The 128,492-nt window shown below is 50.6% G+C and overlaps 2 protein-coding genes and 2 long non-coding RNA genes across 4 annotated transcripts; 2 read left to right on the forward strand and 2 right to left on the reverse strand.

The window, feature by feature from the left end:
• Positions 1–2,558: 2,558 nt before the first annotated feature.
• FRG1 (FSHD region gene 1) lies at positions 2,559–12,543 on the reverse strand. The gene is made up of 9 exons (XM_020976765.2): positions 12,390–12,543; positions 11,862–11,932; positions 11,629–11,754; positions 10,378–10,435; positions 10,064–10,178; positions 9,025–9,129; positions 7,289–7,380; positions 5,073–5,183; positions 2,559–3,249 (listed from the first exon to the last, which is right to left on the reverse strand). The coding sequence occupies exons 1-9, from the start codon at positions 12,449–12,451 to the stop codon at positions 3,213–3,215; spliced, it is 777 nt and encodes a 258-aa protein (XP_020832424.1). The 5' UTR covers positions 12,452–12,543; the 3' UTR covers positions 2,559–3,212.
• Positions 12,544–17,821: 5,278 nt separating this feature from the next.
• On the forward strand, positions 17,822–22,118 carry LOC144455356 (uncharacterized). The gene is made up of 2 exons (XR_013484071.1): positions 17,822–18,816; positions 19,547–22,118. It is a non-coding gene; the product is annotated as an uncharacterized LOC144455356 (long non-coding RNA).
• Positions 22,119–27,519: 5,401 nt separating this feature from the next.
• MFHAS1 (multifunctional ROCO family signaling regulator 1) lies at positions 27,520–82,339 on the reverse strand. The gene is made up of 3 exons (XM_020976732.2): positions 78,828–82,339; positions 31,712–31,838; positions 27,520–30,699 (listed from the first exon to the last, which is right to left on the reverse strand). Exons 1-3 carry the CDS (start codon positions 81,922–81,924, stop codon positions 30,666–30,668), a joined length of 3,258 nt encoding a protein of 1,085 aa, XP_020832391.1. The 5' UTR covers positions 81,925–82,339; the 3' UTR covers positions 27,520–30,665.
• A 135-nt stretch (positions 82,340–82,474) lies between these two features.
• On the forward strand, positions 82,475–83,211 carry LOC144455357 (uncharacterized). The gene is made up of 2 exons (XR_013484072.1): positions 82,475–82,953; positions 83,031–83,211. It is a non-coding gene; the product is annotated as an uncharacterized LOC144455357 (long non-coding RNA).
• Positions 83,212–128,492: the final 45,281 nt, after the last annotated feature.

Here is a 128,492-nt window from a genome sequence, read left to right on the forward strand (position 1 = left end):
GAGGATGCTGAATAGAGATCTCCGCAGGAAGGAAGACGCAGCTTGGGGTCAGGGAGAGAGTGTGAAACCAGTCTGGCTTTGTACTTCCTCAAGGAGCCATCCGGCTAATTGGTGTGGCTGTGAAGACTAATATAGCTAGCATTTATACGGCTCTTAGAAGTTTGGAAAGCTCTTGACAAAAATAATTTCATTTAATCTTCACAACAAATCTTACGGAGTACGTAAGATTAGTCCCATTCTACAGATGAGGAAACTGAGAAAAAAAAGACATGCCCGGGGCCACACAGCTAGTAAGTGTCTGAGGCCAGGTTTGAGCTCGGGTCCATCCTGACTCCAGCACTAGGGCTTTATCTACTTCACCATTCCTCTGCCTCCTGGAAATGAATGTCTTCATCTCAGCCTAAATATGGAGCCAGTCTGAAGGAATTCCTGATAAGACAATTGGATGAGGATTTTGACCAGAGGGGCATTTTTCTGTGCTGGGCCATTGGCTGGGATTAGCCTGTGGGACCGTCAGGATGCTCCTGTCTTTGAGGAAGGAGCCCCAGGTCCTTGGGTTCAGAGCAGATGTCAGCACATGCTGGGCTGTGAATGAAGGGTGTTCAGCCCTGGCCCTCACCCCCTTGCGGCACACGCTGGGGGGACATTCTCTTGTTATGTATGATGTCATTCTGCTTTAAGGGAACATTTTGCTGTTTGATTTATGGTTTCTGGTCTGACTCATGGTTCATATTCCTGGCTGCTGACCTGGGCCAAGAATTAGATGGGGGGCTCGAGCCTTCTCTGTGCAATCATGAATTCCTCAAATGGCTCCACTGTACTTGGGAGAGGGAGACAGGATGGGCCCCAGATAAGGAGACTGCCTGCTTCGCACAAAGCGTGGAGAATTCTCAGGGAGCTTCTGCCATGAAAAATGAGGCCAAAGGCTGACCAGGGAAGGAGTCTCTGAGAAGAGCAGGTCCTGTCCAACTTCAGTGGGAGTGGGGTAAAAGGGAAAGAGGCAGTGACCCCTGGCTCTGGAAGAGAGGGGAAGGAGCCGAGGACCTCTAAAGGCACTGGGTTCCCCCTCACAGAATGGCTGTGTTTTTTGGGGGGTTGTCCCTGGGACAACCCACCCAGGTCTATATTCCTGGAGTCTTTATAATGAGGGAGGCAGCCCTGGGAAGTGTTCCCAGCTTTGGTAGATAGTGATGCCCCAGAGGGAAGTGAGCTGGGGCTGCTGACTGACTCGTGATTCCTGGTCCCGTGGTGAGCCTACAGCTCTGCCCACAAGAGCCCTTTCCTCTTCAGACAAAGGCCCTCATGCAGACCAGGGCAACAGGGAGATGAAAGGAGGGCAGGGCCACCAGAGAGGGGCTTGTGAAATCTTCTAATGCTTTGTCAAACACAGAGGGGGATGAGGACCTTTGACTGAAGAGCTAACAGGCTTCCTGTTCTTCAAAGGGATGAAGGGCATGGTGGAGGGGACGAAGGCCAGGCCCCCTCCTTTCTGGAGGTGACTCACAAGCGCCAGCTGGGATGGCTGAGGGGAGCCGTGTTGGCTGGACTGCAGACGCCCAGCCTCCTGGGAAGTCTGTGTGGGGCAGAACTCACGGTGCCTGAAAGGGCAGGAAAAGTCAGAAAGCCAAAACCCAGCCCCATTTTGCTACTGTTGGGGATTTTTGGGTGTTCTTTTTAGAGCTGACAGGAACCTCGGCCGGCTGTCTTACTTTAGGGCTAGGAAAACTGAGACTTGGAGGGGGGAAGGGACTGGCCCATGGATCCACTGAGGCAAGATTTGAACCCCCCCACCTGTTCCCCCAATCCAGAGCTCAAGTGTTCTGAGCACCAGAAATGGGTCTGGTTTTATCGGGAATGAGAGAAAAGGCACTCTCCTTGGTTCTGCCACCGCACTCCCCCCCAAGGACCCTGGGCCCTTTCCCTGCAGCTGACCCCCCCTGTACTCAGTGTCTCCAGAGCAGGGACTGTCTCGCTTTTTCTTTCACAGCCTCAGCGTTCTGGGCAATGCTCAGTGAGTCCCATCCCCACACCTGAGGCCCTCGGGGTTTAAAGCACCATGTAAATGGCGGCCGGGGCATTTCGGCCATGGGTCATTTCCACTGCATGGTGTACCCCACTGACTGTTTTCTCATTTCCCTCAGCAAGTTTCCCTGTCTTTAGAGCCCTGGGCTTGGTATTCCTGAATTCAGACCCAGCCTCAGATTTACTAGCCGTGTGACCCTGGGCAAGTCACTTAACCTCTGCCTGCCTCAGTCTCCTCATCTGTCAGATGAGGTGCAGGGGGAAATGGCAAACCACTCAGGTATCTCTGCCAAGAAAACCCCGAATGCAGCAAGGAAGAGCTGGGCACGGCTGAAATGGCTGAACGAGTCTTTCTGTGAGACGCCATCTGGCCCGAGATCGAGATCCCTGAGCCAATTCCCGAGGATGGGGCACCCCCTTTATTCCTGGCTCTTCATGACCACAAAAACGCTGCCATGAATATCTGCATCATCCCGACACCTGAGTCACTGATTCACAGACACCCCCCACTCGTACGCACAACAAAGACACCAGAGTCAATCCAGAGGTAAGGTTTATTGTGGGGTGGGGGTGCACCCCAGGCACCACAGCCTTGCTGCACCATGGGCGAGACCCTGAGGGCCCTGCCCCCTCTGGCCGCTTTCTTTCCCAGGAGCTGGAGGACCACTGTCAGGGTGAGCATGGTACCATTCCCCTGAAGGAGGGAAGCGTGGTGAACTGATACCCTTCTGGGACGTGCGGTGAGGAACCCACCCATGGGATGCCCCTCAGGCAGGGCCCCCTGCAAGGGGCCATCCCGTTCCCTGGAGACACTGTAGGCATGGGGAAGGGTCTTCAAAGTCTTCACCCTGTGGCCTGTGCCTCTCTGGGCCTGCATCAAGCTGCAGTTTCTCCCCATCGGGCTTTGAAATCGAGTTCTGCTCTAGTTTTCAGCCAACGGGCCACGCGCCCCAACTTAAATGCCTGGATCTGGTCCCGCAGGAGGCGCCTGCAGTGCCCCAGGATTGCGGGTCCTTCTCCAGGTGGGGGGAGTGCAGCGGCAGAACCAAGGAGAATGCGGGTCCTCCAGCCAGGCCCCGGGGTGACGCCACGGTCACCACACAAAGGACACAACTTTTCTGTACACAGAATCCCATGGGCCGAGCGTTTTATTCAGGAATAACGATAAAAAGGCAGACAGAACCTGGCCCTCACTTGCAGTATCTGTCAGCTTTCAACTTGACTCTCCTGTTTAAACAAACAGAAACAGAACCAAGCAAAGGTAAGTGCCCCCTGCCTGTGACAGACGGCCCGGGTCCCAGAAGCTGCAGCCTCAGTGTCCTCCGCTGTCGCACGAGGCTCTGCACAAGGCCTCCTCCAGCCCTAAGACGGCCTCCCGCTTGCTAGAGAGGGGTGGTTATCTCCTGCTCTATGGCACCCGGCTGCCTAGGCTTGGTCCTTGGGACTCGGCGGGAGGCTAGAGGGCCTGGGAGCTGGCAGAGCCCTGCAGGGGCCAGCCTCACTCTCCAGGACTGTGGCAAACTGAACCTGAACCTCATTCTACAAGAGTGAGCCATGCGAGAAGGCAGCAGCATTGCCAGATGAAGCCACGCCTGCTGGGGGATGCTGCCCTCGCTCAGGGAGGAGCGAGGGGGCCCCGCGGCAGGACGCCCTTCCCCAGGCCGCAGCCCGTTCCACATTATGTTCTCACTTCAAAATACGGGAACGACAGAGTCTCTCGGTGAGATGAGAGGCAGCCGAACCCGGCAGAAAACGTGGGTCTGGGGTGGGAGCCCCAGCAGGCAGCCCTGACCCGGCTGACCTCACCTACAGAACAGGGAGGGGCCGGAAACAAGCCAGGCCCTATCTCACTGTCCCCTCCCTCCAGCCCCCTCCCCTGGGGCCTGAGGTCATTCACAGGAGCCGCCCTTCTCCCCTCCAGCTCCACCTGCCACCAGACAGCCCCCCCACCGCGTCCCAGGAAGAGGTGAGCAGGAACCCTCCAGGGGCGTCTCCTAAACCTCCCCCCTCTTCAGCCTGGGGCTCCCCAGCCCTCTGAAAGGAGCCCACACAGCAGCCCGGGTCCTCCCCATCCCGCTGGGGGACAGTGTAAGGCCTGGGGGGGGGCCTCTGAGAGGCAAGGCTCAGACACCACATACTCCCCGGTCCACAGAGAAGCACTGGGATTCTAGGAGCCTAGGTCTGTAGCTGGAGGGGCCTTCAAGGCCTTCACTTCACAGAGCAGGGAACCAAGGCCTAGGGAAGGGAAGTCAGGTGGGACTGGACCCAGAGCCTCTGACTCCAAGCCCGCTGTGGCAGGCTGCTTCTCACTGCACGGAAGTTGGCAACAAATAGGAAGACGTGAGGATTCAGAAAGTTTTCCTTCCCTGGACCCAATACGAATCCATGGGAATGGAAAGAAACCCCCATTTTAAAAGCGTGATTCCCTTACGCCCATTCACCCTCTTCTGTATCACCAGGATGGGACAGAAGAGCCAGAAGGGCGGCGAGGGATGCCCAGGCTGGGACGGCGCGGAGGGAGGGGCCAGCCTGAGACCAGGGGATCACAGGGGGAGCAGAGGTTGTCTCTGGTCAGAGCGCTGTCTGTGGGTGGGAATGACTCTGTGTGTGTGTGTGTGTGTGTGTGTGTGTGTGTGTGTGTGTGTGTGTGTGTGTGTGTGTTGTGTATGCCTGCATGCCTGTGTGTGTATGGCGTATGTGTGTTATGTGCATGCGTGTGTACCCACATTTGTGCCTGAATATGTGTGCAGGTTATAAAAATGCACGACTGTATACACGTTTGAGTGTGTGTGTGTACGTGTGTCAGGTGTACAAGTGTGCATCTGAATATGTGCATGCAGGGTATACAAGTGTGCGGCTGTACACGTTTCAGTGTGTGTGCACATGGGGGGGGCAGCCTGGGTGGTGCCTTCTTTGCTCTCTCCGGACTTGAGCGTTTTGTACTGGGTTCACAAGCATGACGAATATGGAGATAGGAAAACTGAATCTAAAAATGGCGCCTCCGGAGGCTGGATTTGAACTCAGCGTGCAAAGGAAGGCCAAAGACTCACCTGTCCAGGAGCGTCTCGTGAAAAAGTCCATCTTTCCGGGCCTTCTTCAGCGCTCTGCTGTCTTCTTTGCTTACTTTAAGTTTGTGGTCTTGGAAACTCTGGAATTTCTTTCTGTTAAGAAAAACCACGTTAAACCAAACCATATAATAATAATAATGATGACGATGATGACGCCAAGCCCTTCACTTGTGTTATCATCACCTGTGATCCTCCCTACAAGTCTGGCAGGAAGTCTGCATTCTTATACCCATTGCACAGAGGAAAAAAAAGAGGCAAAGGTTCGTTGCCTTGCCCAGGGTCACACAGCTAAGTGAGGCATGGCACAGGCTGGATCTGAACTCAGGCCCCACGCTCTACCCACTGCACCACTCAGTGTGGATGAGGCCCTGGGAGCCCAAGGCCCAACAGGTGTTCGCAGCAGGGCAGGCGTCAGCATCGGACGCCAGCAGTGGTCTCTTCTGGCCAAAGACACGATGCTGGGCACCTTTTTTTGGCCACGGTGGCTTTGAGTTCCCAGGCAGGGGAGGGGGCACTATCTGTACCAGCGGAGAGTGTGGAGGCACATGTCCTGATCCAGTCCTCACCCTACCACAGGCTGGAGAAAAGCCAGGAGGTGTGGGAGTTTTGCTTCTTCACTTCTGCTGATAGCGGTTTTCTTCCTGTCACCTTCCGCACCCCCTCCCGTCCTGCTAACCCCCCCCCCCCGAGACTCATCCTACACCAGCATTGGAGGAGTGGCCCTGACTCCTGGAATCTTGATGGCCTGGTGAGATGTCTCCTGGGGTGGAGACAGATCTCTCCCCGCCCCCCTGGGCCGGAGCACCAGACAGATGCCTGGCACTGTGGCCTGCCCAGGCTCAGACCTAGCTCCTCTTTGGGGGGGGGGGGGTTTCCAGGGCCTAATCCATCCCTGAAATGGTTTCCTTTGAAAGACTGCTGAGAAGTTAACAACCGGGGGGAGAAGACGGAAATCAGCAGTGAGGGCCAAGGGCCCACTCAGGAGGAATCCCTCTGCTGCCCCAGACCAGAGGCCACACGGGAATGAGGAACCGGCTCCCGAGCGGGGAGGGCCGTGGGGCCCACAGGGCACTCCCTGCTGCCCCTCGGCACCTGCCTGCCGCACCCCTGGGCTCTGCTCGCCACCCTGCCCGCCTGTCCAGGACCGCACACTGGAGCGGAAGCTCCCTGCGGGCAAGGCCCGCCCTTGTATCTGACTCTTCCACACCAACACAGCTGCTCAATGGATGCTTCTCCCTTCTTCTCTGCCCCCTCCCCTCTCTTCTCCCTCCGAGTTTTCTAGGTTATTTACAAACATGCTGAACGGAGTGAAAGCTGCTAACTTGGACACTCCAGAAAGCAGACCTTGAGCCTGGCCACGCGTGAGATGGAAGACAGGACCAGGATCCCGCCCACTTCAGTTCTGGATGGAGGGCCCTTCGGGTGCTCGCTGGGGGAAGTCGAGGGTGACCTCCCTCAGAATCAGGGTTTGGAAGAAGTGAAGGAAAGGCTGGACATCAGCCTGATGTGAGGGGAAGCTAAGGCACTGTGATCCCCCACCCAGGTGCACGGACCCCTCGACATCTACCCGTGAAGGGCCCATGAAGCCGGTTACTGACCAAGCGACATGCCAACAGTCACTAGACTCAGAGCTGGGCCCTGGCTAAGCCCCCTCACTGAGGCAGACTGGACCAAAGGCCACTGGGTCCTTCCTGGTTCTAAAGCCTCTGACCCAACAGGCTTTGGTCAGGAGGTGTCAGGATCCCAGGAAGCATGACCATGTTGTGAAGTGAAGATATCCCCTGACCTTGTCCAGAGAAGGGGCCACAACCACCTGACTTAAGTGTCACACTGCAGCCTCCAACGGGTACGGGGGGGGCACCAGTGTGTCTTGGCGGGTCGTCCCCCAGGGTGAAATACTACGAGAGCCTGGCTCTGGGAAACACAAGCCACTTTCTGGGGCAGACCTGGCACAGATATTATTCCTTCAGTGGCCCAGCTGGGGCTGTTTTCAGGGCTCTCTTTCCTAGAACTTCAACTCTACGGCTTCCTTTCTCCACCCCCCCAACCCCAAATGGGGCATCCAAAAAAGCTCCTTGAGGAAACAGATGTCCGCTGGGAATGTGTCAGAGGAGAGTAGAATCCGCCACCCACCCACCCACCCCTCCATCAGATGCCCATTCACCTCTCCACCTGTGCACCCCATGCAGGACACTCACACGTAGTTGATTTCACATTGCTTCACGTTTCCTTTGTCTTCTTCAGGAATGTCGTCTTTCTTCTTGGTTTCTCTTTCCGCACAAGAGCGAATCTAGAGGTCGGGGTTTGGAGGAGAATGAAGCAGGGCACGTGTTATTCTTAACAACTTGAGGAGACCCCCTCAATAACAAGCAAGGAAAGGATCAAGTCCCTCAGTAACAGGGCCTACAAGGGAGTGCCCCCTCTACAGAAAGGACGGCCACGTAAACACGCCTGCCGACAACTGCAAGAGTGGAGAGAGAAGGCTCCTGGAGGGCACCAGGGGGAGGCGGGTGGATGGGAGCTGCTGCACGGGCCTCACTGCATGGAGGGGTCAGAGGGATGAGGCCCCTGGAGCCAGCCGGCTGCTAACTCTGTGGATACAGCCAGGCGGCACCCCAGGGCCCAGCACCAGGCTGGAGGAAGGAGGATCCGAGTCCAAATCTAGCCTCAGGCACTGAAGAGCTGGCTGACCCTGGGCAAGGTGCTTGTCTCTGCCTGCCTCAGCTTGCTCATCTGGGCAACAGGGGTCAGAAGAGGATCCAAGGAGACCCCATTTGCACAGCGCTTCGCCTGAGGCCTGGCATGCAGCAGGTGCTACATAAATGCTCGTTTCCTTCCTGGAGGAAATACTGGCCCCTTCAAAAAGGGGTCCCTCGATGAAACAACCAAGACCACTTTGCTATCCCAAGCAGAGGGAGCAGAACGGATGAGGCCTGAGCAGGACAGAGCTGTGTGCTTGCCAAGGTCTGCCACCATCCTGGAGGCCTTCTGGGGCAGAGTCCAGCTGAGGAAGGAGCGCTGCCTCCACCAGGGCCGCCGGCTCCACAGGAGCTGGCCTAATCCTCCATACCCCCCGAACAGACCTGAGCAGACAGATGAAGGCTGCCTGGTGACCACGTGATGGAGCCGGCCCATCGGCCTGTGTACGGCAGGCAGCCCTCGCAGCGGAGGAGGAGCTGCACTGAGACCCGAACGGGAGCTCATGTGGTGCTGTCAGTAGTCCCAAGGCTATCCCTGAAACTAAAATCCGTCTTTTTTCACATCAGTATTCTTTTGAAGGGGGCAGCTGGGTGGTGCAGTGGACGGAGCGCCAGGCCTGGAAGCCTCAGGAAGCCTCCTCTCCCCTAAGCTCCAATCTGGCCTCAGATACTTTCTAGCTGTGTGATCCTGGGCAAGTCACTTCACCCTGCTTGCCTCAGTTTCCTCATCTGTAAAATGAGCTGGAGAAGGAAATGACAAACCACTCCAGTATCTCTGCCAAGAAAACCTCAGACAAAGGCACAGAGAGTCAGACAGGCCTGAAAAACAACTAAACAAAAACCACGCATTCTTCTGAAGACGCCATGTGGCCGTGAGGCGCCGAATAGACAAAGAATAGAATGTGCCAGTCCCCAGGGAGTCTAATGGGGGGGCTGCACACCCCCGACAGAGAACCACGCTTGTGGAACCGGCTAAGAGACAACCTTCAAGAACGTCTGGGTAAGGAGAGGAGACTGACACAGTCAGAACAAGGGATGCCAGGTGGCAGACAGAGGGCACAAATGGATGGCCCGCTAGTACCCAGGTAACGTCGAGAGACCCTGACGTTCCCAGGTACTGGAGAGTGGCTGTGGCCAGGCACGAGAAGGCACTTGTGACACGAGCTCTGTGCCCCAAAGGGAGGACGCCCGGGGACAGTCACAGCCCCTCCCCCGAGCTGCTGCGGCGTGACTACCTTGATCATTTCTTCCTCCCCTGCAGTCTTGCTCTTGGCCTCTATGTCACCTTCTTCATTGCATCTGATAAAGCAGCTGTTTGAAGCCAGCAAAGCCATCTTCCCCTGGGTTAGAAAAAAAAAGTAACTTGGCTAAGGGTAAGTGGTCCAAGGATAGGAACAAAATTTTAAAAGACTTGAAAACTGTCATCAGCCATGTGAAAACTGCTCTAAATCACTGAAGAGAAAAAAGGTATAAGCTTCCACTTGACACCCAGTAAATAAACGCCAAAGTGGCAAAAACCAGGAATCCTCCATATTGGGGCTTTGGGAAGACAGGTCCATTTATACATAGTTGGTAGACCTGTTGATTGGCCTCTTCATTCACTAAATTGTCCGTGTCCTTTGACCCAGAGATCTCACTGCCAGGCACGTGTCCCAAGAAGGTCAAAGACCAGAAGAAAGGCCCCACGTATACCAAAACAGTCAGAATTCTACCTACAGAAGCAGTAAGAGACAGATACCAAGCGGGCAGGTGCCTGTCAATGACAGAATGGCTGGAAACACTTCAGGGAAACTGAAATTATTGCACTGAAAGAAACGAGAGCCATGAGGAATTTAGAGAAACCCAGTAAGATATGTATGAACATGTAAAGAAATGGAAAAGAACAGAGCCAGGAAACCACTACGCCCAACGTTTATGATGCTGTCAGTGAGACGCCGGAGAAAGTGTAGCCAAAGGCTGAGTCACTGATGGCGAGCAAACGCACCTCCCTCGGGTACGAGGAGGGCCTCATGGGCTGGAAGATGTGGGGCAACGCTCGCACAGTCAGATGTGGTCACTGCATGAACCGGGAAGAGAGGGCTCAGCAGGTGGGACACACCTAGGAACGACAGGGATATGAAAACCAAAGGGTATTCACGAGATTCAAAGTCACTTTACTGGAGAATTCACCGAACGAGAGACATGCATCAGAGTCACGATGGATACAACAATGAATCACTGGCCTGTCAAAGCCCGCTGCCCTCCCTGGCACTCACAGCCAGCACCGCCACTCACGTCCTGAAAGACCGGCTCCCACTGCTCCCGGGGTCCTATCGCATCGGATCGCCCCACAACCAGGCCGTCTGAATTTATGCCAAGGTACTTCCCGTAGCCGGACTTGAGGGCAATTCTTTAAGAAAACCAACAGGAAAGGGCAGTCAGGCCCAGCTTCTGCGCCCCCTCATGCCTCCCTTCCCGAGGATAGGGCCTGGGCCTGCCATCTGGGGATCCCCACCAATGCCTAGCCCAGGGGAACCACAGAAAGCCTGTCTGTGGGGTCCTCGACAGGACGAACACCCCTCTCCCTGCACTGTGGTGGTCCACATTACCTGGAATCAGACAGCTTGACCGCCGTGAGCTGCTCAGGGGGGCTGGGGCCCTCATCATCTAGAAAACAGAAGCATTGACAAGAGACGGGCCACTGGGACAAAGCCACCCTCCCTCCTGGACGATCCCAGGGAGAGGGATGGAGGCTCGGCAGGGACGCCACCCTGGCCTGGCCAGTTTTCTTACGGCATTGCCGCCATGGATCCTTTGCTGACCCTCCCCGCTTTCTCGCTCCAGCCCTCTGGGCCGGGTCCCTCAAGGAAGCACTGACCGAGGAGCTGCTCAGCACAAGGGCCTCCAGGCCCAGGCGTGGCTCCGGCTGCCCCCAGAGCGGGGCTCACTCCATGAGCCGCTGTTCTGTGACTGCCCTCCCAGGGCCCTGAGTCGGCCCATACCTTCACTTCACAGAGGGGCCAATCGAGGCTGGCCCCCAGTTACCCAGGGACCAAGGGCAGAGCTGGGATTTGTACTTGGGTCCTGTTCCTCTCCAGTTGGTGCTGTCTTCCCTCTCCTCCCTCCATTATTAATCCCTGCTTACCAACTTAAGTCCCTCCCAGTCCCTTGGCTAGGCCATACCCTGCCAGGCTCCTTCCAATGCCTGCCCAGCCCCCTTGGCATCAAAGACCCCTCCCTAATACTTTGTGGCAGCCAGAGCCAGCCTCCTTCTGGTGGCTAGGATCACAGCAGATGGCACTCAGGAAGATCCGAGTTCAAATCCAGCCTCAGACACTTACTGGCAGTGAGACCCTGGGCCAGTCCTTAGCCACGCTCTGCCTTATGATAACACTGAAGAGGGCCCCCAGATCGATCTAGTCTGGATCTTCAAGGCAGCCTTAGTATCCCCATCTTACAGTTGAAGAAACAAGGCAGACGGAGGTGAAGTGACCAGTCTGAGGTCACACATGCAGTAAGACTGAGGCCAAATTTGAACCCAGGGCCTCCTGCCTCACAGTGTGCCCATCCTCTGCCTGTGGGCCTACAGCCCAACCTGAGGGCCTTCATTCATTCGTTCACTCCTTCAGTCATTCATTCATTCACTCACTCGTTCATTCATTCTCATTCATTCACTCACTCATTCATTCACTCCCTCATTCACTCACTCATTCGCTCATTCATTCACTCAGTTACTCACTCATTTACTCATGCATTCACTCGGTCACTCATTCATTCATTCGTTCATTCACTCACTCACCTGCTGGTTCACTCACTCATTCATTCACTCACTCCTTCACTCCCAGGCTTGCGGCTAGCACCTTCTCTATGGGGCGCTCCCAGAGTGAAGAGGCCGTTGTCCAGGGCGTGGACGTAGGTTCCTTTGTCCATCTCGATCGCGATGGTTCCGGAAATCTCCCCCAAGTTTCTGACCGCCCACCAGTTTCCTAAAAATCAAAAGAAACAAGTCCTCTCGCTTCCTCGGACCGCGCCCCGGGGCCCGCTGACCGCTGTGCAGGGGTGGGGGGGGAGAGCCCCGGGCCCCCGGACTCACCCACGCAGTCCAGCTGCGCCTCCTCCTCCTCGTCCCCCCGCCTCCTCTTCTCCGCGCTCTTCTTCTTCTTGCTGTAAGACACGAGGCCCGTGACGGCCGCGCGATGTCAGAGGCAAAGAGGGCACCTGGGGCTCCCCGGGCCGGGGTCAGGGCGGGAGATGGGCAGCCGCGGGGATGACGCAGGGGGAGGGGTCGGGGGCGGCCCAAGAGTGGCCAACCCCCCATGAGCCGCTCCTCTGGGGCGCATGCGCACAGCTAGCGCGAGCGCCTGCCGGCCAGGACAGGAACACGCAGGCCCACCCCCTGCCGGCTGCTGACGCCCTCGGTCCCGGGAGCTCCTCAGAGCTCGGAGGAACAGGGTCGGTGGGTGACGTCACGACCCCGCCTCCAGCCGGGCCTCTCTCCCGTAGCGCCCGCTCCATTCCTCCTCCCCCTCCCCCTGCAGCCGCCCTCGCCCCAGCCTGGACGGGGGGGGGGGGGAGGGCTCGTAGGACCTGCTCTGCCCAGTCCGGCCCCGCCCGGCCTCACCTCTTGGCCTTCGTGCCCTTCAGCACCAGCTTGGTGGACTTGACGGAAGCGTACTCGGCCATGGCGGCGGACACCGAGGGCAGCCGACACCGAGGGCTCCGGAGCGCGTCAAAACTACCGCGAACTCGCTGCGGCGAGTCCCGCCTCCCTTTTGTTGCGCAGGCGCAAGCAACACTTCCGGTGCGTCTCGCGCTTCCGGCCCGGCCTGGAGCTACGGCGGCCGCGGAGGCCCGGAATACGTCGCGAGGAGGTTTTTCCGACCCGGCCCTGCTCAGGGCGCCTGGGGAGGGGGACCTGCGGCAGCGTTACCGGCTTTACAGCAGCCCCCTCTACAGGAGTAGTGTGGTACCGCCTCCATTTTAGAGTGGAGGAAACTGAGGCAACCTCAGAGAAGCTACTCTCTAAGACCATGGGATGCCTAGAAGAGGCCCATCTGCGTTAGTGGAGGGAGCTTCCTCACTGGGAGGTCCCCGCACCACCCAAGTCCCAGGTTCAGTTCTCATCCTGAGATCCAGCACACGCTTGCTTGAGGAATGTAAGCCCCTTGAGGGCAGGGCTGCCCCCCCATAGTATACAGCTGGTGCTTAATAAATGCTTGTGGATGCCTTTGAGGGGTGCTTTCTGTCTTGTGCCCCTGGAGTGAGTAGAGCCTCCCTCCCTCTGATGCCCCAGGACTGCTAAGAGGTGGAAGAGGCGCCTGCCCTCAGGGAGCTTCCAGTCAACTGGGTATCAGAAGGAAGGTGGGGGCGGGGCATGGGAAGAGCTCCGAGTAGTCGGGCCTAAGGGCAGCTGGCAGGGAGAGTGTGTGAGACACGCGTGAGACACGTGTGCTCATGTAGACACACACACACCCATGCACACACATATGCCCATGTCATACACATGCATGTGCTCTTATACAGACACACTCATAATACACACATTCGCACACAATACGCTCGTAATATACACACTCATAGGTATGCATACTCACATACACATATATACATTCATACACATGTATACACAGGCCTATGATATACACATGTATGTACGCATACAGTACACATTCATACACACGCACATACAGACACACTCAATGCACACATGCTCACACTCATACACACATACACATTCATAATACACACAGGCTCACACTCATAATGCATACATACACTAACACTTAATATACACATACACAATCAACACACATACACACAATACACACATACACTCATACGCTCACACTTATAACAGACGCACTACACACACACGTACATACATAATACACACATGCACCCTCATAATACACACATACACTCATATATGCTCACACTTATAACATGCGCTATGCACACACTCATGTACACACATCATACACACACACTCATAATACACACATATGCTCACACTTGTAATACACACATATGCTCACACTCGTAATACACACATGCACACTCATAATATACACATGCACCTGGAGACCCAGCCTGTGTTGGAATGGCAGTTGAGAGAGCAGCCCCAGTGTATGTCTACACCTCTGGCCCTCCTCGCATACATTTCTGATATTCTGATGAGCTATCTCCCTCGTGTTGGGCTAAAATCCAGCAGGACTGTCTCTTGGGAAGCTTGGATCCTCCTCTTGGAACACATCTCGGCATGGTGTTGCTGGAGCCACTGGAGGGGTGGAGCCCTGACCACAAGGCTATGACTGGAGCAGCCAGTGTCATCAGGAACACGAGGAAAAACCTCAGGAGTCCCAGAGTCACAGACGGTCAGGACTGGGAGGGGCCTCCTCCAACCCCAGACAACCCTGGCCAAGAGAAGGTCAATGTTCTCCTTTACGGCTACGCTATTTGTGAGTTCTTTTTGTAGCTTCTGCCTCCAGAAATGCCAGATTCTCTCTTCTCTTGCTCAGAACTCAGCCTGGCTATCCCTTTGGACCCCACGCTCCGCTGGGTGCCACCATGCGCTTCTGCTTCAAGAAAATGATGGCAGATGGGGAAAGGCTCAGCCACAAGGTGTGAAGATCTCATGTAAGAAAACCTTATCTCTCCTTGCTGTTCTCCGGAGTTCTGCCTTCAGTCGGGCAGATCTTTCCCTTCCTCCTTTCCCTTTCCTTCTTTCTCTACCTATCTGTAAAGCCTCGTCAGACCGCCATTTTGCTTTCTTGCTCTTCTTTTTCTTTGGGACGTTCTTTGTTGCTGCCTCCTGTACGATATTGCCAACCTCTGTCCATAGTTTTTCAGGCACTCTTCTCTCTGATCTAATCCCTTAAATCTATTCATCGCCTCCGCTTCATATTCATAAGGGATGTTGTTTAGGTCCTACCTATGTGGTCTGACGGTTTTCCCTACTTTCTTCAGTTTAAGTCTGAGTTTTGCAATGAGAAGCTCATGATCTGTCTCGTTCTGACTGACTGTATAGGGTGTCTCCACCTTTGGCTGCAAAGCATGTGACCAGCCTGATTTCAGTACTGGCCATCTGGTGATGTCCATGTATAGAGCCGCCTTTTGGGTTGTTGTATAAAAGAGTGTTTGCCATGACCAGCGAGTTATCTGGACCAAACTCTGTCAGTCTCTGCCCTGCTTCATTTTGTATCCAAGGCCAAACTTGGCTGTTATTCCAATTATCTTTTGCTTTCCTACTTTAGCATCCAATCCCTGACAATGAATGGGCCATCCATTTTTGGTGTTATTTCTAGAAGACGTTGTAGGTCTCCATAGGACTGATCGACTTTGGCTCTTCAGTATCAGACTTGGATTACCATGGTGTCACGTAGTTTGCCTTGGATTCGAACAGATAACATTCTGTCATTTTTGAGAGTACACCCAATACTGCTTTCATTGACTATGAGGGCTACTCCATTTCTTCTAAGGGATTCTTGCCCACAGTAGTATATGTGATAATCACCTGAATTAAATCCACCCATTCCTGTCCACTTAAGTTCCCTGACACCCAAGATGTCGACGTTTAATCTTTCTACCTCTTGTCTGACCTCATCCAGCTTGCCTTGGTTCAGAGATCTCACACTCCCAGTTCCCGTGCAACATTGATCTTTACAGCATCAGATTTGCCTCTCATCCCAGGACACATCTGCGGCTGAGCTTCCTTTGGGTTTTGGCCAGCTGCATCATTAGTGCCGGAGCTACTTGTGGTCATCCTCTGCTCTTCCCCAGGAGCGTATTGGACACCTTCTGAATGGATGCCATCATGGCGTCATTGAACGACACAATGTGACGAGTCCTCAAAGAAAAGGGAGTGCCAGATTGTCTTGTCTCCTGAGGAACCTGTATGTGGGTCAAGAAGCAACCATTAGAAATGAACACGGAATGACCGATTGGTTTGAGATTGGGAAAGGAGTAAGACAAGGCTGCATAGCGTCACCTTATTTAACTTACAAACAGAGGACATCATGTGAAATGCCAAAACCGAGGTTGCCGGGAGAAATATCTATAGTCTCAGCTATATGACGGGGAAGTAAGAAGCCTCGATGAGGGTGAAAGAGGAAAGAGTAAAGGCTGGCTTGAAGCTCAGCATGAGAAAACAAAACTAAGATCTTGGCAGCTGGTGCCATCGCTTCCTGGCCAACAGGCACAAGCTGATCACTCCTGATCTCATCGCCTCAGATGCCCGGCTCTTTCCCACTCCCCTCAGGCTCCTCTCCCCACTGAAGCCGTGCCCCCAGCTTTCCATTATAGAGGGCAGCATTTGGACTTTCCAGCTCATTCTACTCTCAATCTGCAGCTCTGCTGATTTCTAGCTCCACGCAACAAGACACACTTCAGCGCCTGTCTCCCTTGCCTCCCCTCCCCGTTTCCTTTTGTGTGTCGTCTTCCTCCATTAGATCATAAGCTTCTTGAAGGCAGGGGCTATCTCTCTTTCTCTCATTTGTATCCCTAGTGCCTAGCACAGGGTCTGAATGTGGTCATAGGACATCACTGGCCAGTCCCTGTATTGCGCCAGTAAACATTGACTAAATGCCTGCTGTGCGCCAGGCCTTGTGCTATGCGATTACATACCAGATTACTCGTTCCATTAATATTATAGTGGCTGGTCATGGTGGCAGCTCTAGCAGAAGTTGCAGAAGAATGTTTGCCCGAGGATAGCAGCATCCTCCAGGAACATGACCCTGGCAGCAGCGAAAGATGCTCCAGATGGGCTCTCAGAAGCCACAGATCCTAGAAGTCCAGCTGAGCCGTGAAGGCAGAAGAGGGCTGCACCTCACAGGAACGTCAGGGGAGTTCCATGAAGGAAGACAAGAAAGTTCAGAAAAGGAATCGGCATGTGTGTTCTCTACACAGACACCTCACTAACTGTGCTTCAGTTTGAGCCTCACTAGTGGCACAGTGGATAGAGTGCCGGGCCTGGAGTCAGGAAGACTCGTCTTCCTGTGTGACCCTGGACAAGTCACTTCACACTGTTTGCCTCAGTTTCCTCATCTGTCAAATGAGCTGGAGAAGGAAACGGCAAACCACTCCACTCCAGTATCTTTGCCAAGATAACCCCCAATGGGGTCACAAAGAATCAGACATGACTGAAAGGACTGAACAACAAATCTCCATGGATGTTGTGTATGTTTTTGAGAGAGTATGCTCCATATTTTGGGGAAATGTTTGGTACCAACTGTTCTAGCTCTGAATCTGGGAGCCTGATTCTTGCCATGCCCTTTTTAGTAAACACCTTTTAGGAGACGTTCATTAAATTTGGCCGGCTGATCATTAATGGGAAGCGCACTGGTGGGGGCCCATGAGGCACACCAAGGCAGATCCCCGGGCTTAGCCAGAGCCCTGAGAGGAGGAGGAGCTGCTTCTCTGGGGACCCAGCCTGCCAGTACCAGTGTGAATAGCCCAGAAGCTCATTATATTGGGCTGACCTGAAAAGGGCAGCCCAGGCCTATGACCATCCATCTGCAGGAGAATGGGAGGTCAGTGGGAGGAGCTCGTGGTACAGACCCCCTGCTGAGAAGGCCAGGGATCCGAGAAGCCTGTTTGTAGGGCACCAGGTCAGGGTCATGATGAACCTTAACCCGAGAGCTGAAGAAGTGCCTTTACAGGAGCACCCTGGCACTGGGATCCAATGACCCGGATTCAAATCCTGCCTCTGAGGCTCATTTCCTGTGTGCTGTTGGGCAAGTCACTTCCCCTGTCCTGTAAACTAAGGAGATTGGACCCAAGGGACGGAGGTCCCTTCCCATTCTGGAGCCGTTCAGCGTTGACAGCAATATTCCCAAGGGCCACACGGTGGCGGTGTTTCACCAGGGCCATGTGGCAGAGGTTTGGAGGATGGATGCAGAAGAGGCTGGGGGAGAGGGACTTGTTAGGAGGCTATTGTAAGAGCGTGGAGCAGAGAGAGAGGCGATGAGGGCCTGAAGACGGGCGGTGGGCACATGCGTGGAGAGGAGGGGAGGCGGGGACCTGGGGGCCTGGAGGGATGGCAGTGCCCTGGGCAGGAGCGAGGAGTTGGGGGAAGGGGGGAATCCTTCCCATCCAACATGCATTTATTAGGTCCCTGCTGTTCCAGGTGCTAGCCATGCAAAAAGCAAACAATGAAAAAAAACAGTCTGCACCCTCAGGGAGGCAGCTGGACAGGGAGGAGGGCACGGTGCAGAGCTCTGGAGTCAGTCCTGTCCTGGAAACTTCCTAGCTGTATGACCCTGAGCAAGTCACTCACCCCTGGTTTCCCCATCTGTAAGACAAGGATAAAAGCACCTACTGCTTGCTGATGGTGGTGTTGTGAAACCACTGGCTGCTTCAGAAGTACGCTGGCTACAGCTTGAATGGATTGTTAAAATTCAGTATGAGCATTTTGAGATAGATAAGCCCTACAAATCAGGGCTTGTTTTGGTGAGTGTCGAGTCTTAAGAGAGCGACATCCATCTGCATACATTCCCCTTCTTGTTAGAACGCTTCCTGGCAGCCCCTGGCTATCATCCACCTGAGGCCAGGGAGCTAATCCCTTGCAGGCAGGGGGACAGCCTGCTGGCTGGGATGGGTCCAGCGGGGAGAAGGCTGAGAGTGAGCAGCAGGACCCCCAGGCAGCTGCTGACACTGGACAGGGGTTCAGGAAAGGTCTGAGGGTTGGATCCGTGGATTCCTGAGGTATCTACGTAGAAATGATCTTCCGACTCTTGGGAAGGGTTCAGATCAATGGAAGAGAGAGGACAGAGAGATAGAGGAAGGCTCAGGATGGAGCCTTGGGAACACCAGGTTTAAAGACACCGACAGCGTTGTGGCCGGATGCGGGGGCTGTTTTAGGAAGCGGGTCCTGCAGGAGGAATGGATCCTGACCCACCTGACTGACCACCCATCTCCAGTGACCGAGATGATGGAGAAAAGCCACAGGTCACTGAAGCCCCTGGGGAGGCTTAGCTCAGTGAAGAGAAAGAGGACTTCGTGGGAGGAGGGCCACTGCCTTCAAGAATTTAAGGGCATCTGTTTGGTCCAAGGTGGGTAGAACTAGATGCAATGGGTAGAAGTCCCAAGGGGCAGACTGAGGTCGCAGGTCAGGAAAGCCTTCCTACCCATGCTAGCCGTCCCAGAGAGCAAGGGGCTGCCTGGGGAGATGTTGGAGCATGCTAGGTCTCTTGTGGCTAAGGGGTTCCTTGATCGGCCCCAGGCCAGCCTAGACACCCACTGAGATCCTGTGATTTGGAGCCCAGGGGGGACCTCTGACATTAGATGATCCAAATGGTAGACTTCTGTTTAATTCATCAGGCTCGTGTGCCGAGCTTACTTTGGGCAAAGCCGGGCACTGGGCGAGTGGTGGAACCAGTTAAGAAAGGGTCTCTGCCCTTTGGAGTTTACAGTCTAGTGGGGGAAAAGACCTACACACTTCATACTTCTGTATGGGAGATGATGAGGTAAAGAGCTCCCAATATGGAGCCAGAGGACCTGAGTTCAAATCCCGTCTCGGCGTCTTTTACCACCTGCCTGACGTAAGCGGGTGCCCTGATGGTGAGCTCACGAAAGCAGACACTGAGGTCAGCTAGTCTGATCCCCCATTTTATTTTATTTTATTTCATTGTTTGTTTTATTTTTTCAATTTATATTTTCAATATTTCATTTCATTTCATTTTATTTCAAAAAGTTAATTGAGCTTATTGACATACACGAAACTTTTAACAGCTTACATTTTGAAAAATATGCCATATGTTTGCCTTTTGCTCTCATTTACAGATGAGGAAACTGAGGTTGAGAGGTCAAGGAACTTGCCCAAGGTCATGCAAGTAGTAAGTGGCAGAGCCAGAATTTGAATCAAGGGCCTGTGACGTTATAGGCCAATACTGCCCCCCTTTCTCTCTGTGACTCAGTTTCCCCATCTGTCAAAAGGGGATCAGACTAGGAGATCTCTGAGATCTTTCATCTCTCATTCCTTGATCCATGGATGATCTGTGACACCTTCAAGGGATCAGCATCACTCTGGGGGAGCTCAAGGTCTGCAGATTCTAATCCACCCCCTTCTATGTATTATAGTATGTATAGAATATAGTAATATGCACCTGGTTCTATGTGTATAGGATATAGTAGTGTACACTTCATCCTGTGTATGTAGAATATATAGTATACACCTCGTTCTGTGTATATAGTATATATAGTAGATAGTAGAATATGCCTCGTTCTGTGTATATAGTATATATAGTAGATAGTAGAATATGCCTCGTTCTGTGTATATAGCATATATAGTGGATAGTAGAATATGCCTCGTTCTGTGTATATAGTATATATAGTAGATAGTAGAATATGCCTCGTTCTGTGTATATAGCATATATAGTAGATAGTAGAATATGCCTCGTTCTGTGTATATAGTATATATAGTAGATAGTAGAATATGCCTCGTTCTGTGTATATAGCATATATAGTAGATAGTAGTATATGCCTCATTCTGTGTATATAGTATATATAGTAGATAGTAGAATATGCCTCATTCTGTGTATATAGTATATATAGTAGATAGTAGTATATACCTCATTCTGTGTATCTAGTATATAGTACTATACACTTCATTCTAGGTAAATAGTCTCTGGTAGTACACACCTTGTTCTATGTATGTAGCATATGTAGTGTATATCTCGTTCTACCCTACCAGACTCAAGGTCCATGAGGACAAGGCTATGGCTTGTCCGTCTTCCTGTCCTAGTGGTGCCCTGTGCACACAGTGCCTTGCACTTGTAGGGTCCTCATGCAGGGAGGACAGTGATTTTGGTTGCTGGGGGTCAAGTAGAGCAGAAGTGGCCAATTTCACTAAACTCCACCCTTTCTTATGCTGCTCCTGCATTGATTTGCATGGCAGCCAGGGGAATTATGGCGGTTGAAAAGAATATCATCCCCCCAGGTTCTTTGCCGTTTTTCTAAGTGGAGTCTCTGGGATACTTGAAGGGAATCCAGGCTAACCACTTAGGAATATGATTTGAGTTAAGGGCATTTTAAGCTGTAGCTTGGAGGAGTCTGGAATGAGGGAGTCCCTACCACAATACCTGATGACTCCTGTGGCTGACAGGTTTGCATCTCCCAAAGAGCTGTGATCAGGCCTAGGCTATAAGCTAAAAGAACAGAGAGGCCCCTCCAGAGCAAGGAAGGGGCTGTGCTAGCCAAATGCCAGCAGATGGAAGCAGAGAGCTGCAGCACCCAGCTGATCAGTGGAGGTGGCCCGCAGAGAAGAGCAAGGAGCACCGGACAGTGGAGGCTTTTCATGGGGAGAGAGAGTGCCAGTTGTCCTGTCTGGAGCCTCTGGCCACGTGGGCCACTCCATGTATGTTCCCTCTACATGTCTTCTCTCTGACTGGCTGTGGTAGCCCGGGGGAGCCTGCATCCCTGTGGGTACAGGGGGGATTTATTTGTCACTTATTTTCCTAGGCTGTTTAAATTAAGTGGGTTTTTTCTTCTTTGTTTTTGTTCGGAGCTAACGCGCTTTCCGGTTGGTCAAGTGAAAGCAAACACATCGGTGGACATCTCGAGCCGGCTGTCCGGCAGACATCTTCAACTCAACTCGTCTAAAACAAAAACGCCTGCTCTTTCCCCCTAAACGCTCCCCACCGCCTACCTTCCCTGTCACTGTCAAGGGCATCACCATCGGCCCGGTCCCTCAGCTCACAACCTGGGCGTTGTCCTGGACTCCTCACCGTCTCTCACTCCCCGTATGCGGATGGTGCCGAGACCTGGTGATTTCACCTTTGCAGTGTCCCTTCTCTCCTCGGACACTGCGTCCCCTGGTGCAGACCCTCATCACCTCACATCTGGACTGGGGTGGGGTCTGCAGGTGGGACCACACCACCTCCTTACTCAATACACTCAGTGACTAAAGACAAAATGCTTTTTGGCATTCAAAGCCCTTGTAACCAGCCCCCTCTTGCCTCCCCACTCTTCTCACACCTCACTCCCCAGTACTTACTCTTCAGTTCTGTGAGGCTGGCTTCCTGGCTGGTCCTCCCCTCTCGTCCCCTGCATTTTCTCTGACTGTCCTCCATGCCGACAATGTTCTCCCCCCTTCACTTGGACTTCTGACCTCCCTGGCTGCCTTTAAGTCCCGAATAACTCTCACCTCCCCCAGGAAGCCTTTCCCACCCAGCTAATTATTTGTCCTGTCCACAGCTAATTTGTACTTTTGTTTGCTTGCCGTCTTTCTTGCCTGGCCCCCATTAGATTGCAAGCTTCTTGAGGGCAGGGACTGTCTTTTGCCCCTTTTTGTATCCAGGTGCTTGGCACAGTGCCTGGGACATAGTAGGCGCTTAATAAATGTTGATTGATCGGTTGGGGGCTGGCGAGCTCTGATTTGTGGCCGTTGCTGACCTACTCAGAATCTTGAACCTAGGGTCATTTGGGGGAATGATGGAAAGAACCCCAAATTGGTTCTAGCCCCAGCTTTGCCCCTGACTCTTTTGTTGGGTGTCCCTGGTTTGCTTTTTCCTCGCTGGACTTTAGTTCCCTAATTTTCGAGAGGCAGAGTTTTGACTGAATGATTTCTGAGCCTTGAACCTTTGTGAAATGGCCTTCACTTCCACCCATCAGTTGGAGATCGGTGGAACAAGCCTCCCTGCCTTCTCTCCTCTGCCCCCGACCCCCTGGAGTGTTTCTGGGTCCCTTTAAGCATCTCAGCAGGGCCTGATGCCAGAGCACGGACTGTGTCCAGAGCACCCTGCTCCCAGAGGGCACAGTCTGCTCTCATCTTGCTGAGGATGACGTCAGCCCTCTGATAAGAGGCCCAATTTCCTACATGCCTTGGAAGAGTGGTACCCAAGATTAGAAGAGCTGATTTTGGAAGCTCGGCCCGTGACGTGGAATGCAGCCAAGTGACGGAGGTCTGGGTGGCCTGGCCAGTTGATGCCTTCGGGTCTGGACACCTACGCGGGCAAGCCAGAGTGGGTGTGGCTCAGCCAGGGAGGAGGGGACATTTCCAGATGGTCTCAGTGCAGTGGGGGGCGGGGGGAGTTCTCACAAGCCCAGCCAGCCCTACTTATACCCAGAAGAGTGATTTCCCAAAGGGGCTGCCAGGGGTCCTGGGCGGGGGATGACTTGAGAAGGTCTGATAGACTTCGGGGTGGGGGTGCCAAGGGCTGGGCCACCTCCTGGAGCTGGCCTGTGCCTTCCATAATGGCCCAGTGCCACACAGGCCCCCTCCTCTGCAGTGGGGGTGGATCTGTGCTCCTCCTGGGGGTTTGGAATCCAGAGTCTGTGCCTTCTCCAGGGTGGATGTGGGGGTGGGATGGGAACGAGCCATGAAGAGTGACCATTGTCCTCAAATGTGCTCCTAAAGTGGGACGAGCCATTATTAAATACCTACTGTGTGCCAGCTACGTGCTAGCCACCCTGGAAATGCAAAGACAACACCGTTCCTGCTGCTGGGAAGTTCCGCTTGATCAGAGAGGCAGCAGTGGACAAGACGTACACATGTCAGAACCTCCACCATACAGGCAAAGTGACACAAGGTGCTTTCTCTAGGGCGAAGGGGCTGGGAGGCACCAGCCCTTGGGAGAAATCAGACAAGGCTTCGTGGAGGAGGAGGTCCTTGGGCTGAGCCTGAAGGCAACTAGAGCCTCCAGAGGCAGAAGTCAGGAGGGATGGCGTGCCAGGCAAGGGGCGCAGCCTATGCAAAGCCTTACAGGTGGGAGAAGCAAGATTGTCTGTGAGGAACAGAGAGACGGCCACTTTGGGTGAGCCATCCACATGTGAAGGGGAATAATGCATAAGAAGCCTGGAAGGGGCTCTGAAGACCAAGCGCAGGAGGCTGTGTGTGATTCTCATGCTAATGGGGAGGATCCTGAGGAGAGGGAAGGAGAAGAGAGGAGGAGAGGGGAGAAGAGGGGAGGAGGAGGGAAGAAAGAGGAAGGAAGAGGAGAGGACAGAGGAGGAGAGGGGAGAAGAGGGGATAGGAGGAGAAGGGAACAAAGAGGAAGAGGAGAGGAGAGGAGAGAGGAGGAGAGGAGAGAGGAGGAGAGGGGAGGGGAGGAGGAGGGAAGAAAGAGGAAGGAAGAGGAGAGGAGAGCTCTAGTGTGCACTGTTCTGCTTGGACCACAGCTGGAGAACTGCATTTAGTTTGGGGTCTTACAGTTTAGTTAGGACATTGATTACCAACAGGCACCCCAAAGGGACAGTCAGGATGCTGAAAAGGGCCATGAGTTCAAGCCAAATGAAAAACAATAGAAGGAGCTGAGGATGTCTAGCCTGGAGAACCAAAGACTCTGGGGGACCAGGAGAGCTGCTTCCAGATGCCTCCTTCTAACCGTGTGCCCATGCTCCAAAAGGTCTGGTTCCCCAAGGAGTCACTTTGTAGGAAAATGAGAAGAAAAAGAATGGAAGAGCATGCATTTAGAGCTGAAAGGACCTGAGAAGTCTTCAGGTTCATTGCTTAGGTCTATATCCCAAAGAAATCACCGTCCCCCCAAAAGGAAAAGGACCCACATGTACAAAAATATTTCTAGCAGCTCTTTCTGTGGTGGCAAAGAATTGGAAATTAAGGGGATGCCCATCCATTGGGGAATGGCGGAACAAGTTGTGGTATATGAGTGTAACAGAATACTATTGTGCTATAAGAAATGATGATCAGGCAGACTTCAGAAAAACCTGCAAAGACTTGTATGGTCTGAGGCAAAGTGAAATGAGCAGAACCAGGAGAACTGTTGTACACAGTAACAGCAACATTGTAACAATGATCAACTGTGAATGACTTGGCTCTTCTCAGCAATGCAATGATCCAAGACAAACCCAAAGGACTAGTGATGAAGCATGCTATCTGCCTCCAGAGACAGAACTGATATTGATTGAATATAGACTGAAGCAGGCTAGTTTCACTTTCTTTCATTCTTTTTCTTTTATTTGAGTCTTCCTGTATGAAATGACTAACATGGAAATGTTTTACATAATTGCACATGTATAACCTATATCTGATTGCTTACTGTCTCAGGGAGGGGGAAGGGATAGAATTTGGAATGCAAATTTTTAAATAAGAATGTTTAAAATTAAAAAAAAAAAGTCTTCAGGTTTAATCCCCTGATTTTTGGAAGCTAAGTCCCAGAGAAGGGAAGTGGCATTCCCCCAAGTCACACAGAAGGTAAATGACAGAGTCAGGCTTGATACCCGGGGCTGCTGACTGCAGGGGAATCAGAGGAGGCTGGTGGGTAAACGTGGATGGGAGCCAAGGGAGGGCTCTTGGGGGGGAACACTGGCAGTGGGGGTGACGGAGAGGTGCCCTTCTGAACTTGCCCCTTAACTTTGCCAGGCTGGAGGAAAGAGCTCCCTCCTTGTAATGAGGGCATTGGTCTAGAAGGCCTCCGGGGTCCCTTTCAACTCCAAACCTAGGATTCCACTTGATGCGGGAGAAGTGAGTGTCAGAGAGGGGAGATGGCCAGGGCTTGATGGAGCAGCTGGGGAGGGGCCGAGCTAGGACTTGGGCCCAGGCACACCACTGCCCCCACACTGTTCCAGCTGCTCTTCGTCTGAGCGCTGGGTGGAGTCTGCCCAGGGCCTGAGGCTCGGTGTGTGTGCTCACTTTCCTGGCCTGGCCTGGCTCCGGTCTGAACCAATTAGCCCAAATGCATCTCACTTTATACACTCCCCAAGTGTCTGCATTTTGGAAAAGCTGCAAATGAAGTCCCCTTGCAAGTTTGGAGCTGTGTTTCCCTGGAAAAAATTCTGGCCCAAGAAAATGAAAGTCACACTTGGGAAGGTTGCCAGTGAGCCCCAAGGGCCTACATGAAGTTAAAATGTTGATTTTCCTAGAGAAAAAAAGTGAGTGAACAACGATTTTTTCGCTAGAACTGTCAAAACAAGGTCTGCAGCCTCCTCAGTCTCCCCTGCCAAGCCTGCCAAAGGGAAATGGACATGCTCCAGCAGTTTCCAGTAAAACGACTGCATCCCCCCACCCTCAGCCCCAGTTTTGGCACAGTGGAAGGAGCCGGGCCTGGCTGGGGAGGGAGGTCCTGAATGCTGGTCCTGGATCTATTTCTTTGGGGCTACGTGACCTTGGGCAGGTCACAGAGTCTCCAGACCTCAGTGTTCTCCACTGTCAAAACTGCAGCCTCTTTTAGGCTTTGAGTGACCCCCCTGGATGTCCTTGGGACAGACAGGAGATCTCCTGGGGACATAGTAGGGGCAGGACATGCCTAAGGTCAGCAGCCCCTCACCTCCACCCCATGATCAGGGCCCAGAGGCTGGTCCTTGTCCAGCCAAGCTGTGGAGTCTGGAGGTGCCAGGTGGTGCCCTGGCCGAGAGGTGGAAGACGTTCTCAGTTATCCCTTGGGGCAGGACCCTGGATCTGGGAATGGCCACTACAACTCTTCTTCGTGCTTTACTTTTGCCACAAGCCCAGCACCACCTCTCTCACATGGGCCTGTCCAGGCTGATCAGTTCACACAGTCCCTATTCTAGACACTGGAGAGGACCAAGACAATCGTTACAGTCCCTGTCCTGCACGGCCATGGGACCTGGACACAGTAAGTCTAATCAATGGGAATGAGTGGATGGGGGAAAGGGGAATGCCAGACAGGGGCTAAGCTAGGGAAAACTAAGGACAAGGACTTATGAGCAGGTAGCGCCTGAGCTGAGCTGAGCCTGGAGGAAAGATGTGGAATCTAAGTGGTGGAGAGAATGGGGAGCAAATGTCAGGCCTGAACAGAGGCATGGGATGGTTAGTCAAACGCAGGCCCTTGCCTGAGAGACTCAGGAATCAGCCGCCATGTTTGAGGAAGTCTGAAGAGATATCTGGAAAGAACTGAGTTTAACTCTTATCTGATGCAGAGAAGACAGGCTGCAGAGGATTTTTATGAAGCTTGGACCGCCATCCTGAGAGACCTGAACGGTGGAACTGGCTCCAGTATCTGTGGACAAGTCAGCTGTGGCGGTGCGTGGATAGGCGAGGCTGGCCACAAACCTTCCCACCACTAACGCACTGCTAAAATATTTAAATATATCTTTGTGTTGTTTGTCACTCTGTTAATAAATCATATTTCCAGTAACAATGTTTATCTGAACTTAAGAGATCAGGGTTTGATGTCAAGAGAGATGAGTAAAAACTTACGGGGAAAAGGTTTCTCCTATGTATTTATAAAATGGGATGGGGGCTCAGAGTCAATTGATGAATTAATGAGATAAATTGGGCATTTCTATTGATTTATGAATCATAATACACCCCTTAAACTGACTTAGAACCCAGGCTGAGAATTAACCCCCGGTGATCCAGGAGCAGGGAGAGGGGAGATGATAATTCCGCCTCACGTGGGGGTGCTGTCCCCAAAGCTCTTATGTTTAAATGTCATTTTCATAGGCTCACCGAGCTGGAAGTGACCTCACAGACAGATGCTCTATCTCCAGCTCCCACATTTTACTGGGAAGAAGCTGACTGCCCAGGGAGAGACCTGTCAAACACCACAGAGGGAACAGTGGCAGAGCAAGGGTCTGAACCCAGTGGTGTGACTTCAAACCCAGCATTCTGTTAACTATGTGCTGTTGTGCTTAAAAATTAAAAAAACAAACAAACAAGAAAATCCACCAAAAATCCTCTCTTATATAGTGTGCCCAGAAAGAGTCAATGACCCAGAGTGGAGAGACATATGGAGACATGAAGTGATGAAAAACCAGAAGATGTCAGTAGAAACTCCTTTTTTAAGAAAGGAGGAAAGGCTCCTGAGAAAGGACCAAACCGCTAATACACAAGAACATCCATTTCCGTTTCCTTTTATTTAAATTTTCCAGAGCAAGAATTTGTTTTCAATTCTGCCCAGTTAGGACGATTTGACAGTCAACTGTAAGTACATTTCACAAAGTGTGGCAGGAGAAAACCCATGGGAGAGCCCACCAGCCCAGCCTGTCCTTCCTCGTCCTTCAGAGAGCTCCCACCGCTTGTGAACGGCGGCGAGGCGTCGGCGTGTTTGGACACCGAGCTGGTCGGTCCCAGCAGCGGCCTGGAAGCTGCCAGTCGCTTGAAGGCAGACATAACTGCCCCGGACGGCAGCCTCTGAGGGTCTGGAGAGGGGGCTTCTAGGCGGGGAGAGCCCCTCTTGTGCTTTGCGGAGCTTAATCACTCCATATTCCTGAAATGCAGATACAGTCTTTCCCCAGCATGGAAAGAGGATGTGGAATTCCCTGCATAGATGGCAAATGTTCCTGCATGGCAGAAAGTGTTTTCAGGACATCTGTTTCCAGCCCTCCCCTCCTCAGACGAAGCAGGCTCTCCAGCAGATTGGGTCAGGGGTCCCCGTCCACCTCTGTCCGCTTGAGAGCCTAAGTCACAGCACACAGCACACATTCAAAACTACCACAAGAACACACAAGAATGTGGGCATCCAGGGTGAACCACACCCCAGCAGGGCGTCCAGCAGCTTCTCCTATGATACGCCTGAAAATGCCATCGCAGAAGACGAGACGCATTCTATCTACAACAGACTGTACTGTTTCATGCCAAGATAGAAAGGAGAGAGACCTATATGCATAGATATGGATGCACACACTAGAGCCTTCTGAAAGCCTGGCAGCTTTCACAGGTGGTCTGCAGAACAATGTACACGCCCCCACCCCGTTTACACCGTCCACATATACACAGAGACAACAGGGACATGGGGATTCACTCAAAGGCTCCCGGCACCTCAGACTGGAGCCACGCAGCCCATTCAAGTATTCGAGAGTGTGAGCGAGAGAAACAGATACAGCTGGGTTCTCGTGGTCGTGCACATTTGGCATGCCCGCCTGCTTCACCTGGCCCCTGGCAAGGCAACGCGGGCTCCCGGGGCACAGAGGCTTCTAGCCGAGGGTTTGCTCTCCCCTCCACCCCCCAGCTGCGCCTTTCACAGAGAGACTGAACTTTTAAATGTCCCTGGCATTCGTAAGTCAATACTTTTTAGGACAAACAGGAGATGACCGTCAGTTGGCCCCTGTCCTGGCCTCTTCCTCCTCCTTCTCCTCCTCGCACGCCCTTTCCTTCCCAATGGGGAGACTTCCAGGGAGGCCCATTACCCACATCACGCTACTGAGGCAGCGAGGCGTGATCCCGACCCCTTAGAGCCTCATGGAACTTGTGCTCTCTGTCCCTGGGTGTGCTCTGGGGAGCAGCGGCCGCACAGAAATGGCAGAGGGACGGCCCTGCCAGATCTTTGCAGGTAGCAAAGTCTTATTATCGTAACCACAGGGAATGCTGCTCCCCGCCCAGGAAAGCCCAAACACAGCCCTCCGCAGGTTCTTCTGACCGCCCGGTGCTGGGAGTCGGGAAGGCGCCCTGCTTGTTTTGATGCCCCTGGTGTACACGCACGCCAGCGGTGGGTGGCTGCAGAAGATGTGAGAACTCTTCCATCAGGATAGACTTGGATGGTTAAGACACCTCTCTGTGGCGACCCTGTATCGTCACTGGGCCTGTCTGGCGGCAGTAAGATTTCTGAGCCGGGCTCTTTGGGCAGTGACGGGGCAGGTCGTTAGCCGGGCTAGGTCCACCGAGCGGCCATTCTCCCGTTGGGCTGACGGCGCCTCTCGCGTGCCCTGCCCTGCAGGAAGACTTTCAGCCTTCCGAGGCCCGCGTCCTCTAGACGTGGAAGCTCTGGGAGCCAAGACTTCATTCAGGGGAAGGACTTTTGTTTTCATCGGGTGGTAACCTCGATCCATGGCCTGCCCTGACGCCTCCCTAGGGAGCTCGGAGGAATGCTGGGCTCTCGAAGGCTATGCTATGGAATGCAACGCTGGAAGGGTCTATGCCAAGCTGGAGAGGCTGCCAGGTCCAGGCTGGGGGCAGCGCCCACGGAGAAGCTCGCGGAGGATGAAGCTGGAGGATAAAAACTGTTCTCTCGCGGCTAGAGGGGTGGATCTCTGGCTACCAAGGGCACGTGGGATGGCTGGCTTACTCATGGCCTGCACAGTGACAGCAGGAAGGGGGACGGACGTCCCGCCAGGGCCCAAGGAGCCTTTCTCTCCGATTCCACGGTGACGGAGTAGTAGCAAAGAATGAACAGAATGAACATCGCCTCCCCACACAAACCCCGACGGCTGCACGCATGCGCATGCGCGTGTTTGCAGGCGAGGGATGAGAAACCAGGAAGTCAGGAGAAAGAAAGAGACCCCAACCCATGAGAGCAAACAAGAAACCAGCCCCGACTTGGCACGGTCCTCATGCAGAATATTGCACCCAGTGTGGACTAATGCTAGAAGCTTTCGACGGTATAAATTTAAATGTATTTTCATATTATAAAAATAAAGATAAACATATACATATTTTACACTGGTCATCGCTCTGCGGCAGCAGTGCGCTTCTGGCAAGGGTCTCTCTTTCCCATGGAACAGAATAGACTTCAGAGTCTCTGGTCCAGCCGTCTGGAGGGCAGCTATGGCTTATGTGTGCACAGAAAACAAAATCCCTGAGTGGCCATGACCTTCCTTCCTTGCTTCCTTCCTTCCTTGCTTCCTTCCTTCCTTCCCTCCTTCCTTCCTTCCTCCCCTCCTTCCTCCCCTCCTTCCTTCCTTGCTTCCTTCCTTCCTTCCTTCCTTCCTTCCTTCCTTCCTTCCTTCCTTCCTTCCTTCCTTCCTTCCTTCTTCGGCTTCCTCCTTTCCTCTGCAAGTAGCTCTTCCTTGGAGGATCACAGTTCTGAGGTTCGGATTGTAAAATGTCTGCTTCATAGTCTTTCCCCTTCCTCCTTCCTCCCTCCCTCCCCAATCCCCCTTTCTCCCCGCTCCATTTCCAAAGGCTGCAGGCTGTCCGCTCCGTCCTCTGAAAGTACCTTCCACATCTGTCCCTGCGGGGACACGCCAGCCTAGATACCAGCCTGGGCGGCCCAGGTGGGTTCAGGGTTGTCTCACTCTTCGGGAAACCCCCCAGCTTCACCCGCCGTCACTGGTTTCTGTGCTTTTCGCCAACATTCTTCCTGTGAACAGCGGGGAGGGAGGAAGAAAAGATGCTGTGAGGCGGGGCAGGTGTCGGGGAGACCGTTTCTGACTCAAGGAGAAGAAGGCAGGTGGTGACGTGGATGGTGTCTGCTGGGCACAGAATGGGTGGCTCAGGGCAAACCACCCCCCTTCCAAGACTCAGTTCGCTAACCTGGAAAATGGGGAGAATGACGCTAGCTAATATTTACAGAGCTCTCTAAGGCTGGCAAAGCACTTTACCTCTACTGACTCACTGGATCCTCACAACAGCCTTGTGAGCTGGGTACTATCAACACCCCCAGTTTTACAGATGAGGAAATTGAGGCAGACGCAGGTTAAGCGACTTGTCCGGAGACACGCGGCTAGTGTCCAAAAGGGGATTCGAACCCGGGGTCTCCTTTCTTGACTGAAAGTCTGACCCCCTGGCCAGAGCACGAGAATGCTTGAGTCTGCGCAGTGGCCAGAGTGTTGGAGTCGGAGTCGGGAAGCCTGAGTATGAAATCCACCTCAGACACTTCCCTCTCTGAGCCTGCGTTTCCTCATCTGTAAAAAGGGGAGGTACCCAATAGTACCCCCCTCCCAGGGTGGTTGTGAGGATCAGGTGAGGTCTTCTTTGTAAAAGTGCTTAGCACAGTGCCAGGCACACAGCAGGTGCCTAATAAATGCTCATTCCCTTCCTTCTGTTCTCCTTAGACCTGCATTGCTGAGCCCAGTGATGACGGAGTAGACACCTGGAGGGAGGCACCGGACATTGACTTATGCCTGGCACACAACCTGGCTATGGGGAGATCTGGGTGTTCCAGAAATTCAGTGGAATTTTGGGGAAAAATGTTTTTGAAATGGTAATAATAATAATAACAATAATAATAATAATAATAATAATAATAATGATAATGATAATAATGATAAATGATGCTGGTGATCGCTAGCATTATATAACATTTCAAGGTGTACAAAGTGAGACCTCCAGGGGCTGCTGATGCTGAGGGAAGGGGTAGGGGCTAGGCTCACTTGGAACAAGGGCTGATCACGGTGGGTGTCGGGGGGTAGACCAAGGCCACATTCACTCGCTCGCTGCCATTCTTGGGGCAGATGATCTCGGCGACCCCCTCTGGCCTGGGCTGACTCAGCAACTCCCCTGTAGGAGAAAAGAGAGAAAAAGTTTTGGTGAGACTCTCGGAGAAAGAAAGGCTAAGGGGATGGGGGGTGTAGGGAGGGCCCACTCTGGTCAGAACCCAAGCCAACAGCCAGGCACGGTGCCAAGCCAGCCATGGCACCCATCCCACGGCCGCCCTCCAAGTACTCCTTGGCATGGCTACAGTAGGTGAGGCCTCCTCCTCCTCCTCCTTTTCCTCTTCCTCCTCTTCTCCCTCTTCCTCCTTTCTTCTCTTTGTCCTCCTTTTCCTTTCTTTTCCTTCTTTTCTCCCTCTTCCTCCTTTCTCCTCCTCCTTCTCCTCCTTTCTTGTCCTCCTTCTCTTCTCCCTCTTCCTCCTTTCTTCTCATCCTCCTCCTTATCTCCCTCTTCCTCCTACCCCTCCTCTTTCCCCTCTTCTTCCTTTCTTCTCCTCTTTCTCCTCCTCTTCCTCTTTTTCCATCTCTCCATGTAGCAAAAGGACCAGCTTCCCCTGCCCAAACCAGCCTCAGCCACTATGACCACTAACCAAGACACTGCCAAGTGATATGGGCAATCCAGTAAGGCCAGGCCTGGTCAGCTCAGTCAGAGAGGATGAGACCACAGAGCCAGGGACCGAGAGCCTGGAAGAAGAGATTAATCAGGTCACCAGAGACCCCACTATGGGGAAGCCTCACCATGAACCAGTCAACAAAGGACCAGACTACGCATCATCTGACTTGGTCATAGGGACTTTGGAAGCCATGCTCGAAGAAGCAAAAGCCCAGAGAGGGAAGGAGACAGGCACAAAGCCACACAGGTAGTATGTGGCAGGAGACAATTGGAGCCTAGGCTCTCTGACATTAGACCAATGCCCTTCCCACTGCACCACACTGCCAATTCTTATTTTTGAAAGGAAATCTAGAAAACCTGTCCACAAATGTCTGTCTCGAGTCCCTCCCATGGTTTAGATGAGAGTTAAGGAGGGTCTAAACAAGAGGCAATGGGGGTTGTATGAATGGAGAGGAGAGGGATACGGATATGAGAAGGGTTATAGGGAAATGACAAGATGTGCCAATGGAGGGATAGGTGAGGCAGGAGAGACCCAAGTGGTAAGCTCGGCTGTCTGCAAGGATGATGGCACCCTTTGCAGAAAGAGGGAAGTCCAGAAGAGAGGAGGTCTTAGGGGAAAAGAGCACCAGTTCAGAAAATGCTGCGTTTGTGATGCCTATGGCACATCCATTTGGAAATGTCCATTGGGTAACTGGTAAGGCAGGATAGAGCTGAGGGCTGGCTACATAGATCTGGGTGTGTTCTGCAGAGATGTGATAACTGAACTCTGTGTGTGTGTGTGTGTGTGTGTGTGTGTGTGTGTTGAGAGAGAGAGAGAGAGAGAGAGAGAGAGAGAGAGAGAGAGAGCGGGGGAGGGGGGAGAGAGAGAGACAGAGACAGAGACAGAGAGGGGAGAGAGAGAGGAGAGACAGAGATAAAGACAGACAGAAAGAGAGAGAGACAGAGAGCGGGGGGGGAGAGAGAGAGACAGAGACAGAGAGAGAGCGGGGGGGCGAGACAGAGACAGAGAGGGGAGAGAGAGGAGAGACAGAGATAAAGACAGAGAGAGAGAGACAGAGAGAGAGAGAGGGGAGAAAGAGAGGGGAGAGAGAGAGAGAGAGAGAGAGAGAGAGAGGAGAGAGAGAGAGAGAGAGAGAGAGAGAGAGAGAGAGAGAGAGAGAGAGAGAAGACCCTGGGCAGAGCCTGGGCGGGGGCCATCCATGGTTGGGGGATGACGAGCTGGGAAAGAAAGCTAAGAAGAAGTGGTCAGATGGGTGGCAGGAGAGCCATGCCCAGAGGACGGAGTTCCGGAAGGAGGCAGTCACCAACAGACACCAAAGCTGCAGAGAGGCTGAAGGGATGAGAGAAGAACATCAGGTTCTTTGGCTACTTTGGTGCAGTTCCAGTTGAATAATGTGGCCAGAAACCAGATTGGAGAGTCTAGAAGAGGGCAAGAGGAAGGGAAGTGGAGGCTATAAACATTCCCTGTATAGCACGAGAGACTCAAAAGTTTGCTGAAATTTAAGTAAACGTAGTTTTGTAACTAGTTGTAACTAGGCAATATGATGGAGTAGATAGACAGCTAGCTTTGGAGCCAGGAAGAGCTGGGTTCAAGTCCTGCCTCTGACACGTTTGGGCTGTGTGATCTTGGCCAAGTCACTCACCTCTCAGTGCCCCGGGCACTTAAGACTCTAAGTTGCTGAGGGATCAAATGACATTGGTAGAGGGAGCTTCCTCATCTGGGGCTTCCTATGCCAGTGGAATTACTGCTCCCCCCTCTTATTTCTCATCTGGCTACAACATTCCCCGGTTCCACTCTAGTCTAATGACATTGTCCACAAAGGAGATGACAGTGGTCTGGCACGACCTATTCTTTTAATTTTTTTTTAATTTTTAGGCAATTGGGGTTAAGTGACTTGCCCAAGGTCACACAGCTAGTAAGTGTCAGGTGTTTGGTTTGAGGCCGCATTTGAACTCAGGTCTTCCTGACTTCAGGGCTGGTGCTCTATGCACTGCACCACCTAGCTGCCCTTTGGCACGACCTATACTTGAACAAGCCTGTGGGCTCTCTAGGATCACAGCCTCCTTTTCTAGGTGTTTGCCAACCCTCCCTTTAACAGACCTCCTACACCTTTGCCAGGAATCAAAGATCGCTGGCCCAGTGTTTGCAGAAATCAGGTCACCCTTCCCCTTTTCCAATCCTGTGACAACTCTCCTGTTTCCCACAGTCACTCAGAGATCCCTGATAGGGGCTCGGCAATCACAGCTGTCGGTTCTCCGAGTACCCTCATCTGTCCTTGATGACGTGTGCTCACCAATGGAGGCCAAGGGCTCTTTCAATCCCGCTACTTATCTGGATTTCACCTCCCCATTAGTCATTTTTGTTCTGTCCTTTCAAGCACAAAGACCATTCTCCTGGGCAGAGAAAACAGAGGATTTGCTGGACAGCTCTGCCTTCTCTCAGTCTTCCACTATCACCATCCCATTCACCCCATCAGCAATCCTATCTCTTCTTTGACTCTCCTCTGTTTCCCAGTATCATTTACAGCCTTCCCCCCCTCCCCCACCTTGTCCTTAGCTTCCCTGGCAGCCTCTGCTCTTTCTGAGCATGAGCCCAGCTGCACCATTCCTGCAGTACGGTGCTGGACTCTGGCATCAACCCCCTTCACCCACCTGCCCTGGCTTCCATGTTCTGTATGTCCCTATTCTAAATCTGAGTGACCTCCCTAGGCATCCACACTGATCTCTTTGGGCAAGTTCCCCTTATTCTTCCGAATTTAGCTAGCATTGATAAGCACTTTAAGGTTTGCAAAATACTTCACATATATATATATATATATGTATATATAATATATACACACATATACATACATACACACACACACACACACACACACACACACACACACACACACATGTTCCAAGGCTCTCTACTGATACTTTCCCCAAACTTTGGAAGTCTTCTGCACCTAGCTCTACAGGGCATGTCAGTGTTTGCCTGTTTTTCTCTCCTATCTCAGAAGTTCTTTTTTTTTAAATTTAATTTTTAAAAAAATAATATTTTATTTTTTCCCCCAATAACAGATAAAGACAATTTTTAACATTCATTTTTAAAAATCTCTCAGATGTTCTAAGACAACGTATATTCTGATAGAATGTAAGCTTCTTGAGGACAGGGATATTTGCGTGTGTGTGTGTGTGTGTGTGTGTGTGTGTGTGTGTGTGTGTGTGTGCGCGTGCGCACATGTGCCTGCCCATCATCCAGCACACTGCCTGCCACGTGAGCAGGACTTAAAGAATTCTTCTCTATTGATTGATAGAGGGGTCACCTGCCTTCAAGGTCCCCCTCCTTTCCACCCCATTAACCAATTTTTGTTGGTGGTGGTGAGAACCAGACGCAGAGTGCAATGCTCATTGCTTCCTTCACCTTTGGAAGGACAGAATAGCGTTAAGGCAGATTAAGAAATTTTCAGCAGTTCTGCTTTCGGGAGTGCGGAGAGGGGGTGGAGTAGGGAGAGAGAGTATGCTCCGGCAGAAGGGAAAGTCTGGATCAGTAAGTCCTCCATCACCACCAACCTGCGATTCTGGGCCAGAACCTTCACCCGTTTCCCCCGCCCAGCTGGTCTATACCAGCCTCTGATGACATCACTAGACACCATAGAAAGCCGCTGCTCCGCAGTAAGAACCGCAGAAGAATCCCTCCCAGGGAAGGATCAGCAGGAGAACCCGTGGCAAGCCATCCCCTCGCCTCTCTGGCCTCAGTTTCCCCATCTATAAAATGAGGGGTTGGACTCGATGGCCCCGAGGTCCCTTCCAGCCTCAGGGCTGTGATCCCAGAATTCATCGTTAAACAGATTCATGAGACAGAAGAAAACACAAATCCACGAGCAGATAATCTCTGTTGCCCTCAGCTCTGGCTGGCACCCTCTGCTGCTGTCTCTTCTCTCAGACTGTTTTTGGCTCTGCCTTTCCACATCCTGCTTGCCAGTGTTTCCTCTCCTCTTACGCACAAACACCTCAACCCTTCCTTCCCTCCCTCCCTCCTTTCTTCCCTCCTCTTCTTCCTTCTTTCCCTCCTTCTTGGTTTTTTTTTTTAGGCAGTTGGTGTTAAGTGACTTGCCCAGGGTCACACAGCTAGTAAGTGTCAAATGTTTGGTCTGAGGCCAGATTTGAACTCAGGTCCTCCTGACTTCAGGGCCGGTGCTCTATCTACTGTGCCACCTAGCTGCCCCTCTTTCCCTCCTTTTCTTCCTTCCTTCTTCCCTCCCTGCCTCCCTTTTGCCTTTCTTCTTTGCCTCCTTGTCCTGTAGCCCTAAATCTGTGAGTCTGTGATGAAGTCTGAGCACACACCACTTATCTTGGGGAAGGGAAGAGCCATCCTCCCATGCCCTCCCTAGACATGGTTAGGTCGGGGATGCTGCTCTGCGCAAAAGGTTAACAACTGGCTCTCTGGGAATAGGGACGGTCGAGAGGAGGGGAGGGATAAGTCAGTCATGGAAGATTAGAGTGATTGGCACGAGATCCAGGGTAGCAGAATCCCCTGGAAACACCAGGGTAAAGGGCTCCTGCCCAGTTATGAGAGCCAGAGGAGCTCCGATGATGCACCTCAGTGACGGTGTAGTGAGGACAGATGACAACTATGGTGGGCTGCCCGGAGGTGGTGACTCAGGGACATGTGGGGAGACAGCAGGAGGTGCACTGGGGCCTCATCCCCAGAAGCCTCTGCATTTAGAGGGAGAGGCAGAGGCAGGCTTCCCTGGCACCAGGAGCTACCTGGAACAAGTGAGGGTGGAGGGTCTGCAGACTCCACAGAGCATTCCCTCCGGCTTCCTGCCCTGCGTTGGAGAAGCGGGGAGACGGAGAGAGACTGAGACACAGAGAGAAAGAGACATGGAAAGGAGGGAGACAGAGAGGGAGACAGAGAGACAGACAGAGAGAGAGAGAAATAGAGAGAGACAGACACACAGAGAGAAATAGAGGTAGAGATGAGAGACAGAAGAGACAGTGACAGAGAGAGAAATAGAGACAGAAATACAGAAGGAAGGAGAGAGAAGAGGCTCCACTGAGCCTTCCTCCTTTCTGGGCACCAAAAGGACATCATTCTCATCCTCATCCTCGCCATTAACTAGCATTTCTCTAGCTCTCTGCAGCTGGCAAAGCACTTTACAAATATCATGTCATTTGATCCTCACAACAGCCTTGGGATATAGGTGCTATTATCACCCCCATTTTACAGATGAGGAAATGGAGGCAGACAGTTGAAGTGACTTGCCCAGGGTCACCCAGCTAGGAAGTGTCTGAGGCTGGATTGGAACTCAGGTCTTCCTGACGCCAGGCCTGGTGCTCTGAGCGCCGTGGTAACCTCAGTTTCCTCTGGGTGGGGTTCTTCTCCTTCCCTACACCCTATTACAAAGCTCTCTGCTGAACATTGGCAGGCCTGAAGGGCTTGGCTCTGACCTGGGCATTGCAGGTAGCTAGGTGGCACAGTGGATAGAGCCCGGCCCTGGAGTCAGGAGGACCTGAGTTCAAATCCAGCCTCCCACAGTAACTAGCTGTGTGACCATGGGCAAGTCACTTGCCCTGATTTGCCCTCCCCCTCCCCCACAAAAAAAGACACAGTAGTAAACAAGATGCCATCAGCAGAGCAGATCAGGATGAAGAAGGGATTGGAGAAACAGCGACGGAAGAGGGGATGTGACGTCAGGAGAAGAGAAAGCTCAGGGCTGACATGAGCTGTCTACAAGTATCTGGGGGCCGTCATGGCAGGGGGATTCATCGTCCTGGTCAGCTGGGCCTCAGAGGGCAGCACGGGGAGGAGCCGTGGCGGGAGCCCTGGGGGGGTGCACACTGTCAGGACAGTGCCTGGCAAAGAATAGGTGCCTCATAAATGCTTGTCCACTTGACATGGTAAGAATGAATGCTGCCCCAGAGTGGGAGCCGAGTGTGTGTGCGCGCGTGCATGTGCATGCACACGTGTGTGAGCGTGTGTATATGCATGTATGTGTGTGTGTGTGTGTGTGTGTGTGCGCGCGCGCGTGTATCCATGTCTGCATCATCGGATGCTCCTCGTACAGAATTTTCCCAGCCAGTCCCTGTGGCCCCTCCTGCTCGGGGCCGAGGTTCTGTCTAACTTCTAAATGACCGGCTGGAGCTGGTGACACCGCTGACCCCCAGCACTGGCTGCCTCATCGGTCCCTCCCCAGCCGCCCCTGGTCCTCCCCCTCCCCACGCTCGGCCTCTGGAGCCTGACACTTGGCTGTGTTTTACTGTGAAGGGTTTATATAAACACAAACCCACCCAAGAAAGGAAAAGTATTTCCCTTTTTTCTGTCCTGGAGAGAGTCCCAGCCGCCTTGGCCGGGGATCAGACACGCTTCCCGATCAAAGGGGCACAGCACAGTTGGAGGCGGGGCGGGGGAGGCCGGCTCGCAGCCTCCAAGGCGGGCCAGGATAAGGAGCCCCAGCCGAGGGTCTGGGGAAGGCGCCTCCTTATTTAGAGGGCCCAGCAGCCCGGCCTTTTGGGAAGGCTGTAGCGTCCCAAGCTAGCCTTTGGTCTACAGACTCAGCCTTGGGAGGCTCCGCCCATGCCCCTGCTTGGGCCAAGGGCATTGATGGGGAGCAGGGGTCAGCCCGGGCCTGAAGAGCCAAGCAGACCCAGCCCTTGTGGTCAGTCAGGACTCCAGAGGGTAGCTTTGGAAAACATGGGAAGGCAGGTCCAGGCAGGAGCCTGGGGGGTCTAGAGAGGAGCCTAGAAGGTCTAGGGAGGAGCCTGGGGGGCCAGGGAGGAGCCTGGGGGGTCTAGAGAGGAGCCTGGAAAGTCCAGGGAGGAGCCTGGAAGGCCCAGGGAGGAGCCTGGGGGGTCCAGGGAGGAGCCTGGGGGGTCTAGAGAGGAGCCTAGAAGGTCTAGGGAGGAGCCTGGGGGTCTAGAGAGGAGCCTAGAAGGTCTAGGGAGGAGCCTGGGGGGCCAGGGAGGAGCCTGGGGGGTCTAGAGAGGAGCCTAGAAGGTCTAGGGAGGAGCCTGGGGGGTCTAGAGAGGAGCCTAGAAGGTCTAGGGAGGAGCCTGGGGGGCCAGGGAGGAGCCTGGGGGTCTAGAGAGGAGCCTGGAAAGTCCAGGGAGGAGCCTGGAAGGCCCAGGGAGGAGCCTGGGGGGTCCAGGGAGGAGCCTGGGGGGTCTAGAGAGGAGCCTGGAAAGTCCAGGGAGGAGCCTGGGGGGTCTAGAGAGGAGCCTGGAAAGTCCAGGGAGGAGCCTGGGGGGTCTAGAGAGGAGCCTGGAAAGTCCAGGGAGGAGCTTGGGGGGTCTAGAGAGGAGCCTGGGGGCTCAGGAAGGAGTCTGGGGGGCCCAGGGAGGAGCCTGGGTCCAGCCTCTTCTGAGCTGCCTGGCTCATCAGCAATGCCCCCGACCTCCTGGGGAGGAGGATGAGGCCCCCAGACACACATCTACACTTGCCTGATCTCACAGGATCCCAGGGCACCCCATGAGGGTCAATGGCAATGACGATGGATGTTCTGGAGAACTACAGAACCTTGCCCGTACATAGTCTAATCTAGGGCAGGTGTGATGGGGAGCATGGTGTCCATTTTACAGATGCTGAAACTGAGTCTCAGTGAGCTAAGTGACTTACCTAGGGTCACACAGCTTACAACCAGTAGATGTGGGATTTGAAGCCAGATCTCCCTTCATAGATACCATCTCATCTGACCCTCACAACAAGCCCGGAGATGCTATTATGACCTTACTTTACAGTGGAGAGAACAGAAGTGAAGTGACTTGCCCAGGGTTTTACAGCTAATTAGGATCAGAAGCTAGATTTGAACTCAGGCCTTTCGGACTCCAGGCCCAGTGCTCCATCCACTGGGCCACCGAGCTGCCTCTCCCAGCTTTGTGTCACCTGCAGGCCTGATGAGTTTGTCATCTCTCTGCCTCTACCTTGATAAAATGATAAATGATCATTTTTAAATTAGAAATGATAACAATGTTAAGCAGGACTGAGCCAAGCCCAGATCCCTGTGGCACTCCACAAGAGACTTCCTGCCACGGTGACATTGAACTAACAATGGCCACTGTTTCATGCTAACCATTGGACGATTCTGAATACACATCATCGAACCCCATATTTCTCGGTTTGTCCCCAAGAAGAGCACGAGATTCTTTATTAAATAGTTTGTTCAAATCTTGGTAAGCTCTGCCTGCCACGCAACAACTTTGCACTCAGGGGGAAAGAAGGAGTCAGTCTTCCTAGCGCTAGGAGCAGCCCCCAATCCGTGTCAATATTCTCTGTGCCAGAATGCTCTGACTCTCTGACTTCCTAGCGCTCAGTAACCCTGTCAGGAAAGAAGATAAGGTGAGTTGGGCATGACCTGTGCTTGCTGAAGCCAGGCTGGCTCTCAACAATCACTGCTTCCTTTCTAAATGTTCTCCAGCCATCCCTTTAATGTCTGCTTCTAGAATCTTCCCAGGAACCCAAGTCAAGCTCACTGGTCTATAATTTGCAGACTTTGTTCCCTTCCCTTTTCTGAAAATTGGGACATTTGTCCTTCTCCGATCTTGTGGCCCCTCTCCTCCTCCTCATAATCTTTCACATATCACTGACAGTGGCTCAGCCATCACAGCTGTTAGTTCTTTTAGGATCCAGGATGGGGCTCATCTGGGCCAGGGGCCTTGAGTTTATCAAGGACAGACATGGGCTTTACCACACTGACCAAAGGGTTCATAATGTAACCAAGGTGAAGAACCCCTGCTCTGGACCTCTGAGCCTGTGATCTTTGGGTGACTTTTGGAAAGTCACTTCACTTTCCTGATCTGTAAAAGAAGGATGTTGGACTATATGAGGTCCCTTCCAGCTGGAGATCTAAGATCCTATTGCCTGGGCAGCCTGAGGTAAGTTCCTAACTTCTCTGGGCCTCAGTTTCCTGATCTGAAAATTTCTGAAATTTCATATAAGGGTTTCATTCCTTGCATCCCGAGCAGGGAAAAGCCCCCATGGGAGTGCTCCAAGAGAAAAGAAAGCTGCTCTGGACCAACCCACTCACAGACCAGGTAAGGAAGTAATCATACACCTGGGGCAGCAGCAAAGGGGTCTGGGCAAGATAGGCTGAAAGCCATCCTTTTCTTCTCCCCGCTGCTGGCCCCTGAAGCTTCGCACAAGCAGCTGGGGCAGCGGTGGGCTCATCCGAAGTATACACCTGAGATCCCCAGTCCAGCCTATCTAGGAGACCCAGGGAGGTTTCAGGGCCCACTCCCTAGAGGTCCTGTGTAGTAATACCAGCTAGTGGGGTACCCCCCAAGCCTTGAAGCCCTTTTCTGGGGGCTGGCAGCCACGGGGTGTTTGCTGCTGCTCTGCTTACATAACTGGATTCTTAGCCAATTTCAAAGTAATAGACCGGGGGGTGGGCGGGAGCGAAGTCTGGACAGTGAATGAGTGTGAATGAACAGTGGACTGGCCGTGGGGAAGCCTGGGCATTAGGGACCTTGGGCAGAATCCTTCCCTTTCCTGGGTCTCAGCCTCCCAGTCTGTAAAATCAAGGCCCCCTCTGGCAGCCTTCCACCGAGGGATTCTGGATGGGCTGACCTCGAAAGACAGAATTCTCAGAGTCTGAGTTCCCTTCCAGAGCCAAAGGTCTGCGTATCTATGAGACACATTCCGGGGCAATCACTAAGCCCTGTTCATTAATCAGTCTGATTTTATAGGACTCACTGTGCGCATGGCTGGTTTTCTAAGCCTAAAAAACACCCAGCCGGTCAGCAATGTTTAAATGATCCCGTTGGGATTATAAAAGGATTTGGCCTGTGGCCAGCAGGCCCTCACAGAACCCCAGGCATGCAAAGAATTTTAGAGATCTTATGCAAGTTCCCACTCCAGTCCCTAGAGAAAGTCTGCTAATATTAACCCCATGCATGCAAGCAAACGGTCACTTTGAAAACATGTCCCGGGGTCAGTCTTCCTGCTGCTTCGGAGGACTTTGCAAAAACATTATTATCTGAGAAACACAGGCTTATGGTCAGGAAGGTCCTCGGAGAGCATCCCGGCCACCCCCCTCACATGACAGAGAAGGAAACTGAGGCCCAAGGTGAGGGGACTGCACACTGTGAGTAATCGGGGGAGGTAGGCCTCCAGCATCTGGGGCTCCCACCTAAGGGCACTCTTCAGAAACCCTAGCTACAGTTCATTATCTAGAGCTTTGGTTGCCTGCAACATACTTAAAAATTAATAATAAGTTCCCAGACCTTTGGCAAAGAACTTGGCCACTCTTGGTTTTTCTAGGTGACTAACTTTCCCAGAGCTAGGCCAGGGTTCCAGAGAGCACAAGGAAAATGGCTGGTCCAGCGATGAAGACAGCTGGGAGGCTTCCCAGCTCAGACACTGGTGAACAGCGTGACCTGGGGCTAGACCCTCTGCCTCCTCTGCAGGCCAGGGACAAAAATCTCCCAAGGCCGGGTAGGAGCTGTTCAAATCCAGGCTCTCCTCTTTACCTATACGAGTATAGACAAGTCCCTTCTGCAGCCAGGGCGGGGAGTGGATAGAGCACCGCAGCTGGAGTCAGGAAGACCCAAGTTCAAATCCAGCCTCAGACACTTCCTAGCTATGTGACCCTGAGCAAGTCACTTCACCCTACCTGCCTCAGTTTCCTCATCTGTCAAATGAGCTGGAGAAGGACGTGGTGAACCACTCCAGTATCTCTGCCAAGAAAACCTCCACATGGGGTCGTGGAGAGCCGAACATGATGGAAATGACTGAGCGACAGCAACAATCACTTCTATTCCTTCTCTGTAAAGTGAGGGGGTGGGCTCAGTGGTCCCTCCATTCCTGTTCTTTTTCTTTTGGCTAGGCAATGGGGTTAAGTGACTTGCCCAGGGTCACACAGCTAGTAAATGTTATGTGTCTGAGGCCAGATTTGAACTCAGGTCCTCCTGAATCCAGGGCCAGTGCTCTATCCACTGCGCCACCTCGCTGCCCCCATTCCTGTTCTAAAACACTCTAGGCCCATGAAGAAGTCTGAATTAGTCAAACTCTGTGAGTCAAAGCCCTCAGAGACAACCCATGAGATGCCAGTATCTTTTAAGTAGGGCAGAGAGAGCTGGAGTTGGCTCCCCCACCCCCCACGCACAAAGCTCACACGCAGACACACACACTCATACACACTCACATACTCAGATACACACTCAGACACAGACACAGTCTCACATAATCAGACATTCCCACACACACAGATACACACACACTCTCTCACACACACACATACACACGCTCTTTCTCTCACACACATACACTCTCACACACACTCATACATTCTTACATATTCAGACATACACACACCTTCTCTCTCACATACTCAGACACACACAGTCATACACACTCACACACTCAGATACACAATCAGACACAGACAGTCTCATATACTCTGACATTCTCTCTCTCTCTCTCTCTCTCTCTCACACACACACACACACACACACACACACACCTGCAGAAGCCCATCTGCAATGTGAGCCTTTGGGTCAGCCCAGGAAGCAGAGAGGGCCCTAAAATGCTGCACAATAGAAAAAGGTCCATTTGTCAGGAAAGGCTTCCTGTCCTCATGTCCCATGCACTTGATTTTCTGAGAGTTTCTCCAGGGCCGGCCGGCTGAGGCCCCCAGGACAGACCTGTGCTCTGCTCACAGCCACGCGAGCTACCCCAGAGGTGAGGGAGACAAGGTACCCAGTACAGAAAGAGCCAGTCAAGGAAACAATCTTTGCTTCCCACGGAGCATCGGAGCACACTGCTGCTTCTCTGCCTCAGTGGGCCTCCCCTCAGCAGCACTGAGCCATGCTCAGCTCTGCTGACCCTCCACATTTGTGAAGCTGGTACTCATGGACGCACGCACCGCCCCCACCGAAATCAACTTAGCACCCTAGGGACCTGGCTAGGTATTCTCATCAGCGACTTGGCCGAAGGCACAGACAGCACGCTCATCCAGCCTGTGGCCGACATATCAGACAGCAGAATCTCATCCACCAAGATTCTGGTGGGACCGTTGGCACCATCCGTGAATTGCTTGAAGAGGAGGAAATTCAATTTGTGGTAAACAGTAAGTTTTGCATGCAGGACCAGAGGGCCAGGGATCCAGAGCTAAGAGGAGCCCCCAAGCCCGAGGGGTCCGAGCCCCTCCTGTGACAGATGAGCTAGGGGCCAGCAGGCTACAGCAATATAAAGAGACAGTCCCAGCACTCACGAACATTGACATAGCGCTTTACAAATACCGTCCACTTGCATCCTCAGGACAGCCTTGGGAGGTAAGTGCTAGGATGATCCCGGGATTACCCCCATTTCACCCAGTCAAGTCCACAAGATTTGTTAGGCTCTTTCCTGTGTCAGGCAGGCTCCTGCGACCTTGGGAAGCTGGGAGGGGCACAGGACGGCTCCTTAAGGCACCCCTGGGAGGTAGCAGCTACTCAGATATTGTTCCCAGTCTACAGATGAGCAAAGTGAAGTTCAAACTGCCTGTGGAGATGGGCTAGGAAGAAGAGGTGGTGTGAGCCTTCAATCAGGTGGGGCTTTCTGACAGCAGGGACCAGTCTTATCCATCCTCTAATGTTGGGGGTGGGGGAATCAAACACTCATTAAGCAGTACAAAGGCACAGTCCCTGCCCTCAGGGGGTTTCCATTCTACACCTTCACAGCTGGAGGTGGAGTTCAGTTTGTCCTGGTTGTTACTACCCAGTCTCATACTGCTGCAGTGCTGGGGTCAGCAGTGCTCTAAACTTGTCCAAGACCCTCTCTGTCCAGCTACATACAGCTCAGCCCCGATGGCTCTGTGTTTCCTGGTCCTTGATCTCTTGGCTTGGCCCTGTCCTTTGATTGGGTCCCGTGGCCACTTCCTGTCTCCCTGTGGAACCCCTCAGCTCTTGAGCTTCTCTTCTTTGTCCGGGGGCCTGCCCACCTTGGAGCGGGGGTGAATCGTCCCAAGTCACCCTTCCTTCCTTCTTCCCTATGGGGACCATGGTGAGAAGAAGGCAGGGGAGGGTCGGCAGTCAGGAGGCATAGGATGCAGGGCACAAGGGGGCAGGCCAGAGAGGGACCAGAAGTCAGGCGAGCTTTCCAGAGCCTGGGAGCACTGAGGAGTCAGTGGTCAGGCCCTGCACCTGTCTGAGAGCTGGGTCTGCTCTCCACCCCCACAGGGCAGGGGCTCTGGGCCCTGAGACAGGAGACCTGATGGTGAATCCCAGCTTTGGCCTTGCCAGCTTCCCCACCTGTAACTGGGATGATAACCCTTGCACCGACAGCCTCTCAGGGGCCCAATGAAGATGGTACCTGGTGCCCAAGGTCACAGAGTGCTCTCCTCAACGCATCCCTAGCAGGACATTAGTACAAGGATTACAAGTACAAGTCCTTTTTACAGACAAGGAAAGAGAGGCTGAGGGTGGTCAGTGCCAGGGGCGGGCTCCCTCGCCCAAGGCCGCCCCGACCTGGCTGCACCCACAGAAAACAAGATCTGCTCTTTCCATCATGACTTTTTAATGAGACCGCCACTGAAAATGGAAAAAATATGTCGAGCATTTATGAATATTTAGAAGCCTCCATCATCCCCTCCCCTTCTCCCTCAGGGGGTTCTGGTTGCTGAGCCCGGTTCCTAGTTAAAAATTAAAAAGAATCTGTGTGCCCTGGGAAGGATCTCCAAGGGGAGGGAGGGTGGAAGAAGAGGGCGGGGGCCACCTGCCAGGAGGGTGCTCTGGCTCACTGCCCCCTCCCATCTCACTCTAAGGCCCAGCTCGGTGGTCTGCTGGCGGGGGTGGAGGTGGGGGGAAGGACCAAACCAAAGACCTTCTGGGGGCTCTCTTGTTCTGCCTGTGGTCCTGGGGAGGTGGAGGCGGGGGAGGGGAGGCATGGCTGCTAGGCTATTTTAGGCCGGCCTGTTGGCTCCAGGACCTGCAGTTCCTAGGGCTGGGCTTGCCCTGTGGGTTCCTGCTGCCCACAGCTGGCAGCTGCTTCCACGTAAAGTCTCAAGCTCTTCCTGCAGATTCCCCGGGGACACCACGGCCTGGCCAGCTGTGAGCCCTCCTGTACACATGCATGCACGTGCGCATGTGTGTGTATGTGTGAGAGCACGCATGTGCGTGTGTGCATGTGTATGAGTGGGGGGGGGCACAGCATCCTCCCCTGCCTCCCTTCTCTCCCAACAGCATGGAAGCTCTTTGGAAGCAGGGGCTCTTTCGTTCTTGGTACGTGTGTCTCCAGTGCCTGGGACAGCAGGGACTTAATAAATGCTTGACTGACTGACTGAACTGGGTCTCTGCAGCTCACGTTTAAGAAGGACGATTTGATACTTTCCTGACAGATGCTCAAAGCTGGGAGGACTGGGAGCTGCGGCCACCTAGTTGGGTCATCTCACACCTGACCAAGAATGTCCTCTGAAATGTTCTGGACAAGTGGTCCTGAGCCTCTGCTTGCAGCCTCCCAGTGATGGGGAGCTCATCACCTCCCCAGGCATTATCAGATGTCTGCAGAAGGGACCGTAAGGGGCGCTGAGGACTGAATCACTACATCAATCTGACTTGGGCACCGGCTTTGCCTACGTGGCCGAAAGGACCAGCCGTGCCCAGGAAGGCTCCGAAGGGCTCTGCTCATCCCTGGTCAAGACGCCAGTCTGCAGCCAATAACTTGGTCAGTCCTCGCCTTCCAGTCCAGAAACCTTCAGTAAGAAGGTGCCCCACCCACTCACCTCAAAGAAGATTGCAATTTAAATGGGGCCAGGGAGATGTCAGGAGGGCTCCAGGACAAGGAGGCCAGGCCTGTCATTGGCACTGCCCACAGCCTCCCTCGTTCTGCTCTTTCCTGACCCCAAGGAGATGGCCAGCATCTTGGGGAGGGGGCTGGCCTGGACTGCACCTTTTCTGTATTTACAGATGGGGCTTTCTTTTACCTTTTACTGTGATAAAAGGCTGTAGGAATCCGTGCAGAAAGAAAGCTGGGCTGGGTCAGGAAGACCCCAGAAGCCAAGATCTGAAGAGTCCCAGCCAAGGGGTGACAGGGCAGGGCCTCAGCCCTTTCCATTCTGATCTAGAGGAGGGCCAGTGAGGAAGCAGCCTGGAGGAGGCCCAGCTTCATGGGACCCAGGGCTCTGGACCCTGGTGGGTTTGCGCCAGAGACCCCCAGAGTACCATGTGGCCCCAGACTGTCCTCTCAAATGCACCGTCCCCTGCGCCTTGAAGGGGTGAAAGCAGAGTGGGGTCTGTAACAGGTGGGGAGTCAGCACCAGGACTGAAGGCCAAAGACTTCTGTCCCTGACTCGCTGGGGCATCTTGGACACATTCCTTTGCTTCCTGCACTTCAGAGGGATGGGGTCAGAGGTCTCAGGTTCCTTCCTGCTCAGGAGCCCAGGATCCTCTGGCTTCCTGAGACCCTCCAGGCTTTAACAGCCCACCCCAGGAAGTAGGCAGTCTTTCCTGGAGGCCACCGGCAGGGGCCAGCCTGATGGTCACACAAGCATCTCTCTCCATTGTGTGTCCATGCCTCAGACCAAGTTTCCCCTCACCAAGCGACAGGCCAGGCCACCCTCTTAGCCAAGCATGCAGTTTTCCAAAGTATAGGACAGTCTTAGATGCTGGCCTTGTCCTGAGAAAGGGTCTCCCCTGCCCCTAGCAAGACATGGCTATTGAGATGGACTTCAGCCAGTGGAGAAGGGGGAGGGGGAGAACCTCCCTGCTGTGTCTGCTCACAGACTCAGCTCAGGAGATGTCATCATTCTGGTCATTTCTGCCTTCAAAGCTGAGGGGCAGTACGTCCCTGATGGGCAGGGGCTCTTAGCCTCTCTGCCCGGGGTGGGGGTGGGGTGCTGGCCACTGGCCACTTATAAGCCTCCATTAAGGACAACCTCAAAGTGCTTGCTAAATGTATAACTATTGGAGCTCTATCATAGCCCACTCGTGCGATTGTCCAGAAGAGGATTCTTGCACCAGGCTAGAATGGAAAGTGCTGACATTGTTAAAGATCCCTGTGGAAATGATCAGAATGAGGGTTGTTGGGCCAGAACCAGGGGTCAGGGAGATGCCTCTCTGACACTTTCAAAACTGGGGATGCACCAACGGCAGGTGCTGCTTACGCAAAGGAGAAAATTGTGCTCGTGTTAACTGGGGCACTGCAGAGAGAGGGCTCTGGGAAAAGAGCAATGCTAATTTAAAACAGCATGGGAGCTTATTGAGAAGGGGGCAGGGCTGGCCGGACCACAGTGAAGGGATAGAACAGAACCGTGCCATGCGGTGAGCAGGGATGGCTTTGGAGAAATCTTGAAAGACTTGTGAGGACCAATGCCAAGAACGCGAACAGGACCAGGATGGTTTATAATTGGCACCAACAGTATCAGGAAGAAAGAATGAGCCGGAGAGGTCCTAGAGCCTCAGAGAAAGGGACTTCAAAAGTCTAACAAGCCACTAGCAGTGCCAGAGAGGAAGGGACTGGAGGTACAGAAGGAGGTGTGCCTGCAGCCGCATTGTTCTGTAGAATGTGGCATCCCAGCTCAAGAAAAATGCACAGCAAAGTTCAGAAGAGGACACGCGCACACAGCGGTTCTGTGACTACCCTAAGAAGTTTATCTGTTTCTCCTGGATGCTGGATCTCCCTGTCCCAGGCCCAGGTGGACTCCAGCACTCGTGGCCTGCTCTGTTTCTGAGCCAGGCTGATCCTCCTCTCTTCATGCAGCCTGGGGGCCCCCTGCTCCTGGGGGGCTCCCTGCTCACCCTATTGGTGTCTGACCCCCGAATGGCTTAGCCCACTCTGGCTCAGAGCCCCTGAGGGATCCCCCAGCCTTTGCTAGCTGAGGAGCGAGGATTACAGGTGTGGGCCGGCACACTCAGCCAGTCCATGCACTTCTTATCAACCAACGAAACACAACAGGTCAGTTTCTTCTGCGAGCATCTTCTGTCTTCTGTATATGGACATGTTTGTTTAAAGAGGATTAAGTTCACAATAAAAAAGAAAATTTAATTTGAAGGAAGGCCAAGAAGACCAATAGCCATATCCTTTGACACAGAGATCTCACGGTCAGGTCCATGCCCCACAGGATGGCCAGGTGGCTCAGCGGGTAGAGCTCTGGGCCTGGGGTCAGGAAGACCTGACCCCAAATCTGGCCTCAGACCCTTACTAGCTGTCTGACCCTGGGCAAGTCACTTAACCTGTGTTTGCCTCAGTTTCCTCATCTGTAAAATGGGGATCATAATAGCACCTCCTTCCCAGGGTTGCTGCGAGAATCAAGTGAGATAATAATTGTAAAGTGCTTAGCACAGTGCCTGGCACATAGGGAGCACTTTATAAATGGTAGCAATGACGATGATGATGATGATGATTAAAGTCCCCATAGATAGCAAAATATTTATGGCAGTGTGTGTGTGTGTGTGTGTGTGTGTGTGTGTGTGTGTGTGTGTGAGAGAGAGAGAGAGAGAGAGAGAGAGAGAGAGAGAGAGAGAGAGAGAGAGAGAGAGCTAAGAACCAGAAATAAAGTAGACGCCATCAGTTGGGGATCGCTGAACAAGCGGGATGTGAGAGTCCCCCTGGCTGTAGCTGGCTGGTGGGGGGCGCCGCCCCTTGCATGGCCTGTCAGCCGACAGCTTGGTCGACTTTCCTACATTGTTTTTTTGCCTTTCATCGTGTTCTTTGTTACAAGGGGAGGCACAAGGATGAGGAGGAGGAGAGGAGAAAGTCCAGAGCCCCACTGGAGGGAGAACAGCCCCGAGGGGGATTGTGGGGGGCACAGAGTCAGGACAGAGCTGCAGGTCGGGGAGGTTTGGAATGGCCTGGATGATCCTGAGGTTCCCCTTGGAGCCCACTGAGGGCCAGGTTTGCAGAAAAGGGGTGCACCCCTTCCTTTTGGGTTGCTATGAGCCCAGCAATGCCTTCACTAGGGACTTAAGGTCGCCATTTGTCTTTCTTTTTTTAAATTAAAAAATTTTTTTTTAAAATAAAAATGTTTATTATCGTTTGTTTTTATATCACCTACATCTCCTGGTTCTCTCACCCCACTTCCTCCTAGAGAGCCTGTCCTTAGAACAAAAGGGGGGGAACCCCAGATCATCCCCAAATTTTCCATTGCGTGCAGCATTCCACGCCCATAGTCCCCACCCACCCCCACCTCACCATTTAGCTTCCAAAAAGAAATAAAAGGTTTAGAGCCAGGACTGAGGGTCTCTAACTACTGTGGGCCACTGGCCCTCCTCGGACACATACAGGTTGTGCGCCAGGGCTAGGCTCGGGACCTCTCAGGCTCGCAGCAGCCCTGGAGGGCTCAGAGTCACAGAGGAGGGGCCCGCCTATGCCGGCTGAGGGAGCTTTCCCCCTCAGGAGCTCCCTAGCCCAGTGACGTCATATCTGGTTGCTATCCCCGACCCTAAGTAAAGCAGGAGGCTGGGATGCACGAGGATGGGTCTTGTGGTTTTAAGACAGCAAAGCTAACGACAGACTGTCGGATCAGAGCTCCAGCTTGGGCTGGTTGTGACTGATGGAGTGGGAACCCTTTCCTAAAGTCACCCCGGGGTTCTGCCACCTGCCAAACCGGTTTGGGAGCTGAGCAGGGGAAGTTACAGGCAGTCAAGCCGGGCTTCAGAAAGGGGAGAAGAGAACCCACCACGAGTCATGCTGACACCAGAATGTAGGCTGCTGCCACCTTGCCACGTCACCTTGGACAAGTTCCTTCTCTGTCTCTCAAGTCACAGTCTTCTCAGCTGTGAACAGAGGGGATTGCTGTCACCGTGTTCAGATCCCCTTTGGTCTTAACAATTCAGAAGTGCCTTGCACACAGCAGGTGCATCATAAAGGCTTAGAGGCGCTTGAACTGAATTCAGCAAACATTTTGGAGTCTCCATGCTACCAGGGAGATATGAGAAGGACAGGAGTAAGTGGGCCACAGGGCACCAAGTGGCAGGGGTAGGACTGTTTGATCTTGAGGACCCCCAGCTCTGGTGATTATCCACAAGGGAAGAAAAAGAAGAGATGTGGGTCCTGGTGTAAAGAAATGTCTTTCTGGTACTTTGAGGGAGCAGACATTCATTAGGCAGCCCTCCGTGGAGTCTGGGGCTGGGCTGGGGGGGGGTGGCACCTGCAGCCCTCGGCCTCTGCCTTGGGGAGTAAGCTCATCTGCTCACAGGTTCTCACTAGGAGACGTCCACTTGTGGGAAACGCCTCTCCCTTAAAAGAGATGACCCAGGTGAGGCAGAGGAAGGGCACAGGCTCAGTGCCCGGCTCTGCAGGCCGGGCGTGTGGCCAACAAACCCTCACCGACCGAGCGCAGCACAGCGCTGCTCTGGTTTGAAAATGGTGGCGGGCGGGCGGCGATGAGGAGCTGCTGTCATTGAAGACTTCCCACACTGGCATCAAGCCTTCTCCCTGCGGGACCCCCCACGGAGCCAGGTAGGACGGGACAAGTTAAAAATCTGCTCCAAGGGCCTTTGGCCTCCGAGGACTTCGGCAAACATGGTCAGGGGAGGGTGACATGCTTCCCTGAGGTCCTGGACCTTGTGAAGGGCGGATGGAGGAACAGACTCCAGAGGTCTTGGCTTGTGGGTTCTGCCTGTCCACGTACAAGACTGACTGTGTGAAGCACTGACCTCTGTCCCCTCCCCACCTCCTCTCTACCTGTTTTCCATGAGCCAAACAATTTAACCAGGCTGGACACCTCCAGCAGAAACAAATCCCGGAAGCTGATCCCTGAGAAACTTCTGGGACAATGTCACACATGGGTGGGGCAGGGAGAACAGGAAGTCCTGGTGTCTCCTAGCCTAAGCCTGGGGCCTGGGTCTGCATCTTCGAATGGACTTCTGTAAGTCTGTGCCATGTAGGCCCTGATCTCTCCTGCACCCTACATCTCTAGCCAGGCTGCCCTCTGCCGATCCTGGCTTCAGCTGAACTGGCAGAAGAAAGCCCCAACGGCAAGGTTGTCTCAAAGGAGCACAGCACTGCTGTGTTACAGCAGTCCACACGTGCCCTTCCCCTCAACAGTGGTGAGCCAGCCACCCCAGGAGGGTGCCAGGGGCTATGGAAACCACAGGGCCACACAACGGAATAAGATCTGGCATTTGGAGAGTGCTGTGAGGCCTGCGAAGCCAGATCTGCACAGCCACCCTGGGGGGCAGGGGCTATTCTGATCCCCATTTTACAGATGAGGAAACTGAGGCGAAATGACTTGCCAGGGTCACACAGACTGTGTCAGAGGCAGAAGTTGCATTCAGGTCTTCCTGACTTCAGGCCTGGTGCTCTATCCACTGTGCTACCTGGCTGCCTCAGTGAAAACAATGGTGAGTCAGACATGAGGGGGTGGGCACCCCCTTTTACACATGAAGAAGCTGATGCTCTCAAAGTGAGGTGGCTTATCCAGGGTTAGTGTCCAGCTCAGATGTCCTGAGTCTGAGGCCAGAGCTCAGGACGCATTGAGGGCGGCAATCTGCCCTGGCGGAGTGCATTTCCATAGGGAAGAGCTCATGGATCAGTCAAAGAGTGGAATGAAAGGTTTCCAGGTTGACCCTCTGAACCTGCTTTGCTATCCCATTCCTGGTGGAGAGGGGAGACACTACGGCCCTCCCATAGACAATGCAGGGGCTCCGATTTAAATGACTCTTCCTTGCCCTCAAAAGGCCCTGCCAGGCCCCCTCCCTGGGACATCCGGAACCTGATAGAACCACCTTCAATTCCATTTAATAAGCCCTGGGGAGGCAGATGTAGTGGGGAAGGTGAGGGGAGAGAGACAGAGACAAAGAGAGAGACAGAGAGAGAACACGTTGGTCTCAGGGGCGGGAAGACCCGTGTCTGCGTTCTGCTACAAAGGACAAACCGAGTGTAACAAGGCACTGCACCTTTCAGTGGCCCAGAACGAACCCAGTGTAGGGAGGAGTTGATCTGTACGGATGGTGCCACCTTGGTTCCTTGCCATCATTCCGTAGATGAAATCGTAGACATGGTAAAAAGAAGAAATAGAAGGAAAGGAAAGAGGGAGGGAGGGAGGGAGGGAGGAAGCATTCCTCGAGTGCCTACTACGTGCCCCATGTGGCCATACTGTGCCAGTCACTGGGGATACAAAGAGAGCGCCCAGCAGGGCCTGCTGTCAAGGAACTTCCCTTCTCCTGGCGATGGAGGACAAGGTGTGAGCAGTGTGCTGGCGTGGGGCCAGAGGATCGCGGGCACTTTCTGTCTGGGGCCGAGGCCAGGCACACGAGCTCTCTCGCTCTCTCCCTGTCTGTAACATAGGGGCTACCCATGCTGACCTCAAAGGGCCTGAACCACGCTGCCCCTGGTTTCCAAGCTTTCCAGGTGGACGGACTGGCTTTGCCTCCCTCGCACATCACCTTGAGTCAGCTCCCGCCTGGCCATTGTCCCCTGGGTTACCTTGGTCAAGTCATGTCTTGCCCCTAGGCCTCAGTTTCCTTGTCTGTAAAATTGCACAGCAAAGCTTGTGTGGTCTTGGTCCCCCGGTCCCTAGCTCAGCGTTTGGCACATGGCAGGTGCTTAACAGATGGGCGTTTGGGCTCTTTCAATCGCATTGAGTGGCCCCAAGGCTGTGACTCTGCCTGGCCGGCGTTCTGCCACCAGCCTTTTGCACCAGTGAGCATTGATCCTGCTCTGAGGTCTACAAAAGGGCTCCTTCTGGTCTCCCACAGAGGCAGGAGGGCTGGTGGAGACCCCTCCCTCTGCTCAGCCACTGTCACCCAAGGTACCTTGGAAGAAGGGAGTCTATTTTACATTTCTATAGAAGGGCGTGAGTCTCAAATGCCTTTCCACACAAGACCTCCAGAAGCCCCCTCTGCCATCTTCTGATGAGGCCAGAGAACTTCCTGCCCAGGGAAGGGCAGACTCTCAGCTAATGGAATAAAGAAGGCCATTGGCACACCACCAGTGGGTGGGCCTCTGCTCAGCATTCGCACACAGCTCTTCGTACTCTGGCCCCACTCACCCTGGATAATCACACTTACACAACAGAGGGTACTGGCTTTCATACTTGCTACAGAACAGAAAGTGATAGAGAAAAGTAATTATCCCAAAGCGAGTAAAGGACCCCAAACACAGCCCTGGAGCATCTCCATCTGTTGGGCAGAGCTGGGGATTTGGGGAATGGCTGCATGCATTCGTTTTAATCCCGTTTCTCCAAGCAGTAATCTGTTTGTGCATCTCTCCGTTCCCTGCTATGGGGATGCAGAGAGTCAGGCCCTAGCCCTGCTCCTGCTGTGGATCAGGGCCAGCTCTACAGACCCCTTTCTGTGTGTGGGGATGGGTCCCGGTGTCAGGGCAGCCCACCCCAGCACCCCGCACCTGAGTCGCTCTCCCTGAGTCCCAACAACGCCAGGCCCTCTGGGCAGAGGACCAGAGTCCTAGGAGAAAGCCCAAGAACTAGGAAGTTTTGGGGCCCCTCTTGTCCTTCGAGCCAGGGTCTGCCCTCCAGCCCTTTGCAGGTTTTTCTCATGTTGCTTCCTTACATGTCCAGTCTGGGCTCCACCACACGGGAGCACATTGCACCTCCAGGCGAGCCTGGCACTGCCTGGATCACGGCATCTCAAAGCTGGAGGAGGCTTCCCTGAGGACTAAATCATGAGGGGACTGGATGTGAACCCCCAGAGCTGGACTCAGAGCCCCAAAAGCTTGGGAGGCCCCTCAGGTTGCATGGTGTGGAGGGTGTGGGGCTGGGTGGGATGGGGATCCTCAGCCTGAGCTCTGCAGGTATTTACACTCTCCAATGGGTTTCATGAGGTTTTTTACCTTGTGGGGTGTTTCTTCTTCCTTCCTCTCTATCTGGTGCATCCTCTCTTTTTCTGAAGTTACTGAGTTTGAGAGGTTTATGGAGGAAATCCCTCTTCTACCACCTTATCTGACCCCAGGATCTCCAAGGTATCAAACTTCCCACAAAGCTTTGGGCAATCTCTCACGCTGGTCCTGCAGCCCAGAGGGGGAAACTGAGGCTGGGCAAGAGACAGTTAGATGGACACCAAATTGTCCGGAGGGCCAGGCCCCCAAAGTTACTCGATGGGTCTACGGTCCCTGAGTGGGAGGGCTCTGGTAGACAGGGTGTGGAGGGCGGGCACAAAGGGGAAGGCCTGGCTGACTGGGAGGACAGTGGGACCCTCAGCAGTTATGGAGAAGTCAGGAAGATTGGAAGTCGAGAAAGAGGCTGGGGCTGGACCAGCAGATCTGAGAATCAGCAACATTTCAGTCGTGTCCCACTCTCTGTGACCCCTTTTGGGGCTTTCTTGGCAAACAGCCCGCAGTGCTTCGCCATTTCCTTCTCCAGCTCGTTTTGCAGAGGAGGAAACTGAGGCAAAGGGGTTAAGGGACTTGCCCAGGGTCACCCAGCTAGGAAGTGTCTGTGGTTGGATTTGGACTCAGGATGATGACTGCGGGTCCAGCGCTCTGTGCACTGTGGCGCCCCCTAGGCAGTTTGGCATGTCATAAGCAATTCACTAGCGCTTTTCCATTTCTTCATCCTACCCCTTCAGTGCTAGCCTACTGAAGACACTCCCACACCCCCACAAGGCCACTCGATGTTGTAGACAACTGTTATTATTTGTTTGCGGAGATAAAGGAAACCCTAGACAATCTGGCCAGGCTGCTCCCACACAGAATTGCGACACCTCCCCGATTAATTATGGATTTAACGCGACCCCGAAGAGAGGCTCCATGTCATCAGGCAATACAACGGGATGTGCGTGGAAGGACAAGCAGACCAGGTTGTGGAGGGAGGCCCGGGCGGGGAGCGAAGGGACATTTGTACCAGCGGGTCTACAACAACGTGGCCAGGGTAAGATGACTTAGTGTTGGATTAAAAAGACCCACTCTCTCACTCACTCACTGAAGCAGACACAGCCAACGTGCTGGGGTTTAAGAAGCAATAAGTCGTCGAGCACGTCAGGAATCCAGGGATCCCCAGAACTGCTGGGAAAAAGCATTTGCTGAAAAACGGGACTCCATCCACGTCTCCTCCCATTCATTCACATGAATCCCAAATGGGACGATGATTGAGACATAAAAGAGCGTATTATTCAAGATTTGGGTGCTCCGGTCTGCGTGGATGCAACCACAGATCAAGACAAGACAATCTGGGAGATTCACAGCAACTGAAGGGGAGAAGTCAGGTAGGGCTTCGTGGAGGAGCTGAGTCCTGAAGGAAGAGAAGGATTCTGAGAGGCAGAGAGGAAGAGGGAGGGCCTGTCAGGCATAGGGCATGGCATGTGCAAAGGCCCGGGAGTGGGAAGGGAGATGGCCAATTCAAGAAACGGGACAAGTTCAGGTTGGCTGGAATGCAGAGTTCATGATGGAGAGTATTATAAACCAAATCTCGAAAGGCTGGCTGGAGCCAGATTGTGGAGGCCTCCAAACACAATCTGAAGAGTGCCTATTTTATCCTAGAAGTAATAGGAGCCAGTGAAGACGTTTGAGCCAGGGAGTAGCCAGGTCAGATGTGTGTCTGAGGAATGTTAATGGGCAGTGTGCGGAGAACGCATCGGAATCAAACAGACCAGTCAGGAGACTTGCAATAGTAGGTGAAAAGTGATGTGTGGGAGTAGCAGCAGCGAGAGAAAATAAAAGTTTATTAACAGATTTTTTTTTTCTAAACCACTACAGCAGTGGCCATGAGCGTGGAGAAGAAGGGGGTGTATGTACACAAGCGATGTGGTGGTATAAAAATCAATGTCTCAATTGTTTGGGTACGAGGGTGAGGGAGGAGAAAGAATCACAGCTGGCGCTGAGGTCGTGAGCCTGGCAGGCAGGAAGGATGATGGTGCCCTCAGTAGAAATGGGGAGACTGGGAGGAGGGAATGGTTGGGGGGAAGAAGGAGTAAAGCTCCAGGCGGAGCGGTCCACGAGGCAGCTGGCATTCCAAGGTTGATGCTCAGGAGGGAGACCAAGGCGGGTATGTGCAGTTGGCCATCATCTGTGTAGAGATGGCGCCTGGACTCACGGGAGCTGACGAGGCCGCTGAGGGAGAGAACATTTAGAGAGAAAGACAGGGCCCAGGGCAGAGTGCACTCACAACAGGATGGGGCTGGCAGAGGACATTTCCTGAGAGCTGAAAACCCCAAAAATGATTTTAAAGAAAAACCCACAAGCTGTAGGCAGAGCCTCTACCCACCCATGCAAATGGTGCTTCCCGCATCTATTTATAAAAGACCAGAGGGCACAGTCCAGAACTCCCAGCAGTCCAAACACATCCCCCCATTCTACATCAGAGCTGCTCATCTTCTAGGCTTTAGAAAGGGGACCCCTTGATAAAGCAGCACCTCGGATCCTGTAAGAGGCAGCAAGGAGGTGCAGTGGGTACAGCCTTGGGCCTGGAGTCATGAAGACCTGAATTCAAATCCTGTCTCAGACACTTCCCAGCTGTGTGACTCTGGGCAAGTCACTTAACATGGCCTGCCTCCGTTTCCTCAACTATAAAATGGGGACAATAGCACCTACTTCACAGGGTTGCTTTGGGGATTAAGTGAGATCATAACTGTAAAGTGCTTGGCATGGTGTCTGGCACACAGTAGGCCTTTAACAAACGCTTGCTCCCTTCCCCCTGTAAAATGAACGCGCTCATTTTGCCCAAGGAATGGGCGTGCCTTGGCGGGTTGGCCTCGGTCTGTGCCTTTGTAAGGAGGCTCACTGAGGGGTCATCCCCCACCTGGCACTGCAGAAACAAGTGCCTGGGCATTTCCAGCCCTGGCCCCAGAGGAAAGGGGATACTTTCCATGGCCCGATCTCATGAGTCATTTTACAAATAGCTCCCATACACACGTCACTTTCTCAACATCCCCAGTGGGACACAGAATTGGAAACAGAGCCAGGGGGACCAGGAAGGCGATGCCGCAGGCTGTGGCTGCTGGCCCATGAAGTCTGGGTCCATGCTACTACAGAATGCAGTCAGGAGATCACAGCTTTCTGAAAGTCTGGACAAGTTTGCATCACAGGGATGATGAGGGCTATGGTCGGAGCGCTGCTCAATTCGCCCTCACGTGAGGTTTCTGGAGATGTTTAGAGCTGGTGCTTATAATAGCAGGGCAGGCACCAGACTGGGTGATCTGGATTGCCGGCTCTGTCCTACCCCTCACCCAGGAGCGCCTTGACCTCCAAGCCTCAGTTTGCTCCTCTGGGAAATGGAAGGGTAGGACTGGACCATCTCTAAGGTCCTTTTCAGCTCAAATTCAGTTTGTTCCCCCAATTTTTATTAAGCTCCTACTTGTGCAAGGTAGTAGCACTTGTGCCGAGCCCTGGGCATCCGGAGACCGAAACAAAACGGAACCTGCCTTCAGAGGAGCTCACACACTGATTGCCAGGTGCTTTCTTATGAGGGGCTATGGGGAGTACTTGGTAAATAACTGCATTATCCTATTGAAATGATTATATTTCTTTACTCTGTATCATGTGTGCATACACAGGGTAAACTTTTCATATTGAATAGGAGGAATGGGAGTGTTGAGTGAAAGCTCTGGGGTCCAGGGACTGAAAAAGGTGGGGAGCCCTTGCTCCAGATACGATGGGAGGAATATGGGCAAATTTAGGCTTTGCTGCTGGAGGAAGGGATGAGGGAAAGAGGGAGGAATGAAGGAGAGAGGAGAAAGAGAAGGGAGTGTGAGGGGTAGGGGGAGATAAGGAGGTGGAGGAGTGAGAGAGAGAGAGAGAGAGAGAGAAGAGAGAGAGAGAGAGGAGGGAGGGAGAAAAGAGAGAGAGAGAGAGAAGAGAGGAGAGAGGAGAGGAGGGGCTGGGGGAGCTGGAGGGAGTAAGGGCAGATTAGGAAGATTGTTTTGGCTCCTATGAGGAAGACGGATTGGAAAGGGATGACACTGTGAGCCGGGAGTCCAGTGAAGTTTTGTGACAATGATCTAGTAGAAGGGTGATGAGGACCTGACGGGCAGGGGCCAGGGCACTCCTATGGGAGTGGTCAAAAGGGGGCTGACAGTGGTAGGTAGGTAGAACAGATGGAGGGAATGAAGGACAGGCAAAGCACAGACAAACCTAGGGTGACAATCCTGGGCATCTCAGGGAGTGTCGGTGACAACAGAAACGAGGGACTTAAAAAAGAGTGGGTTTTGGGGGGAATGGAAGGTGTGAGAGGCTGTGCTCATCCCCCTTCAGTATAGATGACTCCACTAAATGTGGAGGCTCTTTCCAGGATTTTGGTAGGCAAGGAAGGAGAGATATAGAATGGCAGCTTGGGGGCGGGCAGTAGGAAGGCCAGGGAAACTCGATCAGGCTTTGTCCCCTGGGCATGGGGCCAGTAGTAGATGAGGGGAGGCTGAAGCCAAGAAGCAGAAGGATCAGCTCCTGGAGGAGCAAGGAGGTGGGTAACGGCCCAAGCAGAGGAGAGGGCCTGGGCCAGAAAGCTTGCTTCTGCCCCTGAAGGTACTTCCTTACGGACCCAAATGAAGGAGCAGAGGACAAGTGTGTGTGCGTGGAGGGCTCTGAGGTATGCAGAGTGTGTTTGGGGGTGGGTGGACAGGGAGCATTCATCTTTGAAGTAAATCCACTGGCTGAGAGGCATGTTGGGGGCTTGAGGAGAGAGAAGCAGTTTTGGAACTAGGACTGTGCTCTGGGACTGTGACAAGAATCCAGGTGAGAAGAATGAAGGGATGACCGTGCAGTGGTGAGGGCCCCACGGAAGAGAGGTTACATGGATGGGTAGTGGGCTGGTCAGCACTGCCCTGGTGTGTCCAAATCAGTGGAATGGCCCAGGACTGAGATTTGACCAGGACAAGGGATGAAGGATGCAGGGGGTGAGGTGGGGGTGGGGGAGAGGGGGGTACAGTTGAATTGGTTCACCGCACAGTCAAGACTGAAGGGAAGAAGATGAGACTGGGCAGGGGCAAAGGGGCCCGGGATGGAAGGATGCAGGTCAATGGGACAGCACAGGAGAAGTCTGGAAGGGAAAGGCAGAGGGAGAAAGGAAAGGGCAGGAAATGCACATCAGAGTGAGTTCAAGATCACTGAGGCAGCACTTTGGGGATGACTGTGAGATCGGGATGGACTGATACACTTATTTTCATATACTTTTAGTATAGGCCAAAAGCAAAACTTGTTTTAAAGTTCAAGTCTAGGGGTGGCAATGTCTGTGGGGGACTGGAGTGGAATAGAGTTGGAGGTCATGGGGGCCTGAGGAAGCTGATGAGCTAGGCGGCCTGGAGTCAGCAAGACCCAAGCACAACTCCAGCTTCAGATCTCACTGGCCTTGTCACCCCCTGGGCAAGTCACTTAACCTCTGTCTGTTTAGTTTCCTCATCCAGAATACAAGAAAAGAATAGTACCTTCTTCCCAGGGCTGAGGAGAGTATCAAATGAAATAATATCTGTGAAGTGTCTAACATGATGCCTGGCACGTGGCTGGTGCCTAATAAATCTTTCTTTCTTCCTTCCTTCCTCCCTCCCTCCCCTCCTTCCTTCCTTCCCTCCCTCTTTCCTTCCTCTCTCCCCCTTCCTCCTTCCTTCCTTCTTTCCTTCCTTCCCTTCTTCCTTCCTTCCTTCCTTCCTTCCTTCCTTCCTTCCTTCCTTCCTTCCTTCCTTCCTTCCCTCCCTCCCTCCCTCCCTCTTCCTTCCCTCCCTCCCTCTTTCTTTCCTCTCTCCCTCCCTCCCTTCATTCCCTCCCTCCCTCTTTCCTCTCTCCCTCCCTTCCTCCTTCCTTCCTTCCTCCCTTCCTTCCCTCCCTCCCTCTTTCCTTCCTCTCTCCCTCCTTTCCTCCTTCCTTCCTTCCTCCCTTCCTTCCTTCCTTCCTTCCTCCCTCCCTTCCTTCCTTCCCTCCCTCCCTCCCTCTTTCCTTCCTCTCTCCCTCCCTCCCTTCCTTCCTTCCTTCCTTCCCTCCCTCCCTCTTTCCTTCCTCTCTCCCTCCCTTCCTCCTTCCTTCCTTCCTCCCTTCCTTCCCTCCCTCTTTCCTTCCTCTCTCCTTCCCTTCCTCCTTCCTTCCTTCCTTCCTTCCTTCCTCCTTCCTTTCCTTCCTTCCTTCCTTCCTTCCTTCCTTCCTTCCTTTCTTCCTTCCTTCCTTCCTTCCTTCCTTCCTTCCTTCCTTCCTTCCCTCCCTTCCTTCCTTCCTTCCTTTCTTCCTTCCTTCCTCCCTTCCTTCCCTCCCTCTCTTCCTTCCTTTCTTTCTTCCTTCCTTCCTCCCTTCCTTCCCTTCCTCTTTCCTTCCTCTCTCCCTCCCTTCCTTCCTTCCTTCCTTCCTTCCTTCCTTCTTCCTTCCCTTCCTTCCTTCCTTCCTTCCTTCCTTCCTTCCTTCTTCCTTCCTCCTCCTTCCTCCTTCCTTCCTTCCTTCCTTCCTTCCTTCCTTCCTTCCTTCCTTCCTTCCTTCCTTCCTTCCTTCCTTCCTTCCTTCCCCCCAAGGATGAAGACAGGTATCAGGCTGGACAAGACAACAAGCCAAGTACATCCTAAGAAAGGAAGTACTATGTGATTGGAAGCCAGCAGGCGCCTAGCATCCGGATCTAGACAGGGCCAGACTAATGTAGGGAATGAATGAATGGAAAAGCACCAATGAAGTGCTCCCTCTGGGGCTAGGGCAGAGTGACAGTGCCACCTGGCCGTGCTCGTGGGCTCTGGGGGGCTGGCCTGGGACCAGGGGCAGAGGTTGCCTCGGGTGCGCAGTGATGTGGGTCGCTGACGGAAGGAGGGCAGAGGCTCTTTTCTGAATCTCTCCTGGTGACCAGAAGCATTCTTCATGAGGGTCCAGAAGCTCCTCCCCTCAGTTCCACACGGTTACTTTGGCTACGTGGGTCAAATGGGTGAACAGATCCTCAGAATCACTGTACTTTGCACGTAGCTGTGACGTGACCTCACAGGGAGGTAAGGTTTCTGAATGATAGTTCAGAGGGAGGCTCCAGATCCCCCAGTAGGGAGCAAAGGTGGGCACTCCCATCAGACGGGACTGGTGGCAGCAGGTGTGCCCTGGGGGCTACGGTCTACCGTCAAGAGACCTAGAGAAAGATCCCCAGCAGCTGGAAAGTTCAGAAAGTGCTCTCCTCATAATGACTCAGGGGGGCTGGCGGGGCACTCACTTTTCTCCCTATCTTACAGATGGGGGAACTGAGGCACAGAGAGGTTAAATGACTTGCCCATAGCCACACAGCTAGTGAGGGTCAAGGATGGATTTGAACTCACATGTTTCTTATTCTGAGGTGAGCATGTCTCCTGTTATATCATGCTGCTGATCCCTCCCCTTCATCATTTCCCCCACCCCCAGCCCTAGAGACCAGAGAGCAGAAGTCCCCACAGAGGAAGCCAGGCCTCCAGTGGCCCCTAATCCCTCATCATGAGCAAAGGGCATTTTTCACTGTGGGTCCAGTGCAACACTTCCCTACACCCATCTGTTTACGTTTGTCCTGCTGAAAGGAAAAATAAAGCCGTTTCGATCTTCCTGCTAGACATTCCACTCTGATCTTTAATAATGAATGCTCAACACTGTCAAGTTTCAGCGGCAACAATGACAGTGCTCTTCCTGCTTAGGGATTGCAGGGCAAAAATCCAGGATCTACTTTACTGCCCATTTCCTGGAGAAGAGCCCACATTCACCAGCCGCCCCTGCCCTGGAGCCCTCCCCCTTCCAGTGTGAGGCGATGCAACGCTCTCACTACCGCTGGTCTTCCAATTCACTCTGGAAGAACCAGGACAGGTTCCTAAAGTCACCCCTCTCTTGGCGTGAGACCTCTACCTTCTCTGGGCCACGTCCTTGCTCCTGACAATCTACCTTCCGCCTCAGTCTGGGGCAGCAGCTGTCATTCCGCCATGTTTGTCCCGGTTCCTCTACGTAGTTTGAGGTGGACCATGGCCAGAATCTACCACAGCCTCGTTCTGATGCTGCTCCTCGGCACGGAGGGACCCACAGTTCTTCAAAGCGATGCCGGTCTTGCACAAGCTTTGGAGGTTGAGCCAAGCTGGAAAGCCTTCTAGGGTAGTCCCAGCCACATGGAAAGTCTGCTTTCCAAGGACCAGCTAAGCTGGCCACCACTCCTCCCTCCTAGGCTGGCTGCTTGGTTCTTTCACCAGGGAGCCCATGGAAAAAAAATACCAATGGCCCTGGGTCCTGCAAGGTCCCCGCCTTTCCTTGCCTCTGCATGATGGTGGGAGAATGGTGAGAAGGGCAACATTTTTAGACCATCTTCAAGCCTTAGTTTGGCAGCTGGTGCCCTGAATGAGAGATCTTTGTCCAATAAGTGAGTCAAACCAGCCCCGAATGAGCTAAATTATAGCCATGCTGACATAATTGCATTAATGAAACCAGAAAAGATGGGGAATTTGTAGCCCACTGTGCTGAGGTTCTCCAATCAAGGAGATCGCAGGCTTAGGCACCTCTTCCTTGACTTGTACTGATCTCTTTCATTTGAACATCACCTTCATTTCTGAATCTATCCTTCCCTGACCCAGAATGCCATCCTTTGAAACAAAGATTTGAAAAAAAAAGCAGCCAAACCACATCTGACACTACATGCAGTATTCCACACCCATAGACCCCCGCCTCTGCATTTCCTTGACTCTCCTTGGGGCCCAAGCTCAGCAACTGTAATTATGCAGTGCCCACATTCTCCTTTTTCTTTCTGTTCTTTCCTTTTACAAGGCTGTGGTCACTACATATACTGTTTAACCAGTTCTGCTGGCTTTATTCTATATCAGTTCATGCCAGTCCTGGAACCACCCTGGGCTCTGAGAGATAAGCTTTTGCCTTGTCCTGCCCAGGACCAGGCTGCCAGGTCATTTCCCTGCCACTTCCAAAGCCTGCCATCATTCATAGTACTCTCCCCTCCCCAATACATACACACTCACACACGTATCCCTCCTTAGGTGTTGTTTTCTTCATTGGCATGTAAGCCTCTTGAGGGAAGGGTCTGTCTTTTTTTTTTTTTAGGCAACTGGAGTTAAGTGACTTGCCCAGGGTCACACAGCTAGTAAATGTCTGAGGTCAGATTTGAGCTCAGGTCCTCCTGACTCTGGGGCTGGTTGGTGCTCTATCCACTGCACCATCTAGCTGCCCCAAGGGACTGTCTTTCTTTTTGCTTCCAGTGTTTAGCCTGGTGCCAGGGCAAACAAATACAAGTGACACAGTGAGTGCTTAACAAATGCCCCATCATTCCTCCTTCATTCACGTCTTTCCAGTGTTCTTCATATCCATAATTTCTTACCCTGCACTCATGTTCCTGCAGGTAGTTTTGTTGTGCATTCTCAGGCAATGAGAAGCTTAGTTCCATGAGACGCTTAGTCAGTGACCATAGCACGCTCTAGAAAGTGTGAGAAAAGAGCCCCGTGAAAATAACGACAGCTTACTTGTCAAAGTCTATGCCCAAGGAGGAAGAGGCAGAGAAATGCACCAGAAACCTTGAGACCCTACCAATGGAATCCAGGTATGCCTTAAAAATCACGGAAGTCAGTGCAAAGGGGGGCGTAGGAGAGGACGAACAACGTTGGAAAGAAGTGACACATAGAAGCTTCCCGTCTACAGAGCAGGAAGATTTTCTCTGAGAGACACGGGAGGTGCTGGTCATGGCAATCACAGAAAGCATCCTTAAAAACTAAATGGGCTGTCTAACAGACCAGAACTGTAGCCGACTGGTTACTGAGGTAGGGAGTAGAACCAGAGGTCAGTGCCTAGTCAGATGGCCAGTTTCTTGGCCCAATGATCAAGATCAACACCAAATTAGAAGAATAGAAATGAGAAGATATGATCGGCAATGAAAGCAGCTCGGACTTCACCCACGTAAACAAGCCACCAACGCATAAAAAAAAAAGAGAAGATAGAGAAACAGACATCAGCATGGCCCACCGCCATTTTGTATGGAGATCCAATGGATAGAAAGCAATCTCTACAAAAGAAGGTCAGAAGAGTGTCTCTGTCATTAGACATTTGATCTCTTTGCAAAGTGAAGTGGTCCAAAGAACACTTGTTTAGAATAAAAGTGCATTTACAAAATCCCACGGGGCTGTGGATAGTGGAACATCTTGAGTAGTACGGCCTCACAAAATAATGATGGTGATGATAATGATATCTAAAATTTAAGGTTTACAAAGCACTTAACAAATATAGTCTCATTTTATCCTCACCACAACCTTAGGACATAGGTAGCATTATTATTACCTCCATTTTATAGATGAAGAAACGGAGGCAGACAGAGTCAGTGACCTGCCCAGGATCGCAGATCTAGCATTCCTGACTCCAGGCTCAGATCTCTCTCTACTGCATCACCTAACTGCCCCCAAATAACAAGAGGCAAGGGAAGGACAAACAAGCTGGCAGAAATCTTGGTGTGAGAACTTCCAACCAGGTCTTCCAAGGAACATTTAAGGTTGAAGTTGACGGGACAAGGACAGGATGGAAAATGGGAAACATTTGTGAAGTTTCCCCAAGATGCTCTTTTCTTCCAGTTCTGCCTTCCCTTCCTGGTTCTGCCCCTGATTTTCCGGGCTTTGGCATCGTGCCTCTCTCCCTTCCCTCTCCACCTCACTTCTCCCTCTTGTGCACTGACTTTCCTCATTAGAACAGGAGCTCCTTGAGGTCAGGGATGGGCTTTCTTTTTGCTTCCATCAGAATTCCCAGTCCTGTGCACGGGACCCTTAGTTGGGGCTTCATCAATGCTTGCTTCCTTGCCTTGCCTTACTTTTTCCATCAATGACAGGCAACCTGCCGCCTTTAGACTCAGATACCTCAGATGTGTTGTGGGTGTGCAGTTGAATGAAAAGTACACCAAGATTCCACTGGGCTTATTGTCGATTGACTTGAAAAAATAGCATCTGATGTGGCAATGCTGAGCTATCACTGCTTCCAGATTGGGCGGACGCCGGGAGAGGAGCTAGATCTGGGCAGCTGTGTGAAAAAGCAGCAGAAGTTGTTTTCTGGTACCTGAGTCTCTGTGCCAGATGTCTACAAGCTATGAGTTCTCATGAGTACAAAAAAGCAAACCACAAGTGGGTCCAGGAGTCCCAGAGAAGAAAGGCCTTTCCTGCCCTTGCCTTGTTCTGAAACCCACATGGCACCCCATGATGGGGGCTCAATCCACATGGGACCCACAGAGACAAATCGGGAACAAGGTTCAGTATCATTCTCCTCTTCAGAGACTAAATGAGCTTAGACATGAGAGGATGAAGAATCATCTCTAAAGCCACAAATGCCCATGACTTTGCTGTACTTTGCAAAGAACATATGACGGCATAGAGCTGCTAAGTCTGGAATGGAGAGAACTGCATCTTAGTCTGGACTTTCTCTTGGCTCCCTGACCCGCCCCCATGGACAGGCCGCTCAAGGTCTGGGCTTCTACTGATCTATAAAAGCCAAATGGTTTCCATGGTCTGGTCCCTTCCCTCTCCTGATCCCAGGAGGGCTCCTGAGCCTGCGAGGGAAAAGGGACAGAAGAGCCATTTTTACCTAGAGAAGCATTCTAGAACTGCCAGTATTTTACCAAGCAAGGTAACCAGATGCGGTTCTGGGCCTATCAGAGCCATCTGCCTCTCCCTCCTGGCACATGGTGGGCCACAGTTCACATGGAAATTCCCCAAGAGTGGAACGTGTCCCAATTCTTACACGGCCCAAGGAGCTGGCAGATTTATGGCCTGGAACCAAAGGGTCATTCGTGAGTAAGCACACTCCAGCCTCGGTGTTCATTCCATGAGGAAGGCCCTGGGCCCGAGAGGCTGCCATCCTACCTTACCAGAGACCTTCTCCAGCTGGGGGTCTGGTCACAGTCCAAAGTCCCCAGCAGCTCCCCCTCCAGTGGCCCCAGCCGGAGCCAGTGCCCTCTCTGAGCCCTCCTCTCCACAGCTGCCAAACTGGTGCTCTCGAAGCCCAGCTCTGACCACACCGTTCCCTCACTCAGAAACCTGCACTGGCTCCCTATTACTGTAAGGACAAAATATTTAGAGTCCTTCACAGGCTGAGTGCACATTACTTTCCCTCCCACTCTATGACCACCGTCCCTGTACCTGGCATTCATTTCCTGCCTCTGTGACTTTGCTTCATTCCTGGAAGGCCCTCCCACCTCACCCTTACCTTCTGGTAACCACAGCCTTGTAAGCACTGCTAGTACCCGGCCCTTCCTCCAACACTTGGGATTTATTTTGTGTGTATCTTCACCGGTCAAATGGGGAGAGGGGTTCTGGACAGCCTCTGCTGCTCGGACCCAAGGTACCAGTGAGCTGCCTATTTGTATCACTAGAGGGAGTTTCCATACTGGGAGTTCCTTACAGTAATGAAATTACTGTTTCATACCACAAAGGTTAGATGGGGGAGAGGATAATAATGGGACTCATTCCTGCTCCACTTATTAGGAGAGGCAACAAATGCGTGCAAAAACATGTACAAAATAAATTCAGTGTATTTTAGGGGCAGGGGTGAGAAGGCAGCAGCAGCCAGAGAGATCAAGAAAGGCTTAGAGGAGAAGGGGAAGGAGAATCAGAGCTCTGAAGGAACCTAGGGATTCTGAGCAGCGAAAGTGAGGCAGGAGGGCATTCCAGGCATGGGGGCCTGTCCGTGCAAAGGCAAGGAGGTGGGAGATGTGTGAGTATCCGTGTGAAAAGCAAGAAGCTAGTGCGGCAGGACTGTGGCCTCTCACAGGTCCGGGAATGCCTGGTGACCAGACTAGAAAGGCAGATTGAACCAGGTTGCCAAGGGCTCTCCGCGCCAAACAGGACAATTTGCGTTTGGTCCCAGAGGTAATGGGAGCCATGCATTGTAGCGTGGAGCAGGGCAGCACACGGCGGGTCTGTGGTTTAGGAACGTCCCTTTGTGTGCGGACGGATCGGAGAGGCAGGGAGGGAAGTTAGAGAGGTGGGCGGAATCCAGACCAGAAGTCAGGAGGGCTCCGATTTATCTTTCCAGACCGTGGCCACAGGACTCCCCGCAGTATACGCCGTTCCTCTGCCAAACCGGCGATCTGCTCTGCTACTCTTCACGGGAGGCATCCCAGCTCTGGTGGGGAGAGGGGTTGGAGGACGATGGTTCCAGAAAATAAGGCTGACTTCCTCCCAGGGAAGCTCAGGAAGCTCCCCAGGGTACTTCCCTCCCCACAGCCCTTACAGAGAAGGCAGCTCTCATCGGAGGACCGGCCCAGCCGCGCAGCCAGGGAGGCTGGCCACCAGAAGCCGGGACGCCAGCTGGCCCATTGTTTGTGGTGATGCCCCGAAATCCACGTTGGAGAAACCAGGGACCTTCCGGTGTCACCCGATCGCTCCAAGGTCAGAGAAGACCTCTGAGTTGCTCAGCTATGTTTTCCCATCCACTCTCTCTAAGATAGCCCTGCCACTGTGTCTTTGAGCCTCGATCCCTCTCTGAAGGCGAGGCTTCCAGGCTAGACTCTGAGCCCTACACCTGTAGCCCTCCTGAGGGCAGGACCCCTTTCGCACGGGTCTGTGTGTCTCCTCCAGGGTTCAGCACTGAAAGGCACAGCGAGTTTGCAGTTCCTGGCAGGGCAATGAGCTCTCTGCCCCTTCGGCAGAGGAAACAGCTGCAGCCTTCTCAGGAGGCACTGAGAGCATCCGGGGCCTCACCTCAGAGCCAGGAAATCCCCGGGCCACGTCCTGCCTTGGCAGGGGAGGTGTGCCACAGAGGCCTGGTCTACCTGTGGTGGGGGGTGTTCTCTGGCAGAGCTCATGGGCTGGGAGTCACCCAGAACACAGCAGCTGCACACCCAACAAACCCTGGGGGAGAGTGATGGCTCCCTTTTCACCCTTCCCTTTCTCTATTCCAGCCTAGCCCTTTTGTACAATGCCCCGGTCAGCAGAAGTGAAGGGGGCAGGTGGGCTCCAAGACATAGCTGAGGATGTGGTCCTTAGGGAAACGGGAAGGATATTTCTGGTCTTTGTGAACCAGGGTCTTCTAATTCAAGGCCACCAGCCCCTCCTCACCCTGCTGGCCAGCCTGCTATTCAGACTGCTCACAGAACCACCTGGTCTTCAGGTCCAGGAGGACCTCAGAGGCTTTCTGGTCCAGCCTGCAGCTGAGTCAAAGCTTTCTCTCCAACATCCCTATGGGACAGGAAGTCCCCTGGCCTTTGTATGGAGCCTTCCAATGAGGGGAAGCCCACTCTTGCCTCTGCTGACATCACAGGGCAGATTTCCCTTGGACCAAAGAGTAGGTCTCTCTCTCTCTCTCTCTGTCTCTGTGTCTCTGTCTATCTCTCTCCCCCTCTATCTGTCTCTAATTTCAAAAGAAACTTTTCTGCACCATCTCCCTCCTGCTCCTCCCTGTGCTGAGAAGGCAACCTTTCCAAAGTGCAGTGCTCTTCTCTTCCCCTCCCTGCTGTCCTGGCATGCTCAGACCCATTGGCTTCAGGCGCTGATGCTGCAGCTGGGCCTGCCAGGGAGGTGAGTCACTCACTCACTCAGGCTGCCTCCAGGTTCAGTTTGCTGGAATCCTGCCTTGCAAGAGAAGGTGCTAAAAAGCACATACACAGACCTGAGCTATTGACTCTGAGTGCTGTCCATGCCGGGAAAGCACCCTTAGCCAGAGTCACCGCCATGGCCATGGCTGCTACGGGGGGCCTGGAACAGTAACAGCATCCTGGGAGACCCACCACCACCCTTGGGTACCGAGAGGAGTCCCATTGGGGAACCCAGGAGAGGAATGACTCCTTCCCCACAGGTCTTCCTGCCTCCTCTCTCTCCACTGCCCTCCCACCATCCTCCATAACACAGCCAGATCCACCCAAGTGCTCCCCTGCTCCAGGCCCTCCCATAGCTCCCTGTTGTCTCCTGATCCTTACCGACACAGAACCCCCAATGCACTGAGGCACCCCTCTGGACCTCTTGGGTGAAGTGCAGGGGCTGTCCATCTGTTCCCCTGCCCTCCTCTCCATGACCACCATCTCCTCTTCTCATCACAGTCTTCTCTGTGACACTCTTCCTAAGGCTTCCCTGCAGAATTCTTGGGGGGATAATGTGCTGCACTGCCCACACATGTCATCTGCTATGGAAGGCCTGTCACAGCCACCCGACACTCTTCAGATCACTTTACCACGGAGACCCTCTACATGCTTAGTGTACGTCAGTCAGCCAACAGGCGCCAGCCTTATCTCGCCTAGAAGCAGGCCGCCACAACCCTGCTCAGCTGTCTCCATACCACGCCCCCTCTCCTTTCCAGCTCGGATTTCTGAATTGTCTTGCCCATTAGAATGGAAGGTCCTTGAGGCCAGGGACAGTCTTGCTTGCTTGTACTATGTTCCCAGTGTCTGGCTCTTGGGAAGCACTCAATAATAAATGCCCTTGGTCTGCCTCGGCATAGTTGAGTTTCTCCCCAAGCTTTCTGTGAATTTCATTTTCCTTCCTTGACTTCTTACTTTTTCAAGACAAGGTATGTTTGTGACCTTCCTCCATCTTCCTCCATCAGCTTTTACAAATGAGTTGATGTTCAAAGTTTGTGATGCCCTGCATTGTCGTCCCTGACCTCTTGGTAATGAAACCAAGGCGGTTTCTGGGGTCAACCATTCTTGTTGTGGTGACCAACTGATTCACAATGCTCAAGCTTCCCTAGAAAATGCTGATGGTCAGTTGTCTTACCTGCTTCCACTTCTCTTGTTCAGCTGGGTCAGGTAGGAATGGCATTAGTTACATGTCTTTTAAACATCTTTGTTCTTTCTTCCAATTTGGTGGACATTGTTATGTTTGCTCTAACAAGCTGATAGTCTGACCTCTCATGGACAGCTGATCTCAAAATGATCCCCTTCTCTGTTAAAATGTCACTCAGAGTCCAAAAGATTTCATTTTCTACAAAGCTATTGGGTTCCTGCTGGACCCATCAGCACCTCCTTCCTTACAAAGTCAGAAGAAAGCATTCAAGAGGTAAGTAAGGGTGCCTGGCTTCCTATGAGGCATGAGCTCCCATTTCTCATGTTTGAACCAGCTTCTGCCCTCCTCCCCTACGCCCACCTCTGCAATGAAGCCACTAATGGTGGCGGCCATGCACTGATTTGGGAAGTTTCCTCCGCCTCTTTGTCATTTTCTCCAACAGCAGTGGTGGCATGAGCTGTAATTACTTTTGTGTTTTTGTACATTTGTGTTGCAGACCACTGCAACGCAAAGATGACCCAGTGATGTGACCTTTGGACAGATGCCATAAAACCAGCTCTCCTAGAAGAAGGAGTAAAATCTTCTCCTAGCTTCCAATTTTTGTTTCCAAGAAGAACATCAAGGTTGAGGCGACCCAGTCCTTCTGTGGTGGACGCTGGACAAGGGCGTCACATCAGAGTCCCCACAGTTAATACATTGTTTCCCCAAAGTCACCTTCAACACCTTAAAACTTCATGAAGACTTTGGGGGCAGGCACTCTGTGTTGATCCAGGCCTAAGAACCGTGGCATTCTCAGCATGATCTGCCTGGCCCCTTTCCTGCCAAACTGCCACTCTCACTACAGAAGCCAAAGGGACTCTCTGGGACTGAGGGCCACTTGGTAATTTTCTTTGGTTTGTGAATTCCTGTTGGCAAAGAATCCATCACCTGGTGACCGGCCTTTCCCCCCCTCCCCCTCCTCCGAGTCCTCTGCTGGCACCTTCCTCAGACTGGCCATACAGACCATGGCCCGCACCATCTCCAAGCTCTGCAGAAGCCTTGAGGCCTCTCTTGCGGGGTCCCCAAGAGCCTAGAGTCACTTCTACAGGGTGGGAGAGGTCAATGGGATGATGGACCACCATCTAAATCCCAAGCACACCAGGGTCAATGAAACCAGAGGGGGAGAAAAAGTATCTGTTGGATAGTACTGGGGGAGCCAGAGAAAGAGTAGCAACTGTTTTGTAGGTCACAGCAGCGGATGGACTTGTCCCCAGTGAAATGCAAATGGAGGAAGACCCTCACCTCTTTTGCTTCATTAGTCAAACTAAGAGAGCTATTCAGGGAATGGAAGGACAGTCAGCTCTGTCCTCATGAATGTGGTGCCACTGGGGAAAGGGGCAGGAAGGGAGGGAGCAGAAGGTGAGAACAGCCAGAGAAAGGAGAGCCCCACCCCCACCAACAAGGCTACACTCTTTGAGTCATTCAACAAACTGTGAAGGACCTATTCCATCTGGACTTTGTGCTAGGTCTTTGGAGGTGGAGCAGGGTGGGGAGAAGATTTTCCAGAGTACAGCCAAGCCCCACGCCCGCTCCAGGAGCAAGCCTTCTAGGAGGGTTGAGACCCTGGGCCCTTAAATGGACCTATGCAAAGCAGAAGGTGGGGGGCACCGTAAGACAGGCACAGACAAAGAAACAAGAGTGGAGTTTAGCAGAGGGTAGGCCCTGTTGCCTGGGAGCTCAGGGAAGGCTGGGTGCTGTTAAATTTACTCAGCAGTCTTTTTTTTTTTGTCATTTTAAAAATAGGCTCTATCGATCTTTTGTTTTGACATCTCCTAGCTTTCCCTTGGTATCTCTCCTTCTCGCTCTTCCAGCCAATCCTTATTAGAATGAATATTTTAAAAATAGAAAAGAAAAAGAGAAAATAATTCGCTGAAAGTGATCAAAAATAATTCATTGAAACCAGTCAAAACGTTTCAAAAATTCCATGCAATCAACAGAAATTCCTGAAGCATGTTCTGAGTCCAGAGCCCTGATCTGGATGCCGAAGGAGACACAAAGTTTGTCTGGGACACTTATCCTGCCCTTATGGAGCTGGGGGATGACAAGAGAGGTGTATGTATGAATGTCACAGGGACAGGGATTGGACCTGACAGGTCATAGCTATAGGGAACTCACCAGGAGGAAACTCTCTCTACTAATTCAGGACAGCACCTTTTCTGCAACCTACAGACATGGAGAGGGGCCTAAAGCTCCCAGGTTGTGTGACTTGCTCAGGGTAACACAGCCAGGATGAATCAGTGGTAGGATTTGAACGCAGGCCTTCCTGTCTCCAAGGCCAGATCCCTTATACACTATATCACCCTGCTATTACATAAATGTAATCCAAACTCAAATATGATATGTGACGCATTTTTCTCTCTTTTAATGTTGTTAATTCTCCCTAGCCAGAGGAACTTATGGGGGACACACTCACAACTAACTGAGAGGTAGGAAAAGAGGGAGCAGTGGGTGTGGGGGAGGGGGAGTTCAGGCAAAGTGTCCAGACAAGGCTGAGAGCAGGGTGGGGGTTGTGCACCAGCATCACTGTTCGCTGGCTTCTTTGAGGGCTTCACCCATCCTGGGACCCTGCACCCCAGCCAGCCCACTCCCTTGTTTTACAGAGGAGGAAACTGAGGCCCAGAGAAGGGGTGGGTCATGCCCAAGCTCACATTACTAGCAAACTGGCCCGGATGAGAAATAGAGGCAAGGGATGGAACCCCTCCTGTGGCTGTCTTCCTCACTTCACTGAAGTTCTGGAGCCTCCTTCTCCCCTCTGGGGTCTTCTCACAGCTCTCTAGAGAGTCAGCCCAGTCCTCAGACCAGTGCTGAGCTTTAAAGAGTAAGTGAGAGCCACCACAAATCCTTCTCCGGGACAGCCTTGCCCCCTGACCGAAGTAGGCAGGAAGCAACGGCTTTGTTTCCTGCATGGGCACCAGGGCACCCCCAGAACCCCTAGTGCTCCCTCGGGATCCCCAGGATTCAGAGCTGCAAGGCCCCCAGATGATCACCAGCTGGCCATTTTACAGACAACAAAACTGAGTCCCTGACAGGGGCTGTCATTATCTAAGGCCCTAGGGGCAGAGTCAGAACTGGAAGCCAGAACTCAAGAGCTCTTTCCCCAAGTCTCAGTCAAGCAAACACATTTATCTTAAGCATTTAAAAGAAGCTGTTGTTACTGGCCTTTTATAGAGAGAGACACGGCCAGGGACCTGAACAATGGTTCCAAGAGAGGCGCAGAGGCTTCAGGAAAGAGTGCTCGGCATGCAGTAGGCACTTAAGAAGTGCTTGTTCCCTTCTCCACCTCCGTCTGGCCAAGACAAGCTCACACAGATAGGAAGAAGGGGCTTAAATGGGGTCGATGTGCAAGGTACTTGGTAAACTTGAAAACACCAAGGAAACGTCAGCCACTGATTACTAGGAGCATGATGGTTAAAATTGTTGGTAGTGGAGCAAGGATTAAAACTCAGGTTATTCCCAACCCAGGCTCTTTCTGCTGCAGGACCAGCTGTTGCTACGTTAACAAAAATCCCTTTATTGATCTCTTTTGTTGGACACCCTCTAAATGTCTCCCAGTATCCCTTCCTTTCCCCCTCCCAGAGAGCCACCTCTTGCGACGATGAAGGGGATAGGGTTTTTTTTCCTTCTTTTTTGCACCTGAACACTTGATAGCCCTTCCCTGCTCCCAGCAGAGTGAGAATTATGACAACCACTTTGGAAACAGCAGAGAGGGAGACAGGCTATGTAGGCCTGGCCTAGAGTAGTTCCAATGGTTTTCTCTGGTCCAGCTTATCCTTGCTTTAATGGAAAATAGAGAAGTCCTCACTTCCTTTCCTCAATTCCTTCCTCAATTTTCACACTTTCACACTGCTCTGGGAAAGTCTCCAGGCTTCGAGAAAGGGGAGGGGACCCCTCTCTCTCTGACCAGAGCAGATGAGGCAGAAATCCACGTACAGAAGTGTGCAAACAACCCATGCTTTGCTCCCACCCCAGCAACCTCATCATTTCAGGATTTTTCAACCATATGTTCATTTACCTCTTGCAAAAGTCCCATTAAAAAAAGTCCCTTCTCCCTATGCAGACTTAATGCCACCTGCAAAGACAGGTCATTCGTCAGAGAGGGGAAGAGAGAAGATGAGGAAAGGAGCCTGAGCTTGCTTTTAAGGGACAGGAAGGGTCAATGCAATGGCCAACATCCCAGACCCCTTATGACATCGTCCAACAAGGACCCCATTGGCCAGCTACAACCTCATTGGCAACGCCCTGCCCAGCTCTTCCCCACTTCTGAGAACTCTTAGCTTCCACTGAAGCTTAGCTCATGCACCAGGGCCTATAGGAAACTGGTGCTGACTCCCCTGAGTCATTTGTCCCTCCTAAAATGCATATACGTGTACGCGTCAACATCTATTTATATATGGATGGTATGGATATGGATAGAGCTAGATACAGATATCTCTCTTTACATGGTGTAGCCCATTCTCTGTGGAGGGTGAATACAAGCTCCCTGCAAGCCAGGATTGCACTCAGTTTTATCTTTGCAGCTGCAGCGCCCAGCACATAGGAGGTGCTCAGTAAATAAGGGAATCAATTGCTTAGCAGCTGTTTTCCTTCCTTTGGAGGTAAAAGCCTTCCTTCTTTCCCCTCCCCCAGTCTTGGGGCTGAGGGCACTTGTCTGGATAATCTCTCTGCCACAAACCCAGCTGGGATGGGGTGGGGGTGCTCCACACCCTAGCCCTCCCGCTGGGACCCCTCAGGCTGCTCTCTTTTGCCTCATCTCTCCTGCTCTTTTCTCCTCCTACCTAAATGCTTGCTCCTTCTCTGCCTCCACTTCTGATCTTCAGCTTTCTCCTGCCCCTCAAACACAGGCACTCCCAAAGGCTCCATCCTGAGCCTTCTCTTCTCCCCTCCTCAGATTGTCTCATCAGTTCCCATGGCTTTCATTAGCAGCTCCATTCACGTGACTCCCAAATCTCTATGTTCAGCCCTAACCTCTTTCAGGACCTCCAGCTCTGCATCTCCACCTGACACTTTATCTAGAGCACCAGGAAAACCCTGCCTGAGAAGCTTACTAGTTACATGACTCTGGGCAAGTCAGTTAACCTTTGTCAGCCTCAGTTTCCTCATCTGTAAAACAGGGGTGGTGGTGGACTCAACGATGTCTGAGACTCCTTCCAGTTTTAAGAAACCTCTCAAAGTTCTTTCCAATTCTATGTTGGGGATCTCTATCCAAGCCCCTTGAACTTTCCTACATCATCCAGGTTTTGAAGCCTCAGTTACCTTCTCTTCACCTTGCCCCCCAAACTCCATCTCTGAAATATCTCTCCCACCTGTCCCTCCACTGTGTTCCCATAGACCCCCACCCCAGTTCAGGGCCCTGCCAGCTGATCTAAGGCCTTCAGGGTCAGCCTTCCCCTCTCCAGTGCCTTTCACACAGCTGCCAAGGACCTAACTCCAGGCTTCCTCTGCTCATGGGCACCCTCTGCTCAAACCCCCCCTCAGTGTTGTCCAAAGAAGCTATTGACTTCTCATCCTGTCAGTCAAGGTCCTGCAAACCTGGCTAACAACCAAACTCCCACCTCCCTCTGTTTATCACCTCTACATGCCAGCCAGACTGTTCTTGCCCCCTCCCATCTGTCTTGGCCCCTTTGCTCCCCGTCTCCCACACCTGGAATTAGGAATTCGCTATCTTCCCCACTAGGTTCCAGCTGCTACATGTCCTTCCTTCACGAATCCCTTTGGGTTCACCTCTCCCAGGAAGTCCTACCTGACTTAGTTTGCCCCCACCTCCTTTCCAAAGCAATCTCTCTGCCGTCCACATTCTCTGGGCATCTTGCCTGGGCCTCTTGGCATTTCTCTCACCCTCCCTGTCTTCCAGGCATGTGTGTGTGTGTGTGTGTGTGTGTGTGTGTGTTGTGTCTCTCTCCTCACACTGAGGCTGTAAACTCCCTGTGAATGGGCCCATGTAACATATGCCTTTGTCCCCCAGTGCCCTGCACACAGCAGGTATTTAAGCCATGCTGGCCCCTTGCACTGGGGGAGCAGACACCCTTTCTCTTCTCTAAGCTGTGGTCCCTTGGGCACAGATAATAAATGCCTGCCTGGCTTCTGAGAACAGAAGAAAGAATTCAAGAGAGACTGAGGTGCAGGCAGGGTGGCTCAGGGTGATGAGATAACAGAAGATCTCACAGGCTCAGTTAACTGGTAATCTGGAGGCCTTTTCAGGGGTTGAATTAGCCTGGACTCAGATCTGGGGCAGCCCATTGGAAATGCTTGTGTCCAGTTCCTCCACAGTCCCAGGAGGAGAGGTCTCCTTGAATGCACTAAGCTGAGGACACAGATCACCCAGGGAGGCACGAGGCTTTGGTTTCAGTCCCCCAAATGCGGCAGGAGGGCCAAAGTGGGGTGGGGCAGGCCAGCAGTGACACAGGCTAGGATATATCCAAATATGTTTCTGATTAGGGCATTTGGAACAGTGTCAACCCCACCAGACCCAGCCTAGAAGAAAAAGGTTCTCAGAAAAGGATGGGACTTTGGCCATCTGAGTGGAAGAAGCCCAAAGCTACCCCTGGGCCTGGATTTCCCCCACTTCCCTAGCATGGGCACACAAAAGTTTGGGGAGCAGCAGCAGGGGGAAAGAAGTAGCCAAGTGCCTGTCTCTCTCACATGACCCTTCCATACCCAGGCACACACAGGGACCCTCAAAGCAATCTCAGATGACCACACAGCGCAAAAGACAAAAGCTAAGCTAGGCTTCAGCTCCCTAGAAGCCAGTTCTCAGAACAGCAAGGAAATCCCCTTTTGTACACCAGTGCCTATACCTCCTACTCGGGAAGCCTTCAGGCCTCCCCAGCCTGGTCTCCTAGCCACTCGGGGCTTGGGCCTACAGATGTGCTTGGGAAACAATCCCCTGCCAGGCCTTGGGGGTCCAATCCACCTTTCCTGGAACAATTCACCCATGGTGCAGGCACCCAAGGAATTTTCTCTGGTTCTCCTGAAGACTCAAAAGAAAAGGAGGGTGTGCCTTTTGACACAGGGATCAGAATTTACAGAACCAAGTTGGAAAAGACAGGAGGAGCTCCCCAACTGTGGAGCCTGAGGTCAAGACAGCTTAGGTTACACCAGATCTGGGACAGAAATGTTCCTGGCCTGTGACACAATGAATTTGAGGGATTAAAGGTATGGGGGGGGGGTGACTGTGCCAAACACCTCTGCTCAGGAGCACTTTGAGGGCCACCTATTCTGGAGGTCTGAGTCTCACATCCCTTAGGATTTAAGAAAACAAACACACCCACAGACAGCCCCTGGTGCTCCCTCCCTTCTGCACCAAGCCTGGAGCTACACCTTATGCTGGCCCAGCCTTAGGTACCTAAGGACAATTCGTCCTGGGAAAATTGCCAAGGAAGGGGTGGGAGGAGTGATGGAGGAGAAAATGCTCTTGGCTCAGAGTCTGGGGGCCTCAGCCAGACAGGAGCATAGGGTCCTAGAGCCGGAAGATCACCCCCCTTCTTTAACAGATGGAGAGACTGAGGCCTGAGGGGCATGACTTGCCCAAGATCAGGGATGGGATTTGAACTCCTCTTTCCACTGCTACTTAATATCTGTGTGACTCTTTGTCTTGTCCAGTCCTGTCCTGTCCCCATCCTGTCTGTCAGATTTAATGGCTGGACAGATAGATGATGGCTAATGTGCCTTCCAAGCTTAAAATGCAGATTCCGTGAGCCCTGGGACCTCAGGAAAGTTCCTTTGCCTCTCAGAACCCCAGTTTCTGCTTGCTGGGCGGGGAGACGTCCAAGGTCCCTGCCAGCTCTTGGGTCCAACCTTCAGACCCAGAGCCCTGGCCTGCAGCCGGCCTGCCAAGCCTTAACTCTCATAAACCATCAGCAAGCTTGTCTCCTTCGGCTGCCAGCAGCGGCTCTAGGCTAGTCCCGAAGGAGTGGCTGGCCCAGGCCGGTCAAGGACTCACTGCCCCCCCCCCCAGCCGCAGTGTGCCCCGTACCTTACCTGGGAAGGCGTGCGGGTTGGGGGAGCCTCTCTTAAGGCACTTGGAGCAGAGGATGTGCACGGCATAGCAGAGGCCGGGCCACTCCTGAAGCAGCGCGTCTAGCTCCTCAAGCAGTGGGGTGATGGCCTGCCACGCCGTCCAGATGTTGGGCAGAGAGGCGTGGCTGGCGATGGACAGGGTGTCGGGCTGGAGGGCACCACGGCCTGGCCTGTAGCTCACCACCACGGGCACCTTCCCGCGGTAGGCGAAGATCTGGAACTTGCCGTCGGAGCGCTGCACCACGTGCCGGTTGATCTGGACGCTGTAGCGAGCGAACAGGCCGGGGGGGAAGAGCACGGGGAAGCTATACCGGATCTGCAGCTGCTCGGCCACGAAGGACTGCCCTGCGAGGGCCGCGGCCGCCGCGCTGCCGGAGCTGTCGATCCAGGCCTCGGCAGGCGGCACCTCGTTCTGCACGTAGCAGGGGAACTTGTACCAGGAGGCCGAGGCCCCATTCAGGGCCTTGCCCTTGGCCTTGTTGAGGCAGTAGCAGAGGCCCATCTTCTCCAGCAGCTCCAGGAGCAGCTGAAGGTCCTGGGGGGCCTGGACGTGCGGCCGCAGCAGCAGCCGGATGACGTGGGCGGGCAGCAGGCCGTGCAGGAGGAAGCCCTCCACGTAGTGGTGCAGCTGGGCGGCCCGCAGAGGGTCCTGGCCCGCGCCGCCCTCCCCAGCGAGGGCGGCGCCTCCTCCGTCCCCCTGGGGCCCCAGCTCGCCCTGGGCCCCGAGCAGCAACTTTCGCAGCAGCAGGCCGGCATCGCGCTGGAAGAAGACGTTGAGGATGTCGATGAGGCGAGGCAGGTTGTGGAAGACGTGCTCCTTGAGGGCCGGGCTGTCCTCGAAGTACAGCAGCTTGCCGCTCTCGTGCAGGTAGGACAGGGCGCTCTGCAGCCGGTCCTCCGTCAGGCCAGCCTGCAGGCCCAGGCGCGCCGAGTCCCACCAGCTGAGCCACAGACGCTCGGCCTGCGGCCGCTGGAAGTGCAGCTCCTCCAGGACGTGCCAGGAGCGGGGCAGCACGCGGTGCAGGTTGGGGAAGATCTCGCGGTGCTCGGCCACCGACAGCAGCTTGGCCCGCAGCCTCTGCAGCTGCGCCGGGGCCCTGCAGCTCACCGGCAGCACCGGGGACAGGATCTGGGGCCGGTGCTTCAGGAGGTACTGCAGCTGGGCCTTGCGCCTCCTCAGGTTCTTGTCCGACACGCCGTAGTAGGCCGCGTGGGGGCTGGCGCAGCGCAGCTCGAAGTCGCGAGCCAGGGCCTCATCCACGGCGCTGGCCAGGCGGCCCAAGCCAGCCGCGTCCTGCTTCTCCTGCAGGGCGATCTGTCTGTGAATGTCCAGGCACTTTTCCTCCAGCTCCCGCTCCCCGCACAGGTCCGCGTGGGTGCCTACGATGCAGATCACGGCGTGCGGCACCCGGGCCCCCACGCAGTGCAGGAAGGAGCCCACCGCGGAGGGGAAGCTGGAGGGCTCATAGGTGGCCAGGTTGACCACCAGGACGTAAAGGGCCCCCGGGGAGAGGAAGAAGGGCTGAATGACTTCGTAGCTCTGGTCCCCAGCCAAGTCATAGACGATGAAGCGCAAGCCCCGAGCAGCATCAGCAGTCCAGCTGGTCACTTCGATGCCCTTACTGTTGCTCGAGGTTGGGCCCAGACCAGCGTCCGGGCCCAGGTGGCCCTTCTCTCGGCCCCTCCCTGCCCGCGTGCCCTCCTCCCGGCCTCCCTCAGTGAGGCACCTGCACAGAGAGGTCTTGCCGGCGGCCTTGCGGCCCAAGAGCAGCAGCTTGAGGCGAGGCTGCACGGCAGGCTGGGAGTGGGCCAGCTCCTTCTGGTATGCCGCGATGTAGGGGATGCCCTTCATGCAGACCTCGTAGGGTGGCTGGATCAGCGGGTTGTCCTTGACCTTCCACAGGCCGACGCGGGAGAGCTGCCCAAAATTGTCGGGCAGCACTGCGATCTGGTTCCCCTGGAGCACCAGCTCCTCCAGGCCCGTCAGCTCCACGATGGAATCAGGCAGGTAGCGAATGCGGTTGTTGTCCAGCCACAGCGTGAGCAGCTTGCTCAGGCCCGACACCAGGGCTGGCACGGCCGTGAGCCGGTTGCGGCTTAAGTAGAGCTCCTCCAGGCTGGCCAGAGGCAGTAGGGCCCCCGGGAAGTCCTCGAAGCGGTTGGAGGAGAGGTTCAGCATCCTCAGCTGCTGCAGCCGGCTGAACTGGGCAGGCAGGGCCTGCAGGCCGTTGCTGTCCAGCATCAGGCTCTCCAGACTAGCGAGCTGGCAGAAGCCAGGGGGCAGGGTGCCAAGCTCAGCCCCGCTGAGCCAGAGGATCTTGAGAGCGCGCAGGGCCCCGATCTCCTCGGGCAGGCCCCGCAGCCGGTTGCCGGATACGTCCAGCTCCTCAAGGGTGGCCAGCTGCAGGAGCTGAGGGGGGAAGGCGGTGAGCTGGTTATGGTCCAGGTCCAGGGTGCGGAGGGCACGCAGGCGGCCCAGCGCGTCCGGCAGCTGCGGGAGCCTGTTGAAGCTGACGTCCAGCTCCTCGAGGTGGCCCAGGGCGCCCAGCTGGGCGGGCAGGTCGGCCAGCTGGTTGTGGCTGAGGTTGAGTTTGCGCAGCTGGGGCAGGGCGCTCAGCACCTCGGCGGCCACGGCGCCCAGCCTGTTGTGGCTCACGTCCAGCTCGGTGAGGCGGGCGCCCAGCTGGCCCAGCAGCGGGGGCAGCTTGGGCAGGCGGTTCCGGCGCAGGACCAGACCCCGAAGGAGGGGCAGGCTGCCCAGGGCGGCGGCCAGGCCGGCGGGCAGCTCGTCCAGGGCATTGTTGCCCAGGTTGAGCACCTCCACGTCGGCAAGGTCGGGGGGCAGCACGAGCGGCGGTGGCCGCTGGGCAGGCGTGGGGCTGGCTGGCCGGGGGCCGGATCCCGGGCCCGGGTCCGAGGAGGCGGTGGCCGCGGCCCCGCTCAGGCTCAGCTGTCGCAGGTTGCCCCGCAGCTTGCGCGCTCGCAGAGCGGCCTCCCGCCACAGGCGGGCCGTCTTCAGGTCTCCGCTGCCGCCGCCGCCGCCGTCCGTGCCGGCCATGGCGGGCCCGCTACATGCCGGCCCCCGGGGTCCGCCGCGGCCGTGGCCGTGGCCGTCGGGGCAGCGGCTGGGGGAGCGGACCGGGGCGGCTGGCGGGCGGCGGCTGTGGCGGCGGTGAGGCTCGGGGGGCTCGGGGGGCCGGGCGTCACGAGCATCCTCCTCCCTCACATGGCCCGCAACGGAGCCGAGACTCTGCCGCCGCCCGCCGCCGGCCTGCTGCCCCTGCGCCCGCTGAGGCTGGTGCTGTTCCCGCAGCTGGTGCTGCCGCCGCCGCCGCCTCCGCTGCTCCGCCGCCCGCTGTGGCGCTGGGGCTGCTGCGGCTGCTGCTCGGGCCTGGCCCTGGCCCGGCCCCGGCCCCGGCTCCGGCTCCCGCTCCGCCCCGGCTTCTCTGCTCCGCCGCGGCTGCCTTCCTGTCTCCGCCCCGCCCGGCCCCGCCCCGCGACGGCTGCAGCAGCAGCGGCAGAGGCAGGGAAGGGGGGAAGAAGGAGGAGGAGGGGGCTGGAGGAGGAGGAGGAGGAGAATGAGGAGGAGGGGGAGGCGGGCGGGGGACTCTGGGGCTCGGGGAGGGGGGACTCACGTGACCAGAGCGGGGGGGGGCACGCCTGGGCTGGGGAAGGGGTTCTGCTCCTCTGGGCGGGCGGGCCGGCTGGGCTGGGCTGAGCGAGTCCAGGGTCTGCCCAGCCGCGGGCTGCCGGGGAGGGGCTAACTCAGGGCCGGCCGCCCGCCAGGTCCTTTGTTAGACAGCCTGCACCCTGCCCGGCATTATTCTCTCTTTCTCCACCTCCCCCCTACCTTCGCATTCTGAACCTGACGCGGGAACCCCCTCCCCCCAGGCCCGGGCTTTCATTAGCCACCAGAGGGAGGGGGCAGCCGCTGGTGCGGGTTTCCTCTCCTCTGCCTTGACAATGCACCCTCCAGACCAGGGGCGGCCGGTGGCGGTGGGGGTGGAGGTGACGTGCAGCGTTCCTGGGTGCTTAGCATTATCTCTTTATGAAGATTGTGGAGAGCCGACCCGGAAGTGTCCAACAGGTTCGAATACACGCACAATCGTCGGGCTGGAAGCTGGAAGACACCTGAGAAGTCTAGTCGAGCCCTTTCTTTTACAGATGAGGAAACTGAGGCTCGGAGAGGGCGGGGGCCTCATCTGAGATCACACTGCTAGGATGGAGAGACCTGGGATTAGAAGCGCAGTCCAGAGCTCTTCCTACTGGATGAATGAATGAATGGATGGAATGAATGAATGAATGAATAAAAAAACATTTATTAAAGGTTTCCTCTATGCCCAAACCTGTGCTAAGTGCTGGGGATACCAGAGAAAAGGGAGACAATCCCTGCTTTCCGGTCTTAGCTCCCATGGCCCTTGAGGGAGAGATGTCAAACCGAGCCCATATTCCTAGGGAAGCAGGATGGGACAGTGAAAAGACTCAGGATTTAAGCCATGCTCCAACAGTCCCGGCCATGTGGCTTCTCCCCTAGCCCCTGTTGGCCCATTTGCAAAATGGCCAGGAGAGTAGTTGTCCAAATGCTTTGGACCGTTACCGGGTTCTTGTCGCTATTGTTGCATCCTCCAGTAAAGGGCTCCTTGAGGGTTGGGAGCTGTCCCGGGATTCTCACAGTGTGGAGGAACTGCAAGTGTCTATCCAGGCAGAGGTAAGACTCCCTGATGGACTGTGCCCAGGCCTAAATGCAGGGAGGCTCATTACCAGGAGGGACTTGAATCCTCTATCAGACTGTAGGAAGCAGGAGCGTTGTGCGGTGGAACCTAGAGAGGCCTCAAAGCCAGAGGGACCCGGCTTCCAGTGCTTCTTTGAGACTTCCTGGCTTGGTGACGATAAGAAAATCGACTAGCTTGTCTGTGCCCTGGGTAGGTCTGTGCCCTAGAAGGTCTGGGCTCTCCCTTATTAGATGGCAAGCTCCTTGAGGGAGGCACTTTGCATTCTTGGACCTTCCTATCCCCAGAATGTGCCCTGAGTGTATTTCCTTATTTCCAGGCTCTAGAATGTTATAGGATCCTACAGCTAAAAGTAAAAGAGATCTTGGAGGTCAGCTAGTCCAAGCTCATTTTACAGAGCAGGAAACCAAGGCCCTGAAGGTTAAATGACCCAGGCCACACAAGAAGTGAAAAAGCCAAGAATCCAGTCCTCTGCCTCCATACCAAGCCGTTTTTCCACTGACTCAGGCTGATGCCCTGTCTCCCCAGCCCTATTCTACAGTTGTGCATGTTTCTGCTGCTGACTCTGTCTACAAGCCCTCTGCCTTTGTAGATGGTCTTGGAGAGGGTTGCTGGGGCTGAAAAGTGGGCCTGGAGGCCAACCCTAGCTAGGCAGGTCCTCAATGAACAGAATGCCCGCTGCCAGGCCTGTTTTTGAAGGCTTTCCTGCCTGGCAGGACCTGTAAGACTTGTGTTCTGCCAGCAGAGCCTCTGAGACCCCAGGATCATCTTTATACCATCCCTGAGGTGGATGTCCCGAAGCCAGTCCTCTGGGGGCTAAGGGAAAGCATCCTTATAGGCACAGTTTCTGTTCTTCCGTCCCTCCCTTCCACTGCTCTCCTCAGTAGAAAGGTGAGATCTGGGCCTCTGGGACCTGCCTAGGAGACCCGTCAGGGGATGGGGTTCTCATCTTTTCCATCAGATGGCATTTCCTTCTTTGGATGCCACACATTACTCCCTGTCCCCAGCCCCCTTGGTCACAAAGAACAGCAAGAGTGGGCTGCAGCACATGCAGACTGTATTCTGGCTTATCCAGGAACACCTTGTACGTGTCCAGGTGAAAGCTGTGCACCTGGCCATTGAGCAGCTGAAGAGCCCACAAACATTAGCCCTTTGTTCTCTCCCCTCCCCACCACCATTCCAGAGAGGGCCAGGAGCCAGCAGCATACAGTTATCTGTTCAGATAACTCGGAACTCAAAGAGATCCTGGCCAGGGCCTACTCCCACCCCCATCCTGGGCCTCCGTGTTCTCAGGGTGGAGTGTCCACCACCAGCCTGGAAGAAGACTGCTCAACACCCCCTGGGCCACCCTGCCTGCTGCTTCCATAATCCAGAACCCTGGAATTCCTGTCTCTGATTACAGCCACTCATCCTTCCATCTCACCTTCATCCATTCCTCCTAACCCTACTTTTGTCCTCCCTTTGTATCCCCCCATTCTCACAGCCTCTCACCCCCATTCTGGCCTCACTTTCCTTCTTTCTCAGAATTGACCCTATGCTTGACCAGCTTACCCAGATCCTGTTCTCTGCCCTCCAATCCCTTCCTCAGTGACATCTTGCTAGACCTCCCAGATTACCCATCACCTGCTTTCTCTGTTCCTACTTCACTGTGTCAGCTGGTTACATGGTGAATTTAAGTTGGCTAATCTCACATGGCCACCCTCTCCCTGGGGCTTTGCAATGACTCCAGGTGATTCAATAGGCACTCACTGTGGAAGGTGAGAAGCAGCTTAGCTGAGTGGAGAGAGAGTTAGTCTCCAAGCCAGGAAGCCTTTGGTGCAGGCTCCACCTCCTACACAGACCGAGGCTGAGGAGTGGGGGTGGAGGGGTGACCCTAGTCTCTATGGAAGTGTATCATCAGTACTTGTCACTTCATGTTCCAGAGGGGATTTCTTTGCTAGGCATTTCCTACTCCAATGAAATCACAGGTTTGGACCCAAAAAACAAATGTTCAAGGCATTGGCAATGCAAAAATGAGACAGCCCCCGCCCTCCGTGAGCTTATGCTCTGCTGGAAGCCGAAAGAGGACAAAACACAATCATAATAGCACCTAGCACTTCTGGAGAGCTTTCAGGTTCACAAAGCATTTCAATGTATCTCCAAATACTTAGCACAGTGCCTGGCAGTGGTAGGTGGTTAATAAATGTTTACTGATTGATTCACTGATTGATTGAATGGGAGCAAGGAAATCATTTAGAAGGCTTCTGTGAGAGCCCAAATGTGAGGGCTTGAACTACAAGTGGTGATTGTGTGAGGGGAGGAGAGAAGAAGATGGATGGGAAAAAAGATTGGTTCCATTTTCCACAGCAGCTATTCAACCCCCTGTCCCCACCCATTTGTCTCCTTTAGCCTCTCGCCTGTTCCCTTAGTTCTTCCTCTAAGCAGAGGACCCTGCTTCCTACTTGACCCAGCTGCCTCTTCTCCCTCACTCCACACCTCCCAGTCCCTCTCCATCATGGCCCATTCCCTCCACCATAGCTCCCATCTCTGAGGAAGAGGTGGCCCTTTGACTCCCCAAGACCAACTCCCCTACTTATGCTTTGGATTTCCTTCTCTCCCTTCTCTGGGAGCCTGTCCCCTAGCGCTGCTGCTTTTCCTCTCATCTCCATGCCTTCTTTACCTCTGGCTCCTTTGCTAACCCTATAAGCAAGCCCAGGTCTCCTCCATTCTTAAGAAAATATTCCCTTGACAGAGCCCTCCTCTCAAGCTGTCGTCTCATGTCCTTTCTCCCTTTCATAGCCAAACTCCTAGAAAGGTTTGTCTGCAGACCTTGCCTCCACATCTTCTCTTCCTACTAATTTCTCAACTCCTTTCAATCTGGCTTCCTGATCTCACCATTCAAAGCAAATGTTTTTATTTATCTCCCTGCAGATTACCAAATGATCACATAACTCCTAAAGTCAATGGTCTTTTCTCAGTCCTCATCCTCACTGACCTCTCTGCAGCTTGAGACACTTTTCTGGGTAAGTTCCTTTTGTCTTGTTTTCCACAACTCTCTCCTCCAGCTGTCTGCTCCTTCTGGTTCCTCTTTGCTGGGTCATCATCCTTCTCTTCTCCACTGTGTGGGCTGTCCTGGTTTCTCTTGGTGATCTCAGATCGATAAATCCAGTCCTAACCTATGTCCCTAACTAAACCATCACTATCATTTTCCCCAAACTCACCACTCTTCCTAACTTCCTGATTTCTGTCCAGAGCATCACCATCCTTCTAGTTCCCAGTTTTACAACTTCTGAGTCATGCTTGACCCCTCACTCTCCTTCCTCCCTCAGATCCCACCAGGTGCCAAATCTTGTTTCCAGCTCCACAAAGCTCTGTCATCTATCCCTTTCTCTTCCCTAGTTCAGTCACCGGCCACCCCTCACTGGGGCTATGTTGTCCAAGCCTCCTGGGTGGGTCCCCAGCTTCCAGTCTCCAAAATAGCATTCCTTAAGCACAGATCTGACCACGCAACTGCTTTGCTCAGATATTTTCAGGGGCTCCCTATTGCCTCTGGGATCCCCTGCAAACTCCTGCTTGGCATTTTAAGTCCTTCAAAAACTGGCTCCAACCTTCCTCTCCAGCCTTATTAGCCATTGTTCCCTGTCACCCATTCTTCATTCCAGCCAAACCGGATTTCTTGCTGCTCTTCCCACCTGACATTCCATTTCCTGTCTCCACAGGCTTTTGCGCATTATTAGAAAGCCCCTCTTCCTCACCTCTACCCTTAGCATCCCTGATTTCCCTCAAAGCATAGCTCATTTGCCTTCATTTTGGAGATCTTGCTGCATCCCTGAGTGGCTAGTGTTTCCTCATCCAAAACCATCACATTTAATCTGGAGATGTTTTCTATAAACTCATCTGTCTGGACACTTTCTGCTCGGATAGAATCCACATGGGGGAACAGTTTATACAGCAACAACAACTTTGTAAAAGCCAACAACTGGGGAAGACTTAGGAACTCTGACCAAGCCAGTGTCCAACCACGACTTTACAGGAGGAATGCTTGACTTGTACATGGCAGTCAGTCTGATAAAGCCAATGAGCCCATAACAGAATGAAGTTTGGTTTTTTAAAAAATGAATTAAAGGATATTCTAAATTCCAGTGAGAAGGTAAAGAAAAGAAAGGTATCATTTTTTTTCTCATTCAAATTCAATAGTCATTGGTCAAGAAACATTTATTAAACACCTACCACATGCCAGGCATTGTGCTAAGCAATGGGGATACAAATACAAATTTTAAAAAAAGATGGCCCCTGTCCTCAGGCACCTTACAATCTAATGGTAGAAGACAATGCACAAGGAGGTGAAAATCTGGAGTGGTGGGGAGATGGTACCCAAGACAAGGGCATGAGAGTTCAGAGAAGCCCAAATATAGTGAGCTGGGGAGAAGAATGTGTTAAGCCCTCTTCTTCAGTGAAGGTCCTGGAGCCCATGTGGGGGCCTGACCTCCAGTCATGGAGTCCAATCAGAGGGGTAGAGGGTACTGATAAGATGTGGGACAGACTCCTACACTCAGTTCCTGATCCCCCTGGAGACTGTGGACACCAGATTAAAAACTGCTGCTGCAGAGGACCGATCAGGATGCATGCTACCCTCTCTGTGGATAATGGACTCAAGATGCAGAATGAAATATTCATTTCTGGACAAGACCGTTGTAAGAATTTGTTTCGCATGACTATGCATATTTATTATAAGAATTTTGTTTTTCTTTTGTCTGAACCTTGAGAGCAAGGGCCTTAGGACTAAAGTCAAGGCAGTGCCTCTCCCCCTCCCCACTCCCCCCAACCTCCCAAAAGGAGAAAAAGAAAGAAAAGAGGAGCACTGAATTTTTTTAATTTTTGATTAATTTATTTTGATTTATCAACAATCACTTCCATAAGCTTTTGAGTTTTAAATTTTTCTTCTCCTCCCTCCCTACCTCCTTCCCCAAGACTGCGCACAATCTGATATAGGCTCTGCATATACATTCCTATTAAACACATTGTCACATTGGTCGTGTTGTAAGGAAGAATTAGAACCAATAGGAGGAACTGTCAGAAAGAGGAAACAAAACACAAGAAAAAAAAGAGCAAATAGTCTGCTTCGATCTGCATTCAAACTCCACAGTTCTTTCTTTGGATGTGGACAGCATTTTCCATCACAAGGCCTTTGGAGATGTCTTAGATCCTTGTATTGCTGGGAAGGGTTAAGTCTATCCATGTTAGTCATCGAACAACAGCACTGAAAAATTTTTAAATGAACAGAAGACAACAAAAGGCCAGAGGGAAGCACAGACATGCAGGTCAGCTTTGAAAGTTACATGGGGGGGCAGCTAGGTGGCGAAGTGGATAGAGCACCCGCCCTGAAGTCAGGAGTACCTGAGTTCAAATCAGGCCTCAGAACAAACACTTGACGCTTACTAGCTGTGTGATCCTGGGCAAGTCACTTAACCCCAATTGCCTAAAAACAAGCAAATAAATTACATGGGGAACTGATTACACGCTTGAAGGGGAAAAGCAAGCTGTATGTTATAAGGATTTTCAGGGCCAAATACAAGCTGCTTTCTGTTCTACTTTGTATATGAAAAACCTCATTCATTTGACATTTATTTATTGAGAATTTTTAAAAATTAAATTACTTTTAAATGGAATGACTTTCATTTCTGTCTCGTGTCCTCAGTGCCTTGACCTATGGGTGGTCCATAATAGGTGTCTCAGAAACACCGGCTGACTGAGTATACATGTGTAAACTATTCTATGCACCCTGTAACTTGGCACTAAGTGCTACAATTTGTTCTCAACTCTGCCCTCACAGCCGTCATTGAAAATGGTAAAAACCGGGCTTCTTTGAAACTAAATTTAAAGTTTTTCAAAAGATAAATTTACATTCATATTTTCTGTTTCTTACATCACAACAGTTGTCCTAAGTAACTCTTCCTGATTCCTCTCAGAGAGACTTCTCATATGATGAATAGCATTTTTAGAGAGGAAAAATATTAGGACATCTGATTGATAAATCAGAAAAGTCTGAAAACGTGTGCAACGTTTCTTTAACACCTGTTCCCCTCCCATCTACCTGAAGGGGAGGGCAGGGTTAGGGGTGTCTTCTCAACTCTCTTATAAACATCGTGCTGGAAGTTTATAATTTTGTCACATTCACTTGATTTTTTAGCATGTCATTCTTTCCGATTACACTGTAGTAGTTATTGTGTATACTGTTTTCCTGGCTCTGTTTACTTCACTCTGCATCAGCTCATAAAGATCTTTCTGTGCTTCTCTGGATTCATCATGCATCATTTCTTACAGCACTATAACATTCTGTCACATTCACGTACCACGAATTTTTTGAGCCATTCCCCAAGTGATGTGCTATTTCCAATTCTTATCTATCACAAAAAGTGTTACTATGAATATTTTGGAGTATATGGGAACCTTTTTCTTGTCAATGGTTGCCAGTAACAGAGTCTCTGCTTCAAAGGATATGAACATTTAAATTTCTCTATTTGTGTAATCCCAAATTGCTTTCCAAAATGGTTGTACCATTTCACAGTTCCACCAGTAACGTATTAGTGTATCTATCTTTCACAACATTGACTGTTGTCATATTTTGGTCATTTTTTGGCAATTTGCAGGTTGTGAAATTAAAACTTAGGGTTGTTTTGATTTACATTTCTCTTGTTTGAGAACTCTTTGTTCATATCCTTTGACCTTTTAACTATTGAAGATTGACTATTAATTATATACATACATATATACAAATATACATACACACACACGTGTCCATCTGTCTAGCTATCCATCCATCTCTCTCTCTCTTTCTCACCTATATCTTAGATACCAAACATTAACATTTTGACTCTGCTATAGATCAGTATCTTCAAAGGACTTTGGCCTTAAAATTGTTTTAAACTTCTGGATATCACCACCACCACCACTCCTCCTCCTCCTCCTCCTTCTCTTCCTACTACTACTACTACTACCACTACTACCACCACCACCACTAGCACCACCACCACCACTACTACTACTACTACATTGACTTCTATATCACTTTTAAGATCTGCAAAGCACTTTACAAGTATTATCTCATTTGATCCTCACGACAACCTTGGGAGGGAGGTGCTATTATTCTCCCCATTTTACAGATGAGGAAACCGAGGCAGTCAGAAGGGAAGTGACCTGCCTGGGGTTACATAACACGTGTTTAAGGAAGGATTTGAACTCAGGTCTCCCCTGACTTTAGATCTAGTGCTGTATCCATTGCACCACCAGCTGCCTATAACCCATTTGGACAGAGAAGTTGTAAAATAGTTACTGACTATAGTAGTTTCCTTGCTGCACCAATGACTGTCTCCTACTTTTTTCTCCTACTTCTTTAGTTGTTTCTTTGCTAGCTGCTTATCATGCTTCCTGCTCCTCAATGGGAAAGTTTTCTGGGACACAGCCTTTGGTCACCTGATCTCCTTAGTCTCTGTCCCTCCGCTCCACCTCTCTCTTTGTCTCTCCGTCTCTGTCTCTCCTCCCTTTCTCTGTGTCTGTCTGTCTCTTTCTCTGTCTCTCCCTCTCTCCCCCTCTCTCTTTCTCTATTACTCTGTCTCTGTTTCTCAGTTGAGTTTCATGGAGAGCTCATCCATCCCAATTCTCCTTTGATGATGCTTTGATGTCTATGTCCGGCTCAGTTCTTTTGCCTGTGCTCTGATCATACATTTCCAGGGCCCTCTTCTGTCTCATCATCATCCCAAGTTGTCATCTTCTTCAAACCTAGCCCTGCCTTCAAAGCTCCCAGTCTTTGTTCATGGCCTCAGGCCGTCAGCTTCAAAAACTCTGAATCATCTTTGATTCATTCCTTTGTTTTATTACCAGAGTCACAGTCAGTTACCGAGTCCCATTGATTTTCCCTTTGAAATCTCTCTGGGGCCCTTCCCTTCTGGTCCATGCCCACTGCCACCACCCTCGGCTCAGGGGTGGCTCTCGGCTCACCTTGCAGAGCAGGATCTCCCCCCTCCAGTCCTTCCTCCTCATCACTGCCAAAGCAACGCTTGGGTTATGTCATCATTCTGTCTCCCCCCCCCCAAAAAAAAAATTCAGCGACTCATTCTGTTGCTACCAAATCAAAGTAAAGCTTCTCTGGCCAGTGTCAGGACAGCCAGTAAATCAACGAGCACTTTTTAGGCCCTTGCTATGTGCTAAGAACTGGGCTGAGTCCTGAGGATACAGAGACAAAAACATTCCCTGCTCTCAAGGAGCTCCCAATCTAATTGGAAAGACAACATGAAAATGGTGTACAAACAAGATACACATGGTTAGATAAATTGGAGATCATTTCAAAGGCAAGACACCCGAATTAAGGAGGACTGGGAAGGGCTTCTTGTAGAAGGTGGGATTTTAGCTAAGATTTGAAGTGACCCAGGGAAACAAGGAGGACGCTGACCGCAAGGGTTCCATGGTGTCGGACCCTGGGATACCTGGGAGAAGAGTGGAAACTTTAGAAGGTGTTGTTAAGAACAGGCACATCAATGAATGACCTTGGAATACAGACAGTGGACTGTGGGTCTGTTCCCAAGGTTTCCAGAAGTCCATTTCACAGTCCAGTGCCTGAGATGGATAGATTCGCAATAATATGCATAATTGACATTTACATAGCTCTTTAAGGTTTGGAAAGCACTTTATATATAAAATAGAGATAGAACTCTTGGCACATAGCAAGCACTTAATGAATGCTTTCTCTGTCTCTATTGAGAACTGATGGGCATTGATGTGGGCACCTTGGCACACAGTCATTACCCAGATTTCCTCAGGCTTCCAGGGATTTTGACCTTGAATGAACTTCCTCCTAGCTCAGAAAACTGAGGAAATTTGGCCATGCCCAGGTTGGCACTTCTCTTGACAAGGCTGGAAGGGAACTTGACACGGGAGCACTGGCCCTCTTGCCACTGCATGGGAACAAAACTAGGAACAGAGGTGGGGTGGGTGTGGGAGGTGGGGGCAGGGGCAGCTGGAAGCCTGGCATCACCAGATTATGGAGTGCATGCAAAGGAGTAAAATTTATAAAAAGACTGAGTTCTGAAGGGCTTTCAAGGTCAAATGGGAGCTTACTGAGGAGGAGAACAATAGGATCAGACTAGCGCTCTAGGAAAATTCCTTTTGCATCTGGAGGATGGACCAGCATGGAGAGAGACTTGAGGCAGGAACATTAACCAGCAGGCTACTGCAATAGCCTAGGAGAAAATTGAGAAGGGCCTGCACCAAGATGGTGAGAGTGTCAGAAAAGAGATATCAGGAAACTGGAAATGACAGGATTTGGCAACAGATTGGACATGTAAGATGAATTTGATTGAGGAGTCAAGGATGAGACAAAAGCGTGAGTGATGAGGAGTGTGTTGGGAATAGGAAAGTTTGAAAGGGGAGAAGGTTTGGAGGGAAAGGTGACAAGTTCAGTTTTGGACATGCTGAGTCTAAGATGTCTACAGGACTTCCAATTTGAGATGTTCAAGAGATGGCCACATGCTTCATCTTACAATTACCCCCCAAATATTCTAGGTCCATGTTCATGAACTCTGAAATTCCTTTATCTTATCATTATCATTTCTCATTCCATTTCCCCCTCTCCTTTAAGACCCCGAAACCTGTTTGTTTTTTTTTATCCTTACCATCATTTCCAGTCGCTCCAACCACCACTTCTCTCCCAGGCCATCACCTGCACTTTCTACACTCTCCTCCCTTCCCCACCTTGACCAAGTCGAACCAGCTTAGCTGTATGTTAGCCTCTAAACTTGAATCTCTTGCCCACTCGTCCCTTATCCTGTCACCAAATGTCTAGCCAGACCTCCGCTTTCGATCACCCCCACCATCGCCTCACTGCTACCGGTGTGCTGCTGTGTGGGTCTGGAGGAAATCAGGAACTCATACAACTCCTCTCTCTTCTCGAGGTTTTTTGGGGACGCTTTTCTCCTGGTTCTCTTCCGACCTCTTCAGCTACCTGTTCTCAGTCTCCTTGCTGGATCTTCAACAAAGTCACATCCACAGACCTTGGGTGTCCCACAGAGGTCCTTTCTGCGCCTCTACATGATCTCACTTAGTGAACTCGTCAGCCGCCATTGCTTCCATTACCATGGCTATCAAGAAGACTCTGACATCTATTCATCCAACCCTAATCTCTTTCCTGACTTCCAGTCTCCCAACACCAATTGCCTCTTCGGTGAGAAAGCTGTTTATACTTTGATAAATCGAGCATATTCAATTGAGAGAGAAACGTAATAAGGAAATGAGCCTGTAAGCTGCAGAAATGAGGGAATAATCGGACCCTTTGATACTGCTGCCTGCATCCAGACTTACCTGGAGTTAGAGGACTCCTAGCACCACATACTTAAATACAGCCCTAGATCCCATGATGCATGGGGACCCCCTCTTCCCTGCTTTACATATACGTTAGCTGGAGACAGACCAATATGCCTAACTTCAATTCCTGGCAAAATTCTAGAATGCCAGTAAAGGGATGGTTAGGAACCACCTAGAAAAGGAAGCAGTGAACACAAAGTGCCTACCTGGCTTCTTCAAGCACAGACCATGTCAGACTAACTGTGCTTCCTTTTTTTTTTTTTTGAAATGTATTACTGTGTAGACCAAATAGAAATGGGGGCCACTATACACAGATACGTAAAGATCCCTGCTGGCTGCATGTTGACTTGTTTTAAAATGTATTATTATCTACATTTTATTATGCTTTCATTTATTTATTTAGCTAAATATTTCTCAGTTACATTGTAATCTGGTTTGAGTGGCATTCAGGAGTGGTGTGGGCTGCATCTTTGATGCCTCTTTTGTAGATCAGGAGAGTTCCATAGGTAGAGGTTGCCTACATTTTAGCACAGTTAGAAATTATCCTATGGTATTCTTATGGAAGACAGAGAAAGGCGGCCCAGATAAGAGGACATTCTAATGTTTTTGGAACATGTTGAATGGCAGAGATCAGAGAAGTCACTCCTGGTTTAATGCCATTTTGTCAGGAAGTCTATACTATAGTGCCCCAGAGATCTGTGCTTGGCCTTACACTTTCTAACACTTCTCTTGGGGACTCTGATAAAGGTACAGGCAATATGTTTATCAAATTTCCAGATGGCACAAAGCTGTGAGAAAGAGATAATACAAAGAGCCTGGTGGCCTTGAATCCAGTGAAATGAAATGCAGACACATGTAAAGACTTGTATTTGGGTTAAAAAAAATTGGTTTAGGTCAAAGGACATTCCCATTCTTACTCTGATCACCATAAGTAAAGCAAACTCTCTCTAATTAGTTTTGAGGGAACTCACATCAGTCCCTAAAAGTGATTAAGTCTTCTATGCAAGGGAAATATAATGATAATAACTATTCTTAATATAATATTTATGTAATGCTCATAACAAAAGTTCTTAATCTAGGGTTCAAGGGATCTGTGGATAGATTTCAGGGGCTTGCTTTCTCCTTTCACTTCCCCTTTCCCTTCCCTCTTCTCTCCTTCCCTTCCCCCTCCTCCCATACTCATGGACCCAGTTCCACTACTGAGCAACATAGGAGCATTGACCTCTTTGTCTGGCCTAGGGCTTTTAGCCCCTGATAGTCTCCTTTTACCCCCACCCTCACCCTGCCCCCATCGCTCTCCATATTGATGCAAAACACCCAGTTGGGTCTAGCTCACTGTAACTAAGAATTCCTAAGCTCAAGAGATGCAGCAGCCTCCACTTCTCCAAGAGGTGGGATAAAACAATGCTATACCACCATGCTGACCATTTTTATTTCAATCTAATTGGTTTCCTTTGTAATCCTCTGTCTTTTATGCATTTAAAACGTGATTCTGAGAAAATGTCTATATACCTCACCAGTGTGACTGCCAAAGGGGTCCATAGCACAAAAAAGGTTAATAAGAACCGCTAGTTTGAAGGTTTTCAAAACACAACATACGGTCTCTTATTTGATCAGGTCTTCAATACAAGGGAGACGAAGGACTTCAGATCAGAACATAGTCATAATAGAGTCATTTCTTAATTCCTTTTAGCACAACTGAGGCCCTGCTTCTGCATGCTTCCACACCACTCTTGTTGCTGTGAGTGAAACCAAATGGCAAATGGATTCCTAGTCTAGTCATATTTGAAAATGACTGGAAATGCTTTCCTATGCCCCAATGAAGAGATTAATAAGGAGGATTTGGCCTTCTTCAATTTCATTTGAAAGGCTGGCATATTTAAACTGGGACATTTATCTTTTCTTTTTGTAAATGGTATTTTATTTTTTCTAATTACATGCAAAGATAGTTTCCAACATTAATTTTTATAAGATTTTGAGTTCCAGATTTTCCCCCCACCACCACCACTCCCCAAGATGACAAGTAATCTTATATAGGTCACACATGTATTATCATGTCAAACATATTTCCACTTTAGTCATATTGTGATAGAAGAAACAGAACAGGAGGGGAAAACCACACCCCACCCCAAAGTGAAAATAATAAGTTTTGATCTGATTCAGACTCCATAGCTCTTTCTCTAGATGTGGATGGAATTTTCCATCATGAGTCTTTTGGTGATGTGTTAGATCGTTGCATTGGTGAGAGGGGTTAAGTCTAGCAAAGTCGATCATTGCACAATGTGGCTGTTACTGTGTACAGTGTTCTCCTGGTTCTGCTCACTTCACTCAGCATCAAACCATACAAGTCTTTCCAGGTTTTTCTGAAGTCTGCCTGCCTGTTCATCATTTCTTATAGCACAATAGTATTCCATTACATTTATATATCATATTCACAGTTATGATTACTATCTGTGTAATTCTATCCTTTTCCTCCCCTGTTTATGCTTTTCTTTCTCCTTTCACCTTTTCCCTCCTCACTAATGTTTTTGCTTTTGACCACCGCCTGCCTTAGTCCCACCTCCCTTCTATTATTCCCCTTCCTTTTCTTCCCCTTTATCTAATTTACTACTTCTTCCCTCCTTTCTATCCCCCCTCCCTTTTCTTTCCCCTTTTCCCTCCTACTGCCTATAGGGCAAGTTAGATTTCTATACCTAACTGATTGTTATTCCCTTCTAAAGCCAAATCTGATGACAGTAAGGTTCAAACAATGTTCACTTCCCTCCCTTCTTTCTCTCTGCTGTAATAGGTTTTTGTGCCTTTTCCTGTGATGTAATTTACCCTTGGCTGCCTCCTCCTTAGCTTTTCTCTCAGTACATTTTCTTTTTTTTTTTAGATCAGATTAATCCACTTACTTGGATCCATTTAACCCACTAGATTAGATTTTTTTTCATTACATCAAAGTCAATTTATGCCTCTTTATGTATACCCCTTTAACATAGTGTAATAACAATACGGTCCTCAAGGGTTACAAGTGTCATCTTCCCTTGTAGGGATGTAAAGAGTTTGCCATTATTAATAACATGTTGTTTCTTTCTGTCCTGTTTACCTTTTAATGTTTCTCTTGAGTCTTGTATTTGAAGATCAAATTTTCTGTTGAGCTCTAGTCTTTTTATCAGGAAGGTATGGAAGTCCCCTATTTTGTTGAATATCCATCTCCTCCTCTGAAAGATTATGCTCATTTTCAGTGGGTAGTTAATCTTTGGTTGTAATCCAAGCTCCTTTGTCTTATGGAATATCATATTCCATGCCCTATGGTCCTTTAATGTAGAAGCTGCAAGGTCCTGTGTAATCTTGACTGTGGTTCCATGATATTTAAATTGTTTCTTTCTGTCTGCTTGCAGTATTTTCTCTTTGACCTGGTAATTTTGGAATTTGGCTACTATATTCCTTGGCATTCTCAGATTGGGATCTCTTTCAGGAGGTGATCAGTGGATTCTTTCTATGTCTATTTTACCATCTGGTTCTAGGACCTCAAAACAGTTTTCCTTGATGATTTCCTGAAAGATACTGTCCAGGCTCTTTTTTTCATCATGGTTTTCAGGTAGACCAATAATTTTTAAATTGTCTCTCCTGGATCAATTTTCCAGGTCAGTTGTTTTACCAATGAGGTATTTTATATTTTCATCTATTTTTTCTTTTTGTTTTTTTGGTTTTTCTTTGACTGATTCTTGCTCCCAATTAGAGTCATTAGCTTCCATTTGCCCAATTCTAATTTTTAACAAATTGTTTTCTTCTATTAGATTTTATACCTCCTTCCCCATTTAGCCAATTGTATTTTTGAGGGATTTGTTTTCTTCAGTGTGCTTTTTTTCCAGTTGCTCAATTGTATTTTTTAAGGACTTGTTTTCTACAGTTAATTTTTGTCCTTCCTTTTCCAAGCTACTAACTCTCTCTTGAACACTTCTCATTTATTTTCCCATTTTTTCTTCTACCTCTCTCATCTGACTTTTAAAATCTTTCTTGAGCTCTTCTAAGAAGGTTTTTGGGCTTCAAACCAGTTCATATTCCCTTTTGAGGTTCCATATGTGGGTTTGTTGACAATGTTGTCCTCTTCAGAATTTCTGCCTTGATCTTCACTCTTCCCATAGTAAGAATCTACTGTATGTTTCTTTTTGTTCATGGTGTTTCTTTATTCCCTGGCCTTTAAAGAGATTGAGCCCTCCTGCTGGGGAGCAGAGGGCACTGACCCAAGCTTCTTGTGTTGGGAGCCTAGGGCCTGGTCGATGGCTTTGGGTGCTGGGGCCTCCAATGTTGGCAGTTGGAGGCTGTAGGGTTCTGGCAGCTTACCTGGTATTGGGCTGGAATCAGCAACACTGGAACTCCAGGGGTAGGATTGAGTAGTGTAGTTCCTGCTCACTGGGCCTTTCCTTCCTTTTGCTTTCTTCAGCTCCTTTCAGATGGATGTTGTAAGGTGTTTATCCACCTGGGGCCCCTTGGAGCACTGTTTCCCTTAGTTTTGCTGAGGCACCGGAAGAGCTGGTTGCTATAGAATGCCCAGGCACCTGGTGGTTTTCTGAGCTGTTTTCTACCAGTTCCCGCCCTCAATGAGGGACTTGGGGGTCCAGGTGTTGGTGTTTGTCTGCTCCACCCCCTGGGCTTCAGGATCTCCTCCTGGTATAGTGAGGTGGGGCTTTCCACTAGCTTGCCAGGATGCCTCCCCATTCTGTGCTGCTCCCCTTCCCCAGGGTAAGAGGGGCCTTTCCAGTTAATCCCTCAAGCTAGCTGGGCTACTGGACTGCTGCACCCCATCTTTCTTCTGGTTCAGCTGTTCCAGGGTTTTCCCTGGGATCTAATGAATTCTTTTAAATAAAGTTAATTACTCTTACAACCACATAAACACTGTATAATGTGCTTCACTTTTATTTCTTAATGCAATTGAATGTCTATGAAGTATACAATGTGTCCAAAGTGTAAGAAGACCACACTGTAAGTTGGTACTTGTGGACCTGCAATTTGTTCTGCCACCAAAATTGATCCCCATCACTATGGAGGCCAGTAAAATCTTCCTATGCTGTTTCCTCTTTATTTTTAAAAAAATCATCAATTTCATTGAAAACTCTCTTTTGATAAGGCATTGCCACCAGCAGGTTTGCAAGGTAACAAATCTCACTTTCAGCAGCATATCTTGCCTATGCATCTTTTTTTCCTTTTTTTTAATATAAATTTATTTATTTTTAGTTTTCAACATTCCCTTCCACAAGTTTTGAGTTCCAAATTTTCACCCCATCTCCCCCCTCCCCCACCCCAAGATGTCATACATTCTGAATATCCCTTCCCCTACTCTGTCCTCTCTTCTATCTCTCTCCCCTTCCCTTATCCCCTTCCCCTTCTATTTTCCTGTAGGGCAGGATAGACTTCTGTACCCCATTTCCTATATTTATTTCCCAGTAGCATGTGAAAACATTTTTTTTAAATATATGTTTTTAAAACTTTAGGTTTCAAATTTTCTCTCTTCCTCCCTCCCCACCCACCCTCATTGAAAAGGCAAGCAACTCAATATAAGTTGTACATGTGCAGTTATGCAAAACATGTCCATAGCAGACATGTTGTGAAAAACTAACTCTATTTCCCTTAATCCTATCCTGCCCTCCCATTTATTCTATTCTTTCTTTTGACCCTGTCCCTCCTCAGAAGTATTTACTTCTGATTACACCCTTTCCCAATCTGCCCTCCTCTCTATCATCCCCCTGCTCTCTTGTCCCCTTTCCCCCCATTTTCCTGTAGGGTAAGACAGATTTCCATACCCAATTGAATGTGTATGTTATTCCCTCCTTAAGCCAAATCCTATGAGAATAAGATTCACTCATTCCCTCTCACCTTCCCCTGTTTCCCCTTCCACTGTAAGAGACTTTTCTGTTTTTTTTTTTGTGAGATAATTTACCCCATTCTACCTCTCCCTTTCTTCTTCTCTGAGTATAATCCTCTCTCATCCCTTAATTTTATTCTCCAGATATGACCCCTTAATCTTCAGTTCACCCTGTGCCCTCTATCTATCTATCTACATATACATACATATATTTTTTTCCTCCAACTACCCTAATACTGACAAAGGTCTCATGAGTTATAAATATCATCTTTCCATGCAGGAATGTAAACAGTTCAATCTTAATAAGTCTCTTATGATTTCTCTTTCCTGTTTACCTCTTCATGTTCCACTTGAGTCCTGTATTTGAAAGTCAAATTTTCTATTCAGCTCTGGTCTTTTCATCAAGAATGCTTGAAAGTCCTCTATTTCACTGAATGACCATTTTTTCCCCTGAAGGATTATACTCAGTTTTGCTGGGTAGGTGATTCTTGGTTGTAATCCTATCTCCTTTGCCCTCTGGAATATTATATTCCATGCCCTGCGGTCCTTTAATGTAGAAGCTGCTAAATCTTGTGTTATCCTGATTGTGTTTCCACAGTACTTGAACTGTTTCCTTCTGGCAGCTTGTAATATTTTCTCCTTGACCTGGGAACTCTGGAATTTGGCTACAATATTCCTAGGAGTTTTCCTTTGGGGATCTCTTTCAGGAGGAGATCTGTGGATTCTTTCAATTTCTATTTTGCCCTCTGGTTCTACTATATCAGGGCAGTTTTCCTTGATAATTTCTTGAAAGATGATGTCTAGGCTCTTCTTTTGATCATGGCTTTCAGATAGTCCAATAATTTTTAAATTCTCTGGATCTATTTTCCAGGTCAGTTGTTTTTCCAATGAGATATTTCACATTGTTTTCTAATTTTTCATTCTTTTGGATTTGTTCTACTGTGTTTTGATTTCTCATAAAGTCACTATCTTTCAATTGCTCTTTTCTAATTTTTAAGGAAGTATTTTCTTCAGTAAGCTTTTGAACTTCCTTTTCCATCTGGCCAATTTTGCTTTTCAGGGCATTTTTCTCCTCATTGGCTTTTTTGGACCTCTTTTGCCATTTGGGTTAGGCTATTTTTTAAGGTGTTATTTTCTTCAGTATTTTTTTGGGTCTCCTCTAGCATCACTCTCAGTTTTTCCTCTACTTCTCTAACTTGCTTCTCAAAATCATTTTTGAGCTCTTCCATGGCCTGGGACCAACTCATATTTTTCTTGGAGGCTTTGGATGTAGGTTGCCTATGCATCTTTAACTACATCTCTTGCTCTACCCACTTGCAATGCAATATAGAAATATGTTAGTTTCCTAGTTAATTGATTGATGAGGTCTTCGGACATATGGACATTTCTCTTTCCCTCCATATTATATGCAAGTAGAACCATCTGCAAGTATTTTGCATATGACTCATCATTTCAATTATATCAGTAGCTACAGGTGGCACTGATGTTTTTCCTATTGGATGAGGCTTTTATACTTACTAATTTTATACTTACTAATTATACTTACTTACTATAAGCAACCTTATAGATGTAAGTAATTTTTTGATGTCACAGACATGACTTTGGAGGGAAAATAGTTTTTTGTTATTAAAAACATCTTGTTTTTCTTGGAAAAATTCTCTTGTCTTGCTGGTATATTCTACAATGCACTCTCCAGATATTGGTTCAATTTAATACATTCCATGATATCTGTGGCTAAAGCATATTCTACAAAGAAAACAAAGCAGCCTTCCCTCTCCATCAATAACAGGACTTGGGAATCCAATTATAAATAGAGTCGACTGTATTTGCTGTATTAGGACTTAATTTGCATTTCTGTATTTCTACTACTTAAACTATCTCTAGGCTCTTTACTCAATTTTATGCTCAGTTTTAGCGGCTTCAATGATGTTTGTCTTCTAACTAGTTGTGTGCTTATCTGTCATGGAGACAGATTCGTTATTTAACTTAAAAAACTTATAGGCAATAAAACATTTGAGACAATTATATTAAAATTTGTTGAAAAGCTCAATTGTTACATATAATAATAATAGCTAGCTTTTATACAGTGCTTTAAAGTTTGCAAAGGACTTCACATGTTATCTTATTTGAGATATATAAGTGATATCAGGTTTTGTTTTATTTTTTTAATTTGCAGGGTTTGGAGAGATCAGCTTTTTCATTGTAGTTGCCAAAATGCACGAAGGTGAGAATCAGTTATTATGGAATCTCAACTTCCACACAAAGATTGTTTACCTTTGAGATTTCAGCTTCCCTATTTTAATGCCAGAAACCCTGACTCCCCTCAGCAGTGACAGTAAGAGATTGTACCAGCCTCAAGGTCAGGTGCCAATCCAAAGCTGATCTCATTTGCTCCCATTATTAAATATTCACGACATTCACTGTCATTTGGAGCAAATTCTCTTCATTAGTTCTGCCTTTGTTGAGTTTGAACTGATTTTTTTTTCACTGAAAAAAGTAGCTTTATTGGTGTAAGAGTTGTGCTGGAGATGATCTAACAACTTTGGCCATTGCTTCATCATTGACCCTTAGCACAGAACCTAGCACACTGCAGGTGCTTCATAAATGCTCCTTGTTGCTGACTAGCCACAGTGAGTCCATTGCCCCAGCGTTCTGAAAACTCCGACCTCAAAGGAGCTGCCTTTTCTCGGTGTGTTTGTGGCATGTACCTAAATTGGGCTAAAGGCAGTAATCATGAACTTGGGGTTTCTGGGTAGGCTGCAGGCTGCCTCAGGAAGGAAAAGTAAACAAGTAGCAAAGAATGTTGTCAACAAAGGACTGTCACCTGTGCTGCTGAATTTGTCAGCAGGAATTTAAAAGTAAGGTTTATGGCCCTAAAATAACAACTCACCCAAGACAGCCCATAGTAGAGTATCCATTAGTAGTACATGTGGGGGATGGGTGATTCCTTTTTCAAACAATAAATTCAATTTCCAACAAGATAGATATAGACTAATGACGGAAAAGAATGATTTGGAAGACAAAATTGGCTCTACTTTTGAAGAGAAAATTAAATGTTATAGATTTCAATGTGCCCAATTTAAGGTAAAAATAATTGAGGCTGAGAGAAATTGACAGTTTGTCCAGGGTCTCACAGTTAGCAAATATCAGAGATTCAAACTTGGGCTCTTTGGGCTCTAGGTTAAGCATGTTAGCTACATATCCCCTGGCATATTTCTCTGTAGTCATTGTAGGACCATAGGACTTAGTGCATGAAGGATCCAGTCCATATAAAGACTCATCCAGTCTACTCCCAGAAGCTATGTCTGAGATGAAGAAAGTCCCTAGAGAACAGACGTTACAAAGAGGAAAATCTAGGCTTGAAGTGTGTGGAGCCAGGTTGGTTTGGTAAACACACCATCTTCAGTCTCACTCTCACTGGCTCATTTCCTTAGTAAATATCTCCCCAGATTCCAAGCTGTATAGCAGGAGTAGATAGCTCAGAGATTATTAACATTGCAGAAATTCTTTCTTCTAACCAATCTTTCCCTTCCCACTCCCCACTCCCTACTCCCTGTCCCTTCAGCCCTCTACCCATCTTCACACATACATACATTAGTCTGAACCCAAACTGTAAAGTCACAGGCTTGGGCATAATGAATGGTCATGTGTTTTAATGCAATTTCAAAGAGTGTAGGAGCATTGGAGGATTTATAGGGCTCTATTGCTGCATCCAGGGATGAGGGAGTTTAATCTCTTCCCCAGCCTTACATCTCTGCCCACTGGTCAGAGGGGAAACAGGAAGTGAAGCTGTCAGATGGGCAAAGGGGAACAGAATCCTCCTATACACAGCTTCGGGGAAATGCAGTGTCCTGGATTTTGGTTGTCTTATCAACCAAGGCAGCTGCTGATTCCCCACCAGACTTCTAGTCCAGTCCTTTCTCCCTGGCGTGCCCGATCATGTCTCTGCCTACCACATCAGGGGGCAGACCCGAGAAAAAAGTCAGAGGTTAGTTAGGGAGGGCTTTGTGTAGGAGAGAGAATTTGAGTGTGGTTTTAAAAGATGGGTAGGAATTCAATTAACATGGTAGTGGTGGAGGAGATGTCTAAGGAAGAACGTTCCAGGCACAGAGTACAGAGATCAGAAAGCATAGAGTGCTCCAGTTCAGCTTCGGTATTCAATGTACAGAGGGGAGTGATATGAGAGAAGAGGGGATAAGTACCTCAAGTACCAAGAAAATGGGTTTTCAATTTATTCCATAGGCACTAGGGAGCCACCGAAGATTTTTGAGTAGAAGAGTAGCACGGCTAACACTACAATAGAGATTATTCAGGCAGCAACATGGATGTTAACTTGGAAGGAGGAGAGGGTGGTGATGGGAAGCTCTGTTAGGAGGTGTTCCTGATAGCCAACAGCTTGAGGTGGGTGGCAAGGGCATACGCCGGGATGGTGGCAGTTGAACAGATCAGGGACAATGGATATGGGAGATGCTGTAGAAGTGGAATAAAATGTAAACTTCCTGAGGCAAGAGCTATTTTTCATGTCTACACCCAGGATGACCTTTCTTACACAGTTCTTTTGTGTATTCTTGCCAACTCTGAACTCTTCTGCTTCTATTAAATCCCTACCATTTTGTCTTTTATCATGGTTATTTTTGCTGAAAAGCTCCCTTGATATCTCTAATGTTCTTGAAGAGATCTCTTGTCTTCCCAATTCTATTATCTTCTTCTATTTCTTTACTTTGCTCACATAAAAAACCAAAACAAAACAAAACAATGAAAGAAACAACCTTATCTCTCCATGTTATTCTCGGGAATTCTGCTTTCAGTTGAATATATCTTTCCCTTTCTCCTTTCCCTTTCCCTTTCCTTCTTTCTCCACCTATTCATAAAACCTCATCAGACCGCCATTTTGCTTTCTTGCTCTTCTGTTTCTTCGAGATGTTTTTTGTTGCTGCCTCGTGTATAATATTGTGAACCTCTGTCCATAGTTCTTCAGGCACTCTACCAGATCTGGTCCTTTAAATCTATTTATCACCTCCACTTCTTATTCATAAGGGATATTGTTTAGGCCCATACATTTATGGTCTGACAGTTTTCCCTACTTTCTTCAATTTAAGTCTGAGTTTTGCAATGAGAAGCTCATGATCTGAGCCACAGTCAGCTGTAGGTCTTGTTCTAACTGACTGTATAGAATGTCTCCACCTTTGGCTGCACAGCACATGATCAATCTGATTTCAGTACTGGCCATCTGGTGATGTCCATGTGTAGAGCCACCTTTTGGGTTGTTGTATAAAAGAGTGTTTGCCATGACCAGCGAGTTATCTGGACCAAACTCTGTCAGTCTCTGCCCTGCTTCATTTTGTATCCAAGGCCAAACTTGGCTGTTATTCCAATTATCTTTTGCTTTCCTACTTCAGCACTCCAATCCCCTACAATGAATAGGACATCTATTTTTGGTGTTTTTTCTAGGAGTGTTATAGGTCTTCATAGAATTGATTGACTTTGGCTCTTCAGCATCGTCAGCACTTCTATTACTGGATGTTGAATGATTTGCCTTGGATTCAAACAGATATCATTCAGTCATTTTTGAGATTATATCCAGGACTGCTTTTCTCACCATTTATTGACTACGAAGGCTACTTCATTTCTCCTAAGGGTTCCTTGCCCATAGTAGCATATGTAGTGATCATCTGAATTAAATTCACCCATTCCCATCCATTTAAGTTCACTGACACCCAAACTGTTGATGTTTATAATGTTTCCATCTCCTGTTTGACCACCATCTCCAGCTTACCTCGGTTCATAGATCTGACATTCCAGGTTCTTATGCAACATTGATCTTTACAACATTGACCCTTTCCTTTCATCACCAGATGCATCTGCAGCTGAGCTTCCTTTCAGCTTTGGCTCAGCTGTTTCATTAGCACTGGAGCTACTTGTCCTCTACTAAAACTATAATTAAGGTTGTTGTGAGAAATATCAGTGATCTCAGATGTGCAGATGATACCACTCTGATGGCAGAAAGTGAAGAATTAAGAAGCTTCTTGATGAGGGAGAAAGAAAAGAGTGTAAAAGCTGGCTTGAAGTTTAGCATAAAAAAACCCTAAGATCTTGGCAACTGGTCCCATCACTTCCTGGCAAACAGAGAGAGAAGAAATGGAAACGGTGTCAGATTTTATATTCTTGGGCTCAAAGATCACTGTATATGGCAACTGCAGCATGAAATTAAAAGATGCTTGCTCCTTGGACGGAAAGCCGTGGCAAATCTGGACAGCATACTAAAAAGCAGAAACACCACCTTTCCAACAAAGGTCCGTGTAGTCAAAGCTCTGGTTTTCCCAGTAGCAATCAACATATGGCTGTGCGAGTTGGACTATAAGGAAAGTTGAAGGCTGTAGAATCGATGCTTTCAAATTGGGGTGCTGGAGAAGACTTTTGAGAGTCCTTTGGACAGCAAAGAGATCAAATCAGTCAGTACTTAGAGACTTAAATACTTAACTACAAAGGTATTTATTTATGTACATGTTTTTACCCCCTGTAGAATGTCAGCTCCTGGAGGGTAGGGATTGTTTGTTTCTTTTTCTTTTTTTTTTTTGCCTTTTTATTCTCAGCTCCTACCACAGTGCCTGGCACACAGTAGGTGTTTAATAAAGGCTTACTGAATTGTTCTGAATTGAAAACACTGACCTCCAAAGTCCCTTCCAGCTCTAAACTTAGGATCCTATTATCCTGTGATCAGCTCATTTTTGCTTTTCGCTTTTGGGATAGTGAACTGTCACTGTGTTTCCTACACCTCCATGGGAACTCTCATGCCATTGGTTTGATGTATGGAATCCTTTTCATCTTCAAAGCATGTGAGAAAATTACTCACCATCTCTTAGCATCCTTATGAGACAGACATGACTGACCTATTTTATAGATGGGAAAACTAAGGCACCAAGAAGATCAGTGAAGGAGACAATGTCAGAACAAGGCTCAGAGGCGGGATTTCAGGTTTCTGCTCCTGAGAGGCCTCTGTGTCCCTGACTGGAACATTTATCTGTCTTTGGCTTGTGATGCTTGTGTCAGTGATTTGTGGCTCTGTGGTGCTGCCATGGAGCACTTACTCTCTCTGCTGAGGCAGATCTAACACCTCCTTTCCTTGGGGGACAGCTGCATGAGTTTCTGTCCTTCAGCTTTTCCACAAGAGCCTTTCTTCAGTGCCTCGCCATGATAGAGAGGAGAGGGTGGCTTCTCAGAGCCCAGACTCTAGGTACTACGAATCTGGGCAGTCTCTGAGTGAGACAATGGTGCATCTGGGGACCAGCCTAGCTGAAGAAGCAGGAGGTTCCAAGAACACTGCACACCGAGGGACGGACTCAAAGTATCAGAGGTTTAGAGCTCCCATTACAGATGGGTAAACTGAAGCACCACAGAGGCTGAGTGACTGGCCAACAGTCACACAGCTAGTAAATGTCAGAGGCAGGATTTGAACCCAGATCTTTCCGACTCCAAGTCTATAGTTGTTCTTGGTCATTGCCCCTTTGCTGGCGTGACATCAATTTAGTGAGTATACTCAAGGGAATGCCTACTGATAACTGGCTGGGGCTTAGTTATGCCCCATGAAACGTGGCTGGAGATGGGCCCTTTCCAGTGACCCAATTCTCTTGGTTCTGTGGATCAATATGTGGCAAGTCGCTCTCTCTCCCCCTGAGATTTCCCACCTGAGTGGGGCAGAGTGCTTGTCCCCCCCCCACTCTGGCAGAAATGGCAACTGTGAGCACATAGTAGGGCATGTATCCTACCTAGGGAAACCTGGGCCAGGCCTTTGGGCCCCTTGTTGCATCTTCTGTTTGTGTTCCTGCACTGAGCATAGCTGACTGAACAGTGATCTTGAGACGGACACGTCCAGACTTGGAGACAACCTCGTGAGTCTGCAGGTTCTGAGCTCCTGGGACCCCCGGTGGCCTCTGTGTTGTGGGAGGCACCCTATACCTCCCTTATAACATGTCTTGGAGAAGACAACCAACAGGACAGTGAGTCTAGGGTGGCTTGCCTAAGGACCAGACCTGGAGGGCAGCCATGCAGAGCTCAGTGCAAGCGGGAGATCAGCTCAGCGCAGCGCTCCCACACAGGGCTTCACGATGCGTGAAGTCTTAACTTCCCGGGAAAGCGTCACAGCAGTTAAAAGTGGCCACTTCACATTGAAGTTGTTTGTCTGCTGTGAATCTTTTGTGGCTTAAGCTTTTTCTTCTTTGTGGGAGAGATAAATAGCTGTCCTATGTCTGATTTGTATTGCACATTCAGGACTTTCTACTTCCCCTTTTGGGGACCACCCTAAACTTGAGCCAAAGGTAAGATTTACGTTATTTCCCTGCAGCTCCAGGGGACATAAAGAACCAGGGAGGCTAGAACAAGGGCCCAACTCTCTAGATCAGAACTGGAGGGAGGGTAGAGTCTCTCTGAACCAGCCGGAGAGAGCAAGGGACTGACTGAGAGGTGGGGGGCGTCAGCGCTCAGCAGCAGCAGCACCGGGGTCATCCTCCCCAGCTGTGCCTAGGACTTAATGAAAGGAGAACCGAAAGCGGACCCAACGGGAGCATCTCAGAGTGAACGACTCAGGCAGAAGTCGCTGGTTGGGTCTGCCTACTTAGAACCAAGGAAAAGGACTTCTGCTCCCCCGACCTCCTCTGCCTGTGCCTGGCCATCAAACAGATCCTGTAGCACACTCCACTCATTTCTTCATCTCCAACATTTCCAAGAACCTGAAGTTTTGCCTCAACCATAAAAAGTCCTGGGGTTGGCTGAAGATAAACATAAATTTAAACTAAGGCAAAGAGACAAATCTCTTTCTAAATGTTAAGAATTTTCCTAACTGGGGGCTCTGAGCAAGTGTGATCATTCTCTTAACTTTTCATTTAATATAAATCCCATTAAGCAGTAGAGGATGGGGGATGGGGAGGGAACTAAGAGTCCATTATAATTACCAGAGGCTAAAAAGTGAGCCAGTTGTAATAAAAGGTTGCTGATTATATCTCCAGAGCAAAGGAGATAGGGAAATGAGGACCTCAAGGACCTACACCCACCTCCTGTAGTGCAAATACGGGTCTAGACCAATGGGCTGAGCTAAGAGTTGATCCAATACACACATGACTGAGTGCAGGTCAAGATTTCTAATCCGGGTGTGACAGTAAATGTTTAACAACTAGCTCTCCAGAAAAAAAATGTACATGTGACATACTTTTGACTTTAATTCACAGTATTGACATTTCCCCCATCACTTTCTTAAGTCTACACAATCCACAAAACAATAAAGCAAGCCTTGATTTGTAGCATTTGCTGACTTGTGAGGTATGAATGCTCCTATTGAAAATTTAATAATCATCACTCTGGAGCTGCATTAAACTAATTCCAGCACACCTGTTTCTCACTCTGGACTCATGCCGATGGATCAGGTTCAGCTCTGAGATGCTCCCGTTGGGTCCGCCTTCGGTTCTTCTTTCATTAAGTCCTAGGCATGGCTGGGGAGGATGACCCCGGTGCTGCTGCTGCTGAGCGCTGACGCCCCCGCCTCTCAGGCGGTCCCTTGCTCTCTCCCTCTCTCCCTCTCCAGAGAGGTTTAAATCTCCAGCTGGTTCAGAGAGACTTTACCCTCCCTCCACAGCATCCCTTCTTAGTCTGCTGGGAGGAAAGGTAACTCCAGCTTAGATCCTCACAAGGTCTGGCCCAAGCCTTGCCTGAAGGTCTGCTGCCACGGGGATTTGGGAAGGCAAGGGTGGGGCGGGATGTGTACCGCCTGGGGCCGGGGCATCCACAGGGATGGAGGCATAGCTCCACTGGAGTGCTGTATCTCTTATTTGATTTGTCAGGGCCTGGGTTAAACTCCTCTGGTCTCTTATGAAAAGGAAAAGGCTTCCTGTCTTTAGTTCTGGCATTGCACCATCTGAAGGCATATCTTTGCTTTTGTTTACATAATCTTTATTGGGAGGGTGGGAGGGAACAAAGCCTGAACTCATGGCCAGGTATATCTGGAATTGGTCGGTCATGCTACTTTCCTTGACTTTTCATCTAGAAAAGTACAGGGGTCCCCAGCTAATGGAAGGCTCTGGAGAAGTCCTGGGGAGGGAGGCCTGACAGGAGGCTGAGCCTCCTGGGATGGTGGGAGTTATTTTCAGGGGACTCTCCTGCCAAATCATTTTCTTTTGAATTTTCATTTGACTTCATTTTTTTAGTCGCATAGTATTTTATTTTTTCCCCAGTTACATGTCAAGATAATTTTTAGCATTCATTTTTACAAGATTTTAAGTTCCAAAATTTTCTCCCTCTCTTCCTCTCCTCCCCTCTTCTGAAAATGGTAGGCAGTTTGATATAGTTTATACATGTGCTATCACGTAAAAATTTCTGTATTAGTCACAGTTGTGAAAGAAGAAACAGATTTTTAAAAAACATGAGAAAGAATAAAGTGAGTGAAAAAGTATGCTTTGATCTGCATTCAGAGTCCATCACTTTTGATTGTTTTTGGCTAGGCAATGAGGTTAAGTGACTTGCCCAGCATCACTCAGCTAGTGAGTGTCAAGTGTCTGAGGCCAGATGTGAACTCTGGTCCTCCTGACTCCAGGGCCAGCACTCTGTCCATCGCGCCACCTCACTGCTCCTATCAGTTCTTTATCTGGACACGGAGAGCATTTTCCTTCATGAGTCCTTTGTATGGGGCTTGGATCATTACCATACTGAGAAAAGCTGAGTCATTCACAGTTGATCATTGTTACAATGTTGCTGTTACTGTGTACAATGTTTTCCTGGTTCTGCTCATTTCACTTTGTTCAGTGAATACCAGTCTTTCCAGATTTTTCTGAAGTCAGCCTGCTCATCATTTCTTACAGCACAATAGTATTCCATTACATCCGTATACCACAACTTGCCCAGCCATTCCCCAAATGATGGGCATCCCCTCCATTGCCAATATTTTGCCACCACAAAAAGGGCTGCTATAAAAATTTTTGCACATGTAGGTCCTTTTCCATTTTTTATGATCTCTTTGGGATACAGACTTAGAAATGCTATGGCTGGATCAAAGGGCATGGAGAGTTTTATAGCCCTTTGGGCATAGTTCCAAATTGCTCTCCAGAATGGTTGGATCAATTCACAACTCCACCCACAATGCATCAGTGTCCCAATTTTTCCCACATCCTCTCCAACATTTATCATTTTTCTTTTTCTGTCATATTAGCCGACTGATAAGTGTGAGGTGGTTATCTCAGAGTTATTTTAATTTGCATTTTCCTTATCAGTAGTGATTTAGAGCATTTCTTTATATGCCTATAGACAGCTTTGCTTTCTTCATCTAAAAACTGCCTGTTCATATCCTTTAACCATTTATCAATTGGGGAATCTGCCAAATCATGTTCACACAAATTTCAGGATTTACCATTGTTCCCTCCCTCCACCTCCCTCCCTCCTTTACCCAGCTGGGTGAAGGGTCTCTACTTAGACCTCCAAGCACGAGTCCACCTTTGCTCCTTCCTCATCTGCCTCCAGGATCCACCTGTTTCGGGAGATTTACTAGGGGACATATGCCAAGCACAACCAGTGTATAATTACCACCCAAATTGTACTTAAAACGAGTCCCAAACTCTTCATCAAACCCTTTATACATCTGACTAATAGTAGAAGGAGCCTTGGAGATTTTTTATTGAAAGCCCCTAATTCTTCAGATGAGGAGACTGAAGCACAGATTAAGTGGCTTGTTACAGGTCACACAGTAAGTCAGCGGCAGAAAGAGAACCCATCTCCAGAAACACATCTGTTGCTGCTCACTACGCCATGGTGGCCTGCTCAGCCAGAGTCAGGAGAGCTTCACCGTTCAGTCCTCCAGAAACGTATGTGGCAATCAAGTGATGAACATTAATTAAGTGCCTACTATGTGCCAGGCAATGCACCAAGCACTGGGGATAAAAAGAGGCAAAAAACAATCCCTCCCCTCAAGGAATTTATAATCTAATTTGGAGAAAGACAGAGACAGAGAGACAAGGAGAGAGAGGAGAGAGAGAGACAGAGACAGAGGGAGAGGAGAGAGAGAGACAGAGGGAGAGGAGAGACAGAGAGAGAGGAGAGAGACAGAGACAGAGGGAGAGGAGAGAGAGAGAGAGACAGAGAGACAGAGAGACAAGGAGAGAGAGGAGAGAGACAGAGGGAGAGGAGAGAGAGAGACAGAGACAGAGAGAGGAGAGAGAGAGACAGAGAGAGAGACAGAGAGAGAGGAGAGAGACAGAGACAGAGAGAGAGGAGAGAGACAGAGAGAGAAAGAGAGAGAGAGACAGAGAGACAGAGAGAGAGAGACAGAGACAGAGGGAGAGGAGAGAGAGAGACAGAGAGAGAAAGAGGACTTCTGTCCTGGGTAGATAAGCCAGTGGCTTCTCTTTAGCTTCTTGAGAACCACTCAGGGGTTCATGATGATGGTCCAAGGGGATTGAGCTAAAAATTCTTTATGGCACTTTAAGCAGCAGATTAGTGTAAAGACTATTTTGAGTATATATTAAATCAGCTTGTGAGTTCCCAATATTTGTTTTGTTGTTGTTGAAAATGTTTCACTGAAAAAACCAAAAGACAAAACAAAACAAAACAAAACATTGGGAGCACCTGAGATGAGCAAAGAGGGGTCGATGTTTTTGTTGCTGTGTATGATGAAGGAAAGTTTCACCAAAGCTTTTGGCTTTGCCATGACTTCTTGGCACAGAAAGAGTGTATGTTTCCCTAGTTGACAGTGGGCCCGGTCTTCCCATCACAGAGGATTGTGGGAGGAGATTAAGTTTTCTCTCTGTCATCTCCACACAGCTCCTGTAGAGTTTTAAAGGGAAGGTTTAGGGGACATGGACTTCCTCTCAGGGGTTAGATGGGAGGTGCAAGGAATTTTCTACACCTACTTCAGCTAGATGTCTGGTTCCACGGACCCCAATCCGCACCATACAAAAGAGAGTTCAAAGAATAGACAATCTTAACTTGGTGGCATTCTTTGGCATGTGTTGTCTGCTGGGCAGGTGAGGCAGCTCACGCTTCCAGAGAAGCACCCGAAAAGCGCAGCCTTCCCTTATCAAGCTGCTGCCCCTTAGTAGATGAGGCTGAGCAATCAGCAGAACCCTGAAGAGTGGAAGCTCTGCAGACAATATCAGAGGGCAGCTTAGTGATCATGAGGCCAAGAGAGATGCCCAGGAGGGACAGTGCAATGCCAGCCGGTGATGTGGCCCTCAGTGGAGAAGATGGAGAAGAGATATGCAGGCTCCCAGATTAACAGATGGAGGGGATCCCTGGCAGAGAGCAGCACGATGCCATCACCAAAGGACATCAACACTCCTGCAGAGGCTATGAGCCTGGGTGCTTGGGCCGTGGGTGCACTGTGGTCACTCCAGGGGTGTGCTCCCTGCCCACATGGGCATCTTCATACGTGTTTGCTCAGCACACGTGCTCCCCGGATGTTTGCCCTATCACACGTTTCTCTGGGTGTGTGTGCCTGCCTTTCTTTATTGAAGGTATGTTGACCTGTGGGCAATGTGCATGCTTCGATCTTTACGCTTCATTTGATTTGATGTTTGATTAAATGTCTTTTGTTCTAAACAAATGTGTCTGATGGAGGCTTTTGAGCGGATGGTGACGGGGAGTGCCTTGACGTGGGGCAGCCTTATTGGAGAAGCTGCGTGTGCAGAGGAAACACAGGGTCTTTCTATCGTTGAGATAATTCCATTTGCTCCTTAAAGATTAGACCATCGTGGCCCCTGACAGTCCAAGGTCTTGCAGAACCAACAAGATACTAACAATTGATTGTTACACGGTCAGACGCATGAACATGACACCCAGCCTTTGGTACATCCAGCCAATGAACAGTGTGCCTCGCTGGCCCATGATGCAGGTGCTGGGTTCAGAGAAGCCTCGGATTTTAGGGTTGGAAGGGACCCAAGAAGCCATCTACCCATCTCCTTTTCACTAATGCCCAGAGAAATCACTTAGTCAGGACCACAGAAGTCACAAATGACTGCAGGATTCAAAATCTGACCCTAAAAATCATTTTTGACTCTTTTCCCATCAATTGCACCCAATTGGATTAAATTTGTGGAACGCCTGCCCTGGAAAGGGATGCTGCAAGGACACCCCAGGAGGTCCTGGAGTAGGCTCTGGGCTCAGTCTTGTGATGACAATCCCATTCTGCCACATATGTGTGGCTGGGTGGCTGTGGGGCTGAGTTCTCAAGAACTGCCACCCCAGTTAATAAATCCTTGGGATCTTGTGCCCAAATGACTTGGTCTTGTGCCCACTTTCCTCTTCTTGCAAGCTTGGCTCCTGCTCCGGCTCATGGGCACTCAGCCTGCCTCAGTTCCCAGGACCTCATGAGGGGGCTGGTAGTGCTGTCCTTCCTGCTCACACAGCCCCCGATGCCGTCCCATTCCTGGGTCCCCTGGCTCCGTTGGGTTATTTCCCATAAAGGTCTGGCTTTGTCATCTTCCCCAAGGCCATGTGTCAGGCATGACTGATCAGTTCCTTCATGGGACTCCTCCTGATCCATTCCTAGGAAGGGAGTCACTTTAACTCCCTTATATCCTACCCTGGTCTAGAATGCTGGGGCAGCTTTGTTCCAGACTCCATCTGTTTAAAAAAACACAACAAGATTCAGCACATTGTTGCTGTTTTTTCTTGGCAGTGAGGAAGTGGGACATGGGGGGAAGAGCTCCCTGGTCAGAACTGCTGGTCCCTGTTTAGTGACTCAGTGTGCCTTCAGAAGAGTCAAAATGCCAATGGCAAACTGCATGACAACGGGGTCAACATTCATTCACTCATTCAACAAACATTGCTCACATTATTTTAGGTGTGGGAGCCAGTCCCACTCAAATCGATCCTTGCCCTCTTGGAGCTCTCAGTTGACAAAGAGCCTGGGGCACGAGCCCAGACAGCCAGGACACTCAGCAGCGTGGGACAGCTACCTTGGAGCAGCCATCCAAGGGGCAGAGTCTGAGACACAGTTGGGGCTGACTCACTAAGGGGCCTAGCCTAGGCCACACTTCTGCCCCCAATGCCTAGTCTCCTCCTCAGCTGCCCTCGGGCCTCTGTAGACAAGACCCCCTTTTGTCTGCTGATTAGTTACACACATTTAGGTTGAGAGGCAGGGAAACTCCCTGACAATGAGATCTGTCCCAAAGTGGCACGGCTGCCTCAGGAGGGCTCCCCTTCTCTGGAGGGCCCCTAGGTACAGACGTTGCTGTAACTGAGAATGTCCTTCAGAGTTCTTGTAATGGCAGCCAGTGAGTACAAGGCGGTATGCCCAGGGCGGGGCTCTCAGGTGAGGCAGCCTGCAGATTCCCCAACATCACTCCACTTGAGGCCAGCCAGGGGAGGCTGGCTCCAAATGGCCCCTCATGTGGGTTAACCTACCTGTGCTCTAGTTTGGTCAGCCCAAGGGCTTGTCAACGTTCAGTCTAAAGGTGAAGAAGGCATGGTACAGGCTTATTTGCTCTCCTGTTTATGGGAACCTTGTGTTTGCCTAGGGGTGTGGTGACAGTATGACTTTCTCGTTTATGTGAAACCCAAACAGTCAAGTCAAGCCAACAAGCCTGCTCTGTGTCTACTATGTGCCAGGCATTGTGCTAAGTGCTGGGGATCCAAAGAAGAGCAATGACAAAAACAATAACAATAAAACCCAAACGTCTCCAGAGGCTCACAACTGAAGGAGAGGGCGGCAACATTCCTCGACAACAGCAGCACACAAACAAGCTGTGGAAGGGATGAGTTGGGAGGGAAGGCACCAAGATTAAGGGAGGTTAGCCAAGGCTTCCTGCAGACGGTGGGATGTTAGCTGAAACGTGAAAGAAACCAGGCCAGTCAGGAGGTAGAGAAGTGGAAGGAGGGCATTCCAGGCCAGAGGAAATGCCCAGCGTCCGGGGATGGAGCACCTTGGGAGGCCAGCTCCAGGACCCAGGAGGCTGGGGTCATCATTTGAAGAGTACATGGGAGGAGTAAGGTGGAAGAAGACTGGAAAGGGACCAGGGGCTGGGTTAGGAAGGGCTTTCAAAGCCAAACTGAGGGGGTTATATTTGATCCTGGAGGTAATATGGAGCAGCTGGAGTTTACTGAAAGGAGAGGAGGGGAGGGGACATGGCCAGATCCAAGCATTATGAAGACCAAGTTTAAAGTTGAATGGAGGATGGTTTGGGGTGGCGAGAGACATGAGGCAGGCAGACCCCACCCCCAGCAGCTATTGCAATCATCCAGGCGTGAGTGCTGGGAGCTCGCACCAGGAGGATGGCAGCGTTGGAGGAGAGAAAGGGCCGTTTTTGAGAGATATTGCAAAGGGAGATGGGACAGGCGCTGGTGACTGATTGGATATGGGGGGTGGTGGAAGCCAGAGAGCAGTAGAAGAGAGGTACCTCGTGTATATACAGAGCTACAACATTCAGCCTTCTGGGCCAGATGCCTTAGAGAGGATCAGGACCCAAACTCCAGGTAAGTCACTCTTGGTTAGTAGCCAGGAGTCAGGCTTCGGTTTCTCCATCTGCCTCTTTCTCCTTTAGCCATGAAAGAAATGGGTGTGGGGGGCTGAGATCTAGCAACCATCATCCCCAGAACCGGCATCCTGCAGCTGCAGCCTGCCAGTGCTGTGGAGGAAGGGGGCAGGGGAGCAGGCACCCAGAAAGGAGAGGCACCAAGAGTGGATGGCGCTTTGAGCCTCTTTCTCCTACAGCTTCCCAAAACCAAGTTGAAAAAGACCTCCCCAAAGCTGCAAGCTCTGGGACAGCATCGCTTAAGCATTTCCGGAATCTGCCATCTGCACAGCGATGCTCTCTGAGCACCCACTGCAGAGCACGAGGTTACATTACAGGGAGAATCCTTCAGGCTGGGGTTTCAGCTAAATGGCCACTGAGGTCCTTTCCAGCTCCAGGACTGACCAATTTTATCTGGCTACATCTTAGTACACAAAAAGAAAGTCCAGTTCCAAAAAACCATTGAGGGGGCAGCTAGGTGGCGCAGTGGATAGAGTTCTGGCCTTGGAGTCAGGAGGACCCAGTTTAAATCTGATCTCAGACACTTAACACTTAGTAGCTGTGTGACCCTGGACAAGTCACTTAACCCCAATGGCCTCACCAAAAACCAAGAACAACAACAACAACAACAGCAACAATAACAACTGTTAAGAAAAATCACACTAAAGGGCATTTGCAATGATCTGTAGGTTCAACCTAAGGTAAATTTCCTGCATTCTTAGAGGGTTTTTTTTCACTTTTGACAATTAGATCTACAAGGCTACACATACCTATGCCTGAAATAAAACCACTAATTCTTTAACGTGAGATAAGAAAAAGCACAGTAAATCATACTTGATACAAAAGTTTCTTCTATTAGGAATTTCTCCAAATAGGGGTTGTAGTTACAGTTAGTTACAGTTACAAAAAAAATAGCTCAACAGTAATGGAAATGCCGACTGGATGCGTCCTATTTCCACAGGGAGAGATTCTTATGTCAAAAGCAATTCAAACCGTGAGGTGGGTCAGAATCATCACCACGAGACACTGGCTCAAGGAAAAAGACCACGTCGCAATCAGGGTGAGGACAGCAGGCTAAATAGCACTGGAGACAATGGTCAAGAAGATCGTGGGACGATAGAGTCATAGACCAGAGCCTGAAAGGGCCTCCGAGGCCAGCTTGGGAACCGAGTCGTGCAGATCGCCAGGCTCTCAATGGAGAGGCAGAGGGACAGTGGAGGCAGAGGTTCCACAGGCTGGAGGATGGGCTGAGTCTGGGACCACGATTTGCTGAATGGTTTCTCTTGGGTTTTAAAATTTTTATGCTCTTATTTTTCTGATGAGCAAACATTTATTTTCTCTCCCCCACTGCCCCCTCCCAAGTGAATAACGAAAACTCTCTGAGCACAGGTGAATGGTCAGGTAAATGAATCCCCATATTGTCCATGCCCTAACATGCATGTCTTCATTTGAAGCCCAGGCCCTCCTTCCAAAAGTGGGCAGCAGGCTTGAAGGCTGTCCATGGGGCTGTAGTCACCTCCACATGGCTCTTGGCTCGCCTTCCTTCACTCTGCATCAGTCCATACAAGTCTTTCTGTGCTTCTCGGGACGCCTCATCTTTATCGTTCCTTACAGCACAGCGATGTGTTTTTAATATCAAAGTAGCCTAGATTTGGCGCAAGAAGGGACGTCAGAGGCCATTTAATCTAATAGCCGCATTTCATAGATAAGAAAACTAAGACTCAGAGAGGTTAGGTGATTTTTGCAGGGTCACCCAGCTACTTAGTCTCAGAAGGAGAATTTGAACCCAAGTCTTCCTCAGTCTAAGTGCAGCAAAATGTCCATTAGGCCACATTTCCTCTTACAAAAATGCCTCTCCAAGGGGCAGCTAGGTGGCACAGTGGATAGAGCACCAGCCTTGAAGTCAGGAGGACCTGAGTTCAAATCTAGCCTCAGACCAAACATTTGACACTTACTAGCTGTGAGTGACCTTGGGCGAATCACTTAACCCCAATTGCCTAAAATGAATAAATAAATAAATAACTAAATAAAGATAAAGAATGCCTCTCCATAAAAAATGTTTTATTTATTCGCCTGCCTTCCATCCTTTCTTTTTTGTTTCCTTCCTTCTTTCTTCCCTCCCTCCCCTCTGCCTTCCTTTCCTTCCTTCCATCTGTCCTCCCTCTCTCCCTCCCTTTCTCTCTTACTTTTCCTCTTTCCTTCCTTCCTTTTTATTTCTTAAATAAAAAAAAAAACAACCACCCTAGCCCCTTTCCAATTAAGGCCTCATTCTTATGATCTCATGCTGTTATGACTCACCTCCTTCCCAACAAGATCGTCTGTTGTAACAAATAAGGACACTCACACCAAACAGATTCAAAGAACGGTGCCGTAATATTCTTTTACATCCATGGACCACATTCCCCAATTGGTGAACCCATCAAACAATCACCAAGCCTTTCTTAGACTTTGACTGTGTGCCTGGCACTGTGCTAGACAGTCTGGCTAGAAATACAAAAGTGAGAGAGTCCCTGCCCTCAAGAACTTGCCTTTCTGTGGCATCCCATTCCACTTTGGGACAGCTCAGATGGCCAGGAAGCTTTTCTTGATATCAAGCCTACTAGTGGATATGTTATATTTATAGATAGGTAACCGCACAGGAGAAAGAAAGGCAGAGTTAACCAGATAAATAAGCAGATAACATACAAATAAATAAATAATGAATAAATTGAATAAAAATATAATAGTATATTAATTATAATATATATGACTAAAAATTAAAAATAGTAAAAATAAATAAAATATAATAAACACATCATATCTACCTATCTATCTGGGAGCCAACTTGAACTAACTTGCAAGAGCTGATTGTTAAATTTTCAGTGTGAACATTTAGATTTTGGAATTTGGAAAATGCTAAAAATCAGGACTTGACTTACTGTTTTGTTGATTGTCTGGACTCTAGCCTTAAGAACGTGATGTGAACGATGTTAATAGTACAGATAAAACTGAAAAGTGTGTCCTGCGCACATTTTTTCCTGAGAGCCAGTTATTAAGCACTTGTCAGCACACCCCTATTTCTACGTATGTACATGTATGCTCGTACACATATCATACAAAGTGATGTTGGGCATGCTTGGGGTGAGGAGAGAAACTACCCCTGCTGTTAGGGAACAGAGGGATCTCAGAGATGAGAAACAGGAGCAGCAGATCAGCCTGTCCCGCTGAGACGCTGTCAGGCTCGTGAGGTGGGAGCTCGGGTTAGCCCTGAGTGTTCACTTCTGTGGACTTTATCTTTACATTTATTGAGGAACTTTTATGGCCAGAATGTTCCTGAGACGGGAGGAGAACACGGAAGTCACTGCTTCGAGTCGTGAGCTGCCCTGGCACGTGCTTCCCACATATGTGCGTCTGGGAACACACGTGAGCACCCCCTCTCCCCACATATCTGCGTGCACCACTCTGGCTCAATTTGACCAGTGAGAATGTGGTGTAAACACAATGCCGTTGCTTTGCATTTTCAGTGCATTTTGGGTAACACTGAGTATTGTGTGGCTTCTTCTATGACTAGAGTTCATGAGCCCCCACCAGTGTGCTTCCCATTAATAAGCAGCCAGTAGACATGATTAGTTCTTACTAAAATGGCATTATAAAAGCAGAGGCTACAAAATATTTTCCTCATAGACCTGGGATCCACTCTCCCACTTATATATATATAATTGTGGAAAGAGTACAACAGTAGTAGCAAGGCACACATGTAAGGAGAACATGTAACCTAGACCACTCACTTTCAGTTTTTCCAGGCCTTGAAATCCTCTGTTTCCTACTGGAGTCCTCACAAAGCTCAAGTCTAAATTGCCAGGGCTGGCTCAATCTATAGCCAGCTTTCTAGCTCCTGGGGTCACGCTCCCTGAAGCTGTTTCTGCTCTCAAGCGACGGCCTCTCTGTTTCTGTGTCTGTCCAGAATGTGTGTGTCCTCTCCCTGAACTATGCCTCAAATTCAGTTGAATGACTTTCCAGCTGCCGGATGAACCTGTCTCTTTTTGGGCAAGTAATTCTACCGCTTTATGACATGGCTGATGGGAGACAAAATCCCCTCTGGTCCAAGAGGTAAAGAGCTGGATTCTTCTCCAACTTCTGACATCTGCCACAACTATCATAGCTGACTACTAACAACCTTCCCCTCCCCCCACTGACTGGTTTAATCTTGTGTCTAGATTCAAGGGGGTGTGACTGTCCTCTCAGCCAATAGCATTCAATGTTTCCTATGAGATGTGTTTATTCAATGGCCAAGGCCCTATAATCTTCCTAAATCAATTAAGGCACTTCTTCATACCTCATAGTAGGGTTGTAGGGAAATTCCTTAATACCTCTCTGAAGTAGGCATGGGGGTGAGGGGGAATGTCATCTGTGGGAAGTGACAGCAGTGACCTGCTTCCTTTTTCTTTACTATTCATATTGCAATAAAACAGTGCCAACACCCTTGATTAGGGGAAGGCTGTCTCACAGTCCGACCTGAGAAGCATGGAGCAAAGACCCATTCAAATCCTCATACTGTGCCCCATTTAAGAAAAAATAAACCCTGGGAGCAGAAAGAGAAGAATCACTGTCATGGTGAGGCAGATTTCAGATGTCTTTGTAAAAGATCTCTACAAACACAGACTCCCACCCCGAGTTTCTAGTGCCACCCCTGTTTGGGGAGTTAAGGAAAAGAACACGCATTTATTAAATGTGTAGAATGTGCCAGACACCGCGCTAAGTGCTTTACGAACAATATTTATCCTTACAACAAGCCGGAGAGGTATGTGCTATTATCCCCATTTCATAGTTGAGGAAACTGAGGCAGACAGCGCTAAAGTGATTTGCTCAGGAGGCTAAATTTCAACTCAGGACTTCTTCGTAGGCCTGGCACTCTGTACCCCCTAGCCACCTCTAATTAAGACATTAAGACATGGGTCAGAGGATGGACTGGACATGAGAAATCAAATTGACAGTTCCATGTCACTAAACAAGCCAGCTTCCCTTTCGATCAGTCAAGAAGCATTTATTAAGTGCTAACTTCTACGCCTCCTAGTCATGTCTCTCCCCCCCAGGTCCACCAGGATGAATGTCACATACCCGGTCCATGTTTCTGGGACTTGAGAAGTTTCGAATCCCTGTGCAGGTAACCAGAATGGACCGTCAGTAGCCTCCTGGCTCCTTCGCCTGTCTCATCTCACTAGCTGACTAAGTTCTGGTGCCAGAACAAACTGGGGGCATTACAAATAACTTGCAGGTTTGCATCCCCAAACCCCTTCCTAGGTGGCACGGATATTGCTGCTTCAAGAAACAGATGCCCACAGGATCATCTCAATAGAGCTGGAGGCATCTTTGGGGTCACTGAGGTCGCTCTGTCCTCCCCCATTTATAGAGGAGGAAATGTGTGGTTTTTTTAAATCCCACAAAAGCCATTTTAGAATAAATAAAGAATTCTCTTTAAAAAAAAAAGCAGAAAATTCTTGAAGGTTTAAAAAAACCCCACTCTTGTTTTTGGTGAGTCAATCAAGGTTAAGTGACTTGCCCGGGGTCACATAGTGTCAAGTGTCCGAGGCTGGATTTGAACTTAGGTCTTCCTGACTCCAAGGCCAGAGCTCCATCCACCGCACCACCTAGCTACCCCGGTAAGAATTTTTAAATTAAAGATTTGTTGCAGAGAGGAGGTTGGCTTTGAGAACAAGCAACCTTGGTTAACATTCTGTCTGCTGCATCCGAGCTCTGCATTCCCTCTCTGGCCCTTGTAGTGTGACTTGGTGGTCTCTAAGCCCTCCTCCCCTCCCGGCCTCTCTGGCTCTGATGGTCTGGAACTCTATTTAGGATTATAGTCAGGACAGCTTCCCTGGTTCGGAGGGGCCAAGCTCTCCTGCCCTAGCTTACTTAGTCCAGTTCTGCCTGGGCTCCTGTGTCCAGCTGTATGTGTCCTGAGTCTCACCCAACTAGGCCCTGGGTCCCCTGGCCCAGAGCAATGACCTGAGCAGGGGTCAAGGAGGAAACCTTGCTTGATGTCTTCTTGGACAAAGATGGCCATGGCCCATTGTCCTCTCTTCTTCCTGAGGCTAGAATGCCACGAGGGTTCTCACCACTAGATTGTGAGCAGTAGCTACTTTATGTTTACTTAAAAGGGTCCCCACAAAAGCCCAGGCTTTTCTCATACTGTATTTTATTGTAAAAGGGAAACCTTAATTTTCCTAATATTTAAAGAAAATCCATTAGGATACTAGTCATGGAGATAGGGACTCCCCACTCTTATATCTGGGGATTTTCGGTCCACTCCTCTGTAACCCTCATAGCCTCTGGGGGTCCTTTATCCCAACTCCTGCTCATCTCCAGAGGGCAGCTGCATCTCCCGCTTAGGATCCTAGGACTATCCCAGAGGATCAGGAGGTTCTTTCAGTGCCATCGGCTTGAGCCCTGTTCTGATGTCTGCCTCCAAAGCACGTATTAGTTACCTCCCCCATTAGGATGGTGTTATTTATCCTTCATTTCTAAGAGGACCAGTGACATCATGGAGTGATGTCCTGACTTGCAGGTGAATCGGATGTAAATGAGGCAGAGCTGTGCTGAGTCATCTGCCTCACTCCCTCTTCCACAGTCACCAAAGTCTACTGGCGAGATGACTGGCGATGGCTTGGGATGCAGTGGATGACCTTGGTGTCCTCCACATCTGACCTTGGTGTCCTCCACGTCTGACCACACTCTATAGCCTCCACAGCCTCCGCTTCAGCCGCCTTCGTGGCCATTGGAACAAATTGTTCTCAGCCGCCTACTCCATAGGGGGAGGTCCTCACACACTTGGGGTAGCCATCCCCCTAATTCGCAAACAGGCCTGAGGCCTGGCTGTTACCCTCAGCCTGGCTTAGCCTGTTGGCCCAGACAGTTTTACTACAGCATGGGTGCTGCCCGTGCGACAGCTTCTTGGAGCCACAGGTGGACGACAAGTGGACTCCGAGGGCGAGTGAGCAGCCCCAAGCAGGGCTCGGCTGCCCTCCCACCAGAGGGGCTGGTCCTCCCTGAACATACCACGCATGCCCCTTGTGAGTGCCTGGTACACAGTCAGCACTTAATAAATGCTTGCTTGCTTGATTTGCTAGCATTTCACACTGCAGATTGGAAAACCACCAACATACTTAGATCTTTGGCAGACAAACTGCTTTCAATCCAGCCCAACTTGAGCTCTGGCTTTTTGGTCTCCTCAGTACCTAGCACAGGGCTCTGCACACAGTAGGTGCATAATAAATGCTTTTCCATTCATTTCTTTTTCCTGTAAAGCCCTTTGGAATACGCTTGCAGGACAAATGTATTTTTACCAGCCCTTTTCTGGTGCATTCCTTCCTTGACCAGGAGCCCCACATTCCAGCATTCTAAGCTGTGATCCCCATATCCAAATTCTGCTCACAGATGCCATCTGCTTGCCATCTGCTCACTTACCAAATATACTTCTCTCCTCTGAAGCCCTTGCCTCTGATCAGCAGCAGTTTTGGAAATACCATCTGCGGCCCTTCACACCTTCATTTTCTTGCCCAAGATTAGTATAATGAATGAACAAAAGAAAAGGCACTTATTAGGGATTTACTATGCCAGGTACTGTGCAAAGTGCTGGGCACTTACATGCATACATATATATATATATATATATATATATCAATAGCTAGCATTAATATAAGACTTTAAAGTTTGCAAAGTGCTTTGCAAATATGATCTCATTTTATCCTCATAACAAGCCTGGGAGGTAGGTGCTATTATTACCCCCATTTTACAGGTGAGGAAACTGAGGCAGACAGGGGTTGAGTGGCTTGCCCAAGGTTACACAGCTAGTAAGAAGCTGGATTTGAACTCAGGCCTTCCTGACTCTAGGTCCAGCAGTCTATCCACCATACAACCTAGCTGTCAGTAAACAAAGACAGTCCCTGCCCATAAGGAGCTTTACATTCTGTTGTTCATCCTTTGTTTTAGTAGAGGACTGTTGACAACACAGGATGGAGTCTCGACTTTCCAGTGAATTAGATTTACATGAGGCAGAGCTGCACAAAGTCCTCAGCCTCATTCTCTCTCCCAGAGTCATCAAAGTCCAGTGGAGGGACAAAAGTCAGGATGCCTGGGGATGGCCCGGGATGCAGGGGATGACCGTGGTGTCTCTAATGACTGACCCAGCTCTAAGCGCTCGCCAGCATCTGCTTCAGCCGCCTTCATGGCCATTGGAACAAACTGTTCTCATCGGCGCATTCTGCTGGGGGTAGTCTTCACATGCGTGGGGCAGACAGCCCCCTAACTCACCAAGGGGTTTGATGCCTGTTGATTACCCTCAACCTGGTTTAGCTCTTCTGCCAAGATGGTTTTACCAGGGTGTGGCTGCTGGGCATGCCACAGCTTCTTGAAGCCACAGGTGAGAGTTAGATGACAGGTAGACACCACAGGTGCATGAGCAGCCCCAAGAAGGGCTCGGCAGCCCTCATGCCAGAGGGTCTGGTCCTCCCTCGGACACCCCCTACATCTGAGAGGGAAACTCTGATCTGGAATGTTACAGAGAGGGGGGAGTGCCACGCCCAGGGGAGTAGGCTGACACACCCTATTTGGGAACAATGGTGGAGTTGGTTTGATTATGATGATGGAATAGAGGGGGAGGAGGGCATGATTTTGTGCAGAGGTAATCTTTAGCAATGCTTTCTCCATCCCTTCTGGAGTGTTATTTGTGTCTATGTGAATCTCTAGAAGTACATAGTAGTCATCTGGTTTTGCAAGTGTTGAGACAGTCTCTGTCAGGTCTTGGCTCCATGCCCCAGGAAGACAACACCTCTCTCTGTCTGTCTCTCTCTCTCTCCTCCTCTCTCCCTCCTTTCTCCCTCCTTTCTCTCTCTTCCCTCTCTCTTTCCTTTCTCTGTCTCTGTCTCTTTGTCTCCTTTTCCCTCTGTGTGTGTGTCTTTTTCTTTCTGTCTCTCTTTTGGTAAGGTCAGTCTTTCTCAGCAGAGAGTTGACAACCTCTTCTTCCCTTGACTTTTACTGGCTGGTCTCTTATCTGAATCGCATCATTGCTTAGAGGAAAAAGTCTGCATCTTTTCAGGGAATTAAAATCTCTCTTCCTTGGGAATAGTCACAGCTGGCTACTTAGCTTCAACTATCCAGTGGTGCTTCTTCCCCACTTCCTTTTTGTCACAATCTTGGGCCCTCCACCCTCTGGCCACAGGCAGGATTCTCCTCTGCCTTTACATCCTTGTAAAAATGTAGTCTTCACATGGAATCTCTGGGGTTTTGTTTGTTTGTTTTATAGAACACTAAATTCTCCTTGCTAATCTGGCAAGTGGAAAGCTATTCTTTGGTCCTCTTTATCTTCATTCTAGGAGGGAAACTAGGCAAACTTTCAGTATAGCTAGGAGTCTATTGGTCTTGGTAGAAATATAAGCTTTGCTCACTCCAGTCAGGTTCTTGGACCATTCTTTTCTCCCTGTACTTCCTATAAGTGAGATGTTCACTCCTTTGTCCACTTGCCAGCAGCTTCCCTGAAGAACCCACTGGGACCAATGACTTGGAGAGTTCTCTCTCTCCTTGTCTCATTGGCAGGCACCATGACAACAGCCTCACTCACATTCTTTCCCTTTGCTTCTTAAATTCTTAACCTTGTCTTACCAAATTTCCAATCTTCGTGTATTACTTCTTTCTTCTCTGGGTTTTTCTTCCCTTTCATCTTGAATTTTTTCTACCATTTTTTTTTTTTTGCTTTTTCTTTTTCCTTCTGTTCTTCTACCTCAGGAGCCTCCTCAGGCTCCTCTGCTAGATTCTTCTCCAATCCTCCTATGTAGCTCTTCTCTTCCCAAATTCTCCCAAATTTGACCTCTGCCCTTCATAATGCCCAAGTCCTCCAAATCACCTTCCCCTTCTCCTGTTTTTTCTTTAGCTCTCGGTCCTTCTCCCACACTTCTCAGAAGAAGACTTTCTAGATTATTTGTCCTATGTGGTACAATGAGTTTGGAACAGAACAAAATTCATGCAGACATGAAAGTGGTTTGATTCCATTAAAAAGGAAGAGGTTTCTATTGTATCATCCAAGGACACATCTTTCCCATCTTGTAACTCTCTTGCTTAACTTTATGATGTTGCAGTACTTATTTTAAAAGGTGGTGGAGATGGACACCAGCTGCTGTAACACAGCGAAACACTCCCCACATCCTTTCTTTCCTTTTCGCTCCACTCAGCTTCCACTCTATTCTTTCTCTCATGATCCTGTGACCCTGGGCAAGGTCTAGCAATAGGGAACACGCCCCATGTTGCTTCTTGGCTTTTACACCAGATGATTTGCGATCCCTCCTCCAAAGGCCTGTTCAGACGCCTCATTGTGAAGTAGGGTTCTCCAAAGTCACGTCAGTGGAATGAGATCTCTCCTGGGCCTTAGCCAACTATCCAGGCTTTGACAATGGGTTCGAGTCGGATTGTGTGTCTACCAGCCTAGTTAGGTTTGGAAGGTCTCAATGTCAGAAGATTGGCTATCAGGTCATGAACTGCTTTGGATACAGTTTCCAGGGAAGACCATCTACTGGGAGCTAGACTATGCACTGGTGTGGGGTCCTTCCCAGTCATAAAGTCCCATATCCTGGAAATGTGGTCAGTCGGGTTTCCTAATCCATTCATCAGCCTCCTTTCCATTTACATTTGTAATAGAGAGCCAAGTAATGGGGGAGGGGAGAGAAGGGAGCAGTTCTTGAAGCAGGCATAGAAATCCCCTGCCTGATTGATCATTCCTTGGCTGCTTTCAATCCAACCAAGTGTGGAGCCTTGGTCTCCTTTGAATGCTATGGCCATGAATGACTGAGGGTCTGAGCCTTCTGGTTGACCATGGAGCCATGACTGATGACTCATGAGATGCTGAGCCAGAACGGAGCCTAGGTGCGAAGGTAGGGATGCTCCCTCCCTCAGCCCATTGGCTCTTTCCCTTCCTGTAGTTAGAGGCCAGAATTGTGGGGAGCTACTGGGTTAGGGTGAGTGTCAGCAAGCTACAGTCCTCTGCCTGGCCACCAGGCACCCATGAGGACATGGCATTTCTGCATATTTTGGGTTTCCTCTTCACTGATCTTAGGCAAACAAGGATCTTGGATACGAGCTTGTGAACTCTGAAAGGTCAGAAGAGCCACTAGGGTCCCTTCCTCCCCCACCAACAGAACCTGGTAGCAAAGTCCACCAACCACAGCAGCAGGGAGCAACAACAGAGGTGCCCCTGCACTTGGATGCAGTCAATTAATACACATTTATTAAACAGCCACTATATACTAGGCACTGGGCTAAGCTATGGCGAGCCAGCCATGGAGTTCTAACCAAGATGGCTGCCTGAGCAGATGCTGAGAACTCAGCCTTCATACCCTGCCTGCATCAAAGGCCGAAAAATAACATTGGGTCATATAATGACCAAGAAATCAAATGGGCAGGTACAGTGATTGATTTCTCCCATCCCAGAACTGCCAGGAGCTCACAGGCAACACGAGAGTGAGCTCACCAGGAGAGCTGCTGATTGAGCTCAGATAGCTTCACAGAGCACCAGAGCCTAGGCAGAGACACACGTGCCCAGAAAGGCTCTGTATCAGAGTCAGAAAGAGGAGAGGCCTCCCCTGAGCAGACCCCAGGGAGTCAGAAATCCACACTGTGGACCTTGCAAGCAACCAGGCACGGCAGGGACCAGAGCCATCTGTCTGCGCCTGAGACAGCACTCAGACTGGCACCACCAGAACGTGGGCTTGGACGTCCCTACTCTCTGTCCCGAGATGCCATAGAGGGTCCCAGATATATAGTTCTCTGAACCTCAAACACCAGGTGATCTAGCCCTAGCAGGTTGAGGTCAGCAGAGGAACCCAAATGACCTAGGTTGAGACTAGGGGTAGCTGACCAGCTCACCCAAAAATGTAGCAAAAGGCAGGTCCTGGCCTTGCCTCCAAGCCCCAGGTCTGGAACTAAGGCTGGTGAAATGACTAAACCCAAGACGATGAATCGCAATGGATCCAAAGATACCCCAAAGCCAACCTAGAAGGGGAAGGGGACGCAGGAGAACACGCATTGATCAGGCAGCTACCGTATGCTAAGTGTTTCACAAATGCTGTCCCGTCTGACCCAGGGGATGATAACTCTCCCACAACCACCAATACAGCCTAAAAGGGAGGAAATGAATGTTCCCCAAGGACTTCATCCCTACCTAGAAGAAATGAAGGTGACACAAACATGAAACAAAAGCTCAGCT

Source organism: Phascolarctos cinereus, unplaced genomic scaffold (genome assembly GCF_003287225.1).
Source record: "Phascolarctos cinereus isolate Bilbo 61053 unplaced genomic scaffold, phaCin_HiC Scaffold_9;HRSCAF=440, whole genome shotgun sequence".
In the NCBI taxonomy this organism is placed as follows: Eukaryota; Metazoa; Chordata; class Mammalia; order Diprotodontia; family Phascolarctidae; genus Phascolarctos; species Phascolarctos cinereus.

What these genes read in the sequence shown, in the direction of transcription:
- MFHAS1 (XM_020976732.2), bottom strand. Translation starts at nt 81,924, where the DNA reads ATGGCCGGCACGGACGGCGGCGGCGGCGGCAGCGGAGACCTGAAGACG. An exon ending in CAACCCGCACGCCTTCCCAG is followed by an intron (nt 31,839 to 78,827) that starts GTAAGGTACGGG and finishes TTTCTCCTACAG; the next exon opens with GGGAGTTGCTGAGTCAGCCC. An exon ending in GTGATCAGCCCTTGTTCCAA is followed by an intron (nt 30,700 to 31,711) that starts GTGAGCCTAGCC and finishes CGCTGTTCACAG; the next exon opens with GAAGAATGTTGGCGAAAAGC.
- FRG1 (XM_020976765.2), bottom strand. Translation starts at nt 12,451, where the DNA reads ATGGCCGAGTACGCTTCCGTCAAGTCCACCAAGCTGGTGCTGAAGGGC. An exon ending in GTCAAGCTGTCTGATTCCAG is followed by an intron (nt 10,179 to 10,377) that starts GTAATGTGGACC and finishes GTTTTCTTAAAG; the next exon opens with AATTGCCCTCAAGTCCGGCT. An exon ending in GGGAGCCGGTCTTTCAGGAC is followed by an intron (nt 9,130 to 10,063) that starts GTGAGTGGCGGT and finishes TTTCTAACCCAG; the next exon opens with GGGAAGATGGCTTTGCTGGC.